This window comes from Prosopis cineraria, unplaced genomic scaffold (assembly GCF_029017545.1).
Source record: "Prosopis cineraria cultivar Desert tree isolate PC_DT_omini unplaced genomic scaffold, ASM2901754v1 PC1, whole genome shotgun sequence".
Classification (NCBI taxonomy): domain Eukaryota; kingdom Viridiplantae; phylum Streptophyta; class Magnoliopsida; order Fabales; family Fabaceae; genus Prosopis; species Prosopis cineraria.
In genome coordinates this window covers 38809539-38953717 of record NW_026555332.1, presented here as the reverse complement: position 1 = coordinate 38953717, position 144179 = coordinate 38809539, and the positions used below count along the sequence as shown (strand labels likewise).

The following is a 144179-nucleotide window of genomic DNA, read 5'->3' as shown; positions in this document are numbered from 1 at the left end:
GACAATGATTACATCACAAAAGACTAAAAATACCTTAGATTTTTTAATAGAGGGAGTACTAATTTACTTCTCTCTCTCCAACCCCCTTTATCTTCCCTTCCCAAGCCTCCCACAAATTTTTTTTACTGGCAACATTTTGGTTCGAAATACTTTTTAAGATTAATAAAAGGGAAAAAAATCAAAATTAAGATATGTAAGTGTATCTTTGTCCTCTTTTTCCAAATTATTTTCCTCTCTTTCTATTTTTAGCTAGTAACTACATCGATTTTGACTCTCTTTCACGTTCTCTTCCCCTCAAACTTCACGCAAACAAATAAATAGAAGTGAAATACGGCTATACGGCTATATATAAACAAAGATAGCATAAAAATGTGAAAGAAATGAAATCCCATCAAATCTTGCAATAAAAAAAAAAGTAAGATGTCACATTCTAATTTCTCCTTCCTGCCATTTGCATTTGGGGACTAATGTACATCAAACTTGGGGAAGAAGATAAATTAACAACCAACAGCATTGATCTTAATAAAGATAACTATTTAAACACGAGTTTTCAAATTCAAATTCGTGTGAATACTTAAAAAAAGATAAATTAACATGTATTGGCCACCATCGTGATTGTTAGGGAAATATGAAAATTGGCTGTATGACTTGCGGATCGTAATTATAAGCCCATGAATTTTTGTTAAAAGGAAACGGATAAGCCCACACGATTCTTTTCTCAAACAAAAAAAAATCATTCAAGTCATCAATAAATATTTCTTATATAAAAAAAAAAGAAAAAGATCATGGCGTCTATGAATTGTGGAAAGCCCTTTTTCCCGTGCCTTTATTGGGTTTTCACCTTTTTAGTGGAAACAAAAATATTTGGCAGTGGCACCACTCCCACCCTACAGTATGCACGGCGTGGGTTCGAGCTCAAAATGGCTTCGTGTGTGTGTGTGTGTGAGCTTCCTTTTCTAGGAAAAGAGTTGGCAAAAAAAAAAAAAGTGAAAACAAAAAAAGTTGTTTGGTAAGAACAAAAAAATTAATCTGTTTGTGTCAAGAAAAAAGTTAATCGGATTGACTAAATGCAAAATATTCCAAGAAAAAAAATAAGGCACTAATAACATTTTTTATCTGGTTAACTGTTCAAAATCATTACTTGTTAATCCACGAATCAAACAATGACCTATCATTTGACTATCAAATTTAACATAGTTTCTTAAAAAATAATATTAAAAAATTAAAATTATTTGTGTGATAGATTAACGTAGGCCATTAAATAGTTCAAATTGTAAAATAAGTTGAACACTTAAATATTCGAATGTTAATTTTTTGTTTAGTGCTGAAAAAGTAATGTAGTAAATAAACAAGACTGTGTGTATCGAGATTCCAAGCAACGCAATACATTGAAAATCTAAAACAATATTTTTGGCTCCCACTGTTCTGGGTTTTCTGAATAAAGGTGTTGGAGCACCTGCTTCTGGCTTCATGTTCATTCATGATCAAAGTTTTTTTATTCATTATTTAATTATTAATTATTTAATTGATACCGACTTTAAAAAGTTCAAATGGGCATTTGATGGTAATAATTATTTAATTGGACGTTTCGTTAGGTTTATAATGGATAGGACATGGTATGGAACTACATAATCATTAATCACTAAATAACAAATAGACATTAAAAATAATAAAATATTGAAGATATCACCTGAAGGTGGGATGAGTAAAAGCAAAGAAAGGTTAGGAAGCTGTTTGTGATAATAAGCTTCTTCAGATGTGACAAAAAGGAACGAAGTAACCGAGACATCTTTATTTTATAAAAGAAAAATACAACAGTTGATCATGTATTTTAATTATGTTTATTTTTAATCTCTATAATTTTATTTATTTATTTCCAATCCCTTTAATTCACCTCCAATATTAGTTCCTATAGCTTAAAAAAAATATAAAATGAGTAAGTTGGTACAAATGGAGTTAATTTTTAATGCATATTTCTTTCTGTTTTTATTATAAAATACTTTCAATTATTTTAAGGGATAATATAATTTTTAATCCCTCAAATTTATCTGAATTATTAATTTAGTATTTTAAATTTAATTTCTATCAATTTAGTCTCTTAAGTTTATTCGATTATTTATTGGGTCCTTATTGTTTTAAAAATAAATTGCACAGTTAAAATTTGCTATTTTAAATAACAAACTATTGATAGCGGTCATATAAATTAATAAAAAAAGTATAATTGTTAAAGTAAGAAAAAAAAATAGACTTTGAAATTTTAAAATACAAGAGAATAAAACACATTATAAGTAATTATATTGATAAAAAGTAAACTCATATGAGGGCTAATTTGTTCTTATTTAGCAATACATACATGCCAAATTGTCAATACTCTTTATACATTTGATTATTTTGAGAGTCAATTAGTGTTTCAAAACACAAAGGACTTATATGATAATTTAAGAAATTATAAGGAATTAAATTAAGAAAAATTAAACTTAAGGGACTAAGTTGATAATTGAGACAAACTTGAAATACAAAAAGTTTTGTTATCCCTTATTTTAAACATTTTAAGAAGAGTTAGCTTTTTTTATATCATAAAAAATGATATGTATTTGCATTTTTATCCTTGACTTTAATAATGATACAGCTATATTAAATACATTCACACTAATCAAGAAAGGGTAAAATTGAAAAAAAAATTAATTTAATTATTACAAAATATTTTATATTTTGGATCAAAAATTACTTATAAAATGCATCCTATCTAGGAGTACTTAACTTTATTAACCCATTTGTTGATGTGTACTTAATCTGATTTTTTTTCTTACACTCTGTTTAAACCAAATATAAAAAGAAAGCTATTTTCTTTTTATCTTGTATTTTTAATCCTATCTAGTCAATTAATTCAATGTTAATAAAGTGGTTAATAGAGTTACAATGAAAATTGTTGTGAGAGAGAGAGAGAGAGAGAGAGTCACAATGAAATTAAAACTATAGGGACTAATTAATGTTGCATATGAATCAAATTAAAAGAACTGAAAATAAATAAATAAAACTGTAGAAATAAAAAAAACAAAAAATCAAAGTATAGAGATTTACTGATGTATTTTCCCTTTTATAAAAATATATAATTGAAATTATGGACTAAAAATCATGTATATTTTGTGAATTTAAATTGTAAAAAAAGTATTAAAAGTAATTTTCCTCGTTTTATTTGTCATTTTCGACATTAACTTCAAATTTGAGAGAATTGATATCTTGAAACAATGTTTTGGAGAGGTCATTTATATCCCCATCAACCAAAACTGTCATGTGACTGACTCGCAGACAAGAACTATCTTGCTTCTTACTTTAAAATAATACCGATATCAATTTAACAAAATGAAGAGAGGATCTAACATCTAAGCCTCAATAACAACTTCAAGATGAATCCTGATCTGATTAATTAACCTTTTCTGCAAGTCTTATGTGTTTCAGATCTGACTGTTCTTTCTGTGGACATTAACACTTTATTGAAGTGTCATGTAGAAGAGACGAAATGGGCAAGAAAAAGTTTTTAAGAAGAAGAAGAAATATTAATTATATTAGATTAGAACAGTATCAAAGGGGGAAAATAGAGTTGAGCCCAGAGTTTTTGTTTTACTCTAGACCGTAAACAGATGTGAATGAATTTAGGTATTAGTGGGGCTTACGTTGAATTATTGACTGGCCTAGCTCTATCTATTTCTTAATTCAATAAAAATAATAAATGCAGAGATTGATGAGAAAAAGTAAATAATCTCTCTTTTAGAAAAAAAAATTGCATTTTTGGGCGGTGATATTAAAATAAAAGTATTGATATCAATATTTAACATTTAATATTATTTTATATGACAATCTAATTGAGTTATACTGAGCACTATCACGCTTAATTGTGAATAGCACTAACAGTGGTTCAATGATTCTTCTAGAAAGGAAACATATCTCCCTCCCAAGGATAGGCAATTTAAAAGATCCATTAATGTCTTGTGTAAGTGATACAAATTCAATATTATCCAAGGTTAATGATCTAAGGCAACCTAGGAGTATTTTTTTGTCTCTTTGTTATATTATCTGATCAAATATTACACAACATGCTTCTATAAATATTTTGATTTGTTATAAAACATTTTTATGATTACTTGCATAACTTAATCTCAGATTTTTTTTAAATACCATTCTTCATATAACAGCATTGTAAGCAAGTAAAATAATATAATTTAAATGTCAGTTAGCGATTATTATTGAAATTTTTTCAATGATATATATTTATTTATAAAACTTTTAAATTGATTACAATGAAAGTATATACTTCCTGTGCGCACGGGAGAGTGAATGATGTTTATGATAATAATAGACATGATCTTTTATATGATATGTCGGCGAATGCTTCCTGTGCAACGCACGGGACAGGTAAATTTTAGATGTAATGAGAAAGCAAGAAATGAAGCTTGAAGGGATGTACTGATGAATCCCAGGAAGCAAAATAAATACAGGCAAACACTTGACTAAGTTACCTATTTTTAGCGTCACGGTACAGGAGTAAAATCCTGCAACTTAGGAGATGAGAAAATCTTGATTAAAACATACTATCAAATAATAATGAGGGGGAGGGGGAAGATAGAATCCCAAAGCAACATATAATAATATGGATAAACACAATCCATATTGGATCTAAATACGTCCTAGATCGTGTGGTCTTGGGACCTTCACAACAAGGGCTTCCACAAGATCCTTGTAGAGCGGAAACTCTACGATTGTGAAGGAAACTGGAAGACAAACAAGGATATAAAGAGGAAGCACTGATTTCTTGAACTTGTCCTCGAGCACGAAGGAATGCGCGGCGCAGAAAGAGATGAACATGGAGAAAATGGACACGAAGAGTGAGCTTAAGGCCAGAAAAAGCTTCATTGGAATCTTTTTCAAAAAATCCCCGGTTTGTTTTTTAGAGGTTAGTATGGAAAGAAACATGATCAGTGCAATGACAGAGAAGCAGAGCGCCATAAGTGCAAGGATAGCGAAAACATCAAACCAAGGATGTCCTTCTAAGGTTGGTTTGCCGGTCTTCTCATCGTTACCGCCGGGTACAGTGCTCGACGTCGCGAAGGAAACACTGGCAACCAGGGCGGCCACCACCGAGCAAGATTCAGACGTACGATTGAGCCATTCTTCACTGTCTTTGACAAGCGCTCTATGGTCTCGAAGGAAGATCTGTTCCGGAGTTTCTTCTTTTCGGTTGGTAAGGAAAAGGAAGTGTTTTGCCGACAACCAGTTCACATACTGTGATTCAAATTCCATCGTCAAAAAGTAGGTAATTAAATTAAATTACATACGTACATGGATATAATAAACTGGCACGAGTTTATTAGTTACCTCATACCACTTTATTTGCCATTGCATCTGCATGGCAGCGCCATGAACCTGCGAGTGGTGAGAGATGGAATCATCATATTTGGCTGCTAAGTGCAATACAGTGTTGTCATCAGTATCCACTGATTCAATAAGGTCGTCCCAAAGATTAAGCTTTAATGTTTTGTTGTTGACTTGTTTACGAACTGCCTCAATAACCCAGGGTTGCCTGTTCTCCACTGCCACCTGCAATATATTCTTGTCCTTCGACGTGGTATCGTAGATGGACACTGGTAATTGGCTTAGAATTTTATTCACGACTTCAACTACACCTCCCCTGGCTGCCACCAACAAGGGCGTATAAATTTCTGTCTCCTTATCTGTTATAGGAAGTGAATAAATAATCAGCAAAAGTAAATAAGATAAAATAATTAAAAATTATAGAGAAATTAAAAAAATGATATAAAATGACACAGGAAATTTAATGTGGAAAAACTCCCAATTTGAGGGACAAAGAAACCCACGGACAATGAGCAAATAATTTCATTATAGAAAATAAAAATTTCAATAATGGTCTTTGCTATGAGAGATGGAAAGACGAGATATATATATATATAGAACTCCTCATCAGCATCTTAAATAATAATAAATATATCCTAAAATATCAAATAGAGATATGATAGATTTACATTAAAATAATATATAAAAATAATCACAAAAAATTGTAAAGATTTAAGTCAAAAACAGCCCTAATAGAAATAAATGGATCTGTTTAGAATATTATTCAAAGTGAGGAAATCAGTACAATATAAAGAGTCTGGAGACTCATGTGAGAATGACAATTGTACATGTGATGAACCACTCTCAACCACTTGACAAGCGGTTCAGTTTCCATGCTCATCCCACCTATGAGCACTATGTGCACATTTTGGGAATGAGATTTAAACCATTCATATTAAAATTTAAGTTGTTGAGATTTCAAGTATCATTTTATATTATATTGAGTAAAATAAAAATTATAAAATAATTTAATAAATTTTTTATTTTAAATTTGGTCAAGATTTAATTTAGAGGATCCAAATTTTATTTTATAAATAGAGGATCCAATTTAATATTAAAATTTTTATAACTGATGTATATTAATTATTCAAATGTACTCTGCTCATGTCAAAGATGAGCACCTACTGTGCCTAATATTCATCCATGTGTCAAATACTGCAGAAGATATTGTCTTTTGATTTGAAAGAACTGAAAATCGAATGGATTGTATTGTACCATTCTGATGAGCTTCACCAGCCGTTGGTGGATTTTGCTTTCTTGGATCAAATACTTTGCTCCTTCCGGGGCCTCTTCCATAAGTAACAGAAACGTATGTTTCTCCAGTTTCCATGAGCGCATTCAATATCCCAACACTCCACGCATGCTTTTCTTTCTCTTCCCTTATTTTGCTAACTATGTTATTCCCTGTCAAGTAAATTCACACGAATCAAGCATAAATTTGACTCAGAATAACATGAGCCACACTATTTACATCTTATAAAATGAGTAGAATATTGCAAATAATATGTGGCCTCTCATAAGTTTTAGATATTTATAACGAGAGAGCAAGAAATGAAAGTTGAAGGAGCATACCGGCCAATCCCATGAAGCGAATCAGAATTTGGTAGACAGACACCGAAACTTGGCAACAGGTAGTATAATTCTGTGGAATATCTTTATTAATATAGGAGTTATTTGGGGCCTCAGGATCCCCTCCATTCTTCTCTCCTGCGCACCAACAGATCATGAATGCATGTTTGGATGTGAAAGGAAAATTATTCCCTCTCTGATTTGAATTTGCTGATTTCTTATACTTTTGAGTGTCAAATATTTGAAATAGTATATTAAAAATAAAAATTATTTTGTGTTTGTTGAAATTATGTTGTTTTGACTTTTTATTATCAAAACATGTATACTTTAATGTAACTTTTAATTTTCATCAAAACGCCTTCCATAAAACATTTTATTTCAATATTTTGAATTAAGTTGGAGGACGATTCAGCTAACAAAATAAAAATGAAACCAATATATATAGCGCACAAACTTTCATTTAATTTTAAAAAATAAGTGTATTATTAAAAAGCGGGGCGATCCAGTTGTATGCTATTTAATTTTACAAACAAAAATCTCAGAGAAAATTTATCCAAATTTTGATGTTCGAAAATTTTACCACGTTGGTTGCCAGATGACTTGGCCGGTCGCCATGCATTCTCGTTAATTTTCCCACAACATTCCGGATCATATTTCGGCAGATCGACATTGACACCTTTCGTCGAAAACACGATAATTATCAATCAGCAATGCATACGGCCAAAGCTGGCAATTAATCTTATTTTATTTTTTTCCCCTTGAAAGATACTAGCTAGCGTAGTGGTATTTATACTTACAGTTGTATATGATCTCCTTCCACCACGATAGGCTCAGGCCACTTTTAAAGGCAGAACGTTTGCCAGCAAGCACATGAAGAGGAGTCTCTCCCTTCTCATTGGCCTTGCCCGCAAGATCTGGGTACATGTTGATTACGTGGAATGCCAGATCTGCGTATACATGTTTGATAATATTTGCAACACCAATAACCATTCATTAATTATATCGTCTGAAGAACCTGCAGTCAAACAAAATAACCACATATATATATATATATAAATGAGATGCTCACCCAAATGCTCTCTCCTGATGACACAGTGAAGTACATTTTCTCCAGAACCGTCCCTTCTTGTGAGAAGTGTTTCTGGGTACCGCTGGTATTTGCCAATGACAATGGCAGCCTTGTGGAGGAAGATGAAGGCGTCTTTACGGTCGTAAAGAGCCGCCATGAAAATGGGTGTCTCGCCCCATTTGTTAGGAATACCGAGCAAATCCGTCTGCATTCTCCCTCCTGCCTCCACGATGTGCTCACACATTGTCACCGACTTTCTTGTGGCTGCACGATGCAGAGGGGTTTCCCCTCTGCCATTCTGCAGTATCAGAGCTTTTTCGTTCTTGTGATTGACGATTGATTCTACCATACTCTTCACTTCTTCTTCTCTGTCATCACTGATGGCCACGTGCAGCGCCGTGTCTTGTGAGCTCGCTGGTGTGATCACTGTGCTCTGAACCCCTGTTGTTTTTTTATATAACTCTGTCACCTTTTTCCAGTCACCTTTGAATGTGGACTGGCATAATAATTTATTTTCCTCTTCAGAAGCTAGTGGATGACCCTCAGTCTCTAACTCTGAAGCTGGCCATGAAAAAGGATCCATTTGTTTGAGTTTGTTGATGAAATGATAACCACAATGTTCGCCGTTTCGATCACCATTCATCATCTGAGTGCTGTCATTTTATACCAAACTCTGTACTTCTTCAACACGCGTTAACATAAATAATTAATGAGTACTAGATTGCTTGATTAGCTTCAGAACTGAAAAAGACTTGGTATAGGACTGCAGGTGGGGACAGCGTTAAACTGAATAAAGAAAAGAAGGAAACAAAACAAAGCAAAGCAAAAGAAAAATAGTGTACGTCGTAAGCTAGAAAAAAGTCATAAATCCATCCAACCTATGTTTTTTTTTTTTTTTTTAACTTCTTGCAGAATACTTTTTTTAAAAAAGAAAATTGAAACTGAGAACTGTATTAAAATCTAAACCCAAAAAGGTACCAAAAAAAAGTTTCATTATAACTAGCACAATTCCTCTCATCATCTATCACCTCAAAACAAGTAAGTGGCGGTTATTGCTGGATACTTTTAGAGTAGATTTATACTATAACCTTTTATAACATATAAATGTATGTCTTGCGTGATCATAAGATCACAATGATTATGCAACAAGTTACAATTATATTAAATATATATTTATAAAATAAATTAATATAATATTTTCTTTATATAACTAATATGTTAATCCATATGTATATACACACATATATTTGTTTGAATACTAAAAAATACATATAATTAATCCAAGATCAATAATAATGTTAACTAAATCAATTCAACAATCTAAATACTTAAATATAAAAATATTCAATTAAATCAACTATTATAAAGTATAAATTTGAGAATTAAATTAAAGATTTAAAGGGATAAATTCATCTATTGAAATATCTAACTATACAAATATTCAATTAAATCAACCCATCAGAATATCAATAGGCAAAAAAAAAAGAAAAATGAATAAAAATAAAAACTTATGGTAGAAGAGCTAGCAAAATCTCTCTAATGGAAGAAAAGGATGGAAGATGAGCAACACTAAATTGAAATAGCAAGGAGGAAACCACGAGTGGAAGACCCACACACTAACTGCTACTAACATACCACCTACGACAACCCACACACCACAACCAACAGAGTGGAAAAGGAATGGAAAAGTACTTCGAATAGAAGAGAAATATAAAGATGGAGGAGAAATGTTTACTCTTCCAATTTTGTAAAAAATGGAAGAGAAATGAAATGTACATACCTATGGAACCTAAACAATGACGGTGACAATGAAGGGTGGCAAAGTGGCTATGGAATAGTGACCGACGGGACTTCAAATGGTGGAGGGAGGAAAAAGGTGTTAGTTTTGAATAAAAATGAAGAAAAAGAGATAAGAGAAGACTTACATTACAAATCTAAAAAAGCTAAGAAAAAATATATCTGAAGAGTCACGTCTGTGACTTTTTAAATTTTAAATTGAGATACCACATCGGTTTTGAAAAAAAAACCAACACGGTTTCTATATTCCACATCAGTTATTTTGAAACTAATGTAAAAAAAGAAGCAAAAATTTAAAAAAACAAAACAGTTTTTCACGTTAGTTTTTAAAAAAACCAATGTAAGAACTCTTTTAAAAAAATTATAAAATTGCCACTGATCTTTTTTTTTTACTTCAGTTTTTTTTATAAAACTGACATAAATTAATGACGTTAAAAATTATTTTTGTAATAGTAGATGCATGATACTTGAAGATGCAGTTGAATAACTGTACAACTACAAGTTTTAGAGAGAAAAATCAAAGGATCAAAAGCAGAAAATATTGAAGGTCACAAAAGCTAGTAAGTGTATATATCCTTTGCTTCTTGTATATTGACGGGAGAATCTTAAAACAAGAGTCATCAACACAAAAGCCAAAAGGTGAGAGAGGTAAAATGAGACAAAGAAAATATATAGACAGGCAAGGATGAAGCGAAGCACGGGGCTTTTGCCACTATATATATATATATATATATATAGGTCATGCACAGAATACCAATCTTAAGCTGGACAATGACCTTACTTTCCTCCAAGGTTTCTACAGTTTACACAGGACCCAGGGGCAAACTTTTCTATTCATTCAGAATCTCCTCGATGAAATCTGTTCATATGCATGACCGTTCAATTTATCATGTTTCTTTTTAAATTACCAGAAAAATACTGGCTTCCCTTGTTGGATCAAGCTAATTTCTTTATCCTAAAAGGCAAAAACTATAGGCAATATATTCTGTTGAATCGTGGGAGATATAGGGAAAATTCATGAACGTGAAATTAATTACTTTGTACATACTTGTAAAATTATGGATAAAAGTGTGTCTAGTAAATTTTCAACCTGGATATTATAATTAAGATATTTTATTTTTTTTTTAATTTTAATATTTTTGTATCTTAAATTAATATTTTAAAAAAATACTTATTAAAAATTATATTTAAATTAAAAACGTAAAGAGAATAATAAGACTTATAACATCCAAACCACAATATCAACAATTCAATTAAAATTTGAATTAGAGATGTAGACTTCCATTATAGGTTAACAAATATAATTTATAAATGAACACTTGCAATATATTTTTATATATTTCAAATAATAAATATTAATTTAAAGAAATAATATATTATTAATCCTTTGAATTTAGAAAAAGATGGAGGGACCAATGGCAGTTTGGTCTAGTAGAAGAAGTTGGACCCTCACAACAAAACCAAACAAAGATTTTAATACCCGACTATATCTTGAATATGATTGTCTCCACTAGAATAATAGATGTGAGCAATCAAAAAAAGAAGAAGATGGAGGAACATACTTTACATTTTTATCAAATCAAATCACAACATAATAATAAGAGGTAATAGAAATATTGTCAGTAAAAATCCATATATCTCAATTTTGTTGAAATAAAAATAATGAAGTATTTTAAGTATATAAGCTAGTTTGAGTACCTAATTGCTTTATTACATAAATTTAATTTGAGCGATTTTAAGAACAATTAATGTTGACTAGTTGATATTCATATCACACGTGTGCGAGCGTATCTGTTTCTGTGTGTATTGTCTAAAGTGTAAACTTGGAGGCGTTTCGCTTGACGCTTGTTATAGTCTGATAGTACAAATTATTGTATTTAATTACTGGCCAAAAAAATTATTATATTTAATTAGGTCTTGCAAAGTAACATGAAACAATACAAATAAAATATTTCTTTACATGTTGTTTAAAAAAAAACGACGAATCGCAAACATTATTTCTTTGAGCGAGGTTGATCTTATATATTTAACTGGATGGTTTTATTCATATGCAAAGCACAAAGAACGCAAGGCAACTATTTAAGATCAGAAAAATTAAGTTCAAATGCTTATCAATGGTAGATTTGGATTTAGATTTAAAACCAAATATTCTATCATTTAAATACATAAAAATCTTTGGATTTTAGATTTGACCAAACCCAAATACATGTTTTATTACAAACTATTTGTAATTATAATTTCAAATTCCATCTAGACTTGAGTTATTTAAAAATTTCACATACTCCGACCTTCTTCTTTTATTCAAGTTTTCACTATCAGTGCATGTATTAGTTGCACCACCCCTCCCTTTTTTTTTTTTCTCGTCTCTCACGAGTTAAAAAATACAAATAAACTCATTACTCTCAATTTTTTATTTTTGCTTCAAATTTTAGCTCATCTCTCTTTTATCTTTAATTTTTTTTACATTATCTAAACAAAAATTTTAAATATGATATTTTAAATATAAAATTTAAATTCAAATCCATCAATTCAAATATAACTCAAGTCAACTGGGAGGGGAACAAACAAACCAAAACAAAAACAGAAACAAAAACACGAGTTAAATGAAAATTAAAAAGGTTGAAGTTCCCCCACGAGATATATATATATATATATATAAACACATACCATAGATGGCCAAAATGACGTGATTGGAGAGCCTTGGTAACAATGGCTTTGAAAAGATCCAGGTAGAGCCGAAACTGTGCGATTGCATTGACGGAAACCGGAAGGCAAGTGGCGGCGTAAAGAAGGAACATTCCATTCTTAAATTTGTCTTCAAGCACGAAGAAATGTGCAGCGCAGAAAGAGATGTGCATTGAGACAATGGACACAAACAATGAGCTGAAGATCCCATATGAGTCAATCAATTCAACTAATCAAGTAATAATACATATGTGATAATAAAAGTTTTTATCCCTCAAATTTATCTCAGCTATTTATTCGGTTCCTTAAGTTTAACTTTTGTTAATCTGATTTTTTATGTTTTTTAAATTATCATATGAGTCTTTAAAGTTTTGAAACACTTGTTCTCAAAATAATATAATATATAAAGTATATTGAAAATTTGACATGTGTATATGATTCATTTTCCTTCAGTACATCGTGGAAAATCTTGATCATTCTCTGGAGCCGACCCTGAAAAACGATATTCCATGTTTGTTGATGAATAAAATATGGTGACCACAATATAATGCGCTACTTCGATCACCATTCAAGTTGATGTCATTTTATGCCAAACTCTTCGCTTCTACAACACTCAATAACATAAAGAATGAGTAGCAGATTGCTTGATTAGCTTCAGGACCGAAAAAGATAGACAGGTGGAAGACAGAGTTAATCAGAATAACGAAAAGAAAGAAAGAAAGAGAATAGTGTAGCTAGCAAAAAGCCAATAATAATCCATCCGACCTATCTTTTATGTATAATGGGGTTTTTAATGGTGCAACGTTATCCGGACTTTTTAAAAACGGTATAATGTCTCACGAATACCAATTGTACTTTTGCTGCACACTTTCAAGTAGATTTATACTTTAACCTTTTATAATAATATAAACAGATGCCTTGCGTGTTCATAGATGAGATCACAAGAATCACGAAAAGCAGAATGATTTTACCTCTTGCAAGTGGTGCAGGGAATACTCACACATCTACGTGAAAAGAAGAGATGGAATGCATAGAATAGACGAGAGGATGACGAAAACAGACCAGCTTCTAAATTCCTACGTGTTGGGAAAGATTCATTCTAAGGTGACGACACTCGTATGAGCCAATGACACTATTTTAAAGTTGTTTTTGCGCGAATATTCCTCTATCTCTTTCTCTCTTCTATTTCTAGGGAATAACAAGCATTACGAGTTAAAGAGGGATGCATACAACTACAAGTTTTAGAGAGAGGAAAATAAAAGGATCAAAAGCAGAAAAGATTGAAGGTCACAAAAGCCAGTAAGTATACATATCCTTTGTTTTTTGTGCAGACTTGCATGCCAGTTGCATCCAGACGGGCCTGAGAACCTTAAAACAAGAGTCATCAACAACAACAAACAAAAAGAAAAAGAAAAAGAAAAAGAAGAGAGAGAGGGGGGGAAGAGATAAAGAAAATATATAGATAGGCAAGAATGAAGCGAAGCCCCGGGCGCTTTTGCCACTTTGTGTGTGTGTGTGTGTGTGTGTGTGTGTGTGTGATGAATAGAATACCAATCGTACGCAAGCTTGACAATGAGGGTTTCTTTCCAAGGTTTTACACCTTACACGGGACCCAGGGACAAACTTTTCTGTTCATTCAGAATCTCCACGATTAATCTATTCATATTCATGACCGTTCAATCTATTATGTTTCTTTTTTAATTACCAGAAAAATACCAGCTTCCCTTGTTGGATCAAGCTATTTCGTTATCCTAGCCGCCGCCTCCCATTTGGAGCTCGCTCTCGTTTTTGCCGTTTAAGCTTCTTCACCCAGCCTTCTCGTTCTATTTTTTATATTCGCATAATCCATCATCTTCCCTTTCATCATCCATCATTCTTCCACCGACACACTCTTGATCAATCCTCCATTCTTCATTTCCCCTTTTCATCTCTCAGAGCCACATCACTCACCGCATTATCATTATCTTCATCTCCTACTCCATTTCTTTAAAGCGTGCTTATCTCTCCACGTGCCCACACACCACTTCTTCATCCGCACAATCTCCATCATTTATTTCTCATATATAGCCGAAGTGATTGAGGAGCCTGGACGAAGGAGGATCACCATGGGAGCTTGAGCTAGATTGGAGACAACTTGGGATAAATATGTAGGAAGCAAGAGCCTAGGATTTGCACTTGAAGATTATTGGGGAGTAATTTTTCATTCATCTTTTTAATTCAAAAGCTTAAAATTATTTAGTTTTAAGTATTTCTAAATTGTAATGTTTAAACACAATCTAATTTCGGGTTGTAAATATTTTAAATCTTAAATTGGATTGATATTTAGATTGAATTTGTATTAAATAAATTTCTAAAATTTAAATTTATATAACTTTTTTTGCCAATTAAATTAATGTGAGCTCTCATTATTAATAATTTAATTTAATTGTCATTATAGTATTTATTGTAAATTTGAGTTATTCCTTTCACCTCTTGATTATTCAATTAAGTTGATAACTTATCTAGTTATTGAATTAGATATTTTTTAAACATATTAGTTAGCATTGGTTTTAATGAATTTAATTTACCTAATTCATAGTTGTATCATTTAGATCACTATAAGTTCTCTATTGGATTAAGTGTTAGAGTTTGTGCTTATAAATTTCCTTTTCTTTACTTAATTAGATAATTAAATTTCTTAATTCCACATTCCTATCATTTCCTTTTGGTATAACTAATTGAATTGAGTTAGAAAAGTTAACTCCATGTAAAGTTCTAAATTGTCCCATTTACTACAATTGAATCAAACTTTTTTTTGGTTTACTAATTCATTTAGGATCACTTATTAATTTCTTTTGTTGGCATTTTAATTTTCTTGAAACAATAACCCCCAATCATAATTTAAGACTTGTGCATTGTGTAGTAGCATTTAGGTATTAAACATAAACATTAGCATCCATTTACATAGTTTTAATTGCATAATTTGCATTTTAGTGTAGAAGTCTAGCACTTAATTTTAGATTTTTTTTTAGCACTCATAATTAAATACCTAGAATCAATTTAAGATAAGCCTAATTTACTCCTTGGAACTAATGACTTAGGCTTAGCCTATACTACTCAATCTTAGTTTAATTAAGTGTCAATACAACTAAGACATCATCATCCACTAATCAAATAAATAACCTATCTCATGGCATATTTAAGTAGCAACGTGAACAACTCATACTACATGGGAATGCATCAAAATAATAAAGATGTTATTCAATTAGTAGCAATTTTTAGAACTACAAACAATGCAATTCACGACTAGAGAATCGTTTAAGGATGAAAGCATGGAACGGCTTAAGCTGCAGCACTAGACTAGAGGGCATCAAAATGATACCAACAAGAATTAGAAGATATGTGCTCAAAATACTTTGATAAACGTAGAGAGATTAGTATCATCCAGCAGGTGATATCTTTCCTGCCTATCATTTTCTTAATACAAACAAATGCGTCTTTGGTTGTGATGAACAAAAAACCTTGAAACATATGCTTCTAATTTCAATCTCAATATAAAACTGATCAAACTTTTGTTAGTTCCATCTTTTATAAATTACAGGATACGAGTTCTCTCTATTTCACTAAAGACAGTGAAATTTAAAAGACAGTTATTATTACTACAATCTTGGAAGAAAAGGAATGAGGTTTATCATTATGGAGGATCCTTTTTTGCTCCTTCCATAATTAGATCCATTTCTTATCTTATAAATGCTACTAATACTAATTTTCATCTCTCTCTCTCTCTCTATCCATCGCCCTTCATCTCATATTCCCAAGCCTACCAAAAAATCTGCCACACCCTAATCTATCATATACTTTAAAATATTTGATGGTGCCAATATATCTCCCTAATATGATATTATGGTATCAATATAGACCGAAATTCTGTTATAGTCTATTTTTGAACTGTAATAAATATTAGAGCTTTGCAATATTTGATTGATTATATTTATGTATATTCCATTTATTATAGAAGTTGATAAGGCATTCGTTAGAGGAATCCTTTAGCAAATTTGAGTAGTGATTTTGACAAGTCATCAGTTACATGGGAATACATCTAAATAAAAATGTTGTTGAATTAGCGGGAATTTCAAAGGTAAGAACTATAATGCAATTCACAACAAAAGAGTTGCTTAAGGATGAAAGCATGCAATGGGTTAAAAGCAATATCAAAGAACATCAAAATGCTACTGGCAATACTCAAAAAAGGCTAAATGGGTTGGTGGCAGGAACATCAATCACTTGCACTATATATATATATATATATATTCTAATAGTTGTATGTTTCAATAGTGATTAAATTTCTAAGAAATATTAATTTCATTTCTTAAATTATTAATGTTATTCAATTGTAAAACAAATAATTAATATATTATAATCAAATATTAAAATTAAGGGGCTTTAGCATATTTAGCCAATATTATGTTGCTAAATAAAACTAATAACCTACCATTTCCTAAATTAAGAGAATGGCCGATCTACTAATTTTTTTCAGGACCAAAAGATGAAGACCTGGAGGCAGTGCTATGCGTTTAGACTGTGGGCAAAGAAATTGACAGCAAGCAACGAAATAACTGCTGCCGGTAGACAAATGAAGTCAAAGATTTAGCAAGGACACCACACAAACGCTAGGTGAGGCAGACTAAAGCTCTGCATTCATATGGGAAAACACACGAACGCGAGGCAAGGTGAAGCAAGGCAAACTTGCGACTACAAATTTGGTGTCAAAAATCAAAAATGCTGCCAAGGTGAGGAACAACTACTGCTACAGCTTCAGGGTGAGGAAGTCCAGTGACACTGTGTTACTCAAGCTAGAGTTCAAGCGAGGATTTTGCAGATATTCTGTCAATGGTGCCAAAGAGGAAAAATCATCCTACTTCACTAGGTATTTTCGCAAAATCCTTGATGTAGGACTACATATCAAATGCTTAAACCTCTTAATTCCTCTATTATTCAAAGCTGAAAACACCCTACCTTGTATCGAAGTAACGATTGTTCAAATCTCATTTTCCATCATAAGAAATTATGACATTAAGCATCCCCATATCTATAAGATGACATAGTGTTGGTAAGTTATTACTGATATTACTTATCAATGAGATACTATAGTATATCAATGATATACTAACGTTAATGAGAAACACGAAAACGCCATCAATGAGATACTATAGTATATCAATGATATACTAATGTTAATTAAAAACACAAAAATGCAATACTCCTTCACCTAAATCTGATCAAACTAGGTTAAAAAAAATTACAGATGCCTTAGCTGATCAAAGAAAATCAAATACTTGAAATAAAAAATAAAAAATCATGAATAGTGGGAAAATAATATGTTTTGTGTTCAAAATTCAAGCAAAATGCATGATCAATGACAATAAAAAATAGATTAGGAACAGATGTTTTACTGATTCAATGGATATATTACCTGAATATATGAAGATGATGGAAATTCGATTATGGATGATTCTCTTCAACCTCCAGAAAAATGAATACAAGACAATTTCTATTTGATAATGTAGTTTCCTGTTCAATGTGATGACAATGTCTGAGAAAAACAGAGAAGATAAACAGAGAGAGGCAAGCACTGTACGATAAGATACATTCTGCGATCCCTGATGAAAATGGTGAAAATAACCATCTGGATGGAAACATAAAATCAAAAAAATTCATATAAAAATACCATCAGTTATATTCTATTTTAATAAAAATAACTGAACAGATTTGAGGACAAAGGAGTAAAAACACATCTAATTTATTTTTGAATGGGTCATATTCCAAAATATTCAAAAACTTCTTCCATAATTTATGAAAGTTGTATTTTTTGAGGCCATTGAGCAAATTTTCTCTAAAATTAAAATGTATGAGAAAAATTCTCATGCTAAAGCTATCTAAATTTATTTCTAATAATCTAATAATGAATTAAAAGTAAAACCTAAAAAACCCTATTTCCTCATGCATTTTTTAATAGAATCAAGTATTTATTTTTATTATTATTATTATTTTAGTTAAAGAGTATTTTTGCCCCCAACTATTTGCGTAGAAATATTTGGTATCCTTAACTTTTATGTGGTTTAATTTTTTCCTTAACATTTAAAAATGGTGCATTAAACACCCTGTCTTTTAAAAGAGATAACTTTAAATATTAATTAATTTAATCAATGTTAATAAAGAACACAAAAAATTACATAAAAAATTACATACATGTACCGTATAAAAATTAATATAAATTAAGTCCCACAAATTACATGAATAAACAATATACAAATTGTATTTCTTACCTACATAAAAGGTCAAAATATGATTTTGACTAACCATTATTTTGAAAACTTAATCAATATTAATTTTCTTATAGGATACTTATTTGCAATTTTATAGGTCTTTTTTTATAATTTTTTGATCAAGTAATAGTTAAAGTTAACTTTTCTAACTGCATAGTATTCAATACACTATTTTCAAAAGTTAAACTAAAAAATTATGTCACATGTAAGTTTAGGATACCAAACATTCCTAAACAAATAATTAAAGAGAAAAAATGTCTTTATTTTTTTAATGGAAACAACAAAATTTTAATCAGATCAACAGAATACCAAATATCATGAGGAAAATAGAATCCTCTAATAATATTTGGTATCCTATTGACTGATCAAAATTAGTCTCTATAATCAACCAATTCAATCAATTTGGATGAACCATTAACTATAGTTATGTGATTTGTATCTCATATCACCCCTTCTCTTTTATAACCCAGCTGATAGGGAATGTGGAAACAGAATCGTGCTAGTTTAAGGACAGAACTCTGACACAACAAAAACACAAGAACAAAAAGAAAGAGACAAAATTTATGATGAAAATAAAGAAAGATATAAAATAAACAATGGGATAATGATCAAGGAGAAGATCCTTTAGAGCACCTGCCTCTAGGAACCTCAACTTTTGAAGACACCACAAGAGTTGATCACGCTCTTGATCACGTCTGTTTCTCACACGGGATGCCTCCACAAAGCACTAAGGCTCACAAGAGTTATAAACTCTAAAATGAATAATTTCATTCAACTTCTGTCCTGTTTACAAGAGGGAACATGCCTAATTTATATAGGCTCATAGAGAAGAATATTTCCTACAATTAAAACCCTAATTTCCTAATATTAAAAAGGAGAAATAATAATGATAAAATATTCAGCCACATAATTTAGAAGATGTGATCCTAAAATTATGGGATTATAAAACTTAGAAATTAATAATATAATTAATTCTAATCTTTGACTAGACTCAAAATAGGAAACTAAGACTAATCTTGCTCCTTAAGAAAGGGAGTCAAATCAATGGACCATTAAAATAAGAAATAATTTAAGAGACAATCAAGGGATCAACTTATAGTCTTTCTTGCATTGGGCTAAGGTTTGCATCTCTTGGGCCTGACTCTTCATGAATTTAGATGTTAAACACATTATACATGTATAAATGCTCTCCTTTGGGCTTGAGAGGAGTGCCCCAATGCTCTCCAAGCTCTTGGACTTCTTGTACAAGACTGAACAAGGCTTGCTTCATGGCTTTAGTTTAGGCTCTTGTCATTGGACCTCCAATATGTTGTAATGGGTCTTTAGGTACGTTGGATTGGAAGTATTGAACTCCTTGCCTTAGGCTCCTTCCATGTCATCATGCTCATGATTACCATCCTCAAGCTTCGTTGCCATTAATGACATGTCATCCGTGCCATGAGGTCCATCATTCCCTCCCAGTTAGAAAGGATTCGTCCTCTAATCTGCAAAATCATATAAAGATAGATCAAAAATATTAAATGTGGCACTAACATTGCCATAAGAGCTAGGCAAATCAATCTTGTAAGCATTATCATTAATTCTTTCCAAAACTTGGAAAGGTCTATCTCCTCGAGCTTGAAGTTTAGGCTTCCTCTCATTAAAAAATCTCTCTTTCCTTAAATGTAACCAAACCCAATTTTCAGGCTCAAAGATCACACGTCTCCTTCCTTTATTAGCTTGCTTAGCATATTGCTCATTCTTTTGCTCTATGTTTGCTTTAACCTTAGCATATAAGTCCTGCACAAACTCAGCTTTTTTCTTGCTATCAGTGTTAGCATGCTCAGAAAAAGGCAAAGGTAAAATATCAATAGGAGATAATGGATTAAAACCATAAACAATTTCAAATGGAGAATAAGAAGTAGAAGAATGAATAGCCCTATTGTAAGCAAATTCAATATGAGGTAAACAATTCACCCAATTCTTCAAATTCTTCTAAATTATTGCTCTTAGCAATGTAGTCATAGTTCTATTAACTACCTTAGTTTGAGCATCAGTTTGTGGATGGGCAATAGTGGAAAAAGTAATTAGTCCCTAATTTATGCCATAGGGTATGCTAGAAGTGACTAAGAAACTTCACATCACTATTACTCACAATAGTCTTAGGTAAACCATGCAAATGAACAATCTCTTTAAAGAATAAGTTACCAATGTTAACAGCATCATTAGTCTTAGCACAAGCAATAAAGTGTGCCATCTTAGAGAACCTGTCAACAACAACAAATATGGAATTTTTGCCTGTAGAAAATTTAGGCAATCCAATTACAAAATTCATAGAGATATGTTCCCAAGGGTGAGAGGGGACGGGTAAAGGAGAGTAAAGTCCATGAGGTTGGACTTTAGATTTTTTCTGTCTACATTTAATGCATTTATCACAAATAGATATGACATCTTTCCGCATATGAGGCCAAAAGAAATGATCAAACAAAATAGCCAAAGTTTTCTCTCCACCAAAGTGTCCCATCAAACCACCACTATGTGCTTCCTTAGTAAGCAACTCACGCATAGAACAAATAGGAATGCATAATATATTTTTCTTAAAAAGAAATCCATCAAATCTAAAGAAATCATCAAATCCATGATTTTCACAAGATTTTTAAATATTTTCAAAATCAGAATCAATTTTGTAAAGATCTTTTAAAATCTCAAAGCCAAGTAATTGAGCATGCAAATAGGAAAGTAATGTATACCTTCAAGATAAGGCATCAGCAACGATATTTTCTTTACCTTGCTTATGCTTAATCACATAAGGAAAGATCTCAATAAATTTCATCCAGCGAGTATGTCTCTTGTTTAACTTACCTTGAGACTTGAGAAACTTTAAACTTTCATGATTAGAATGAATGATGAATTCCTTGGGCCACAAATAATGTTGCCATGTTTCTAAGGCCCTCTTTAGAGCGTAGAGCTCTTTATCATAGGTGAAATAATTCAAAGCTGCACTATAAAGCTTTTCACTAAAGTAAGCTATGAGCTTAGAATCCTGCATTAAAACAGCACCTATACTAATACTAAAAGCATCACATTAAATTTCAAATGCTTTAGAGAAATTAGGCAAAACAAGTAATGGGGCATTAGTCAATTTATCCTTTAGGGTTTGGAAAGCTCTTTCTTGTGTCTCACCTCATTTGAGGGTCACATTCTTCTTGACAAGTTCATTAAGAGGGGCAACAATACTACAAAAATTCCTAACAAATCTCCGATAGAAGCTTGCTAAGCCATGGAAGCTTCTCACTTCACTTGCATTCTTAGGGGTTGGCCATTCACGAATAGCCTTAACTTTCTCTTCATCCACACGAATTCCCTATGATCCAATAATAAATCCCAAAAAGATAACAGAGTCCATACAAAAGAAACACTTTTGAAAATTAGAATATAGCTTATATTCCCTCAAGATGTCAAACACAGTTTTAAGATGATTCATATGATTAGTCAAAGATTTATTATAAATCAGAATATCATCAAAGTAAACCACAACAAACTTGCCTATAAACTTTCTAAAAACATGATTCATTAATGCCATAAAATTACTAAAAGCATTAGTCAAACCAAAAGACATAACTAACCATTCATATAATCCAAATTTAGTTTTAAAGGCAGTTTTTCATTCATCACCCGTTTTCACACAAATTTGATGATAACCACTTCTAAGATCAATTTTAGAAAAGATAGAAGCACTATGTAATTCATCAAGCATATCATCAAGTCTAGGGATAGGGTAACGATACTTTACAGTGATTTTGTTAATTGCTCTATAATCAACACACATCCTCTAAAATTCATCTTTTTTTGGCACCAAGATAATAGGGACAGCACAAGGGCTAAGGCTCTCACGCACAAAGCCTTTCATCATCAATTCCTCTACTTGGCGCTAGATCTTCTTAGTTAGCCCAATAAGCAGGCTTGTTTGGAATAGCAGCTCCAGGCAAAAAATCTATCATATGCTCAATTCCTTTTAAGGGAGGAAGTCTATCAGGAATCTCATTAGGAAATAGATCACCATAATCCTGTAACAAAGAGACAACACTAGAAGGCAAAGTAGGGTCAAGAGTGTCAGTAGAAAAATAAATATTCTTAAGAATTACAATAAGAGCTTGCTCACTCATCATAGCCTCTTAAATCTCACTTTTCCCACATAATAATATTTTCTTTTCACTATTTTCTTCACTCCCACCATTCTATTTTTTTCTTTTCTTACCTTCTCACCACTCTTTTTCCTCTCTTTTGATTGATTTTTAAGTAAAGTAATACTCTCTTTCTTTTCTCTCTCACTCGTGCCACAATCAAGGAGATCTCTCCTTTTCTTGTAATCTTGAGCAATCTTTAGTTGATCTTCATAGGCTTGGATGGGCCTAAGAGGATTTAATACAATAGTTTTTCCTTTAAAAGGCACCTTGTAACAATTTCTAAAACCATCATGAGTAGCCTTACTATCAAGCTGCCAAGGCCTACCTAATAACAAGTGTCCAGCAAGCATAGGAGCTACATCACATAATACATCACAAGTATAAACCCCAACAAAGAAAGTAATCAACATTTGCTTAGAAACTCTAATTTCAGCACAATCATTTAGCCATTGCAATTTGTAAGGCTTAGGGTGTAGAATTAAAGGTAAAGATAATTTATCTACAAATAAAGTGCTAGCTACGTTAGTGCAACTACCACCATCAATTACCATGCTACACACTTTCTCTTTAATGAAGCATCTAGTGTGAAAAATATGCTCGCGTTGCTCATGTTCATCATCCTCTTGTGGTTGAATATTGAGAGCTCTTCTTGCCACCAAGATAAAGTCAACTACACCATTACATTCAAGCTTATCATTTGATTTATGGGAGGTAGAATCATCATCAACATTATTAATATCATCTTTATCACTTTCATGCATACTATCATAACCACCATCATCTCTCAAGATCATAACTCTTTTATTGCTACAATCTCTTGTTATGTGGCCCATACCATGACATTTGAAATACTTAATAGGAGAAGTGTTAGATGAATAAGAAGAAGGTTTAGGGTTAGAAGTTTTACCCTTATACTTGGTCTTTATTTTTTCCTTGGCCTGGGATGTATCTTTGGCTTTGGAATCCTTCCATTTGGAAGTTATCTTAAAGTCTTTTCAAGGGGATTTGGAACGTTTGTTCTTATTTCTCTGCTCCAACTTTATAGCCTTGTGTATGAGCTCTTCCTTGTCCACAAAAGTATACAAGTCAAGCTTATCTCTCAACTCTAGCATCAAGCCATCCATAATTCTTGACATTGCTTCATGTTTATTCTCTTAAATGTTTGCACGAAACTTCAAGATATTCAACTCGTGCACATACTCCTCCACTATCATAGATCCTTAAGAAAACATTTTCAATTTTCTATTCAGCTCTGTGTAGTAGTAGCTAGGGATATAAGCCTTTCTTAAGTACCTTTTAAGCTTCTCCTATGTTTTAATGGGCTTTTTCTTAAGTTGGCTTCTTTTATACTGTAAATCTTGCCACCAATAAACAGCATAGTCAGTGAAATTCAAAGAAGCAATTTTTAACTTCCTTAACTCAAACAAACTAAGAGTCATGAAGATTTAGTCTATCTTCATTTTCCAATCAAGGTATTTTTTTGGATTGTTGCTACCCTTGAATGAAGGATACTTTACTTTTTAGTCTGGTAAGTCAACATCACGCTTTGAGGATTTCTTTCCCTTAAGAGAAGGGGGCTCTTCATACTCCTCATCATCGCTGGGGGTCTCACGCTTCTTTCCTTTAAAAGAGGAAGTCTCCAGCTCATCTTTATCCTCCTTATGGAACCTATGATCAAGTTCCAAGCAAAACTGCTGCAATTGTGTTTGATAAGTTCTAAAACAGAGTTCATATCAATACTAGGGGATTCATCCTTGTTACTCATATTCACAAAAGCACTAGAAACCATATAAGATAAAATGCATCCTACTCACGTGTTTACTTTCAAGATGAATAAAGTCACTTGTGTTTCACACAAAAAAAATTAATGGCTTTTTTTTTAATGATGAAAAACACACTTGCCTTTTACCACTCACTAAGCTTGTGGATAGAATCTAATGGTGAAACCAAACACAAATCAAGAAACTAAGAAACAACCAAGTGAATATCTTTTAAATTAAGGAAACTAGAAAACAAGCACAAGATGAAAAGAGGATTTTTTTTTTGGCAATTTTGAAACAAATAGGAAAGCAAAATTTTCAAATAAAATTAAGCTTGTAAAAGGAAAAACCACACGTGACAACAAAAATAAGAAAGAAAGAAATAAAAGTCAGAGAGTCAAATACTCAAAGACAAAAATAGAAAACTAAATAAAATAAGATACCAGCACAAATAGCAAATAAGAGAATAGAGAATTTAAAAAGTGCTACCAAAAATTAAAAATAAAAAAGTGATCAATGTATAATACTTTCTTATCACCTAAGTTGACTTTTCTCTTTAGGCAACCTCTTGGTGACTTGGAGTTTAAGAATAAGCTTTTTCTACAGTCATAACTCACAACAATATTTTTTTTTTAATTTTTAGATTTTTTTTCTTTTTTTCTCAATACACTAACACTTTTTTTTTCCTTTTTTTGCATGATTTTCTAGGTATATTTTTTCTTTTTTTTTTAGAAGGCTAATAAAATGAAACTCACATAAGATAAAAAAAGTCACAAAGATGAGGAAGAGAAAATCTAAAAGATAGAAGTAGATGGGGTAGATAAGAGATGATCACAAAAAGAAATAACTCAAAATGAAAAAGAAGAAGAAAGGGCAAGAATTTGAACCAAAACTAGCAACCAAAGCTCTGATGCCAATCTGATAGGGGACGCGGAAGCAGAATCATGCTAGTTTAAGAACAGAACCCTGACACAATAAAAATACAAGAAAAAAAAGAAAGAGACAAAATTTATGATGAAAATAAAGAAAGATATGAAATAAACAATGGGATAATGATCAAGGAGAATATCCTCTAGAGCACCTGCCTCTAAGAACCTCAACTTTTGAAGACACCAGAAGAGTTGATCACGCTCCTGATTACATTTGTTTCTCACACGGGATACCACTACAAAGCACTAAAGCTCACAAGAATTATAAACTCTAAAATGAATAATTTCATTCAACTTCTGTTCTATTTACAAGAGGGAGTGTGCCTAATTTATATAGGCTCATAGAGAAGAATATTTTTTAAAATTAAAATCCTAATTTTCAAATACTAAAAAGGAGAAATAATAATGATAAAATATTCAGCCACATAATTTAGGAGATGTGATCCTAAAATTATGGGATTATAAAACTTAAAAATTAATAATATAATTAATTCTAATCTTTGACTAGACTCAAAATAGGAAACTAAGACTAATCTTGCTCCTTAAGAAATGGAGTCAAATCAATAGACCATTAAAATAAGAAATAATTTAGTAGACAATCAAGAGATTATAAAGAATTTAAAATCACGTCACCTTTGACTTCTTCACGCAAGAGGCTCAACATGTAGTCTTTCTTGTATTGGGCTAAGGTTTGCATCTCTTGAGCCTAACTCTTCATGAATTTGGATCTTAAGCACATTATACATGTATAAATGCTCTCCTTTGGGCTTGAGAGGAGTGCCTCAATGCTCTCCAAGCTTTTGGACTTCTTGCACAAGACTGAACAAGGCTTGCTTCATAGCTTTAATTCGGGCTCTTCAATATGTTGTAATGGGTCTTTAAGTATATTAGATTGGAAGTATTAGGCTCCTTGCCTTAGGCTCCTTCTATGTCACCATGCTCATGATTACCATCTTCAAGCTTCGTTGCCATTAATGCCATGTCATCCATGCCATGGGGTCCATCACTAGCTTTCCTCTTCTTATTCTTATTGAATTGATGTGGGCCAGGGCTTTTAGTTTTACTTATTTTGTGATTTACTTAAAGCACATATATTCTATATCACACTATGTTATATTAAGATATATATCTTCAATTCCTTTCTACCCACCCTTCACCTTTGCTGCTAATTTATTTTTTGCAAAACATGACAAATAGATGTATAGTATTTGCTAATTAAATTACATGCATGCAATATATAGCATAGTGTTTGTTGATCCACCAATCAAATAGATAACCTATCTCCCATGGCATATTTAAGCAATGTCTAGGACAAATCATGCTATATGGGAATGCATCAAAGTAAGCATATTGTTCAATTAGTAGCAATTTCAAGGATAAGAGCTCTTAACAATGCAATTCACAACTAGAGACTCACTTAAGAATGAAAGCATGGAGCAAATTGAGTGCAGTACAAGACTAGAGGACATTAAAATAACACATGCAATACTAAGGAGGATGTGAGATCAAAGTATTCCCCTGAAGGTAGAGAGATCAATGGCCTTCAACGATCGATATGATTCTAGCCCATTGTCCTCCTAATAAAAACAAAAGTGTCTTTGGTTGTGATGAACCAAAAAAAAAAAAAAACTTTGGAACACATACATGTTTCCAAATTCTAATCTCACCAAATGTGTATGATTTGGCCTATTCTCACTCCAAACATCTTTACTTGGTTGAAGGACATGATTTCTCTCTTTATTTTTAAATTGAGACTCTAAAAACAATTATCATCACTCCTTATTGTTTCGGGAAGAAAAGGAATGGAAATCAAAATAGAGAATCCTTTTCTACCCCTTCCCTAATTAGATCAACATCTTTCCTCATAAATACTACTAATTTACATCTCTCTCTCGATTCGCCTTCATCTCCCCTTCCCAAGCCTCCCACAAATTCTTTTTACTAGCAACATTTTGGTTCGAAATACTTTTTAAGATTAATAAAAGGGGAAAAAACTCAAAGTTAAGATATGTTAGTGTATCTTTGTCCTCTTTTTCTAAATTATTTTCCTCTCTTTGTATTTTTAGCTAACTACATCGATTTTGACTCTCTTTCACATTCTCTTCCTCACGCATACAAATAAATAGAAGTGAAGTACGGCTATATATAAACAAAGATAGCATAAAAATGTGAAAGAAATGAAATCCCATCAAATCTTGCAATAAAAAAAAAAAAGTTAAGATATCACATTCTAATTTCTCCTCCCTGCCAATTGCATTTGGGGAATAATGTCTGTCAAACTTGGGGAAGAAGATAAATTAACAACCAACAAGCATTGATCTTAATAAAATAGATAATAACTTTTTGAACACAAGTTTTTAAATTCAAATTCGTGTGAATACTTAAAAAAAGATAAATTAACAAGCATTGGCCATCATCTTGATTGCTGGCTGAATAAGAAATGGGCTCTATGATTAGCAGATCGTAATGATAAGCCCATGATTTTTATTAAAATAAGCCCATACTTTCACCAAAAAGGAAATGGAAAAGCCCACACGATTCTTTTCTCAAAAGAAATCATTCCAAAGTCATCAATATACATTTCTTATATCCCAAAAAAAAAAAATAACGACTATGAATTGTTGAAAGCCCTTTTTCCCGTGCATTTATTGGGTTTTCACTTTTTTAGTGGAAAAAAAATATTTGTTTGGTAAGAACCAAAAAAAAAAATCAATTGGATGGACCAAATAGTAAATATTGCAACAAAAAACAAAGGCACTAATAACATTTGTTTTCTGGTTAACTGTTCAAAATCAGTCTCCATGATTAATTAAATCAAGTAATCATGTAGCACAGTGCTTGTTAATCCACGAATCAAACAATGACCTAACTATTTGTGTGATAGATTAATGCAGGCCATTAAATAGTTGAAATTGTAAAATAAGTTGAACTATAGTATATTTGACTTAAATATTCGGATGTCAATTTTTTATTTAGTGCTGAAAAAGTAATGTCGTAAATAAACAAGACTGTATCGAGATTCCAAGTAACGCAATGCATTGAAAATCTAAAACAATATTTTTGGCTCCCACTGTTCTGGGTTTTCTAAATAAAGGTGTCGGAGCAGCTGATCCTGGCTTCATGTTAATTCATGATCAAAGTTTTTCTATTCATTATTTAATTATTAATTATTTAATTAATACCGACTTTAAAAAGTCCACATGGGCATTTGATGGTAACAATTATTTAATTGGACGTTCCGTTAGGTTTGCAATGGATAGGACATGGTATGGAACTGCATAATCATTAATCACTAAATAACAAACAGACATTAAAATAATAAAATATTGAAGATATCATCTGAAGGTGGGATGAGTAAAAGCAAAGAGAGGATAGAAAAGCTAAAGAAAGCTGTTTGTGATAATAAGCTTCTTTTTTTTTTGATAAGAAATAGATGAGCCTAAACTCTAGACTCATTTACAGTACAAGTGCTATCCATGCAACGTCTAAGACTCTCCGTGGGAAAGCTAAGAATGTGCAATCCAAGCCACGCATCAAGAGCTTGTTTCGCCAAATGATCTGCAGCAACATTTGCATCACGAGAAATTTGACAAATTCTAATCTCCCATGCTCGGTGGATCATGCTTTGAATTTCCATAATTATATGACAGTTAGGATGTATAGAATAGTTGGTAACCTCTGTCAATGATATGGCTTCTGCTGAATCAGACTCCACCACGATTTTCCTAATTCCAGCATCCCAAGCAATCTTTAAGCCTATTAAAATAGCCCACAGCTCTGTTGATAAGTGGTCACCTTCATCTAAATGTAAGCTAAACCCTGTGATAAATTGCCCAGCCGAGTTCCTCAGCAGACCGCCACACCCACGAGTCTGTTGCGTCATCGAGAAAGCACCATCAACACAGAGTGACACCCAACTTGTCTCTGGAGGTTTCCATCGTAGGTCACAGTTCTGAATCCCATTTCCGTGCCAATTAATGGAACTTGTCTTTGTTTGAACCCTCTCCAAACAACTCATCATGCCCTTCGCCTGGGCAATAATACATTCATTGAAGTGACTTTTCCCCTCAAATATCCGTTCATTCCTTCTTTTCCAGATATTCCAGCATAGAACCATGAATAATCCATTGTTCATTTGAAACTCTGGTTTTTTACCCTGTTTCAAGTTCCAGCTAATCCAATCATCTATTGTTCGCAGATTAAAGAAGTCCCATTGATATCTAGTGTTGATCACAGACCCCCATAGCTGTCCTGTATCTGTGCAATCTCGAAGGACGTGCAAACTACTTTCAACTGCGCCATTGCACCACAAGCAAATAATATTCGCACTCATACTTCTCCTGAATCTCTCCTCGTTTGTGAGTAATCTGTTTTGGGAAGCTAACCACATGAAGGTCTTGCATTTATGAGGTGCCGTGACCTTCCACAGCTTCTTCCATTTATCATTCTCGCTTCCCCTGGATCCAGAAAGAAGATTGTAGGCTGATTTTATAGTAAAGGAGCCACTTCGATCCCATTTCCAACTCACAGAGGTGTTATTGTTGAACCACTGTAGCCCATCTTTGACGTGAACCCATGTATCTTTAATGCCCTTCCAAAGGTTAGATCCAGGTTTCTTTGTCTTAATCTTGGGGATAATATCACTCCCACACTTGTACTTTTCACGGATAACTCGCACCCATAAGTCTTCACGCTTCTTAATCAAGCCCCAACCGATCTTCATAGCATAAGCTTGGTTCTGGATAGACGCTCGTCGAAGACCTAGCCCTCCTTCTTGTTTTGGTCTGCAAACATCTTTCCATGCCACTAAATGTGTTTTCCTTGAACTCTCTGTGTGGCCCCATAAAAAGTCACGGTTGGACTTGTCAAGCGTTTCAAGAGTACTAGCGGGAAGATTACATGTTTGCATAACATATCCAGGGATAGCGTTCGTGACTGAGGCTATCAGTGTCGCACGTCCAGCTAGGGAGAGAGTAGATGCTTTCCAGTTAGATAGACGCTTCTTCACTTTATCTACAGTGTCTTTGAATGTGTTTTTATCCACCCTTTTATGCAGAAGAGGCACACCCAGATAGCGACCTAGGTCACCAGTCCTACTAAAACCGAGTTTAGTGCTGATTTCTTCACGTCGAACATGATGCACATTTTCAGAGAAAAACATCTTAGTTTTCATAGCATTGATTTTCATTCCAGAGCTGGCACAAAACTTCCCCAAACACTCGTGTATAACATCAGCTTGTTGGATGGAAGCTTCTGCAAAAATAATGATATCATCAGCGAAACACAGATGCGACAAGGGAGGTCCAGTTTTGCCTAATCTGATAGGCTTCCATATTCCCTCCTCCATTTTTTCTAGAATCAGGTGGCCTAATTTCTCAAGGCAAATCACAAACAGGTATGGTGATAATGGGTCCCCTTGACGAACCCCCCTTGTAGGCTTAAAGATGTCCGCTTTGTTTCCATTCCAGATCAGCTGCATGGATGCCGATGTAACACAATTCATAACGACAGCCTTTATATGCTCTGGAAATTGCATTTCGTCCAGACATTGGTCTAAGAAACCCCAGTTTACTCAATCATATGCCTTTTCAAGATCAATTTTGATTGCCATAAACCTGCGCTTCCCTCGCATATTCCTCATAGAATGGATAACTTCTTGGACCACGATAATGTTGTCTGAACTATGTCGTCCTGGAACAAAACTACATTGATAAGGAGAAATGATGTTCGGGAGAAGAGGCTTCAGCCGCATTGTGATAATCTTCGTAATAACCTTAAACACCACATTGCATAGACTAATAGGCCTAAGATCTTTCAGGCTCTCTGGTGGATGTTTCTTAGGAATAAGAACAATCAAAGTAGAATTGATTGTGCTGATAGCTTGCGGGTTGAGGAACAACGATTTCACAAACTGCGTCACATAGGTACCCACATGCTTCCACTGACTCTGAAAGAAGATTGCTCCTAAACCATCTAGTCCTGGAGCCTTCAAAGCTCCCATACTATCAATAGCATCTTTGACTTCAATATCATTTACCTCCTTGCCAAGGTCAGCTAGGAAATCATTACCAATAGAGGGGAACTTTCTATAACATTCGAGCCTTGGTCTCCAATCGTCTTCTTCTGTGAAGAGTTTAGATAGGAATTCCGTAGCCATCACTTTGATTTGGTCTTCATCATAAACCCATTCTCCTTCATTGTCACGGATAGCATGCACTCGATTGGCTTTGCATCTCCCATTAGCAACACTATGAAAATAGTAGGTATTCTTGTCACCGTGAAGAATCCAGTTAACTTTGGCTTTTTGAGCCCAAATAATGTATTCTTGAAGCATCACCTCTTCTAACTCAGACCAAAGTTGACATTGGAGTTTGTCAAGATGCTCTGATTTTTTACCATTAGTAAGGGCTTGTGTGATACCATCCAAACGGCGAATTAGCTTTCGTTTGCGGGTCTCGGTATGGCCAAACACTTCTCTGTTCCACCTTATACAGTCAGCACTGAATGATTTGACTTGAGTTACCCAATCACAATTATTCTTCCATGCATTTGTAATGAAATCTTCAAAACCGTCATGGAGGACCCAAGCAGCAATGAACCGAAATGGTCTATGACGGCTAGTTTTGTCTTTACGATCTAATTGGATCAGGAGTGGCCTGTGATCAGACTTAAACCAAGGGAGGTGTGTAACCGTGGCATTTAAAAAAAGTTCTAGCCAGCTATCGTTAGCAAGAGCATGATCAATACGACTCTCAACATTATTTCGTTTCCAAGTGAACATGGGTCCAAAGAAGCCTACATCATTGAGTTCAGCTTGTTCAAACCATGTTCGAAAGTCTCGATCCACTCCAGTTCCATGCCTGGCCATTGTTTGTCTCTCATCATGAAATAAAGTGGCGTTAAAATCTCCAACCACACTCCATGCTCCTTTGATAGTCGCACCAATCTGACGTAACTCATGCCATAAGCAGCGTCTCATATTTATGTTTGGACTAGCGTATACTATCGTAAGCCACCACTTCTCTTTCTTATGATTCTCAACAGTCAAATGAATAAATTGAGTCCTTTTCTCAATGATAGAAACCTGAACTACATTTGCATCCCAGAGCACCCAGATTCCTCCACTGTACCCAGTCGCATCAATCCAGTCAAACTCATTAAAGCCTAGCTTCTTTGCAATATTTTTAGCCTTGTCGCCACTGCATCGAGTTTCAAGCAAAGCTAAGAGATTAATCTGATAATTTTGCTTCATTTCACGGATAAGATTAGGAAACGTTTTTGAGCCCGTCCCTCGCGAATTCCAGACGACGTAATTCATGAGAAAATTATTGATTGTTGGAGTCACGTGACTCCATATTAGCATCCATATCCTCATTCTGATAGCTAGTTCCTTCATCATTTCGAATTTCCAATGCCTCAACACAGTTGTCAGAAAAATGCTCAATTTGGTCAACCCCCATGTTCACTTCCTCAACTCCTTGTACGATACCAGTATCTTGGCCTTGGTCATTCTTTATTAGGCCAGGAGTATTTCGTTCACATGTTATTAACGGGCTGGGCCCACTCTCAAAAATAGCAAAGGAATTTCTTGTAGCAATCTTTAATGTGTCCAATCTAGCATCATTATCCAGATTGTTGTTTCTTCCTCTTTTCCCCATAAATGGAGGCACCTTCTCTTTCCCACGTGATTTGCTTTTAGCCTTTCCCTTCCTTTTATCTCCTACACGGGCCCACTCCTCATTATTATTATTTATACTTAAATTCCCATGATTCCTTTTTTGGCTTCCCGTGAACTCCTCAATTATAGCCTTTTTCTTTTTCTCTTCTATCCCACCATTAATATCCTTCAATAACCCAGATTTTCCTCCCATAATTATACCATCAGAGATGATATTGCGCCTAGAATCTCCACCATATCTGTATCCCCGAAATTGGCGCTTAACTAGCATCTCAGGCCCGTAACCGTTAGCCATCATCGGTAACTCTATCTTCTCAACCGGAATATTCTTCTCTGCCACAGGAACCTCCTTCTTCGCCGTCGAATTCTCCATAGCCACCTCCTGCTTGCCTGTATTAGGATCTGTGATATCTACGTAATCACCATTCCCAGTGTTTTTGTCATTCCTCAACATATCCGGATCGGGTTGTCTTTCCTTCTTGTGCAGCTCACACTTTTCAGATGTATGACCATACATTCCACAGCAAAAACACACCAGATGTAACCCTTCATAAACAATTCTGAGATCCTCTCCGAAAGCCGTGAAGAATGGAAGAAGCTGTTCCCCAAGGTTAAGTTCCACGCATATACGAGCAAAACCTCCCTTATCATAAATAGATGTAGACCTGTCAATCTTCAGGGTTCTGCCGATCATGTTCCCAATGCGTCGAAGTGATTCAACACTATAGAATTCCACTGGCAGGTCTGGAATGCGTATCCATGCCGCAATTTTGCGTGTTTTGTCAGCCTTCCAGGGGTTAAAGTTGGGTCTCCATCTTTGAACCAGTAAGTAGTGATCATCTATCATCCATGGCCCCTCCTGATAAGCAAAATCAAGATCTTCTCGACTTGTGAATGAGACTATGTAGTACCCGTTGCTAAGCCCCATTACTTTGATGGGCTCCTGTGTCCTCCACATCCTAGGTAACCATCCCCGCAGTCTGGCCGTCGAAATCTCATGGCCTAGAAGTTTCACAATGAGCGAGTTCATCCATGGTCTGCACCATGCTTCATATTCCTCGGGTGTGAACTGTAAGACAGGCCATTTTGATTCCTTCATCCCCCCACCTATCTCTTCATCCTCTGAGTTTTCTTTTCCACCATCAGCCGAACTAGCGTTCATAATCTCAAAGTAGTTCTTCCATCCGTGCATGATGTCTTCATTTGCATGATTCTGAGATAAAAAGCCTGAAGAGTTTACACTCATAAGAGATTCCTTATATGATAAACGTCCTCTTGTTGGTGGCTTACTCTGATCCACGTCGGACTTTTGCCTTCCTCCAGCTTGGAAAACAAAATTTTCTTTCCCCCGTCCCTCCTTGCCTATATTCTTCCCCTCACCCCCACCATCTGGGGGCCGTCCTTCGGCACCACCTCCACCGTCAAGCACTCCTTTCCCCTTTGGCTCCTTTACGCTCATTGTTTCTCAACCTATGCAAATGAGAATGTCTTGTGTGTTGTTTATCTACCTTCCTGTTTGTCTCATGCACAAAATGCAAGTTCATACAAAAAAAAAATAAAAAAAAATAAAAAAAATAAAAAATAATAATAAAAAAAATGTGATAATAAGCTTCTTCATATGTGACAAAAAGGAATGAAGTAATCGAGACATATTTATTTTATAAAAGAAAAATACAATACTTGATCACGTATTTTAATTATATTTTATTTTTAATTTCTATCATTTTATTTATTGAATTCAATTCCTTTAATTTAATTCATCTCCAATATTAGTTCTTATAGCTTAAAAAAATATTAAATGACTGAGTTGGTGCAAACGGAGTTAAGTTTTTAATGCATATTTTCTTCTGTCTTTAGTGTACAACACTTTCAATTGTTTGAAGGGATAATGAAATTTTTAGTCTCTTAAATTTATCTTAATTATTAATTTAATCTTTTAATTTTAATTTCTATCACTTTAGTCCCTTAAGTTTACTTCAATTATTTATTTAGTCCTTATTATTTAAAAAATAAATTGCATGGTTAAATTTTGCTAATTTAGATAACAAACTATTAATAGCAGCCATGTAAATTAATGAAAAAGGTATAATTGTTAAGGTAAAAAAAACAAACCCTAAAATTTTAAAAAACAAGAGAACACAACACATTATAAGTAATTATATTGATATAAATTAAGCTCATATGAAGGATAATTTATTCTTATTTACCAATACATACATGCCAAATCATCAATACTCTTAGCATATTAGATTATTTTGAGAGTCAATTAGTGTTTTAAAATACAAAGGACTTACATGATAATTTAAGAAATTATAAGGGATTAAATTAATAACAAAGACAAACTTGAAATAGTAAAAGTTTCATTATTTTTTCACTACCACAAAATAAGCTAAATATAATGTCACATATTTAATATTTATAAGCTAAAAACGACAAGTAAAAAAAGAGCTAAATACTTGACAGTTGTTTCATAAAAATCATCAAGTATTTAAACATATAATTAATGGTTTTATTATAATGACCATCAAATGTTATATATAAATATATTTGATGTTTCTTTGAATAAAACTGTCAAGCATATTAATTATATACTTGATGGTTATATATTAACAAGTGTCATATATATAATTTTTTTAAAAAAAATAAAAAATATTTACTTAATACTTGTTTGAATGAAACCGTCAAGTATTAATATCAAATATTTGAGGGTTATATGTTAACAAGAGTCAAATATATAACTTTAAAACAAAATTAAAAAATATTGATTTGCAGCTTTCTTTGAAAGAACCGTCAAGTATGTTTGGCTAATACTTGACGGTTGTTTTAAAGAAAACATCAAGTAACTGATTTTTGATGATTATTTCATATTAACCATCAATTATTACCTTTTAAGTTTACACTCTAAATAGGGGTGTGCATGTAACCCGATTGCCCGATATGCCTGCCCGAACCCGGTAAAATTTTGCCCAACCCGGCCTTAAAAAAAGCTGCCCGACATGACTTAGGCATGTTTGGGCAGGGCATTATTCAGGCCGGGCCGGGCCACGGGCAAGGTAGCATGCCCTGCCCATTTGGCCTTGCCCGAGTATATTAATATATTTTTTAAAATTTTTAAAGGGTCAATTATATTAATTATTAAGACTTAAGGAAAGATGGAAAGAGGAATTGGAAAGAAGCTTTTTGTAAATTGAAGTCTACTTTGTGAAATTTTTTTTTTCATGATGCTCCAAACTTTTGTAAAATTTATTTTTTTAATGGATTATTGTAGCTATTATTTTGGATTGCATTATGGATAATTTCACTATGTGTCAAGACTTATGGTAGTTTTATATTTCAAGTTGGATGTTGAATTATAGATAATTGAATATTATAGCTGTTATTTTTTATTTATGGTTTACATCTTTGTGGATGTTATTTTGAGTTGATAGGCTGGGTCATTGTTGTTAATTTATGGTAGTTTCATTTGAAGTTGATGGAAAGGGAGATTATTTGATGGGCAAGGTGACCCGAAGGTGCCCAGCTTGCCTTACCCAGCCCAAGCTAATAGGGCATTTTGCGGGCAGGGGTGGGCAGCGGGCTACATTTTCCAGCTCATGCATCCTTTGGGCAGGGCATCGGGCAAGGGCTTGCCCAGCCCAGCCCATGTATACCCCTAACTCTAAAACCTTTTATCTTCACATTTTTACAACTTGAATGTTTTTGGAAATATGCCCAGACTCCTGGAAATCCATTTTTCATCACAGAAATTACCTAAAAACATGAATTCACACTCAATTCATAGTGGACTTTGCTCGCAAGTTCCATTTTCTCAACTTCATGTATGGTTTTGTTCAGTTAAGACTACATTTTGTGGGTTTTAGGTTTGTTCTCCATTCCTTGCTCTTAAGCTTCTCTTTTGTCTTCTTAATTCTTTTTTGGGCTTAGTGTTTAGTTTAAATCCCATTTGAAATTCTCCTTCTTGCTCTTCAACAGTGAAAATCATGGTCTTCTCTCCTCCTCCTCCTCTACTTCTTCATCCTAGCTCATGCAGTGGTGTATTTCTCTCAAGTAAGTTAGCCCATCCTTATTCTATCCTTTAATTTCTTCCTTATGGCATTGTTGTCTATTGATTGCAATTAGGGAGTGATTAATTAGAATTAGTGATTGGAATATGAAAATTTTATTCATTATTGGAGCTATTCTTGTGACTGAATATATAGCTTTTGGTTTTAGGTTCTTTGTTAATAATGAAGTTAAATCTAGTATTATATATAAATATTATTTTACTATTAGGCATTATAATTTTGTTAAAAATTTGCTTCCCTTATTATGGCAGTGGTGATAATTTTATTATTGGATAGCTTGATTAGGTCTAGTAATTGAGTTATATGATAGAACTTTAGGATGAAAATTTTGTATCAATTGTTATTGAATAATTTAATTGAGTATAATTAAGTTATATGAGAACTTGCAGGATGAAATTTTTTAATAAAGAAAGAGCATAAAGCCCAAGAAACTATCTTTTTTCAGTCATTATGCTACCAAATTTTTTACTATTAGGTAAAATTTTTGTATCAATTATTGTTGAGTAACTTGTTTACATATAACTAAGTTATAAAAGAACTTACAGGATGAAATTTTTTAATAAATGGAGGGCATAAGGCCTAAGAAACTCTCCTTTTTAAGCCATCATGCTATCAAAATTATTTCAATGGCTAGCATTAAAATATAGCTATTTGTTTTAAACAAGATTAAATGGGGAATGTGCAAATATATGGTTAGTGACTTATTGACTAATTGATCCTTGTATTTAACTCTCCCACTATTTAGGAGTAGTTAAAGTTACTAATCATATTTTCCTTTTAATCTTCATAGGAATTATGGATAAAGAATTGATGTCTGCGAATCGTCTATCTAAGAAATATTAAAATGGAGTGACGGATTTCGTTAAGTTTGCAATTAAGCATGCAGAGGACCTTGCTAGGATTGTTTGCCTATGTTTAAAGTACGACCTTATAAAGTAGGTTAATCCAGATACTTGTAAATAACACTTAGTGATTAATGGGATGGATCAAAGTTACGAGTATTAGACAAGACATGATGAGATAAGGGATGATATTAGTTGTAGCTAGGAGCATAGTGAAAGTTATGCATCATCTCCTGATGATTTTAACATATGTACACTTGAGGAAGATTGTCTTAAAAAGATGGCCAAAGTGATTAAAGAGGACCTCGAGGATTGTTCGAAAATGTTTGAGAAGTTAAAAAATGACACAAAGACACCGTTGTACACTAGTTGTAGTACATCAAAATTGTCAACAGTGTTAAAATTGTACAATATGAAGGCAAAACATAAAAAGAGTGATGCGAGCTTCACTGAGTTGCTTGGGTATTTGAATCTTTTAACATGCATGTCTAACTTTTTCATTGCATAGCTGAGAGGGAAAAGCAACTTAAAGGCAAGGTGTCAGGCCATACCAAAGAGTTAGCCACGGTCTCGCAGCATCCAGCACTTATGCTTGTTGTAGAAAACAAATTCCATGACTCTCTTAAGACTTATGCTTCAATTATGAGGATGATATGTCTAGTGCTGATTGGGGATATCATTAATTTTGATTATGGCCTATTCAATAGAGCATCATTTGAAGTCATTCAGAATCAAATTTTAAATAAAATCCTCGACTATAATATGACGAGCACTAGTTTGATGACCTTCTATCTCAGGTAAGTCTTCAATATTACTCGGTTAATTACTTGAATTATATATGTGTGTGTACACACATGTATTAACTTGCTTATTTTTCCACCTAAGTCACCTTTATACCTCATTCGTAGTTCCTGATGGAGTAGTCAAGGATCAAGCTGGTTAATCCTTGTGATGTCTCTCCCTACAATGATATTACAAAGGAAGCTCTTGAAGATCAAGTAAAAATGCTTTCAGATCAATTTTGAGAAAAGGAAGCAAACAAGGATACTTTATTTCTTGCTCTTTATTGCCAAGGGTGAGCTGCTAATACTTGTTACGAGTAAATATTTTTTTATATTTACTTGTTTGGTAACATGTTTTGTTTCTTGTTAAGAGACACTGGATGCTTATTGTGGTTAATCTCGTTGCTCCAAAAATATAGTATTTGATCCCCTTAATGAAGAGCCAGGTAATAGGGAAGACATAGTGTAAAATCTCGTTCTATAAATACAATTAATCAATAAAATTCATAATAATCAAAGGATTAATCCTTTAAGAAGATTACTAAGTTTTAATTTAAAATCAAGGGATCCCAAGTTTTTTTAATCAAAATAAGTCTAATCAATCATAATCTTTTATATCAAAGTAAAAACAAGTTACTGAAGTATGGGATACTTCGAAGAAATGAAAAAATTGAGAACAATTGAACAAAAAAACTCACTTGTTGTGAGTCAAAGCAATGTGTCGTGGCTCTTGCACACTATGCTACAGCATGTTGCTATCTGTGCCATATGTCGTGGTGTGTTGCACAAAAATGACAGTAGATTTTGCTGTCATTTGATAACAAAATCGAGAAACTTTTGATGTGTCCCGATTCTCTGTCTGATACCCAATTGACATGATTTAAATGTCTACGAAAAGCTTTTTTCATAAACTAACTAATGGCATGAGTTCATTTCCAAAACAAATCACACTAAGAAGTTAGACACCCAAATGTATTTTTACCACTTTTTACAACTTTCACACAAAAAGAGTGTCCAAAACCTATAATAAGTGCCAAAAAGCCATTCCCAACACCTGGATCATATCTATTAGACCTAAGACTATCAGTATAATACGTCACATGCACTTCAATATCTGTATAATATAAAATCACTCCTCAACCCCTTTTCACCAAAAATAGAAAGGGGAGACAATTTCTAGTACATTGCATTAAAAACTATTGTAACATATTTAAAACATTATTCATACACTTGCACTAATATTTTGGCCCTATCAACATATATATCTCTCCATACACAAATACTTAGAGCCTAAAATACAATTCAGACAATTGCAATAACAAAATAGTGCAATTGCATGATATGCAACCTAGGATTGACAACCATATACTATTACACAAAATAAATAGATACAAGAGGCATACTAAAGGAATACACAGATTCCTAGGCTTCAATAGTTTTGTTCCTCTCAGCACCAAAGCTAGAGCCTAAAAAATGTTAAGGAAGAGGGGTGAGTCTAGCTACTCAGTAACTAAGTTAAAACCTACCATATGCAGTTATATATCAATTGTAAGTCACAACCCATACATATAAAATCAAGTATTTGAAACATGCTATATCACATATCATAACTATCCAATTAACACATTTTCATCTTACACATGCTAAGTAATCACAAGATACTCAAACATGTGATCATAACCCGCCACAACACGTGACTTGCCATAACTTAAAAACATGTGACACATCATATACTTACATAGGTAATGATTAACTAACCTTATACCCTCTTCATTTCCTCAAACTGAAACCGTAGGCTATAACATTGAATAGGGCTTCGTCCGTGTGACTATACTATCAAAGCTCACTAATTATGAGGTGTAACCCAACCAAAGATCACATGACTCACTCTTAGACCACGGCTTCCCCCACTCTCAAATCTGTAGGGTGTCTTATATCTTAAGCTATTCTCTTTGTTAAACTGGTGGAGAAAGTTAGGTTCTAGTCCCTTGATAAACTATAGGACAGTCCCACAACAAACTGTGAAATAAGGATATCCTCGTGCATCGAAGGGCAGCCTAAATACCATATATATTTTTCTCTACTCCCAGTCCTTAGGTGAACTCCTGTACACTGATCATGTTATAAACGATGCTCACTTATTTTCACTTTTCATTTATTTGTTATCAATGTCAACACGTTGGGCTCATGACTGAGCATTACCTACGTGAGCATCAATTCTTATTTTCACTTATATCATATAAAACCTATCATTTTCAATCTCCTATATTCATTATATCACTCTCATTGTTAATCACTCATCCTAAACCACATTATAAAATTGCCAATCATTTCACAAGCATTTTACACATGTTTCATACATGTAAAAGCAATCATATAGTTACCATTTTCATTGCATGTTATCACAATTTACATATTTAACACATAATTCACCTCATATTATAATTAATAAATAACTACATAAAATAAAGTTCTCTATATTACCTCAAACCTTTAAGAGGTCAAAAGTTTACCCTTCAATATAATATTTTCCAAGCTTAAATTTCCAAACCAAATTGATGTCCAAGAGCTTAATTTACAATTAATCAAGTTGGATTTCATCAACAATGTTAGTCACACACAACTCTCAACTCACTTTTCATTTTTAACTCACTCAATGGCCACATTACTCACATTTGGGCCTATTCATTAGGTTTATTAACTATCTTTAGTTTTCAATAACATTAATAAGCCATTAAACTTCCATTAATGGCATCACACTTCTCCAACAACCCACATTAATGAAATTTTTAGATATTTATGAAAACCAACCACCCAAGACATAAAAATTCATTATACCTAGATTTAGATACTTTAATATACTCTCATTAACTCCATTTGAGTTAATAGATTAGGACTCATAACTTATATGGATCGAAAATCATTTTTCACTATCAAACCCTAACCATAAACTTCATAATGTGGAAGAAAATAGGAGATTGAGAGGCATGATACTTATCTTAGGTGTTTGTAGCTTCCAAAACACTCACAATGTCATCCAAGAACAAACCCTAGTAGAGCTTGACACATCTCTTCATTTTCTCCTTTTTCTCCTTGCTATTTTTGTCTCAATTTGCGATTGATAAACTGTAAAAAATAACTATACACCATAGTGAATGTGCAATGTGCCATGGTGTATGGCACATGGAGGTTCCTATTCTCACATCTTGAGTGTTTGTGCACCGTGGCGGATGTACTTCACGTCGTGGTGTTTGGCATAGCAACACTAACCCTTCATTTTCTTCTCCTTTCGATACCCTAGCGGCTTGACTTGATGTCGAACCCACTATTTGAGCTAAAACACAAACAATATGGTCATTAGACCTCCCTAGCCACATACCACGTTAGTTCACTTAATATCCTAATTAGGTTTAGTCAATCAGGGGATAAAAATTTGAGATGTTACACATAGTCGTACTTTTTAACAAATAAGTTAGATTTTTTCACTTTTTATTTCTTATTATTTTTAATTTCTATATATATATATATATTTCTCACATTCATTCCATATTTCCTTTTTAGAATTGTGGTGTTGTATCACACTACGACTGACAAGAGTGTGTCCTTCAAGATGAGGGCATTTGACTCTTTAGAGAAATCGGTTATTGTTAATGTATTCATTTAATTGGCTAAATTTTTAATTAAGAAACCATGCCACATTTTAAAATTTAATTGATATGTGTTTTTTTTACAGTGTCCACTTCAACCAGATCAGAGTAATGACTGTGGTTATTGCTTAATGAAGTTCATGGAGGACATTATCACCCATACCCTTATCACATTATCTAACAAAGTATATATATATTAAATTTAATTACACTTCAATTATAAATTTTAAAAAATTTTAATTAGCTACCAATCAACTTAAAATTGTTGTGACTATTTGCTTACAATACTTCGAAGATGTCTACTGCATTCGTTATACAGCTGCACGTGTAGAAGAAATCCTTAAAGAGGTGGCCCAATGTGTGTTCAATATGTGGGTAGTGAAAGTGGTTAGGTCGGCACAATAGTTAGTTAGACACACACACACACACACACACATTTTACACATTATATTTTTATGGCCTAGGTCACTTAGTTTTAAAACTTTAATTTGCAAATTAGTTGAGTATAGATTTTTTTAGGTTTTAAAGCTAAAAGTATAAAAATTTTAATGTTACCTAGATGATAATTATTATTAGAAACATTTATTGTATTATTTCTAGTTGCTAGCTGACTGTTTTATTTTGTATCTGTGTATCTTTATGCAAGGCCGCTCCTATTTAAAAAAAATGCCACAAATACTTATAACTATCAAGTATTCCCTTAATATACTTGTTTAGATATCTAAAATTTTATTCATATACTTGACAGTTTTTAACCATTAAGTAAGGTTGCCTTAATATATATTGCATCCTTACGTGATGGTTAAAAATTGTCAAATATTGAAAAAAAAAAAATAAGTGTTAAATATGGGGCTTTTTTGTGATAGTGCTTGTTTTAAACATTTTAAGAAGAGTTGGTTTTTTTTTCTTAACATTATAAAAAATGATATGTACTTTTATTTTTATTCTTGGCTTTAAATGGTAATACAGTTGTAATAAATACCTTCACACTGATCAAAGAAGGGCAAAATTTAAAAAAAAATAGTTTAGTTATTATAAAATATTATATATTTTGAATCAAAAATATTTCTAAAATGCGTCCCACAAATCGGGTCGGCGGGAGTACTTAACTCTGCCAATCCATTTGTTGACATGTACTTAATCTCATTTTTGTTTCTCACACTCTGTTTAAACCAAATATAAAAGGAAAGCTATTTTCTTTTCATCTTTTATTTTTAATCCTATCTAGTCAATTTGTTTAATAAAGTGGTTAATAGAGTTACAATGAAAGGTGTTGAGAGAGAGAGAGAAAACAAAGAAATTAAAATTATAGGGACTAATTAATGTTGCATAGGGATCAAATTAAAAGAACTGAAAATAAATAAATAAAACTGTAGAAATGAAAAATAAAACACAAAATCAAAGTATAAGGATTTGCTGATGTATTTTCTCTTTTATAAAAATATATAATTGAAATTATGGGCAAAAATCATGTAATTTTGTGAATTTAAATTGTAAAAAACGTATTAAAAGTAATTTACCTCGTTTTATTTGTCATTTTCGACATTAACTTTAAATTTGAGACAATTGGTATCTTGAAACAATGTTTTGGAGAGGTCATTATCCCCATCAACCAAAACTATCATGTGCCTGACTTGCAGACAAGAACTATCTTGCTTCTTACTTTAAAATAATAACGATATCAATTTAACAAAATGAAGAGAGGATCTAACATCTGAGCCGCAATAACAACTTCAAGATGAATTCTGATATGATTAATTAACATTTTCTGCAAGTGTTATGTGTTTCAGATCTGACTTTTCTTTCTGTGGACATTAACATTTTATTGAAGTGTCATGTAGAAGAGATGAAATGGGCAAGAAAAAGTTTTTAAGAAGAAGGAATCTTAATTATATTAGATTAGAACAGTATCATAGGGGGAAAATAGAGTTGAGCCCACACAGTTTTTGTTTTACTCTAGACCATAAACAGATGTCAATGAATTTAGGTATTAGTGGGGCTTACGTTGAATTATTGACCGGCCTAGCTCTATCTATTTCTTAATTCAATAAAAATAATAAACGCAGAGATTGATGAGAAAAAGTAAATAATCTCTCTTTTAGAGAAAAAATTTCATTTTTGGGCGGTGATATTAAAATAAAAGTATTAATATCAATATTTAACATTTAATATTATTTTACATGACAATCTAATTGAGTTATACTGAGCACTATGACGCTTAATTGTGAATAGCTCTTACAAAAATGTTTTTTGTATTTATACTTACTCGAACCCAAAATTTTTAGGTAGACGATTGTAACTCCTTTTATTAAGAATAATGCCCACTAGATTAGCATTAAAGATTTAACCTAATTAGATCATCTATGCCAACTAACTTTAATAGTTAGTAGACCGAAATATTATAAAAAAATCTAAAAAATAATATAAAAGCACTCACAAAATTGTAAAAAAGTGCCCCATAAAAAAAATTAATATTGATTAAATTTTTAAAATATAGTTAGTCAAAATTGTATTTTAGCATTTTACATTAGTAAAAGATAACATTTATATTATTTTATTTATATGTAACTTAAAGGACTTAATTAAATTAACTTTTTATTGGATACTTATATATAATTTTATGAGTTTTTTTAGATCTTTTTTGTAATTTTTTATGAGGTTAATGCCCAATTTTGTCCCTAAACTTATTTTTATAAGTACGGGGTACCTTATACTCTTAAGTGGGATAATTTTGCCCCTGAATTATTTTTCTCAAGGAGCAAAAAACCCTTTCATTAATGAATTGTTAACTCTGCCGTTATATACTAATGTGGCATGTGCGTGGGGCTCACGCACAATGATATGTAAGACTTTAACTATATTTTTTTGTGCTAATTTACCTTTGAATTCTTTTTTAGGAGCACTAAACACCTTAAAGTTTTTTTTTAGAAACACTGGGCACCCTAAAGTCTTATTAAAATAAAATGTCAAAATAATGTGAAAATATTAAGTATTTTAATATTTAATAATTTAAATATTATTATTTAAAACATTACATGATCCAATTTAATATTTTAAATATTTTGTAATTTTGTATTAAAAATGAAGGGAATGAACTTTCAAATTAATGAAGAGATTTTTTTCTCTCATCTCTCCATTTTTTTCATGTTAAGTAATTTTTTTGTAGCACATTAATAAAATAACCGATATATTTCAAATGAACATTTCTTTGTCATTTTGTTGGTCCTTATTGTCATATTTTTTTTATTTTACTCCTAACACTACAACATACAGGGAGCATTAAATTTAGGTAGTGCGATACTTTGGAGGAAAATTGTTGCTTGACCAAAAAAAATTAAAAAATTTAACCAATATTAAAAATACTTTGGGTACTATCTCGAAAAAAAGATTGAAGGTTGATACATAAAAATAAAAAGTCATTTATGAATTTATAAAGTGTTAGTTTGAGTTGTTAATATTTAAAAATAATTTATAAACTTTGAATGAATATTTATAAATAATAATATTTAAATTATTAAATATGAAAATTTTAATATTTTAGCAATATTTATTAAATTTTATTTTAATAAGACTTTAAGATACACAGTACTCTTAGAAAAAAATTTTAAAGGGCTTAGCGCTCCTAAAAAAAGTTTAAGGACAAATTAAAATTAAATGATATAGTCAAAGTCTTACATATTATTGTGTGTGGGTCTTATGCACATGTCATGTTAGCATATAATAACAAAGTTAATGATTCATTAATAAAAAAAATTTTTGCTCCTCAAAAAATAATGCAAATATAAAATTATCCTACTTAAAAGTTAGAATGTCTAGTACTTTTAAAAAATAAATATAAAAATAAAATTGGAATTTAATTTTTTTTATGAGATACTTATGTGCAATTTTTTGATTTTTTTTACAATTTTTTATAGGTATTTTTTTATTGAAATATAATTGAGTACTATTAAATATGAGCACCGTTTAGATACTGATTTAATAGCCTTTTTCACTAAACCAACCTCATGTTGACCATACATGGTTTATTTATTGCCGGCTAGATGCCGGTGACATGAGAAACAATAGTACTACAAGTTTACAAGACGCACGTTTAACCATATTAAGTATGAGCGGCACAGCTTCCAATTGACCCTTGTCATCATCCATTAAGGTACAGCTCTGAGCTCTGTAATGTGCCCGTGAGAAAGCAGATGATGAGCTGACTCTACCCTGAATCGCCGGAATGTGATGCTACTTTAAATCAAACTATGATCTGTCTGCATTTAAATTTCATGTCACGCAACTTTTGGCTCAGTGCCGAAGCTTTAATCTCATTGGACCTTCTTAAACAATCATGAACCTGTTAATGTGCTTAATCAAGCATCATAGCTCCTGGCCTAAAAAAATTAAGCATCATATTCATATCCTAGCTTTTCCAAAGTTAGAGAAGCCCACTGTGTTCTCTAATTAATTAATTTAATTAAAAACAAAACTAGTTTCTTTCTGCATCGTCAAACAGAAAGAAATTAAAATTCGTCCTTTTCTATGATCAGTATGATTGCTACCTTTGAGCCACTAATTCAAACTAATTTGGTATATATCACGGAACCAATTAATTAATGATCTAAGGAAAAAAAAACTGTGATTGTCTAAGAACCTTTGAGATACCAGAAACAGAATGCACTCACCTAATGGCTTAATTATTGTCCTGATGACAAATCAAGCGTTGTCGAGGACAACTTAATCACAGCTTTCATAAATTATTGAAGCTATTAAGGATTAATAGTAGTATTAGTAGTAGTACAGTTCAGCATTAACTGGATTGATGAATCATCATGTGACTCTTACTATATGTTGAATTCCTCTGTTAAAAACCTGCGTGTCCACTAATATCTGATTATGTATGTCTAAATATCTAATCCTTTTCTTAACCGTGTGAGTTATACCAAAGCAAGAAGAGGAAAAAGGAGAATATACTTAGCGTTCAAATTCTGAATTTGCATTTTGCAGGCAATCACGCCATTGATGGTTTAACTTTTTAACCAGTGCTTTAATTGCTTCATGAAGCCAATCAACAACCACTTCGAGAATCAAGTTCAGTCTGAGGCAGAACATTTAATATAAACAAAATTTTAATGAATCAAGGAAGGGCTGTTTTATTTCGTCTATCTTTCTACCTCGCTTCCCAAATTGTTCTTTTGTCCCCAATAACGCTAACATGTGGTCCAATCTTCATTACGAATCAATGCGTCTCACTGTGACTCCAGTAATGTGAGAGAGAACAGGAACAAGCCGACGACAACACCAAGCTAAGGTCCATGAATTTACTGTGCTGTCTTGTTTTGTTCTTTTGCCTTCGTGCTTTACCCTTTTTTACAGCTTCAATTCCAAGGTTATTTTATGCATTTATCCCCATCACGTTTCGAAGATTCGTAAGCTTGAAACTTGAAACTTGAAACTTGAAACTTGAAACTCTTAAGAAGCCATGTATTTTGGTGAAAACCCAAAAACATTTTCGTTGGGAACCACGCCATCATATGGTTCAAGGGTCATTAACACAACAGGTAGTAAGCTCAGATCATGTCATTACTTTTATTTAAACCAAGAATGGAGATCTCTCAAAGGTCACTGGCTTTCATTTTTTAATTCTGCCGATTTTTCCAGTTGGTGTATCATGTATGTACCCATGACGGTCGAATTAAAACCCAACAGTCCAATACCCAGTAGAATGTGACACGAGAAAAATGATCCCTCGGGCCAAAAACACGATCTTGATCGATTTTTTAATGTTAATTGGGGGGATAAACAATGTTTTCTGGCTGAAGAATGCAAACGCAATGAACCTCAATGCTAGTGCTTTAAATATGATGATAAAAGCGAAAAAGGATGCTTGACGAGGAAGTCATTCCTTGTTGAGCGGAATTCAGGGAGGTGGTAAATTAAATGATGGCTATAATCCCAATACACTCATGTGGTTTATGACCTTGTGAATCGTGATTTCTCTGTGGGACCCTTTGAAATGGAGTCCTGAAATCTGACTTTTTTGTGTGGTGTTGTTTTTTTATTAATTTTGTTTTTATAATATTTCGTCCGTCCATGGCACTGTCATCCATTAAGGTGTTTTTCCTAATTTAACCTCGTGACACTGTGCGCCGAGGAGGGTGGGAGTGTGGAGGGAAAGCAAGTGACTTTCGACTTTTCTTGTGATGAGAAGCGTCGGATTGATAGCTTAAGAGGCACAAAAAGAAGCAAAAGATAGTCACAGATTCCAGAGCCTCTCAGGCTGCTATGCCTACAATTCCAGCAACAAGACAAATCATAGCCCACCTAACCTCTCAAACAAAGCCAACCCCACGATTAAAATTTTCAATTCTTTTCCTCTCTGCTTCTTACTTCTTCCATCTTCTCTCTGCAACAGACTTGAATCTCTCCATTCTCTCTGTTTCTCTTGTGAATCATCATGCCTGTTGTTTCAGACGCTTCGGCAACTGCAGAACAGATAAAATGGAGAAGACCAAGGAGTCATTTTGGTCACCTCATTCAAGAAGCAGATCCGAACCCTGCAATCCCTTCGATAATCCAGTCCACTCGCTGCAAATCAACCATTTCGTCTCTTCTTCTCTCTACTTTCTCTAACAACGCGTCGAATGAAAGTATACAGGGCAACGGCATCAACATCGGCGGCAGTGGTAGTGGCCGTGGCAAGAAGAAGAACAACTTCTCGGCCGCTGCAACCTTCAGGGGACTCGGATGCTCGGCCGGTGCGTCGCAGCAGGTTTCGGTTCCGGCGGTGATTCGGACGTCGGCGGACTGGCAAGGGAAGAAGGCTAGGAAGAAGAAGCACAAAAGAAATAGCGCCAAGACCTGTCCTGGGGTTCTTGATGGTTCTGGTTCTGCTAACTGCGTTGATTTTCAAGACGTCTGGTGTGGTCCCGGCCTTGGGTTCTCAGCAGATGCTGCCGCCTCTGTTGATTGCGTCGTCGCGAGGAGGAATGTTTCTGCGAGAGGGAAGATTGATGTGGAGAGGATGACTCACAGAGAGGTATTCTTGTTTCTTAGTTTCTACATGATGATTCATCATCCTTCCTCTGTTTCTTCTTCACTCTTCTTTAACCTAATCTTACAATGTTCTTTAACTCTGTTTTTTGTGATTGTGTAATGTTCACCTTCTAAGTTCCTAATGGGAAATGTATTATCTTGTCAGCATTAGGACTTGATAAGTTCTTCCTTCTGGTCTATCTGTTTCTTTCTTCATCATTCATCAAGATGACGAAGGATCGGTCTTCTTCTTCCTCTTCCAACTTCATCGTTTGATGCCTTTCTTTTTTTTTTCCCCAGTAACTAGCATAACCATCCCTCATTTACGCAATATAAAAATTTTTAACTTTTTGTTTAGATTTCAAATATGAACATGATAACGGAGACCCCATTCCTATCATGTCTTGGCCTTTGTTTTTCACTTTCTTCATTACACAACAGGATAAGGGGGATTGGTTTTCTTTCTGTGAATTTTAATGTGCTGTGCGACTTTTTTTTTTAATAAAAACAAAACAGAATCTGGCATCTCCATCTTTTATTTACCGAGCATAAAATTTTAGGTCAAATTATTTTTTATTTTTCAAATATAATGAAAGTCGTCAAGTTGATCCCAAAAAAAAAAAAGTCGACAAGTTTGAAAAACGATTCCTTGGACGGGCTTGTATTATAAGGCTTGGTCAACTACGGCCGCTGATGATAATATTCTCAGCCTAATGACGTATTAGTAGTACCAACCGGCGGATCCAGCCGCGTACACGCATTTACTTTCTTTTCTAGTTAAGGACGCCAGACGAAAACTTTTAAGTACTTTGGAACGGCCCGGGAAATAGGATTATTATAAGGTTTTTATTGTGTGAATGAAGAAGAGAAATATTGAGTTGTTGATAGATGTTTAAAGGATTAGCTGATATTTTGATTTCATGTGTGGTATTGTATATCCTGTTTTGGATTGGGAGATTTCTTCAGGGCCTGATGATGGTTCATAAATGTTGTCAGCGTGTATCCTATCTTGGAAGACGAACAGTGAACCCAGAAACCATCTCGTTTCTGGATAATGATCCTGATATCTTCCCAACGCGCCCTCCTGCTCCTGATTCCTATGGAACTTCAAGATATTATCGTCCTGTTCGACATCCTTCGTCTGAAGGTTTTGCTGAGGTTGGTTCAGGCTTTTTGCATTCTTCATCTTATATTGTTTATCAGATTCTCCTCCCCTTCTTTGAGGAAATAAAAGTTGAAAATTCTGAATTTGGATTTGATTACTGGAATATGTCTTTCATAATCTGACTTACTACTACCTGGAATGTGCCTGTTATGATTTTGGTCGGAAATATACTTCAACATGCCTTGTTATTTCTATTGTAGAGAAGGATGAATTCGTGTATGATTTGCATGTATGCATGTTGCCCAGCTAGAAAGGGTAACATGAATGTGTTAGGCTGCATTTTTTTTTTTTACCTGAAATGAAATGGACAGTACCACAAGGATGATGAAAGCTTAAAAGTGCCAATTATCCTACATTAGATGGTAAACGGCACCGAGGTCTGGTTTTCAGGTAGTAGACGTGACTTTATGGACTTTGGTTTTTAAAAGGCAATGATCTGTTGGAGAAGGCGTTCTCTGCATATGCACATAGGTTGATGGGATGATATTGGTGGAAGGGAGGTTAAGCAATAGCTCTTAGAGCTATGTGATTGAATGATTTGAAGGTTTTGGTTCATCTCATTGAGAGGTTGACAGCTTAGTTCATCAATCATTATGTTGGCATTCAGCTCTTACTAGAACTGATATACATTGAATTGGAGTTTGCTTTTCTGGTTGATGAGTCAGGACATGTTGATGTACATAAAGTAACTGTACAATCTACTTCATGCCATTGAGAAACACGGTCGGAATAAGCCTGGAATAAAGAATGAAGCTTGCCGATTGACTTAAAACTTGATGAGTTTGAAATCAGTTTAGTACTGTAGGCCAAGTATGATGTGTTTGTGTGCGAATTTGTGGCGATCTGGTTGCAGATTTTTCTGTGAATATTTGGCCTCTAAGATTAGTGGAGTCAAAAAGACCAGTTGATTTGACCCTTTATATTACGAAGGCTATGGTATTTTACTATTTTTAGACTTGGCTCCCATGTAATTTGCAAGACTAAAATCTCTTATGCATACAACCTCTATGGTTCTACCTCAGTATTCAATCCCAAATTAGAATGAACCAATTTTGCATTTTGATGTAGTAGGGCTGGACTTGGACAACCGAAATTTGTTGAAAGCAAAACAATTTGGAGTTTATTAACCGTGTTCTAAAAGATTAACAAGAAACAATACACAGGAGGGCACCTTTTGTTTTGTTAAATTATAGTTACCATTTTCACTATTTTTGGATAATTATGAATGGGTCAGTTTCCCGTGATATGCTTGATCACAACAACTCAAGTTAATGCATAATCTCTAACATGAGGAGCAGATTTTAGTCAGTTGAATGGAACCTAAATATTTAATCATGGACATAGCATGAAGAGCAATATCCGTTATATGCTTAATGCTTCCATGACAATGGGTGTCTTATGTTAGGTTTATTGCTAATTTGTTATGTATTTCTTAACCGTTTCTGATTTATAGCTAGATTTTGTTCCATCTCTGTTTTTTTAGTCTTTATCAACATGTCTGATCCTTTATATGTGTTTTTGTAATTATTGCTGGATCTGTTTAGATAATGATGCTTCAAGGAGGTCTGCTAATGGGGGGGATAATAGATTCACATGACCAATTTAGAGACTGGAGACTTGATGTTGATAACATGTCTTATGAGGTTGGCGCTCGCTGTCTCTCTCTCTCTCTCTCAATTTTTCAAGTGTAATAATATTTCTGCTAGCTGTTTGGGTGCCTGAATATCTTCGTCTTATGACTTATGTTCTGTCAAATGCTTTCTGGTTTCTGTGGCCTGCAGCAACTGCTTGAGCTTGAAGAGAAAATTGGTTATGTCAACACTGGTCTTAAAGAAGACGAGATAGGATGCCACATAAGGAAAGTTCAATATCCATTTTTGAGTGAATCATTGAAGCACCATATTAACAAAAAGTGCAGCATTTGTCAGGTGAGTTTGCAAAAAGCACTACAGCTTGAAGGGTTTGTCAGTGTCATACGTTGTGAACTGAAACGATATATATAATGAGATCTATATGGGTTGTGAACAGGAAGAATATGAAGGAGATGATGAGGTGGGGAAGCTAAACTGTGAACACAACTATCACTTTGAGTGCATAAGGCAATGGCTTGCACAGAAAAATTTCTGCCCAGTCTGTAAGCAAGAAGTTGTGGTTCGTCACTAGGAAACATGACCCTGATTCCCCCCCCCCCTTTTCCGCCTTTAAAGAAAAACAGCCATATATTCACCCTGAAGTTGGTGTATAGTTTTTCATATCTAATATAAGCAAGATTCCATTCTTTGCTTTCAATCTTCATTTCATCCCATCTTGAGTCTTTTGGTCTGCTTTGTGAGTTGGCATTATGTTATTTGTCAATGATGACTGGACTTACCAAAATTATGCGCCTTGCGTTGACTTGGTAATATTTGTTTATTGGATTGTGATTCTGGAAGTGGAGATGGTCATTGCAGGCTATACGTCATAATGAAATCACTAATCTCTCTCTCTCTCTCTCTCTCTCAGAATCTGCGACTGACGATTAAATAGATGGCTAGAACTCTCATCTGTTTTGTGAAAAAGAAAAAAGCATCTCTTCACCGTTCCCAGCGGTACAACTTTATTTCATGCTTTACCTTTGAAGATCAATAATGTCATGAAAGTCACGCACAAGAGCTCTAACACGAAAGTGACAGACGACTTGGTGGGGACCAAAACTTTTCTTGTATAACAGAATGAACTATTACCAATCTTTCACAAACATGATGAATTTTACCTTCGAAGAAAATCACAGCAAGACAAGGCAAATATATCTATGAAACATTCAAGCGTATTATTCATGCATATGACGTAACATACCGAAATGCTTAAACAACAATGATAAAAAGATAAAGCAAAAGACTTGAAAAGATAAATTTGTGTTTGGCATGAAAACATATAAAACAACGTTCAGACAAGCTTGCGAAGAAATATATATATATATATATACACACGTGTGCGCACGCGGACCAACATGTGTTTGTAAGTGCTTCATATTCAATGTCATTCACGTTCTCTTTACAACTTTATGGACAGTGTTGGGCTAATAATATATACAACGGAAAGTCTTTCTTTGCCTTGGATCATATATTATATAAAACACACACACACACAGGATCTCGAAGGGGTATCTTCTCTGCAAAGAACTGATCCTGTCATCTTTTTGAAGTATAGTTAAAAAAGAAAGAAAAGATGCGCATGTCATCTAAGAGGAGAAATGGGCTAATCCATGTCATGGTGAATGAGAAACTCTGTTAAACATGGATACACTTGATCTGCAACCTGCATTCAAACAGGGAAAAAGTGACACCAATAAGAAATTACTTCAAATGAAAAACTCAATTGGTCAGATTACATGCAATCCCTGTCTCATAAAAAAAGAAAAATCAAATATAATCTCACCTTACGACCCCCCACCAAGTCATAGTGGGCATAGTGTGGACCTCCGGGCTCACCAAAAACCTTATAGGTAATCAAGTCTTCAGGAACAAGCTTAGCCGTTTCTGTTTCATATATGTGATCACATCCGTCAAAAAACTAAAGTTAGGTACAGTTTTTATGTTTGACATATGTTCTTCGATAAAAACATAATATCTAAACAGCTTTTTTCAACTCCACATACCGTATACAGCTTCGGGAGGGCAGATTAGATCTTGGTCACCAGCGACTGCTAAGATAGGCACCTTGCTCTTTGGGAGATGTTCTTTGTAGAAGAAAGTACCACTCCTATCACATAAACCACCCTTCTCGAAAACTGATTTTAACTGTAAGAGAAGCTTAGAAGGTATTGTACCTTCCATTTCTATGATTCAGTCTTTTAAAAGTTGGGATATAGATTATGCAGGAGTATGTGTAGGCTGCAATGGCACTTACAGAAGTTGTTCAAAACAAGTTTTTGGAACAGCTTTTGATCCATTTCTTGAGCCGAAATCTGATAATTTAGCCATGATAAAGCATAAGGAGGATAGTTCGCGAGAGGATAAACGGCAGCAAGTATTGGCCCTACTGGAATAACAGGAATCTTTAATGCCTGAGCAGGCTCCGCCTGCAAATGAAGAACTGATTTACTTAATTTATTATAATGTTAAACTTAGAGAGACATCATTGGAGAAAACAAAAATGCATCATCACAGTTTCATTTATCACTTGCCAGTGGTAAAAGCAACTTGAGAGATGATCTTGACGGTGAATAGTCAAGTGACGATGCCAATGTAACAACTGATGCCAGCCCAGAATGCTTTCCAAGAAAACCTGAAATTGCAAACATCAAGAACTTCACTATTGTTTACATTCTTTGTAATAAGATTTTGAAACACAAAAATAACCAACATCCCTCAACACTTGAATCATTCTAATCACAGGCATTACACTGTTGAGTTTGAATATGAACACAGTTTCACCTGGGAAATAAATGGATTAGATGACAGTTATACAAGTGAATTGATTCACAAACTCAATGTTCTTAAGTACTTGTTAGGTCCAGAGTATTGTTTCTTCCAAGGCCAAATGGAAAACAGTTTTCCCAGTCTTTTTAAGCATCTTGGGCCCAAGATGACGCGTAAGGGCTTATGGCTGGGTTTGCAGCTACCGAAAGGTGCGAGATACAGCTGAGGTACAAGTCAGATCATGAACCATGCTGTGTAGACAAGCTTGCACGAAATGCAGAGAAAATTTAATTTTGATGGTTCTTTCACAGAAGCATGAAAGTAAATGAAAAGGCAATTCAGCAAAACTTACGACAACGTGAGAGAGTTGCATATAACAGGATACCCCCCATTGAGTGACCAATAGCGTGCACTTTTCCATCCTTCGGTTGGCATTTATTCCTTATATACTCCATCTAATGCGAACAGAAGTACAATATCAATGATAAACTTATGAAGCAATACTACTATAAATATATACTACAACTTGTTGGAATATATACATAATTATCATGAAGGAATGTCACCTCACCGCAGCAGGCACATCCTCTTCCAGGTAATGGTCGAAGTCCCAATCATTATTCGTAACCAGCTCAAGTTGTTCCTGAAATTCCTGCATGGAGGCTATAAGACGTTCTTGCAGCTCCAAAACCTGCGCTGGGAATAATGGCTGATCCCCTCCAGTAGTAGTCTGAAGCCGACGTTTCAAATCCCTGATTTGACTAGCAATAGTAGAATTTTGCCTCATTCCCCGCAAATCTGAGGGAACAAAGGATTTATTTTGTTAGTTTTATTTTAAACATAAAATCAGTAGATAGTAAGACGTAGAAGCTCTCCAGGGTATGACACCGACCCCCACTGATAACGTCTGAAAATTTATTGGATAATCTTGTAGAGACATCCATCATCTTCGGTGTTGGTTGTGGTTCCCCATATTTAGTTACCATCTCATATTCTGACTCTCTGATTTTCATGGAAGGAGTTTCTGAGACAAACGAAGCTCCAAGGTCGTTGTTATGTTCCCCTGAGTCACCTCCGCGCATGCTTAATCCAGAACCACGAACTTCAAGGGTCCATGTATCAAATCCTTGTGCAGACATGAACCGAGCAAATGAAGACTGAAAGCAAATATATTGGTTATACAAAAGATCTAATGATGAATTCATAATAAAGAAAAAGGTCGTCAAGTTTTGGCGTTTAAAAGGAAAGGGCTACCTCGGGGGAGAGATCATAGCCAATAGCATTGGTTGCAACGCCTGACAATAATAAAAGTGGGTGGTTCCTGGTAGGTGCCTGAAAATAAAGTTCTTTTTTTTTGCATTACTTTCAAACGAAAGCATCACGAATTTCGGTTTTCTCTGATGAATTATCGAAAGAGAGCTGAATGAAGCAACTTTCAAACAAATAATGGAATTCTAAGATCCCCAGGAACACACAAAGTTGAATAATCCAAGTGTCAGATTGAAATTACAAAACGGAGAAGGTGATACAGAGAACCTGGGGAGAAGGCAGGTAGCGCCAGAGAGAGAGCTTCCAATCGGAGTCGGAAACAGGGACATAGTGAAGCTCGTCGGCGGTGCATGACGACCGCCGCTTATCGTTTTTCCTCCCCTGAAGCCAATTCAGAAATGCCACAGGCCTCGCCCGGAACGGCACCGACACCCTCCGGAGGGCAAAACTCTCAGCCTCCAGATTGGGGTCAAGGTGGCAAAATCCATGGCTAATGCGGTTAAGAAGCATGATTTTTGGTGTTGGGGCAATGAAGCTTAAAATTCGTTGATTTTAGCCTTTGAAGAATAAGAAGTTAAAAACCCCCGCATGTTAGGATTAGTTTTGGATGGAGTCTAAAATTTCTGGATTTATACATGATTGCGATGCGATGCGAGGTTGGTCTGTGCGGGAAGTTATTTGAAGACGTTGAAACTTAAAAGAGTGGGGGAAGTGGGAAAATTCCTGTTATGAACACGTTTCTTTTTAACGAATTATCAATTTATCACTTTTATCACTACCTGTCTAGTCTAATTTAACTCTTTGTTTTTACGCGTTTCTTCACCATCGAAAGAGATTAGTCTTATTACACCAAAAAAAAAAAAAAAAGGAGAGAGAGATTAGTCTTCTATGAAGATTGAAGTGGGTCCTTTGATATTCATCGGATAAGAAGAAGATTAAAAATGGTTTTTTATTGTGAATACAAGAAATTGCGTGGCGTGGTGGAAAAGATGAATTGATATTTTTTTATATAACATTAATAATTTAATTATTTTTCATTAACCTAGTAATGTTACTAGTATAATGTGAAAATTCATGTCAACTTAGCAAGTTGAATCATTAAACAATTGTTCATTAATAAAATATTTTGTTCATGTTAATTTAACCACGATTCGAGTATAATTTTAATTATTAACCTTTAAGATAGTTAGTTGATTAGTTCAATCACCGTTTCAATTTTTATGTGTTAAATACTAATATTTTTTGTTTTAAAATTTAATTTGATTAATATATACTTTTAAATTATACAAAAAATGTCACGGAATGATATTTGCCCAATGCACGTCTCCATTGGAGAGATCCAACTTCGACTGTGATGGTGACGGGAAACAACCACTCAAGCCGTGCGTTTTCAAAGCCTTATCAAATACTGTTAAAAAATATAAGATATTTTTAATTAAATTTCACTCTTCAATAAAATAATTATTTATTTTTAAATTAATTTTATTTTTTTATATTTACTTTTATTAAACACTCTATAATAAATAAAAATATTTTAAAAAAATAATAATTATGTCCTAAAATACTAAAAATATCATATATTTTTTTAATAGAAAAAGTATATCTTTGCCTTCTAAACGTTTGCTCTGACCATAAATGGCCCCGTTATCCTATGCCAACGTCACTCTCCATTTGTTGAGAAAGGTCATGAATTCGAACGGAGCGTCAATACGTAGGGTGTGTCTCCCACTCTTGGCCTTCCCTTCTTCCATTTGGGGCCAGGCCAGAAGAATAAAGCTTTGATAAAATTTCAATTATTCTTTTTAAAATTTACATACAAATGTAACAAAATAACAAGCTATATTTTCTTTTGTATTACATACGTAGGAGGCATGCTCACCAATGAGAAACTCACAAATTACTTTTTGAAAAAAAAATTGCATACAAATATATGAAAAAAATCAGCTATATTTTCTTTCGTATTAAGTAGAAGACATGCTTCTTAGAGAGGTATTTGCAAGCTGCTGACTAAATTAATCTTGATCAAAAATATGAGATACCGTACTCGTGCAACAAAAATGGTTAGACCATCTCTTTGCAAAGATGCAGTATCTCTTGAATTGAAGCGTTTCAGAAATCTTTTGTCAAAAAATTTAAGCGCTTCAGCAAGAGTTGGGATTTTGGGCCAAGGGAGGCAGAGATGGTGGGTGTCTTTCTGTCAACGGCTCATATTTTCTTACAATTTGATAAATGGTTTTATACCCCCCAAAAAAAAAACAATAGAAAGATTTATTTCACAATCTAACCTTGAAATTTTCTCCTTCCAGACCAAAATATAAGATATTAATAATTAATTTATAATTTATTAAAAATATTAGTTGAAATTTTAATTTTTTAAAAAAATATACATCTTTTTTAATTTTACCCTTATTAAACCATTTATAAAAGTATTTTAATAATGATAATTAAAATTTCAATGCATTATTTTAAAAAAAAGTAATAGAAAAAGGAGAGATATAATTGAAAAAATAATTATAAAAGTTATCAAATATTTTATACTTTGAAATAAGTAAAACTTTTAAAAAATATTTTATATTATGGTCGAATAAGTTTATTGACTACTTTAATATCCTACGCGAGATGCTCATTTTAAATTATTCTTTGCTAGGAAATTCAGATTCTGCTGTAGACAGGACAAAACTGCAGAGAAAATCAAACTATTGAAGTTTTCTGAAATCTCGTGTTTTTGTTAGAGGAAGACAAATTGCCAAAGTGACTTTTCAACTCCACACAGGAACACACACAACACAAGTAACAATGCTGATGAGGAATTGTCACCGGAAAACAAATCTAACGGCAATAGCTTGCCTTATTGAAATGAATTTCTGTGATCCAGAAAAAAAAGACAAAGAAAAACTAGATTTGCAATGTATGATCTCACGCTGCATTCATTTTTCATATGGAGATAATAGTGGTCGAATGAGAAAAGAAAACTAAACACAAACTAATCCTTATGAAGATTCTGTAGGAACCTAAAGTATCTCCATTACTAAAGATTGAAAGCGATGTTCCAACCCCTAATGGCTATGTAGTTCTGTTTGGCTGCTGAATGCTCTCTGCAGGAAATTATTGCGTAGATGCATCTGAAAGTGCCGCCGCAGCCGCAGGGGTCATGGACTGGTATTGAGAAGGCAAAGGAATAGCTTGCTGCTGTTGCATGTAGTATGCTTGTTCTTGTGCAGGTCCACTATAATCATAACCATAATTAGTTGTTGAAACAGGAGGATGAGCAGCAGCAGAAGAGGAAGCAACTGCTATGGACTGTGGTTGATGATGGATCTGAGGCACACCCACAAACTGTTGTTGCTGATATTGCCCAGATGGCATTTGAACGAATGCCGGAGTGGGAGGCACAGGTGCTTTGTAAACAGTCTGAGCCACCTCAGGTATGGAAGCTGTGGCAGGCTTGGGGGGGTAAACAGGTGGAGTGCCAGCAACACTTTGGGGTATTAATGGCCTGCTTGAGGTTGTTATCACACTAGGGTCAGCCATATTGGGTTGCACTGCCATGTTGTATGGTTGAGCGTGTCCTACAGGCATTACATAAACTGGGTACTGCTGATTAATTGGATGAGGAATTTGCTGTTGTGAAGGTGTGGTATAAACTGGGTAGTATGGAGACATTGGAACCTGACCTGTAGCTGCAGGATGGGGGATATAATGGGTATTTGCATGAACAAATTGTTGCTGCTGCTGCTGCTGGATTTGCTGACTTTGATCCAACTGTGAGGGTAATGTGTAATTAGAATCCTGAACTCGTTCTCTTTGGTACCCAGGAATGTGATCTGATATTTCACTTTTATTGGGATGTGATAATGTTGGTGCTTTCTGATCTGCATATGCAGCTTGTACTTGGTCCTGATAGTAAACAGCCCTCGAGAAAGAGGTTGCAGACGCAACACTACTGTCACTGAGCACAAAAATCATTATTATTAAGAATAAATGTATACACTGAAGTTGATAAAAGGAAAGATGCAAAATAAAGCAGTACCTTGCCACTGAATCTGGAGAAGGCAAATTTAAACCACCACTGGTCCTTGGTTGCACAAGCTGCAAAGGCAAAGGAGGCTTCCGAAGCCCTGCTGGTACTGCTTGATCTGATCTTTCATCATCAGAGATGACCCGATTCATATTCTCACCAGTCACCAAAGCTGGTGATGCCATGGTCATAGGTGCAGGGATTGTAGGCATAGGAGCAGACAACATAGTCATAACATACCCTTCATCTTGCTTAATCCCATTAGCACCAAAGGTCATTTGTGCTAACTGCTCCTCAATCCCTGGTCTCTGTTCTTCCTGGAGCCTGCTGTTACCGGTTTCAACAACACGAACCCGAATTGGAGGCAGATTAGCCATTGAAGGGGATGAAGAAGAAGACCCACATGATGAACTGTTGTCCACCAGAGGCGAGTCAGGCAAGGAATGGACATCTGGCAAAATTTTGACCTGTTTGTTGTTATCAACCGGAAACTCTGCAGCCTGAGCCTCCAGATTGTTGCTAGAATCATTAGCTGGAACCTTATCAAGGTTCAGGACGCCGCCGCCAACAGTAGCAGAATCCGATGCCCCACGGATGAGAATCCCAGAGTTGTTGAGAGCGTCCACGAACCATGTCTCTGACTTGGCATCATCAATGAGTGAACCCATTGAAACTGTGGACTCTGGCTTAGAGAAAAACAGAAACAGCCTTAACCTTGTAGGCCTAGGAGGAGCAGCCGCCGTTAAACGCTCGTGTTCTTCGATCATGTTCTCTAAATCTTCGTCGGTGGAGACTGTTATGAGATTGTCAAGATCTTCATGGGGTAGTTGGTACTTGAGGGTGAAGGGTCGGCCATTCAGCAGGGTGCGAGAGAGCCTGCCACAGAGCTCCTTCAGGGAGGAATGCCGATCGACGACGACGATCCTGGTGTCGCCGCCGACATAGCAGAGAGTCTTGTCATGTGGACGTGGCATGATGTGGCCGCCATAACTGCACATCAAACGAAGCTTGGCTCCAGGAACAGGAGGGAGAGGCTCATCAACCCAGTTGTCAACAATGCGGGAGCGAGGAGAGTTCTCCACTGACTCAGGGAAGATCAACTGATTATTTACAGCGTTTGTTATGGTCGGAGCTGCAGAGGCCTGGAGGGGTGCCGTTGAAGGTGGTGCCGGCGGCTGCGGATCCATCAGAGACAGTGCCTCTGGTGTGGCCGGAATTCAATAAAAGAAAGAGAAACGGAGAGAACTGGTGGAAGCTGATACTCTCATAGTTGATGCTAATTCCATTCTGTGACTTTATAAGTGAAAAGTAATTCCAAATGGATACTCCCAATGGAACGCTGAGTAGGCCACAGCTTGTTATTCTCTTATGAATTTTTAAATTTTAAAAGATGGCTTTAATTTAATTTCCCTAAGTATTGAATGACAAGTTTCAAAGAGCAAAAAGCAGTTTTAAAACAGACCATAGATTACACACCATTGAAGTGGCGGAGAATCACTTCAAGGCTCAAGCTCAACCTTTGGCCTATATTTAGAGAAGCTCATTTCATTAATTTACGAAACAAAGTATGTAATTAGCAACGAATGCATTCGATATTTTAACTGATAAATCTTTCTGCAGATTTCTTGCAAAAGGATGGCCCTTGCCAGCACCTTATCAGTTAAGATATGAATGCTGAAGGAAGTCAACTCTATAACAGTAATGCTCGAAACGTGACATCTCACATGATATCACATTCATACTATTACGCAAATAATGGACAGATTACGTAACAGGGAGAAAAGAGTGACACTGGGTTACATTTTGACCAAAGTTTGCTTGCCATATTATCACTCCATCCGGACCAAGTTTAAGATTTATTTGAAAAATTTGTTTTAATCCTAAATATGAGATCTCAATATTCTTTGTGCCGCTTATTTAATATTTTTTTCAGATTGCACTAATTAATTACATAAATTTTCTAATATTTAAGATTGTAAAGGGTATAAGTTACTCTTTCTCTGTTTTTTCATGAAGAAGACATTACAACTATATCTTTAGCACGCGTTTGCTTCTAGCTTCATGAAAGTAAACATGATCATACCATATATTATTACAATATTTAATATAAGAACAAGTTAACAAATCTTGCACTTGTAAAAAATGTTAATTATATCTTTAAAATTGTAAAAAAAAAAGAATACTCCTTTTGATCCTTTTTATGAGTGTTTGTAACTACTTTACAAAAATTAAGATGAGATAGTTAGATTGTTGATATTGTATCAAAATAAAAGAAATTTCCTAACTTACTTTTAATAAATTCATAATCTTTGAAAGCATTTTCTCTCTCATGTTATTTTTTATTTTCTATTCATCAAAAAGTGTGTGAAAGGGTAAAATTAAAAGAAATTCATTAATGACTCACTTTTTAATACAAAGTTACTTATAAAAAAGACTACGAATTCTTTCTATAAGACAACTTATATATAGGTGACAGGAGAGAGCATATAACTTTTCAATTTTGAGTAATTAATGATCATAATAATTGTTGTTTATGAATTTAAATGACAATAAATAAAAAGGGGTTAAATTTAAAAAAACATCAATTACTCTGATTTTCCCTTATATTTAAGACCCATAAAAAAAAAATCAACTTGTGTTAAAAATTGAGCTAGTATCTTGCAGTGTGTAGTGTTGACATATTTGGGGTTTGGTTTAGCTTCAAAGTGGATTGGTAGAGATGGTCAAAGTTGTGATTTGTGAAGCGAATAGAGGAAAACAGAGGCACGTGGGCGATATATCGGCACTTGTGCAAGGCCTGTTAAGTTACAGCTTGAATTATTGAGTGGTTGTTTATTATGAAGTTTTGTTCCCTTCTCATTTATTTTAGAGTTTACACTAAATTTTTTTGGATCTTTTTGATCAATTTTATAAACATAAATAAAATATTCCAGGGACCTAGCTACTGTATTTCATTGTTGACGAGTTTTGTCCTGTGCGCGTAAAGGTGTAAAGCATAATGACTCAGACTACGCTCTTTCGAAATGATCAACAGAGAATAGGACGATTTGATCACTCATCGTAACTTAGAGCCACTTTATCTCTAGAAAAAAATAACAATTAAAGATTTTTATATAAAATTTATATTAATTAAAAATTAATTATTATCAAAATTCAAATAAATATTTATTAATTTAGATTAATTTTTTATTAACAAGCCTTCATTTAAGTTTTAATAATAATTAATTTTAAATTAATAACAGTTCATTCAATTTTATTTTTTATTTGAGTTTTGATAATAATTTATCTTTAACTGATCTAAATTTGATATAAGTCCTTAATTGCTATTTTCTTTTATATCTAACTCGGTTGGTATCTATATAGAGAGAGAGAGATTTATGGGCTATTTAAAACTATTTTTATTTTATTATTTTAAGAACTGGTGTTTTGTAAAATATGTTCTAAGAATAAAAAAATAATAAAAATAAATATTTTTTTCATTCTCTTTTATTTTTTAGAACGATAATCCTGAAATATTTAAAAGTTATTTTTATTTTTCTGTTCTCCAGAATAATATTTTATTTTTTTTATTGTCTAAAACACTTTTTAAAAATATATTACTAAATATATTTTTTTATTCTTTTATTTTGAAGAACAGAAAATTATTTTTAAAATAGGTTTCCAAATAGGCACTTATCTTATTTTTTTTGTTTTTTGCCAACCTTTATATAGAGACTTATTATATTATTATCCATAAGTAAGTAGTATTATTGATTGGGATTTAACCACTGTCAAGTTTGAATGAAAGTAATTTTTCTCATTCACAAGATCTGAATAATATATGACTTCCTTAAAGGACATCGAGTTATTTAATCCCAACCATGGTTGGTATTATTAAAAACAAATTAATAACTATAAAACCTGTACTATTATTATTTGTATAGAAATATATATTTAATACAATATTCTCCGTCGTAGGAGGGTGCATTAGTTGAGTGAAACACAATCCAAGAGAGCAACTACGGGGGGACTAACATGGCCAAAAATAAAAGAGTGGAGTAATATACTTATTATTAATTATTACTTCAGTTTGAGTACGTACTATTAATTAATAATTAAATTATTTTGTCAGTTTAATATGTTGTGTTGATGTGCCAGTTTCTGGTATTCTGATGGCCACATGCGTTCTTGAGATCAGCATTCTGCTATTTGTGGATGTGCTCCTAAGCTGTAACAATGGAGGCAGCTAGATGGAGAGTCTGGTTCAATGAACAAAGTTAAAAATACATTCTCTTTAATTTTAAGTTTTAATTAACTTTCTTTCTTGCTGGATACAGTTTGAAGACTCCTATGTTTCGAAGTTTACAATTCCCATTATTCATATCCCCAGATTGAATCATGTTATCGGCATCATTGGATGCATATTTTTATCTTTTCTTTCCTCAACATCAGAATAATACTCACTCCTACAATACCCGGCCTTGTCTGCTATAATTGAGCACATCAGGTCAGGCATCAAACATGTGTTAAATCCTGCCTGGCCAAGTCAAGCACGAATATTTAACATTTTTTATGAATAAAATTTATTTAACGGTATTATTTTTGGTTGGGAGTTATTATGAACTATATTGCTTCTATAATTTTTTTGGACATTTTTATTATTATATTTTTTAAATCTCTTTTAAAATTTAAAATTTGCTTTAAACTTAATATTATATTTAAAAATTTTTTGAATTGATTGGGTTGAACTTGGCCTAAACACTCAACGTTGGACTAGCTCGAATTGCACATTAGGCAAGGCAATGGTGATACCTTGTTGTTGCTGGCCTTGTCTATATACAACCATACTCCCTCCAAGGCAATGGTGATACCTTGTTGTTGCTGGCCTTGTCTATATACAACCATACTCCCTCCATTATATAGAAGAAAATAATCAATTTACACAATTCAAAAAGTTTGATTGAGTATTATAATAATTATGTTTGGAATTTAAAAATTTGAACTAAATTATTCCTATAATTAATATAATAAATTTGTCTTGTAAAAATAAATATTAATTTTACTTAGGAAAATTTTAAAAAAATGTGACAAAATAAAAGCTTCTTAAAATTTTAAATTTTTAATTTAATTATAACTCAACCCTTTAATTTTAACTTATTATAACTTAGTTTTTATAATTTTAACTCAGTTATTACTTAATTCGTGAACTTTGACTCACTACAACTCAATTTTAATAATTTAAAAATTTTAAATAATGATCCCTATATTTTAATTTAAAATACTAGTCATAAATTTGAAAATAATTTTAATATTTATAATTTTTTTAGAATATAGGACTAATATTTTAAATGTTTAAAACTATAAGAATTGAGTTGTATCGAATTAAAATTCAAAAAACTAAGTTATAATTATAAAGATAGAGTTATGATGAGTCAAAGTTTAAGAATTGAGATATAATAAAGTTAAATTATAGGGATTAAATAATTAATTTTTTTTTTTGCTGTTCAATACATATAGGGCAAAGATGATGCAACTGAAAGAAAGATTGGAATTGAATCCACAAATGAAGGGGCCTACCTAGCTAATACTCCTTGAGGTTAATTAACGATTTTAATCTTAAATGACCAAGAAAACCGGTCAAAAATAAGAAGATATTTTCTACCAATTTAACATTACTCCAAAATATAAGGCACTTTATAAAAAATAAATAGCATTAATTTATTTTTTTCTCTCACAAGTATCCTTATTAATTCTATTGTAAAGATGGATTATAAAAGAAAGAAAGTAAAGGTAATTAAGATAGATTAAATTTATTTTCGAGTAATTTTGAAAAATGGGGATAATTTTTTTTACATTTAATATAGGGTAAATGAGCAAATTATCTCTGAATTTTATGTCAAATAGTATCATAGACATTAAATTCATTTATTATGTAAATTGGTCCTTTAACTTTTTAAAAAAGTACAATATGGTTCTTATTATTAACAAAAGCAAACTTTAACTGTTTGTTAATTAGAAAATGATGGAATTTTTTTAAATTATAGAAAATAATTAAAAAATTACAATAGATGACCCAAAAATTGCAAATGAGAACCTAAAAAATAATAGGAAATGACTAAATTTTTTTAGATTTTTTCTGTAATTTTAAGATTATTTTCTAATCAACTAACAATCAAAGTTAGCTTTTGTTAGTAGCAGAGATCATATTATACCGTTTTCAAAAGTTAAAAGAATAATGTACATAATAAACAAATTTATAGCCTATGATACTACCAGACCTAAAGTTAGTTAACAAAATGAGCTGAGCTCGTTGGGCTAACACGTTTAAATCCTAAAATAACTATGGCTGGGCCATTCAATTAGAGGATATAAATGAATTTTGTGTTTAAAAAGGCCGCCCCTTGACCCTTTATGCTTGATTATTAAAAAAAATTCAAGTAAAAAGTATCAAGTATCATACTTTAAGTCTCTTATCAACAACAACAATCACCTTTGATGATGTATTTTATATATATTTTAAATCCTTTGTCAATTAAATTTGTTATTTTCTAATCTTATTTTATTTTATTAGTATTTAAGTGATATTTCTTTAATCCTTTACAAGTTATAATGTAGGATTACCAAGACAATTATATGAGTATGTGTATTTTTTTATGGACAAGTCTGAACTAAAGAATTATTTGGGCAAATCAATACCAAGTCTCATAATTTGAAAGAATTAGACATTGAATTGGTGAAAGAACAATAAACATTGATTCTAATTTTTTCAAGAATGACCACTAATAGTTTTAGTAATTCATTACTATTATGACTAATGAATCGGTTTTTAGTATTAGTTCATATGTTTTGAAAAAATATCAAAGTTTTCTTCTTTCAAATAATGTTAAACCTATTGTTTATACTTGTAATGAGTGCACAATTTTGATAATGTTGCTGTGATATTGAATTTTAATATTAAAACTTTATACATTTATTATAGATTTACTTAAATTTATTTTTTAGACTTAATTTTATATGTAATATCTTTTTTTTTGAAATTATAGGTATATTTATTATGCTTTTAAATTTAAAAAAGAAAAAAAATATTGTGATCGAGGCTAGCAAGGCCGGCCTTTGAAATCAGGAGCCCTAAAGTAATTTCAGGCTTGATCCTTCGAGAGCTGGTCCTAATTGCCATTTCTACCTAAAATTCAAGGAATAATTTGTTCATTTATGATCTTTTAATATGCAAACCATTTTTAATTCCTTTTGTTGATTTTATGTAGTTAAAAATGTTCTATTTTTTTTTGGTCTGAAAAAATGTTCTATGTTTTAGATCATGGAAAATAAAGCTTAGCTTTGGAATGATGAAATTAGCAGTATAAGGAAAATAGAAAAGACCGCCCGAGCTTTTGAAACAAATTAACGTGACAGAATATACAACTAAAAGTAGCAAAATGCTTAATACTGCATGTACTCATGTAAATTTTTTTTAGTTAAAATATATTTTTAATCCCTTAACTTTATAAGATATTTATTTTCATCTCTTAATTTTATAAAGTGTATTTTCAATTATTTAATCCTAACATCATTAGTTTTATCACAAAAAATTAGTAAATTAAACTTTTAGATATTGATAAATCATTATCAATTTTGATTTATTGAGTTTAATTTTTAAATAACAATAAGTGGTGCAAAAAATAATTATTTAAAACTAATAGTATTAAGATTAAATGAATAAAAATATACTTTATAAAATTAAAGGACTAAATTAAAATCTCATATAAAATTAGAGGAGCAAAACTATACTTTAACCTTATTTTTTAGAAGTTTTGCTTGATTCAAAATATAGAATATTATATGAATATTATTTTTTTTTCAATTACACCACTGCTTTATTAAGTAATCAAGGATAGTGCTTTAAATAAATTAAATATTATATTTATTATATTCAAGAACATAGTTAGTTGGAAAGATGCAAAATTTTTAAAACATCAATATTTTAATCAAATTCTTTTTAAAAATATAAATTAATTAATAATAATTTATATTGTGTTTATGATTACACTGTCTCAAGTCAAATTGTTACGAGAAATTTATAAGACTTTGGAACTTGATATTTGTTTCCATCTGCGTATCTGCGTGGCAACGCAGTCCTTGATTTTCATTTGATATTTACGGTTGTTATTAAATTTTGAGAAATGTATTGGATTCTTCCAAGTATTAAATAATTTATGTTGCTTCGGACGTCTTGTGATTTCTATTAATGTAAACAATTAGCTGATCAAATGGTGCGTTCTCTTTCACTTTCGCATGTGTACATGCAGCACCAGCTCGACGTCGCAGCAGCACATGTTCCCCTTCAATATCTTATTCTTTATCATAAATTTAATCATCAATTACTATTTGCAATCTTAATTTCACTTTTAAACTTGTCCTGACTTACCAAGTATCTCTCCCTTCAAAATTAAATATATTTTTAATAATTAATTAGATAATAACATTTAAAATTATATGTACCCTAAATGAATAAGAAATTATCCTCCATTATTTTTTTCTCCTATTTTTTGTCCTGTCATGTTTTATCGTTTATATCTTTATAACAAAGTTTATTTTGTTTGTTGGTTTTATAAATTATATGAATGGTTAAAAAATTATTTTATAGTATATATTTTGTGTAATAATCAACTTCAATTTTTATTATCTCACGTAATTAAAAGTAGATCTATGTGTCAGTTTTTTTGGGTCAAAGCTTTATGTGACAGTTGTTGATAATTGGTGTGGATTCATGTGGCAGACTGGCAGTTACGTTATAAATAATAAAGCGCATCCAGTAGAGGTGGTACCTGGTTGGCCCATGGCATGCTTTGAATTGACGCGGGGGGACCAAAATCAGCTTGTTTTTCAGGCGCGTTGGGAAAATGTCATGGGCCAACTTGCAACCCCCCCCATTTCGAAAAATTTAAATTAAATTACAATTTTTTTAAAAAAATATATGATTAAACTAATGTTAAAATTTACAAATACAAGCAGACAACTTATTTTATACAAATATTTTATCAATAAAAAATATAAGTCAATAAAAATGAGAAAAAATATGAAATAAGTATAAAATAATAACAACAAATATAACTTTAAATCTTTATATTTGACTTAAATTTTATTATAAATTTTTAAATTTTTTTTAATATTGTAGGTTTCTTTATTTTTATTTTTTGATATTGCGCCTCCTCAAATTGGTGCCTCTTGTGCTCGAAAAGGAGAGCAAATAGTTTGAAGGTATTATTAGACACTCTGATTTAAGAAAAGCACAGCAATTTGCTCTACTAACCTAGACACGTGCGAAGGCCCTCTTGTGCAAAGCAAGCTGATCTTCTTTGTCTCCGTTCTGATTGGTTAAATTCAATACCCTTGAATGAGGAAGATTCATGCAGTGGCTTTCTCATCTTGCTTGTTGGCCAAAATTTTTTCTCGAGCCCTTGTTTTCAAAGGAATCACCGTTGAAAGATATTCACATACTCCTAAATAACTTTTAGACAACTCATAAAATTCTTTTTATTAGTACCATTGGCAAATGCCAAGTGGACACTTGCTTACGCAGACTCTACTTTTCTATTTAATATTATATATTAGTCTTTTGAAGTTGTTTTTAATTTTCTTTTCACTCAATTATGTAACTGGGCTATTTGACCTTCAATCGCCAAAAAAAAACCTTTTTTAATTTTATCCCCAACAAATTATTAAAAATTAATTTAGTTTTTTTATACTATTCCTTCTTTTTCTCTAATAGGAAAAAATTGAAATAGTATTTTTTTATTTTAAGATATATTTAATGAATTAATATTATTTTTTTAATTCCTGAAAATGATTTATGGTAAGAATTGGGGGGATATGTACATCCCAATAGTCCAACGCTCCCATGTGTTGGCGGGAAAAAAACATGATACAATCTCATTTACACTCTTTTCATTTAAAAATATAAAATATTTTTAAAATTAAATTTAAAAATATAAGATATTTTTAATCTTTAAAGATGTAATCATTATCTTTTTATTTTAAAAATATCTTTATTGATGAATGACTTTATATTTATTGTAAGGTGTTTGATAAGGATAAATATAAAAAGATAGGTTTAGTTTAAAAGTAAGTAACTATTTTATTGGGGTGAGATTCAATTTAAAATATATTATATTTTTAAATAAAAGAGATATTTTTTAAAATATTATTTTATCTTTAAATATAAGGGGTGACAATAATATTTTTGAGTAATTAAATAATTTTATCCTTATCTTAAAAAATAAAATAGGTCATAAATGATCTGTTTTTCCTACCATTATTATAATATTAATTATGATATTATTATAAATAAAATTAAAAAATTATTACATTTTTATATGAATTCAATTAAATAATAATTTTTTATTAGCACGCGGCATACGGTTAAAAACACTTTGCACAGGGACACGGTGTATTTTCTTTTCCATATTTTGCCTAAATATTCGGTCCCTAGTCAGCTAGACTTGCATGCTACAGTTACATTCCTCTTGGGCGCGCGCCTCGCTATTGCGAATCCAGCAACGATCTTCCTGTTTCTTTCACTGTCATTGGAACTTCTTTGATCCTTGTGGTTATCTTGTCCAATTGATTATAAAAACGCGGAGAAAAGGTACCTTTTGATGTTCGCTTTCTCCGAATTTATTTTCGTTATTCATTCATCTCTCCTGGGTCATCAGTTTTCCTTGTTCCTCCATCTACATTTTTACTGTTTTTCCCCCCAATGTCACGCTCAATTGATCAAGTTTCTCTGCCTGGATCTCATATGTGCTATTCCTGCATGAGTAATTTTCTATTGCCAGTTTAAAGGTTCTTCTATAAAATTTTACGCGACAAATTCAGGGGTTTGGATAATTGGACTAATATTTTTCGATGGAGCATGGATGAACTGGATTTCTTCCCTTTACTCTGTGTTGTGGCCTGTGGTAACATTCTATTATGCTTCTTAATGAATATCAGTTTTGCATTTCATGTCTCTAGTCCATATTGGGAAGGATGGCTATACTGGCTGGGACAGATATCAAGCGCTTGATGTTTCCCTGTTCCTCATCTACGTTAGACTCGTATACTGTAAATAGGGTATTAGTTAGTTAAAAACTTAATTGCAAGATGAAATTTTATTATTTATTGCCTCACAGCTCATCAATGATCATCTCAGCAAGATTTTGTTGAGAGTTGTCTAATTAGTTGACGGCATGGGAAAGTTACTAAAAATTTTCATGGAGGATGTTAGAAAATCAGAAAACCTGGATCACTGGCAAGCTGCGTCAAATATCTGTTAGGAAACAAAAGTAATTGACTGAGTTGGAAATTTTATCTTGTTCTGTGCACGTGCTTGTTACTTGGAATGCTTGTCCCTTGCTAATATAACCTGAACCTCGGTTTCCTTCCCTTTTACATATAAATATTGGTCTGTATTGAGCTATAGCACAGATCTCATACATACAGAGAACTGGGAATCTGTTGAAAAGAAAAACTCACTCAGTAATTGTGATTTAGATTGTTCATCTGAGTCTGTTTTCCCAAAAGTCGTACATCAATTATCTACATATGTTACTCATGAATTTGCTACTTTTTGTCTAGGGATATCGGTTTGGTTGTTTTGCTTGTCATTTTCTTCTAAATTTCTAAGTTCTAATTGTGCTTTTTTTAACCATCTGTTATGAAAAAAGTGACAGAACCTTTCCTTTTGTAACTTACTTTGTAAAGTTCCAGATTTATGATGGGAAGCTACACTATAAAGTCACATGGAGGGAGGGTGGCAAGGACACATAAATTTGATTGGCTAGTACTTCTGATTCTAGTGGTTATTGACTTGTTCTTGGATTCATTAGAACCTTTTCACCGCTTTGTGGGAGAAGGCATGATGACAGATTTCAAATACCCATACAAAGATGAAACCATACCCTTTCGGATTGTTCAAGTATGTTTATTGTTGTACTGTGAATGCAGATTTCGCTGCTAATTCGCTATTATAGCCATGTTGATATTGTAAATGCACAACCTTAACCTTTTTCATGTTTTCTGAAACAGATTGTTGCCATATTGTTTCCTATTGCCTTCTTTTTTATGTTCTACATTCGCAACAGAAATGTTTATGACTTGCACCATTCAATATTGGGTATTTTCCGTTACATTGACTTGGTATCTGGTTTACTTTTTTCCCCTGCCCATGGATCATGGTATCTTACTTGCATGAACTCCTTGGAACTTGCAGGTATTCTTTTCTCTGGACTTATAACAGCAGTTATCACAGATTTAATTAAAGTTGCTGTTGGTCGACCAAGACCAAACTTCTTTTGGCGATGTTTCCCTGATGGTAAAGCGGTGTGTCCTCATATTCATTTTCAAGATCTTTTCTTCCTTGTCCAAGCTCAATATTCCCTCCTCTTCCTTCTAAAGGGTGCATGATATGAGGAGGAAAGGGGAAGTGGGATTGAGAAATCTTTTCTTTTCCCTTCTTGCTCTTGTTTACTATGGCAATTTTAGTTGTTTTAGTGGTACTACCTAAAGGAGTGTCTGGCATTGGTTGATGCAGGTATTTGATGCCATCACAAATGATGTAGTTTGTCATGGGGATGAGAAGATCATAAAGGAAGGATACAAAAGTTTTCCAAGTGGACACACTTCATGTAAGTAAATTATCTATTTCCTATTGTTGGGTATTCATGAAGTACCTCTTCTGCTAGTTAAGGATGGCTTCATGTAAAAGCATACATTTGGCATAGGTCTCATCCTCTTGTTGTGACTCACCTTTATCTTGTTGAATTGGTCAATCATCTGGGTCTTTTTTATATACGTTATTTCAAAGATGTCCTTGCTTAGTAACAAAATGTACCCAACCATATGTCGTCAAGGATTGAAGCCATTTGTACCATGACTGAACAGAGGACATGGTGGATTGGTTGTGATCCACTTAGCAATGCAACCAACCAAAAGGAACAGACACTTGTTAATTGTTTCCAGCAATTGTTTTTCAAGTTCACCGAAGAGAAAAGGAGAAAATTGTGCTGGAAATGAAATCTACTATTTCTTATACAATGCCAAGAGAAGAAGATATTGTTCTCTAGCTGCAGCAGTCTTCTTAAAATACTGATAATCTGAGCAAACTTCTTTTAGACACATGTATTTCCCAAACCATACAATTTGAGTCTAGTTATTACACATATCTCCCGTTCCAAAGTATCATTTTAAACTCAATTTCAGAATCTCTTGCTAGAAGAAACATTTCTCCATTTAATGAAATGGAGAGTTTAAACATTTTAAACATTTCTCCGTTCCAAAGTACCACCAATTTCAGTCTAGATTGTGCTTTGTGCAGATATAGGGAAAAAACCTAGCATCTGGTTTATCATAAGATTTACAGATGGAAATGGAGAGTTTTATTCTGATGAAGTAGTGTGCTTTTATGAAATTTGGTACTTCAAATTTAAATAAATATGGGAACATTTGTGCTTTAATTAATTATGGTCATCCAAATTGCAGGGGCCTTTGCCGGTTTCAGTTTTTTTGCCTGGTATTTATCAGGAAAAATCCAAGTGTTTGATCGCAGGGGTCATATTGGCAAATTGTGTCTTGTTTTGCTTCCTTTACTTCTTGCTGCTTTTGTGGCAGTTTCCCGGGTTGACGACTACAGGCATCATTGGCAGGATGTGTTTGCTGGAGGACTAATAGGTTGGTAGCTGCAATGGATCAAAATTCAGTGGCTATTAAAGAATTATTAATGTAAAATAAATACCTAAGCAATTTCAAGGGTAGGGGGATTTGACTTGGACCCCATCTTTTTTCTTTTTCCCCCTGCAGGGATTACTGTGTCTTCAACCTGCTACTTGCTACTCTTTCCTTTACCTCATCAATCAGGTATGCATTTTTTCTTTCTGACTACTTTGTATAGCTCACATGTGAATTAGTTTCATTATTGTAAAATTTGTTGCCTGCTAGGCTGTATTTACCGCAGAAGGTCCACTTCTGTGATTTTGGAAGTGATAATGTTTGACTTGGTTAGCTCTTTCTTAAAGGTCATCCTCAAGTGTCTGCCCCAATAGTTCTACCCGTCTTGTACCACTGGAATTTGCTGAAGTTCTATCTTGAAACTGGGAACAGTGATGGGTAGGTTTTTGCATGTTAAAAATGAAATAAAAAGTGTTGCATAGAGGCTCTGATAGGAACCTTCTATCAACACAACATATATGGAAAGGACGGTGAAACGGCTGAGTTATTATATTAATGTGGAAACATGTTCTGCAAAAGAGCTTATGACACACCCACTGTAAGTGAATATATCCCCTGGAATCTCTCATAACAAAAAGGACTCAGGTACCTTGCTAGACGTGCTAGACAGAAATGCAACAAGCACAGAAAAATACAAAACTAGAACCTTAAAGAATAGAAGAGGTTGGCTCTATACACCAAAACCTGACCGAAATTATTCTCCTCCTCACTCATTTCTGAGCTTTTCCTTTATATACCCCTGTCACTTATTGTCTTAACTGTTTCCCCTTACCTCCTTTCTTTTGCTTCTTTGGTTCTTAACCTTTGGACCTCCTTGTGGACCAGTAGTTCCCCATTTCTTGTGCTCTCTACCTCCTTTATGTCTCTTGTTGTAAGTTTTGGTGGCCCCAGTGGGTTGGGACCCGTCAGGATAATTTACAATTGAAATATGTGGCTCCAGTATCAAGGTGTTAATTCGTAGTGATAATTCATTTTTGTTTTGATCTCTCTTGAGGATCTCAAGTATTGTGCATGATAGTCTGTGTGCGTGTTGCATTCATGCCTGCTTTTTAAACTTTAGGGATGTTTTTCAGAAGATTTATAAACGATCAGCCTCTCAAAGTCAACAAATTAAGAAGCTGAGGAAAAAAAAAAAATCATCTTCCCATATCATATTGGGCTTATAGTTTTGTCAATAATTTACGTTTCGTCTTGGGGCTTAAACGGGTGAATCCTATAGTAAATATCATGGTTCTTGATCTCTCACTGCCACCGGGTTACTGCATATTTCCAAACATGCAGGTTGGGCACCTCATGCCTATTTTGAAATGTTGGGTAGAACAGAAGGTAGTTCCACGGAGGACTGTCTTCCCATGCTGCAACCACAACTTAAATCTGCGAATGCAAGTAGCTCAGAAGATTTAAATGTGCGCATTGAATTACTGGAAGCTGACAGAAGGTACTGACTGCTGACTTTTAGCTTCAACCAAATGAAATGTGGTTCTCCTCTATGCTTGTATATTAAATATTGGCAAAGGTATAACAGTGTAATTAGTTACTATACCTTATGTACATATATACAAAGGTAGCGGTTAATCTCTGAATTTGGAAAACATGTTTGGTTGACCTTGCCATGGCCCTATTGATCCTAGAAAAAATGTTTTATCAAAGGTCTATGCCAAGACCCTCAAACTTGAGAACACAAAGTATCTTTGACATCTCGATTTGAAACATATTGAGTATAGTAAATTTTGTATATCTCCCTCAAAAACTCATTTTGCTTCCTTGTCTTACTCTTACCTAAGTCGCATTTTAATTCTTCGACCTCATGAAGAAGAAAAGGTGTTGGTGCTCTGCTCATTTGAGCCTGCTACACGCCTACACCTAATATATATCACTTACAAATAATGCATTATTAGCAGTAGAGACACGCACATAGGTTCTTAATCATTGTCATTTTCCTGACAAATACTTTGATATTCTGAGTGTAGTCTCAGCATAATAGAAACTGAGTTCCAGGGTTTTAGATCGTTGTTATTCTTACACAGATGATAGAACATTATGTGAAAAATGTATAGGCTTTTTCACCCAAAAAAAAAAAAAAACGTATGGGCTAGCTGTTTTTGCAGTTTTTCAAAAACAACTGTCAATCCTCTCCATCTCTGTGTATTGATCATTATCTCTTGTCTTTTAAGAGTGGGGAATGGGTTTCTCTTTTCAATCCTCTCCGAGAGTTTTATTGGCCATCTACCCACATGCAATTTAATCAAAGTTGATTCAGGTTGGCCTCTTGCGATACTTTATTTTTTGGGTTTAGATTCATCATATACATATGATGAGCAATTGAAGGAGCAATATTCTTGGAATATTCTCTGAATTATTAAAGTAAAATTTCTATATCCTTTCTGTTTTTCCTGAAAAACTTCGACACTGAAGCTTACTAACTTTGACCACTTTGAAGTGGTAAATGATGAGTGTCATTCTCTCTGAATTTTTGAGGACAAGTTTAGTCTTAAAAGTTGTCACATTATGGGCCTGGTTTTGCAGATTTGAAAAAGGGAAAATGGGCTGACTTTGAAGCCCATTCCCTACTTCCACAACAGATCAGCCTCCTCAACCATACGCTAGTCCTTGTAGTGTAAGTCTTATTCTTACCCCAAAAAATGAAATCCATACCCTGGTTTCTCTCTGGACTGAGCTTATCCATTGAAAGAAGCTCATATTAGTAAAGGGGCCTGTCTTAACTCTTTGAACAGCTTCGGGTAATTCTTTGATTAATATATTTATTTTTAACAAATGTTTACGCACATAATTAAATATATATAATTTAATATTTAATTTGACTATCCACCACAAATGCAATTCTTATTATTCGAATTAATATATTAATGTTTGTTTGAGATCTTTCATTTTTCTTGATTATTTAATATTATTAAACATCAAATCAATGAAACATTTTAAAATCTCTTTTAAATAAATGGCATTTGATCGACTCCCTTTGATCTTATTTATAGGACAGAGAGAAGATAATTTTTAGTCTTATTTATAAATTACGTCATTAAATTTTAATCACAATTTTTTTTACCCTCCATTAAATATTGGAGAAAGAAAATTATTGTTGAAATATGTATATTTAATAGGGACAAAGTTAAAAATTTATTAAATTTTAAGAGAGTCAATGAGTTTCAAAATTTTTCTTGGCTCTGGTAAAATATGTTGAAAGTAACTTATAAATAGGATTGAAGGCGTATGAATTTAAAAATTAAGGCTATGCTTTAGAAAAGAAGAGTTTTTAAGAAATGGAGACAAGAATAAAATGGAAATAGGTATACGAAAAATATGTTTGGTATTGACCATTTGAGTTTAATGGTAAATTTAATCAATAAAAAAAGTGAACAAAGCTAGTGGATCAAAGTATTTCAATGGATCAGGCTGTTTATTTGTTTTTGATTCTGTTAACCATATATAGCGAAACGGAAATTCTACTGTGTTTGGATATATAATTATTTACATTTGAATCAAATTTCTTAAATACGTAAAAGTATATTTAAATTCATGTTTTATTAACTTATTTATAATTTTAAATTTTTTTTAGCTCTAGTTATTTAAAATTTTAGTCACTTCTATTCTCTTTTTTTTTTTTCACATTTTAATTGTCGATGTCTGCTTCCAATCTTATTTTGTCTCTGTTTTAACTCTAAATTTTTTTTACATTATTCAAATAAAATATTTTAAATACGTGAATCTTAAATGTGAGATTTTAAGTATCAGATATTGAATTTAAAATTTAAATTTAAATCAATCAATCAAAATATTATTTTAGACATTTCAAATTTCTCCATCTGATTCGTGGGAATAAAGGCAAATAATTGATAAAGGATGGGATCCATGATTTTAATAACTTCAAAAATACGTTAGTTTCTCGCCTAAGTAAAATCATAAATAATGCGGCTTCAAGTAAACTATATATTATTATATTGACAATTGTTTTAAATTTGGTGATGACTACATCACGGACGCGGTTTCATTGACAATTTAAAGGTGTACTTGCATAAATCAAAACCATGGTTGTGAATTTGTTGAAGTTTATGAGTAGTTAATTATTAAAGCCGTGTCGAATTTCCATGCTTTCTAATTTTTCAAGACTGAGTCAAAATCATAGGAACTAAATAATTATTTTTTTTTAAATTCTTTGAGGAGGTATGTGTGTGGACTGATTGAATAATCAAGTCCAAGTATATTTTTCTCAAAAAATAAATCTATAAATCCGCACCCCAATTATATAAAACAAAACACAGACAACTATAGCATTAGCATTAGAGAACAATGGGTGTCTCTACTACTGTCTACCATTTTCTGCGGTTCATTCTTAGTGTCGTCATCTCTCTTTTCATGTTGTCCTCCCATGCTAGTGCAGGTATCCATCTCTATCTATCTCTCTCACACTTACACACACTAAATAATGAGCATGGGCGAAAGATCTCTTTACACTTATAAATTTCACTTCATTTGCATAGTTTCTTGCTAATCAGGATCCTTTAAAAGGAGAGTTTATTTCAAAATACTAATTTTTTAGATGAGAGAGCCCTTCAAACTTTTAAACCTTAATCTATTTGTGAGGCTTCATGATGTGGGGCTCATGACATATACACCAAATTGGAAGAGAGAAAGAAAAATAAGGCAGTGCAAATTTAAATAATCAATAAGGGAGTTTTGAATCCCTCTGTCTGTAAATGTATGATGCAGATATGAGGAGCATGAGAAAACTGGGAGGTGCACCACGTCCACCAAAACCATCTGATCCGAGGAAGCCATTATATCCCCCTCCATTGCATCCCTGATTGATCTCCTCTACCACAGCTGTACAGATTTTCCAATCAAGACATCAAGAGAGACAGATGAGTTTTGTCCAGTCTTGATGGAGTACCGATAATGAAAATAAAATAAATAGTTCTTGTTTGTTAGAATATACAGAGATAATAAATTTTGTGGTCACTTAAGCCTGCTTCATTTATATCAATTTGGTGTTTGATTTTTATCAATCAAATCCTTAAAGTTTCAAGGACATGGAGTCCTTATATGGTATTATTTTACCGGATTATAAGATTAATTGTATATGATTATAAAACTTAGAAGACTTTATTAATAAAAATTAAACTTCAAAAATCAAATCAACAATTGAGATAACTTAAAGTACCAAAAGTTTTATTATTCTAAATATATGCACACATGTGTATGTTCTTATCCTTCCTTTTAATTAATTTATTCCTTGCTTCTCAAGCTCAGTAGTCTTGTAAGTTACAGATTGTGGGGATCCATATGCAGAACGATATGTCATTGTTTTGTTTTGTATTAATAAGTTGACTTTTTCTTCATCACAAAGAACTGGACTCTTAAAGCAATATATATTTTATTTAAAATCAATATAGTTGAAATAACCAGCAATATATATCGTAGTAAACAAAGGCACTTTTCTTTTCTTTTTGAATGGTTGATTTAACTAAAAATAAAGTCTTTTTTTTTAGTCTTGCATTGACTCTGAAAGGTGGGGAAATCTGCTCAACTCCAAGTGAACATATCAAAATTTTCCACTGTAATTCTTTTTCCCCCTCCAAAGGAAGGATTCTTGGAATCTTTATTTGCTTATTTGGTTCAGTCAAAAAAGATTGTAAATGTGTACTCCCTCACATCTTTCTACCCCTGACAACTTTGCATAATTAAGAAATTTAGTTAAAATTAGTTAATTCTTTTTAAAAAATTAAATTTGCTCTCGGTGAATTTCAACTGGACTGTTTAAGGAACTGGTTTGTGTTTATAGATCAATATGCTTATACAATCTTCATTCACCATTTTCTTCCAAACTTTTTCCATTAAACTGAGTGCAACAACGCACACAAGCTCACAAACATTTATACACAGACCGATGTAATTGGACTCTACTCTCTTTCTTCATACAAAGCAAATTTTAAAAGCTTTTTTAGTCTTAAGTTAGAGGAATTAATATTTTGTCTAATTTTATCTTTTGTTTATTTATTGTTGTTTGAATTCCTAAACAACAATTCACTATGATCATTCATTGCAAAAGGGAGTAAAATTAGAAAGTTACATATATTAAAGACCAGAGGGAGTAAAATTGAACAGGTAGAAAGTAATTAATTAAAGATGGAGAAGATTCTTTTCATACTATGAATATTATGTTCATTTCTTCAAACTTAATTAGAGTCATATGAATTTGTGGAAGTATAGCCTCTAGCATTCACATGATGTGAGTTACTCATGTGATTCTATTTTTATAGTGGAGAGAAAAGATTAATTTTAATCTTATAAAGTACTTTACACTTTTTTATATTCATCTTCACTTTTTTATCATTATTACATGCTAAAAAATTATTAAAAATAATTTCTTTTGTTCTTATTAACAGTAAGGGTATAGACTTATTAAATTTTAAGTCATAATTAATGATATTTAAGATTCTTCTTAATTTTAGTTAAATATATACTAGATGTGACTTATAAAAAAGATTAGAGGGAATAATTCGAAGATATATCCATACAGCCAAGATATAGACAAATACACATTCTTTTTGAGCTCAATCTAATTAATTAACCTAATTAATGCCGTTTTGCACTGACTTCAAAGCTAAGCACTGAAATTAAATATTATCTCATCTTTTCTTACATTTCCTGTCTTGTCTTATGTTATGTGATGTTATGTTAAGGTGTTGTTTGTCTTGAAATCAATGTCTAACTTTGTCACATTATTACATAAGTGAACCCTAATTAACCCGTAACTGGACTACTTTATATTTAAATATAAAATCCAAGCTCTGTTGGGCCAAAAAAAAAAAAATTCCATGCTTTAATTGAACAAAACTGGGTTGGCCATACAGATTCAATAGAACAGAACTGCAATTGATCAGATTCGTATTTCTTTTTCTTTTTCTTTTTTTTTTACAACTATGCCAAAGGATATTCTTTTTTCCCATCTATGAATATAAATTCTAAGGCCTAAAGTTTTTTTTTGGCACTTAATTTAAGGGGCAAAACCTGAATGGAATAGGGGCCAAAGGAATTACAAAGGATGGAACCCAAACAAATAAAGTTAACAACTTTAAAAAATATATTTGTCTTTTTCTTATTAAGTGCTAACTCAACTCACAGGCGACAATGTGGAAAAAAATCGCAAGTAATTATGAGGACGACTAATATCATAAGTAATGGGGTTGGTGTGAATTCTATATATTATCATATTGACCGTTGTTTTAAATTTAGCGATGACCTCACCTCTACGCGGTTTCATCATGAATTTGAAGGCGTGCCGGCATAAATTAATAAAATCATGCTTTTCAACCAGTGGGATTGAGTCTAATTAAAAAAATAATTTATTATAATATGATGAACTAATATTTAAATTTTTATTTAGAGAAATGTTCACTTTTAGTGTCCAATTATACATTAAATATGATTGCCTTTATTATAAGAAGACACCTGTGCGTAATAAAAAAAAATCATGGTTTTGAATTTGTTAAAGGTTTTTATTAGTTAATTATCAAATTTGTTTTTGGTCAATTTTCAGGCTATCTAAGGACAGGTTTTCATTGGCTCAGAGGTTGACATTATAATTTGATTTTGTGGGTTTACGTCAATTTCAACCACTTAATTTTTGCCATGGGGGGTTTCTGTAAAATTGTTTGTTTGAAGATGCATATGCTTGATTATATATTCAAATCCAAGATTACTTTTCTTTTGAACAAATCATTAATTATCTGAATGCCGTATATAAAGCCTATAGCCAACTAACTGGAATTAGCATATCAAACACAAATAAGAAGAATAGAGATCGATGCGTCTTTACCATTTTCTGCTTCTTCTTCTTCTTCTTCTTGCCATCTCTCTTTTCACGCTGTCCTCCCATGCCTGTGCAGGTATGCATCTCTAGTTCTCTCTCTCTCTCTCTCTCTCTCTCTCTCTCTCTCTCACACACACACACACACACACAGCGAATTGGAAGAGAAAAAGTTTTTTATAAAAAGGCAGTACATGTTATAATTTTAAGATAACCAGTAATGATCATGGAGAGTTGAAACTATATATACATATGATGCAGAGATGACGACCATGAGAAAACTGGCTGGTGCATTGCCACGTGCACCACCTTCACCAGAGGCATCTAATCGACCACCGAAGCATTAGAAATTTTCCAGAATAATCAAGAGAATGATATATATAATAGAGATCATATGTGAGTTTTGTCTTGTCTGGTCTGGGACCGGGAGTGGCTGGGATGAAAATATGTACTTCTTGTTTGTTTGTTTGTTTAGTCTAGGGGTTTTGTTTCCTCATATATGTGTATGTATCTATGCATGAATAAATTGATCCATGGTTTTTTACATTGTCTTCTTGCTTCTCATCAAGCTCAGTGCTCTTGTATGAGTCGCATATATGTACAAGGATATATATGCCATTCTGATGTTGTAATTTTTTTGTGACGTGAATTTTTCTTCATCCCAAATAATTACAGATCCATAAAGCCGTTTTATTTTTTGGTCAAACCATAAAGCCCTTAACATTAGATTTAATAATTACACAAATCAGGATATATATAGTAATATAGTTGAAAGAAACAATAGATGTACTCCCTCCAGTTTTTATTATAGGATATTTTCAAACATTTTATATATATTAAGAAAAAAGTTTTGTTTTCTTGATATCTTGAAAAAATAAAATATACTTTTATTTTTACCCTTTACTTGAAATAAAGATACAATTACATTAAATATTAAATACTCTCACACTAATCAAGGGAGGGTAAGATTGAAAAAAATAATTTAAATATTAAAAAGTGTCTTATATTTTAAATCAAAAATAACTTTGAGAAAGTGTGTTATAAATAGGATTAAAAGGAGTATGTAAGAAATTAAAAAAGACAGTTTTTTTTTCCTTTTCAGTTTCTTAAATGGTCACTTTAACTATATAAACTCATTAATATTAATTTTTCATTGACTTCATAAAAAAGGTGAGGATTGGGGAAATCATATATTCAAGCTCAACTCCAAGGGATGAAAATTTTGTATTAACGTTTGAATCCCAACACCTTGACGTTGGGGCACAGGGCAAGGAGGACGCATAGACAAGTGGGGGCATAAATTGTATAAAACGTAAAATGTGTAGAAAAAAAATCGAAAATGACTTAAGGGGGTTTAAAATTATATAAATAGTGGGGACAAATTAAATATTCAAAACTTATATGTTACTTATTTGTAAATTTTTCCAAAGTCAGTGGAGACATTTGTCTACTCATAGAAGCATGTAGGTCTACTCCTGCAGTAAGAAATCCATGTGTAATTCACTAGTCTATATGACTCAGAAATCTAATATCTGAAGTTAATTAACAATGGGCTACTGCATAATATAATATCCATTGATGTGGTCCATAAGATTATAATTTTGACTATTAGTCAAGTCATAACAAAACCAGAGGTGCTAATGGAAAAGAATATTTTTCATTTTATTGAAGAAAGGAATATTAAATAATAATGAAGGGACAAGAGACGAAATCAAAGTAAAAGAAAACATAAAAAAAAGGTAATTAAATCATTTGCTATTGGAATCTGATGATTTTTATACACACTAAATCACATACTATATCAATATACCATCATCAATTTATCAGTACATATAACCAAATATATAACAAATCATATTATTCATTACCTTTTTGCTCAGATGGTCGAATACAGTGGCCTTTTTGAAAACTCACACGAAGTTTACCCAACTGATGTAACTGCAATGGAGTTTCGTGCATAAGCCTGGATCCAGAACAGGATCAATCTCGTACATTCAGGGAAAAATTGGTGTGGATTCATCTGTTTGGATTTTGTGATCAAGAGGCACTGCAACTCTTCATCATTTAGTTTGATAAATAGCTGGACAACTTGAAAATCCTCTCTTTTTGAACTTGGTGATATATATTTCCCAATCCAGGGTCGATGTAGCTTGACCCAGTGTCAAGATCCGAATGATACTTATATGACTGCTGATCGATTTAGTTACAAGTGATTTCTGATTGCATCTTATTTGTTTCAGAGTTCCATTCACATGCAGATTCTAGAAAAATAAAATTGACCATGAAATTATCTAATCGCTTGTGTATTGGAGTCTGTCGGAAGCACTATGTAAAGCAATGTTACTTTTTAGCCAAATCATATGATGAAGAAAAATACCTTCCCGAACTTGGAGTTATTGGCCTGGGCAAAGTTTATCTGAAGTTTCCAAAATCCAATTAACTAGTCCTGAATTGGAAATGTCAGAAGAGTGAATAGATAAGGATAAGACGGATCTGGTAAAAGGGCAATCACAAAAAAATAAGTTAAATCATGCTTGTAGCGGAGCTAATGTTATAATAAATATATACAATATTTTGTTTTACTAATTTATAGTTAAGTATTAATATCGAATTTAAGTTACATTATATTCGAAAGCATCTATCATGAGTGTGCCCAAGGGAAAGAATGAGCCCAAGGCCTTATTGAATGGGCCTGAGTCCGTAGTAGAAATCAGGGAATGAGATTGACAAGTTGAAGAAGAGCAATGGAAAGAAGTCAGGAAATTTGTGAACGATCTTCCTTCTGACTTTGCCTCTGCTTCTCTCTAAATCTTTTGCTTTGTTTCTTTCTTCTCTTTATGAACTCTACTGTCAATGCTTTAGTTTGGCTGTAATTGGCTTTTATCGGATATATATGTTGTTTTAAGCTTGTTGCTTAGTGAATGTTTCCGTTTTTTTTTTTTTGAAAAAACAAGGTCACCTTAAAAACCATATAAAGAGACTATGATCAGGTTATATCTAAAGTCATAAGGCTTCTACAATCCATGAGTGGATTATGAAATAGCTAACATCAAAATTCTCTCTCAAGGCCTTGTGGGCAAGAAGATCGATGCATCTATTAGCTTCTCAATAAACATAATCAAAAGTAATTTTATGCATCTATTAGCTTCTCTATAAACATAATTAAAAGTAATTTTTACTCCCTTATGGTGAGATTTTTGATGTTCTTGATAATTGCTGAGAGAGTATGGCTATGAGAGGTGTTGCATTCAATGAAGGATAGAGCTTTCATAAAATCTAAGCAAACATTAATTCTGAAAATCTTAACATTCCAACAAAGGCTTATTATTTCCAATATCCCTCTAAGTTTAGCTCCTATGTTAGGTTGATAGCCAAAATTTTTGAAAAAATCCTTAATCTAGTTATCCTTTTCATCTTTGATGAGGCCTCCATAAATAGCTACAGTATTAAGATTGACTGGACTGTCAACATCTAATGTAACCCAATCAATATTTGGTGAATTCCATCCAGCTTCATATGTGTTGATTTTGTTTAAAAGTTGAAGTTTAGATTGAAGCTTCAGGTCATTTTGAACTCCATCATTCCTTCAGTCTTTTTTGTAATTTTTGCCTGTCATGGCCGGTGATCGTAAAAAAAGTGCTTTCATTTAGAGAATCAATTCTGCCTCAATGGCTAATAACATGATGAGATGGAGCTTGAGGAGCTACACCAAGCCATTAAACAAGTGGCTAAAGAGACCCAAAAGCTTTGTGGCTTCTTCACTTGGAAGCAACATGAGCATCGCTTCGACCGAATTGAGGCTATAGTTAATGCGATTAAACATCACTTAGGGCTTGAAGATGAGCTTTCAACGTCAACAAGTCTAGTGATACCATTTTTGTTTAGTGAAGCTCGTGATATAATAGAAACTACCGACAGTAATTATTTCACCAAGTTGGCCGATAAAGTCTCCAAGAGTTCTACTGCTGACTCGTGAGCAATTTCTACACGTTTTATGGAGTTGATTGATCCGCCGACCATTGAAGCTCAAGACAAGAAAACCCAAGTTAAGCACGCCAAACCCTTCAATCACTGCAACCATTTCTTCAATATGAAGGGCATTAGCGGTCGAAGGTGCGAACTGAAGGATGAATAAACGCATATTGAATAAACTAAAATATTTCCAGTTACGCATCTTGCTTAATGAATGGATCTCTTCGTAAAGCTTCAATATGCGTCACTGTAAACTATTTTTGTTTAAGCTCTCCAATATGACTGCATTTTTGTTTGATTTTGCTGTTTGCTTTACCTTCGATTCCATCATACATTTGTCTGATTTATTGTATACCCTTCGATTTTTGTCTGATTTTGACGTTGGGAGTCCGATATCTCTCTCTGGTGCCTGCCCCCTGCATTGGCGTGTCCTGTTTTGTTTGATTTAGAGTTTGATGTTCAGCTTTCTCCAATTATAATGCTTGTAATACTGTTGAGAATAATAAAACAGGGGGGGATGGAGAGAAGGATGAGCAAGAGGTGTTGCTATCTGTAAATTATAGTCTTTGTGCTCCTTAACTGGGATAACCTTTAATTATATAATCATTACTATTTTAGATTGTTGAAGGGAAGCCACGACACCGATTGCATGGTTCTAGGAAGTGCTGTTGCGTGTATATCTATAACTTCTTTTATTTTTGGTTGGACTGTAGTTGATTATCTTTACCTTTTCTCCATTAAGTTTCATGTGCCCAATGTTCTTCCCTTGTTATTTTCGCTCTGTTCTATTCTCATGTTAAGCAGATCCAATAGATCTGATAGTAATGAGATTTATGCAGCTGGAGAAGTTGTAGTTATTTGGCCTTGTGGGCTTTGTTGAGAATCAGACATGATGCTGAAGAAAATTGAATATGTTTTCTAATGGAATGTCATGTTCATCCTTCCCTAGCTAGTTCTCTTGCTTTCAAAGTCAATTCTTGTGCGTTTTTTGTTGTTCATATAAATGGGGCAGAACTCATGAGTCTAATACTTAGATTTATTAATCTGATTTTTTTTTTTTAAAGCATGATATGGTTGTTGTTTTGTTCTTCTTCTTTCCTAATTACTTAGTGGTTGCTGGCTATGATATTTCCAATAAGTTAATAATAATTTTGATAATAAATCTCAAGAATTTCTTGCTATTTTCCAACTTTACGTCTTATAGTGATCAATCATAAATTTGAGAATTAGTTAGGCAGTTGGTATTGAATGGTTTTATGATTTAGTTTATTGAAACAATAGATCAGGTATGATAACATCTCAAAAACAATTCGGTAAAGAAATTTATTTGTATTAAATTATTTATTTCTCTCTCAAATTTGTGATTTTGTAGGAAATTCTTTTCAGAATGGCTGGTCTACCGATGGTGGAGAACTGCCTCTCGGGATATAATAGTTGTATGTTTGCATATGGACAGGTATTCTCCTGAATAAACATGCTTTAGGCAATCTTGAGATTAGCTAAGCGAAAAGAAAAAAAAAAAAAAAAGCCATGTAAAATAGAGTATTGTACTATTGTTAAGCAGAAAGACATTGTCTTCGATACAAGATTCCAATATAGGGCTTAGCATCATAGTTCTTTCTTTCTTTCTTTAAATGTCATATCACCTAAGCAACGTTAGTGTAGAAAGCACCGTAAGTGCTGGTTACTTGTGCCCATATTCCCCTCTATCAGGTGGTGCTGTTGAGCTGCATCATTCAGCATTTTAATGTTTGGGAAAGTAGGTGCTTCAGTTTGTCATTGTTTCTTGATTTATGCATGTCATCCTTTCACAATTGTTTCTTGATTTATGTATGTCATCCTTTCACATAGGTCATGCTAATCTTCCCTTTATCATTCTAATTTTATTGTATGTCCCCAAAGGACTGGTCATTGTTTCATGCTTCCATGCCCGCCCTGCTAAATAGCGATTTTTTCCTGCAGCAGCTAAACACAATCATCACATAGTTTTATCCCTAATTTTTCCTTTGTTAATTATTTTTTTTTAGAACCTTTTAGTCTGTCCTGGTCTGAACTCTGGGATTGTGATTCAAAAAAAGTGTTCAGACAAGTTCATGACAAAGTCATCATGTATTAATTCCTTTATTTTTTATGATTATTATTAATTTTTAAAGAAGGAAAAGCATAATAGAAAAATGCATTGCCGATCATGTATTATGATTCTCCTTATTATGATTATTGAACAGGTGAGTTTATTCATAATTAATATGACATTTATGATTTAACTAAATTATTTTTCTTTGTTTTTTGCAGATAGAATATGATTGGGTACTCTTCAACTAAGTAAGAATGGTGTTAGATGAAGTTGTTTGTACCATGTAAGCATGGGAGTATTGAAAATGGGTTTAAATTCTTAGATTGCAATTTACATTATAATCATGTATATTGTAGGATTGAAATTAGTTGTTGATCTCTTGTATATATACTGAAATTTCTTACTGCTTGTATAATTGCATTAATTATTATTATTATTTTTTTGTATATTGGTCATGACATATAATGCATGCAAGGAATAATAAATGAATTAATTTGTTGTTTTTTTAAATAGACCTACAGGAGCATTTCGAGAAAGCAAAACTCCTATAGGGGTCCTATGAGAGCATTTCTTAATAAAAAAGCTCTGATAAGCATACCCTTTAAGAGTCTTTACATGAAAAAAAAAAAAAAACCCTCCTCCAGCCTAACATGCAGGAGTTTTTTTTTCATGTAAAAGCTCTCACAAGGTGGGCCTACGGGAGGTTTTCTAACCTAAAATGCTCCCATAGGCCTTGTCTGTAGGAGCGATTTTAAAACGCTCTCGTATATATGGGAGCTTTGGCTTTCGGAATGTTTTCAAAACGTTTCAAAAGGTAAAAATAAAAACTTTAAAAAGTTTTTTTTTTGGGTAATAGTGATTGTCACATGATTTGCATGTCAATAGAGTTTATCTAAATTCCCTGTTTTTCCATGCTGCTTGTCACATTTGGGGTCTAGGAATTTTTGCTACATGGTCCATTACTTTGTTGAAGGAAATGACTATAACAAAGCAATTGTGTATTGCAAGAACACGTGGGACCCAAATGCAAGGGTGGAGTATATAATATTGATGACAGTGTTGAGGAATTTTGCCATCGAATCCTCCACTGTACTTAAATTTGTGTAGATGCATATTCTTATTTCTTTCAAAGTTGAAATTACATGGAATGGCTGTGACATGGAAGTAAAACATCTAGGCATTGTTTGGATCATAGTATAAAGAGGAGATATTAAAATCATATAGAGTTAGGAATATGGGTCGGATTATATAGGTTGGCCTAAATAACTGGTCATAAGGGTGAGGTTAGGTTGAAAAAAAATTGACCCAAATAAAAATGAGTGTTTTCTGGCCTGGATCATATAACTTGTGAACTATATGGGTTAACTTTAATGGGTTAGGGTTGACCTGTTTAACTCATATTACTGTTCAAAAATAAAAAAAAAGAAAAAATTTTGTGAATATAAACTATATTAGGCATGATTTATTTAGTTGTATCAATTTATATATTTTGTACAAACATTATAAAATAATATTTTGATATATTTAGAATGAATCATGAAGAAATATTAAATTGAAACTTATTATTTAAATATATTTTTTTAAAAAATCATAAAAAATAAAAAAATAAAAAAAATGGGTTGACGGGTTGGTCCATTTAACCTGCTAACCTTTAAGGGTTGGGTTGGGTTGAAATTTTTTCAATTCATATAAAAATAGTTTAAACTCAATTCAATTCATCTTTCTTTTAACTCATGCGAGTTAACTTATATGGATTGGGTTGGCCCATATTCTCACATCTAAAATCATAAATGGACTTCGCATTGATTGCCACATCTATCCAATCTCTAGTATAGTCAGTGGGCTTTCAAAGCCTCCTTGCACTCTGTTAAAGCATGGATCCTTGGACCCTGAGGATTTTTCAAGAGATATTATTGGTTTAACTTTTACAATGGGAGCTACAGCATTTTTCTGACATTGTACGAAGAGCTAGTCACTCTTGGTTGCTAAATTGGTTTTTATGGGTCTATCGCATTTTGATATCTTGGAATGGTCTTGATCCACCTTTTCGTACATCCTTGAGTTCTTTTCAAGTTCTTTTTTTGTACATCCTTGGACCTTGAAAACAAGGGCTTATTGGGGGAGTTTGTGGCATGAATGGGCCCAAGGAAAAGAATGAGCCCAAATCCTTATTAAATGGGCTTAAATCCAGAGTAGAAATCTGGGAATGGGATTAACAAATAAAAGATGAAGAAGAGCAACGGAAAAGGGTCGAGAAACTTGTGAACAATCTTCTGACTAACTCTGCTTCTCTCCTCTCTAAATCTTTTGCTCCTTTTCTATCTTCTCTTTATGAACTCTACTGTTAATGCTTTAATTTGGCTGTTATTATATATATGTTGTTTTAAGCTAGTTGATTAGTGAATAGTTCCTTTAGAACTTCATTGTTCCTTTAGTCTTTTTTGTAATTTCCGTCTATTAGGATCAGTGATCGTGGTAGTATCAAGTCTGAAAAATCAAAGTCCAAATTTTGTCACCATAGAAGTGAACCCCAATTTTTATACAAACTCGATCTCTTTTACTTATATAGTCAAAGCTTCAATTGAACAAAACAGAATTCAAAATATTCCAACGGATATAGTTCTGTAAAAATAAACACGTTTCGTTCGTTCGTTCGTTCTTTTAATGGTAAGAGCTAATCAAAGTCGTTTTTGCACTCAAATGTTTGGATTGTACCAAATATTATCATCATATACGCGGTTTTTGATGAACGCAATTCAACTGTGTTTGACTAAATGCCACGGTTTTGAAATTGGTGAAGTATTATTTCTGTAAGATCTAGAGATCTTTCTCAATGATCCCTTATTATATGACTTTAATTTGTTCAAGTTGTTTAAAGCATTAATTATTTTTTCTTAGGATGTCGTTGGTTTTGACTCTCAATTTTCTAAAGCATTAACTTCACATATTTATTTACTTTCAGTGAGGATAATTTAGAAAAATTCGGAAATTTTACAACAAATTTATAATTAATTTTAACTTAATATCTGAATTTATATTAAACTGTTAAAATTGTCTCGGTCATTTTCTGGGCTTTCTTAATTTTTATCAGGGAGAGAAGTATTTGAATGGGTCAAAATTGAAGCGAAAGTCAAATATTGGCATTTTCTTTTTCTTGGTAGGCGTCAGTTGAATGTGACTCCCTAAGCGTGTTACTTTTCATTAATGGGTTTCTGCGAAATTACATGTTTGAAGATACACGTGTTAAACGCGATTTTTTTTTTTTTGGACCTTATTGATCTGCTGTAGTATTATTTTGACTCTTCAATGATTTCCAGTATTTTATTCCAGGGAAAAGAAAAGGTTTGAAAGTAAGTGCATTAGTTGGTTGATTGTTCAAAACCCGAGTGTAAGTTTAATCCGTGTGTTCTAGATACTAAGATCTATATATAAATTTGAACTTGACGAAGCTGAAAGCTATAGCATTGGCATATCAGAGAAAAGGAATAGAGATCCGTCATCCATGGCTGTGTCTTCTTTTTACCGTTTTCTGATGCTGCTGCTACTTTTTTCCTCTACTCTTTTCATGCAGCACACGCATGCACGCGTAGGTATGTAACTTTGGATCCATTATATATATATATACACACACACATGATTAAAGCACACATTTAGTCCTCTAATTTTCTATCCATTATTTATTATTTTTAAAAGATCAAACTTAATGTATCAACATTTGATAATATTTTATTAATATTTAAAAGTTTAATGTTGAAATTTTTTTTGTTAATGAAACTAATAGTAGTAGGGTTGAAGAACAGAAAAAATACTTTATAAAATTAAAAAATTAAAATAAAATTTTGTATAAAATTAAAAGACTAAAGTTATGATTTAGCTTATATATATAAATATATAATGTACTCTCTCCATTTAATATTATATGACATTTTTTAAATACCATGTGAAAAAATAGGGCATTTTTTTAATATTTTAAGGTATAATTAATGAGTTTTTTTTAAGAACCCTTATTTAGAGGCATAATTAATAACCAATGCCAGAGTCAGGATCTTAGGTTAGAGAGGCGGAGCTAAGACTATGATATAAGGAAAACCTTTCTGTCTCTTTCAAGTATACTATTTCTCTTTCTTTATCTTTGTTTCTTAATTTACTTTTCAATTGCGAACTTGCAAGTGTAGCTACTAGTGAAAGGCATTTAATGAATTTATTTTTGAGTTTTGAATCTTCATTCTCTGTTCTCTCTATTTTTTTTAACTAGTCCTTAACTAGTATTCTCAAGTTGAGGATGAGATGGGTCTAGTTTAGTCAAATTATTTTTTTCTTCTTTTTTTAAAGGATTAATAAATAACACTGATATTCAAGTATGGTGAAATCATGTGCTAATATTCACTAGGCTTTGAGTTAAAAAAATTAAATTTTAAATATAGGCTAAATATAAGATTAAAATGGATTTAAAGTTTAAAAGAGTAAAAAAAAGAGGTACAAAGCATAAAAGAGAGAGGGAGCAAATTGTAAAATCTAAAAATACATACCCCCATATGTTATTTTTCCCGAGTGAGTCCCCTTCAACAACACATGGCTTCGCTACTGTTAATAATATTTTTTAATTGAGACACTTTATTAAATAAAGATAGATATGAAAAGAAAATATGTAATTTTAAAGACAGTTAACCAACATTAGGTGATGGATGAATTTGAGGGTGTTTTCTTCCATGTGAAAAATTTTTTGATAAATTTTTTTACTTTTTACTTAGAAAAAAATGGAAAAAACTAATTTTGGACACCCATTTCCATGAATTTCCTATGTAGTGGATTCCACAAAATTTTAAAAAATAATCACACTATTTTATAGTTTATGAACAATGTAATTTGTTAGAAATTTAATATTTAAATCTATCGATTTGTCATTAATTTTGATTGACCAATAGTGGTAATTTTTTCGAACATGAGATTCTCAAAAAGAAGGAAATTAAAGGCAGTGCAAATTATAAATAATTAATATATGTTTGCAGGTATAAGCATAAGAACAGGGAGGGGTCCATTGCCACGCCCACCACAATCGCCGGCACAACCTCTTCCGATACATCCTTCATCAAATTCATAAGATCGATAAGTATTATTATGCACATGCATGTGTTTTTTTTTTTTTAACCGTACGTGTAAAATGTTCAAGTGAGTTAGATCAAAACACATATTATTATGCCTTAATTCCGTTGAGTGTTTTTGGATTTATGTCTCCTCATGCGACGTTGATCGTTTTGTATGTTTTTCCTTTGATCTTTTGTATATGTCTCCTCCTGCTCTTGTGTGTAAACGCAATTGCTTCGCCGTAATATATTTCACTACGTTATTTTCTTGTTTTTTTTTTCTCTCACAGCAAACAATTTTGATAAATCAAAGTCGATTGTCATTAATCAATTAGTTGAAAAAGTTAGGATCGTCATTAATCAATTAGTTGAAAAAGTTAAGTTTACTTTTATTAAATAAAGAAGATCATGATTTATGCTCGTCTATATATATATAACACACGTTGCGAGCTAAAATATCATCAATTAATTTCGTATCCATAACAAACGTATGCTTCCATAATACAAGCAGCATGGGAGAACCAAGAACACCTTTTTTCTATAAAAAAAATTTAAATGAGTTGGATTTCAAGAGTTCATTGAAATCGATCAGGGCATGCTCCTGGAACCAAGAACCTTTGATGACTCTAAATTTAATATCTGAAATGATTAATTGCCAACTATTAATTGATAATATTAATATATCTTTACAGATCTTAACATGAACTATAACCAACATTTTAAGTCTAGTCAATAGCTACTAGTGAAGGGTATAAAGTTGGTAAGGGTCGAGTTCAATTTTGAGTTAGACTTATTCAAGATTGACTAAAATAAGTTCAAACTTGTAAGAAAAATTATACAACTAAGAGTGTGTTTGAGAGTTTAAGATTAAATAGAAAAGAATGGTGGAATGGAATCGAGTAAATAGAATAGAACAAATTTTTTCATTATTTGGGAGTTTTATGATGGGAAGGAATGGTTTTTCACGATCATTACTTGAGAGTTATTATAAAATAGATGGAACAAAATATATTAAAATATTTTTTTTCTAATATTACTCATAACTAAATTTAAAGAAAAATAAGAGAAAAATATCAATCAAAGACCGCTGGAAAAAATTTATATCAATAAAAAATTACTTATTAAAACTCAAATGAATACTTATCGATTTGGGTTAGTATTTTATCAATCAGTATCCATTTAAATTTTAATAATAATTTATTCTAAATTAACAACAGTCAATTCAAGCTTTTTTTTTTTCATTCGAATTTTAATAATAACTAGTCATTGATTGATATAAACTTTCTCTAGCAGTCCTTCATTGTTATTTTCCCAGATAATAATGCCTATTAAATAATTATAATATTTAATTTGTCCAACAAAAAATAATAATAATAATTAAAATTAATGGTCAAATAAGATACCCAAGAATTAAGAATAAAAAGAAAAAGTAAATAACAGAGTTACATAAGTAAACAGACTTGTTGCACGAGAGAAAAATGCGGTAGAGTTGTAATGTTGAAAGGCAAGAGAGAGAGAGATGATAGGAGCGAGAGAGATATAGTGAAAGATAGAGATATGTATTATGCTCGAATACCCATTAGCCAGCCCTACTTCGAGCATATCAGAGAGGGCATCGGCAGGGGTCAAACCTTGTCCTACCTGAACATGTGCAAATTTTTTTTAATTTTTAATGAATAATATTTATTTACATAATTATTTTTTATTAAAAGTTACAATGAATTATATATTATTTTTATTATTTTTTAGACATTTTTTATCATTACAATTTTTTAAATCTCTTTCAAAATTTAAAGTTTATTTTTAACTTATTATAATATAAAAATAATTGGAAAATGTTGTTCATTTGAACTTTTAAAAAATTACTTTTGATTGTAATATTAGTTTTATGAAGAATATATTTTAAATAATAATAATAATAATAATTTTTAAGGAAAATTTTTTTATATATTTTTCAAAAAATACTTGTAAAAATATTTTTGGGTCAATCAAGCTAGCCTAATGTTTGACTACACATCGAGTTGGCCACTAAGCAAGGGTGATGTCTAATCCATCCTTGCCCATGTATAATCCTAGTAAGAGGCGAGAGAGATGATTGAAAAATGAAAATAACTGATGAGAATTTTTTATTAGGATAAGAGATTGGGGGTAATTTTATAAATAAAATAATTATATTATGTCATTCCATCCTTGACCCCCTAATTTGGGGGAAAAATTTGAGCTATAGATAGCAATGGAGGGCTTTAAAGGCTTTTCTTTGCCATTCCACCCCCCTTTTTTTAAAAAAACTTACAAACAATAGCTTAGGTTTTTTAGCCATCCCACTCTATTCTATTTCTCCCTAAAAGAATCTTATTTGGGAGTTTTATGATGGGAAGGAACGGTTTTACAGGATCATTATTTGAGAGTTATTATAAGGGAAAAATATGACTAAAATATTTTAGTCTAATATTACTCATATGACTAAATTTAAAGAAAATAATAAGGGAAAAATATCAATCAAGGATCACTGGAAAAAATTTATATCAATCAAGAATTACTTATTGTTAAAACTCAAATAGATATTTATCAATTTAGGTTAGTTTTTTTTATCAACAAGTATCAATTCAAATTTTAATAATGACTTATTTTAAATTAATAACAGTTCTTTTGAGATTTTTTCATTCAAATTTTAACAACAACTAATCATTGACTAATATAAACTTTTTCTAGCAATCCTTCATTACTATTATCCCAAATAATAATGCCTATTAAATAATTATAATATTTCTCCAACAATAATAATAATAATAATAATAATTAAAGTTAACAGTCAAACAAGATACATAAGAATTAAGCATAAAAAAAAGCAAGTAATAGAGTTACATAAGTAAACATACCTATTGCACAAGAAAAAAAACCTAGCAAAATTGTAGTGTTGAAACTTGAAAAGCAAGAGAGAGAGAGAGAGAGATGGTAGGACCGAGAGAGATATAGTGGGAGATAGGGTTATGCATTATGCTCAAATGCTCATCAACCATATAAGAGGGCATCGTTAGGGGTCAAACCCTGCTTGCCCTAACATGTGCAAGTTTTTTTTTAATTTTTAGTGAATAATATTTATCTTATATAATTATTTTTTATTAAAGCTATAATGAATTATATTATTCTTTATGATTTTTTAAATATTTTTTATCATTACAATTTTTTAAATCTCTTTCAAAATTTAAAGTTTATTTTTAACTTATTATAATATGAAAATAATTGGCAAATGTTGTTATTTGAACTTTTAAAAAATTACTTTTGATTCTAATATTAGTTTTATGAAGAATATATTTTAAATAATAATAATAATAATAATTTTTAAGGAAAACTTTTTTATATATTTTTCAAAAAATACTTGTAAAATATTTCAAATCAATTAGGCCAACCCAATGTTCGACTACACATCAAGTTAAGCACTAAGCAAGGGTGATGTCTAACCCACCCTTGCCCATGTGTAGCCCTAGTGAGAGGCAAGAGAGATGATTGAAAAATAAAAATAGTAGATGAGATTTTTTTTAATTAGGACAGGAGATTGGGAGTAATTTTATAAATGAAATAATTATATTATATCACTCCATCCTTAACCCTCCAATTTGAGGGGAAAAAATTGAGTTATGGATAGCAAAGGAGGGCTTTAGAGGCCTTTTTTTTTCCCCATTCTATCCCTTTTTTAAAAAAATTTACAAACAATAGCTTATGCCTTTTAGTCATCCCACTCCATTCTATTTCTCCCTAAAAAAATCTTCCAAACATAGTGTAAGTCTGGCCCTGATACCTCAAGCTTATTTAGGCTAGCCCTAAATGATGAGATTGTAAATTTTTTAAAAAATTTTCAATTTTAAATAAATTTTAGTTTTTACTTTAAAATTAATTCTTTTTTATTAGGAAAAATGATAATAAAATCTCTTTAAATATATAAATGATATTTTGGTCCCTCAAAATGCCATAATTCCCCTAAAATCCCTAGGAACTTTTCTATCATTAAAGAATTAATATAAATAATTAAATTGCCTTTAGTTTAGGATTTCAAATGCCAACTTATAAATTGCTATTGTATTTTTGTAATTTTAAGAAAAAAAGCTGTGAATCTTAGAACAAAATTTGTGAAAGATAATTGATATTTGCAATATTTGAGAAATATTAGGATTTCAAATGCAGTGAATTGCTGTTGAATTCTTGTAATTTTAGGAAGAAAAGTTGTGAATCTTAAAACAAAACTTGTGAATGTCAATTGATATTTACAACACTTGAGGAATATCAGAATTTTAAATGTGAACTTACGAATTGTTATTGAATTCTTGTGATTTTAAGAAAAAAAGTTATGAATTTTGAAACAAATCTTGTGAATAGCAATTGATATTTGAACTAAGGGCAATTTGGTTGACAGAAAGGTTCCTTAGAATTTCATTGGTATTATAGTATTTCGAGGGAACAAATTATCATTTATATAATTTGAAAAATTTTATTGTCATTTTCCTTTTTATTATTATAAAAAAATAAAATATATATTTTTTTGGACACTTAAAAAAATTAGGAGACCCAACAAATTTTTAAAAAAATTCTTAAAGGTTAAGAATCAAGATTTAAATAAATTGTAATATTATTTTAAGATATTTTATAGATTAAAAATAATGAAAAATATGAGAAAGTGAACATTTTAATTTTTAAAAAAATATATAATAATGAAACAAAATATAAGGTTTATTACTATAAAATAAACTATGACTTAAAGGATTAATAATATTTAATATATCATATATATTTTTAAGAAAGTAAAATATTTTCCGACTGGCTCAAATTAATTTATTAAAATTGACCCTAATAAATTTATTTGAGCTCAGCTATAATTATCAGCTCTAAAAAGGCGTACTTATAATTACACCTCATGAATAAGAAAACACACTTAAATGGGAGACGAAGATTTTTTCTGAAATTCCTCCTCTTGTTATTTTAATATCAAGCCTTGAACATTCTTAAACAAATTCCCAGGAACAACCATTTTTTGTGGAAAAAATTAGATAAATTGAGTTCTGAGGCTCGTCAGCGCCGCAGGAACAATCGAGTACAATTACTTGATGATGAAAGGATTGCGAATAGCAAAAAGAGGAGATATATATGAAAATATTGAAGTAAAATAAGAGGCTTAAGATTAAACCAGTCTTATAATGCTCTAACTTTTTTTGCCGCTTCTCAGCAGCGATGTGAATGTGTTTTTGAAGGAACCAAGATAATTTGCAAACTAAGGCACTATATTTTTCAAAGTGCTTAATTCAGACAAGGACGTCTAATTTTACATGAGCTTAAAAAAAAAAGGAAGGAAAATTATACACTCAGTATAAATTAAAGTCCAAGTGAAAACGTTTAGTGCTGTGAGCATTTGAATCACAACGTTGACATGTCATATAGATGATGCATGTCTTCAATTATGTGTTTTATTTTAGTGATATTTCCTTCCATCGTAACTCCATGCCAATCACGGCCAATCACGTTGAAGCGCGTACACACACACACACACACACACACACACACGCACACACACACACTCCGTGAACATGTCAGAGTTTTGCCACAATAATGATTTTTTTAATTCCGAACAAAATGGACTCTTGAAGTGTTTCTTTGCTTTTTTTAATATACGCGTGACTAGAGAAACGTAAGAAAATACAATTAATTAATCAATTAACAAACAAAAACAAATTGCACTGCATGTTTCAACCCCACAAACAAAAAAGAAAAAGAAAAATATTCATTTTATATGTATGTAAATTTGATTCAATTAAAAACTCAACCTCTAAATTTTGATTTAATGTAATTTAATCTTTAAAGTTTTGATTTTTGACTCTAATATTGAAATTTAGACTTTAAACTTTCTAACTTTGTATTACTCAGTCCATATAATTTTAATAATAATTTAAAATGTTAGTCTTAAAATTTTAAAAAATAAAATATAAGAATTAAAGTTATTTATCTTGAAGTAAGACTAATATTTTAAATGGCTAAAATTATAAGAACTAAGTTGTAATGAGTTAAAATTTAAATATAAAGTTTTAATTGTGTCTGAACTATAAAAATTGAATTATATGTATCAATTATTAAAATTAAGGTATTGAGTTACACTTAAAACTGAGTCAAAATTACAAAAAGGAAACTGTTAATCAATTTTCCAACACAAAATATTGTACTCCGGCATGTAACACCGGATCACTTTCTTTTGATGAACTCAAGTTCTTGATCCCTTCCTTAATTAATTGCCTTGCAGGAGCCAAATGCTATAACCAACCGAAACAGGTGATCAAAACTCAAAAGAATGTTTAATTGTCGTTTGATTGAAATATAAATATAGACAAAAGTGAAGAAATTAAAGTAAAATAAACATTATAAAAATTAAAGTAATTAAAATAAAAGGTTAAAGGAAAAATTTACCCTTAAACTATATGTTTACAAGCATTTGGGATCTTGAACTTGTTTTTGGTGCATTAATAGTTAATGAACTTAAATACAAAAAACCTGTATATCTATATCATCATGATCTATTTATCAATATGTTAGAATAAAGTTTATGACAAATCATACTCTTTTGGTTATATTTATAAGTCATTTCAAACATGTTTCATAGAAATCAAGAAAAAAAACTTTAAGATTCATTAATTTATTATCTATATTTAAAAATTTAATAAATTTTTAACTTTGACCCTATTAAATATGTATATCTTAATAATATATTTTCTCTTTCTAACATTTAATAAAGGGTAAAATGAAAAATTTTTTATAAAAATTTAATAATGTAATTTATAAATAAGACAAAAAAATGTATTCTCTTTATCCTATTAATAGGACCAGAGGAAATATTAGTTACAAGTTGGGAGCAATATATTTTATTCTCAAATTCCTTATAATACATGGAAAAATGTGTCTAGATTGTAAAAATGTACTCCCTCCAATTAAGCCTATTTGCATATTTGCATACTGTTCAAATTCTTTAAGTTATAACAATGATTTGTTTCTTAACTATATATGGCATATTTCTTATAAATAAGCCGAAGGCAGTATTTGCTGGTAAATTAAAGTTCATTTATGAGTTAATTTGAAGATTAAACCATTTTTATTGCTTTCAACAAATACCATTTTCCAGTCGCATTATGCTTGATGGAGTCAAGATAATAAACAAATTCACATTCTTTTCATATCTCAATCAATGTAATAATATAATTATAATGCCGTTTTGCACCGACTTCACGTTATGTTGAGGAGTTGATGGTCTTACAATCGAAGTCTAAACTCGGCCTCTTTTATTTCAGTTTTTAATTTGGTGATGACAACACCATGTACGCGGTTTCCTTATGAATATAGAGGTACTCTTTCATAAAATACAACCATGGTTTTGAATTTGTTGAAGAATTAAAGATATTGTTGGTCAATTTTAAGGCTTTCTAAAGACAAATTTTGATGCCAGAAGCTGCCATTGCAATTTGATTTGATACCCACATACATCAAATAATGATCTTTATAAGAAAGTAAATTCTTTTTCTTGTAATAAGTTAAAAATGGATTGTAACCCCCCACTCTATATATTATTTTCAATTTAGGCCCCCACTCACCAAATTCTAGATTCATCCATGGGCAGAAGCTCGATCTCAACTATTTGAATTCTGATACTGTAAAACACGATTAAATCCCAAAATCAAAAGTAATTAAACTTTTAATACAAAGGCAGAAGCTGGGTTGTCCCAAAAACCTGTGCAATAGAAGCTGGATTCAAAATATTCTAACGTATCACATCCTTTCTTTTTTGAAAAACAATTGCATTTCAACCAAAATATACCGTTTATTTGCCTAATTCTAACAGCCAAAGTGGCTTCTTTCTGAATTTTTTTGGGGGGGGGGGAACGTGAATGGAAGGGCCAAATAAATTACCAAAGATGGTGTGAGTGTGTGTGTGTGTACATTTTTTGCCCTAAAAAATATATTAATATTCCAACAGTAAAATTTTTGGTAGAAATTATGTATCGAGATGACTATTTTATTAATATTAAAACATAAAATATTAATAGTCATGAAGTATTAATTAGAATCCTAATCACAAGTAAGAATATAACAACATAATAATCGTTTTGCATTGAATTCAAACTAAAGAACCTTAGGGAAAGGTCAAGAAAAACAACCCTAAAGGATGAAACCCATAATTTTTTTTTCATGTATACATTATTTCAGATGGTAAGTTTAGTGATGGCATCATCCTATACATTATTTTAGTTCCACATCAATCATTGGAAACGTATATCTACTTATTAATTTCATTATAAAATAATATTGCAGTGAGCATTGATTGATTGTTGGAATATCCAATTTTATTTTTCTTTAAGAAATCTATAAATTGAAAATCCAGATCCTTTTAGCAACAATATTCATTGTATTCTTCAATATATATATATACATGGACTATGGTGATCTTTTTATAACATCTTAAAGAACAATGGATTAAAGAAATATTTTGTTTCTCCGCATGAAAAGAAACGCGAACGTTTATATTCTATAATTATATTTGATGAGCAAAGCATCCTCAAATTGCTGAAAATAACCAGTGACAATGAAAGAAATGAAACTTAAATTTTAAAACATCATTGAAACTTTTTCCATTTGCTATCGGGATGCATAAGATGAATTTGTTTTGTACGATATGAGTTAATTTGAAAATCGAACCAGTCTTATATGCTTTTTTTTTTTGGGTCAATAAACTTAATGCTATAAACAAAAAACCGATTCTGAGTAGTAGTAACATGTTGGAAGGAACCAAGCTAGTAGACAAATGCACCTCATTGTTTTGTTTTGTTTTTGTTTTTGTTTGAAATGGCTCATTGCTGGTTTCTTTTCTTTTCTTTTTTTTTTTAATTTGTCGATGTCTGCGTCACAGGTTGACGTCAATTAGGGTTTCTGCGAAGTTACATGGTTGAAGAAATGAGCAAATATATAATTATGTATCATTCAAATCCAAGAGAGACTATTTGGTTTGAAACATGGGTATATAAATTACGACGCAATGAAGGTCATAGTTATATCCATAGCTCTAGCACATAACAGGAATATAGCTAGATCAATGGGTCTGTCTTCTCTTTCACAGTTTCTGATGCTTCTTCTTCTCCTTCTTGCCTCCAACCTTTTCATTCACTCCCACAATGCTACTGCAGGTTTGCTTCTCTCTACTTGTTTCAACCTTGATCGTCATATATATTTCAATCTGGATAAAGGTAAAATTAGTATGCCCACTTCTTGATTTTTGTGCACGATATTTATTGGATTTTCTTTTTTAATCACAGAGGTCTCAAGTTCACAATCTTTTTGTTTTTGTCCTCTCTCTGTTTTTTTTGTCTCTCTCTGTCTATTTTTTACGCACAGATTACATTTATATATAATTTATAAGCAATGTGATTTGTTGTGAGTTGTGATGTTGTATATATATATATATATGATTAAATATAAGGGAAATTTGAGAAAAGAAAAGGCAGCGGAAATATTATTTGGCAGACATACGTGAAATTTTATTTTATATCTATGCAGGTTCGCAGCCGAATCCACAACCTCCACCGATTGCATCTCCAATAATCAAACCAGAACCACGTCCAAAAAGCAAACCGAGTCGACCACCTAAGTAAAAGTTTATTTTCAGAATGAAGAGAATAAACACTCATGTGCCAGCAGCAATTCATTCTCTCTACTTGCTGATTTAAAGATTGATAGTGATCTGAATTCTGATTGTAAGGATTCTTCTGAGAAGAAGAAAGAAGGAATTGGTTGAACTTGTTATTATTTAGTATTTTCAGTTTTTTTATTGTTTTTCTTTTGGTGAGTTTGTGTGTTATGTTGTATGTTTAGGTGTTTTTGAGTGTTTTTGTTGGCTTCGGCTATTGGTGTTTGTATTTTTGTAATATTAATAAAATGATTTTTTACAGCAAAAAAAATTATTTATAATATCAAGTACTGGCGGTGACGTTTTTCATCTCAAACAATACATAGATGATCAATAAAACGTTATTAATTGTCATTATTAGTTTGATAGAAATAGTTTGTGATATTTTATGGAAATTAAAGAAGCGAATAAGATAGCTTATATGATATCCTGCACGCAACCTATGTATATTTATATCATAATTTAAATTCATATCCATTAATATTAACGTCTTGTGAGAATTGAGACGGTTGTGAATGAGGAGCAACCACCCGACCATAAGGAAGAGAACAAATAGACAAAGAGTAATGAAATGAAACAACATCTTAATTCAAAAGTTTAAAACTCAAGTTTATGAGTTCTTTTCTCATTATATATATATATATATATATATATATTTATTATAATTAGTTATTAAGCTCAATTTCATTTGATGTGAAACTAGCTGTCATCAGCAAAAGTCTACTCACAGTTAGATAACTTAACAGAAACTAACTCCTATATATAAGAATAGAAAATAATTAAGTCTGGGAAGAGATCCAAGACACAAGAAATAAATAATGGTTTTCAAAAGCAGATAATTATACTCCAAATCATTGTTAGAGCTAATGTTAGTTCCAAAAGAAGCTCATAAAACGCTCATTCAAGCTCATATTTACTTCAAAAGATCGGGAAATATATATTCAAGGCTCAACTCCACGTGAAAATGCCATGTTAACATGTTGAATATCCCTATACGTAAACATTGACCAAATATGTCTCTTTCATGCATTCTTTTTTTTTTAAATATCCTTTAATTTAATATCTCTTAAGTAAACATGCAACCTCTTTGCAAACAAAACAACCCCTCTAATTAGTAAATTCCATTGAGAGTAATTTTAAATTTGAAAGCGTTCAATTTTAACTAAATTCTTTAGTTTTTGTAAAATTGTATATTGGGAAGTTGCGTCTAAAAAAATGAAAAATCAAAATCTAACTTTTATCATACTTCTACTTGGCTAAAGTATATCTTTAGTCCTTTAACTTTACATAAAATTTTATTTTAATCCTTTAATTTTATAAAGTATATTTTTAGTCTTTTAACTATAACATTTTCAATTTCATCACAAAAATTTTTCATATTAAACTTTTAAATATTAAAAAAATATTATCAAATATTGATATGTTAAGTTTAATTTTTTAAAAATAACAATGATTGTATAAAAAATAATCATTTGAAACTAATAGTAGTGGGGTTAAATGATTAAAAATATACTTTATAACATTAAGGGATAAAATTAAAATCTTATATAAAATTAGAGGACCCAAAAATATACTTTAGCCTTTTTATTTTATATTAGTGAAGCATAATTTTCATTCAAATTTGGATTTTATAAATTTAATGATACATTGCAAGCTTTAGTTGCCCAGATGCTTTGTGGGGTGTGTGTGTTCTTTCTCTTTTTCCCTGTAAAAAATATTCCAAGAATGAAATTTATGCTAGAAATGATATGCACAGATGATTACTCCCATAAGTAAATAAAATTCTTAATAAAAAAAGTAAAATACTAAGAGTCATCAAGTACTAATTAGAACCCTAATCACAAGTAAATATATATAATAACATAATAGTCATTTTACATTGAATTCAAACTAAATAATAGAAACAAACCAAATGTGATATTAACAAAAAGGTTGGTAATTACACACTTTAAGTTTAGTCGAAGTCCTTAATTAATTTTGTAATGATTTAATAAAAAGGAAAGAAAACTACAGAGTGAATGTAAATTAAAGTCCAAGTGAAAAAAGTGGCGGGCAGTTGAATCACAACGGTGACATAGACGATGTATGTCTTCAATTATGTTTTTTATGTGAGTGATGTCTCCATCGCAAGTCCGCGTCGATGCGGTGTGAGCATGCTCCGTCAACATATCGAAGTTTTGCCGCAATTATGTTTTTCAAGGATTACTGAAGTTTTTCCATATAAGCGTGACTAGAGAAACGTAAGAAAACAGAGTTAATTAATTAACAAACAAATGTTGCTCTCATATGTTCCAACCCAAACATCGTACTGCACCATGTAACAACGGTTGACAACTATATGCTCTGTCTGGAACACAATATGATACCGTTTCCTTATCAAAAAGAAATGAAATGGAATAGATTCAAAAAAAGATAAAAATAAGATGATCAAATGAGATAGGTGAACACATTCATAAAGAAGAGAGTAATTTAGTTTATGGAGTTTAATTTAGTGTGAGCATACTCCATCAACATATATATATATATATATATGTATATATATATATATGTATATATATATATATGTATATATATATATATCAAGTTTTGCTGCAAATCATTTTTCATCCAAAGAAATTAAGGATTATTGTTCTCCATGTTCAATGTGTACAGTTTGGAATCCATCTCCTAGCAAGAACGACCTTGGTTCTTACTTCATACACTAAGCTACAAACATTTTTGAAGTAACCTAGTTTTTGAGGTCCTTCGACAAGGCTCATCATCTGAAAACAAATTATTAAGTTATGGACCAATTCAACTTCCTGACTAGTGGATTAAATGAATCCATTTGAGTTGACTTCGTCCTATCTTAACAACTTCAAAAAAAAAAAAAAGTTAATTCTTTTTCAATCTGATCTTTCTTCGTCAGTACTAAGGACTAAAATCACAATTAACAATACAATTAAACATAGTCGTTTTGCATTGAATTCAAACAAAAAACCTTATAGAAAGTGCAATGAAGGGGGAAAAAAGCACAAAGGGTGGAATCCATAATTTTTTTTCGGGTATACATTATTTTAGATGTTAAATTTATTGATGGCATCATCCTATACATTATTTTGTAGTAATTAATTATGTCTGTGATGGTATAGTTTTACGTATATTTAGTTATTTACTTATTGAATTAATTATAAATATCATCGGGTTTCTGCGAAAGTAAATTAGTGTTTGAAGATGTGTGCACCAATAGTTGATTGATTGAAGTATCAAGTTTATTTTTGTTCAAAATATCTGTAAATTTGAATCCTACACACACACATATAGGCTACCCAATATCCAGCTAGCGTTCTCTGGTGAAGAAGATAGATCGATGGGAGTGTCATCTCTTTACCATTTTCTGATGTTTCTTCTTATTAGCTTTACTCTTTTCATACAGTGCCCCATGCAGGTGCAGGTATGTATCTTTATATATTTATTCCATATATATATATATATAATACAGAGCTATACATATAGAGAGAGAGAGAGAGAGAGAGAGAGTTCAAGAATACACATTTGAAAGAGGCAAGGTTGATTTTGTGTAAAGAATGAATTTCTTATTCATGCATGCATGCCTCTCATATACTTTTACAAACATTTTTTTTTAAAAAAAGGGCAGATAGAGGAAAATAAATTAACGTGATGATAAATTCTCGAATAATAAGCATCGTGAATGGCTGAATACATGATGCAGTATCTATTACCATGAAGAAATTGGCTGGTCGTTGGCCAACTTCACCTTGTCCACCCATGCGTCCATCTTTCAAGCCTACACCACCACTAGGAACTACTTAATATATGCTGTTCGATCCACCTCCACCTGCAACAGTAGCTAGCAAATCTCTGGCCCGTCGAATAATCACATGTATTTCGGTGTATTTTATGAATTTTGTCTCTTAATTAAGTAGTTGATGTGATGAAATAAGGTTGTTGCTAAAGACCTTTGGGTCTAGTGACACGAAACTCTCCCTCTTTGTAAGGGAAAATCACAAGTTTAAACCTATGCAATTGTATGTATGGGTATATATATGCGTGTTTCATAATATATATGTATGTGTTTAATTGTCTCCTCTAAATCAAAAACCGAATAAAGTCATTGGGGTTTCCTGAGCAATTGAGGTGATGTTCAAATTAAGGCCTCTAGCTTGGCTGCCAAATATATGAACGTGTGTCTATATACATGCATGTATAATGAATAATAGATGAAAAACCAAGCACAAGAAAGGAAAAATGCACAGAAAAGGTAGTGAGGTCAGGCCTCTCACATCTCTATTAATAGTACAGATGGTTACAACATAGCAAATATAATATTGACACGTATACAAAGAATATGCAGAGAATATTTGTGACAGACATGTACATTTTGTCCTTATCTACATTCTAACTAATTGTATGATTAGTAAATTAAGCTGACTTTCTAACATTCCCCCTCAAATGAGGAGGGGTAGCAACCAATCCAAGTTTGTTTCTACAGCGACTAAAATTAGAATCAGCTAGAGCCTTTGTAAAGCAATTTGCAACTTGGCTATGTGATGGTATGTATTAAACATCAAGAGTACCAGCCAATACTTGATCTCTAACAAAGTGTAAATCAAATTCAATATGTTTTGATCTTGCATGCTGAATAGGATTTGCAGCAAGAGCATTGGTACTAAGATTATCACACCAAATGAAAGGAGGTTTTCTAGGAGCATATCCAATTTCATATAACAGTAAGCATAACCAATTAATTTCTACTGTAGTATCTGTAAGAGACCTATATTCAAACTCTATACTGAACCTTAACACTACTCTTTGTTTCCTAGAAGTTTAAGCTACTAGTGTATCTCCTAAAAAGACACAGAAACCTCTCATTGACTTTCTATTATCCATATTAGTGGTCCAATCAGCATCAGTAAAGGTATTGAGATGAAAATTGACAAATGGTTTAATATGTAAACTAAATTTGTATGTGCCTTTTAGATATCTAAAAATCCTCTTTACCCTTTGAAAATGAACGTCAGTAGGTTGAGACATAAATTGACTTAGTTTATTCACAACATAAGCAATATCTAACCTAGTAGTAGTGAGATATTGAAGAGCTCCTATGGCTTGACGATATACAGTAGCATCTTTCAAAATATTACCATCAAAAATAGAAAAATGACGACCGGTCACCATTGGCGTAGAAACAAGAGCACAATTAAGCATGCCAAATCTTTTTAAGATATCTAAAACATATTTAGCTTGAGTCAGATATAGTCTAGAATTATCTCATGCAATCTCAATACCTAAAAATAGTGAACTGGTCCCAAATCTTTCAAAGAAAATAAGCTATTCAATTTCTAAATAAATGACTTCAAATACACAAGATTATTGCCCGTAACAATTATATCATCAACATAAATTAAGATGAAAACTATTAAGCCACTGGTACGAAGCATAAATTGAGAAGTATCACTTCTCAAATTTTGGAAACTTCATTGAATAAGAGGAAGATGTAAACACTCATACCAGGCATGAGGAGCTTGCTTCAAACCATATATAGCTTGCACGAGCTTGCAAACGTGACTCAATCTCTTGGGATCTCTAAAACCTTCGGGCTATCTCATATAAACTTTTTCTTGTAAGAATCTGTTAAGAAATGCATTGTTGATGTCCAGCTGGCAAATTTCCCAATTGAAAGCCATAACAATGGTTAAAACTACTCACATGGTTGTAGTTCTAACCACAGGGTTGAAGGTTTTTGAGTAATCAAACCCAGGAGTTTGTTGAAACCCTTTTGAAACCATTCATGCCTTCCGTTTTAATAATGTGTGATCAAGATTGAACTTAGACTTGAAGACCCAACGACAATCAATAACCTTATGAGAGGCCAAAGGAGGAACAAGAACCTAAGTTTGATTGCATTGAAGAGCTTTAAACTCATCCATCATAGCTTACCACTATTGAGGATCTGTGAGAGCTTCAGAAACTAGAGTTGGTTCTGCTACAGAGTGAAGAGAAGTCATATTTTCAGCCATTAGTAGCCCAATAAATGGATGTTTGGGCTTAAAATACCAACCTTGGCCTGAGTGACCATTGTATGAGCATTAGCAATTTCACATACCTCCACGTGACTTGAGTCTAGAGATGTTATGATGGGCTACTGCGGTGACACCTCAGAAAGAAGATTATGGTCAATAAAAGTAGATGGACTTAAGGCTCGTGGTGACTCTACATACGATAGAGGAGACGTGTTCATCGAAGACAATGAACTAGTATTAGATAATACAGAAGAATCAGCTATTGGAAGCATCAGGGGTATACTTGATTCAACAACTATCTTAAGTTGATGATGATTTCAAAAACCTGAGACAAATGGAAAAATTGAAGAATCAAAAACCACATGTCTTGAGACATAAATCTATCTAGTTGAGCTCAGGTATTTATATCCCTTTTGTTGACCAGCATGACCAACAAAAACATATTTTTAACTATGATATTAGAATTTATGAGTGTTATAGTGTCTAAGATAGGGATAGCATGCACAACCAAAAGGTTGAAAATTTTTGTATTCAGGCTTTGCTTTAAATAGCTGAAATAGGGGTGTATGATTTTTTAATACAGGAGTAGGCATGTGATTAATTAGAAAGATTGCCGTTTGAAAAGCTTCAACCTAATAAGTAAGAGGCATATGAGCCTATACAAGCAAGGTCAATCCCATCTCAACAATATGATGGTTTTTATGTTCTGCTCTCCCATTTTGTTGAGATGTATATGGACATGTGTATTGCATATTAATGCCATATGTCTGAGCTACTGCAGCAATTGGTTTATATTTAGTCCCCATATCACTTTGAATATTTTTTATCTTAACATTGAACTGATTTTCAACCAATGCTTTAAAATGGTTGAAAGCTTGAATTGCTTCTTCTTTATGTTTAAGTAGATACATCTAAGTAATATGACTAAAATCTTCCATAAAGTTAATATAAAATTGATGCCCACGAATTGATTGAACAAGAGCTGGACCTCATAAATTAGTGTGAATTAATTTAAAAGGCATAGAGGCATGTGATTCAAAAGAAGAAAAAGGTAGGCATTTAGATTTGCCTAACTAACAAGCTTCACATAAAACATGTTTACTATTGATAGGTTTTTCATTACAAGATTTTAGGATCTTATTTAATACTATATCACTCGAATGATCGAGTTTTCTATGCTAGTTAAGAAAATAAGCTGAGCAGGCTATTGGTTCATGAAAAAAACGCACCTTAGGTATTTGCAGATGCTCCTCCATTGGATACATGCCCTGCCGTGACTTCCCTTAGATTAGTACTTGACTCGTCCTTCGATCCTTCATAGCACAGCCATGATTAGTGAACAAAACATCAATTAAATTGTCATCAACAAGTTTATTAACACTAATGGGCTTCTTTATGGCTGTAGAAACAACAAGAACATTATTAAGAGCAAGATTAGTGGAGGCAGAACGCAGAGTCGAAGAACCAATAGTACTGATAGGAGTTTTCTCACCAGTGCAAGTAAGAAGATGTGACTTACCTACTAATTGAGCCTTATCCAATGATTTAGTAGATGGAGCAACATGATAATTTGCCCCACTATCCATGTACTAAGCATAGTCATTCACCATGTACGAAGTAACATAATATGCTTGTAGAGAACCATAGTCACCTGAGCCATGTTCATAATGCTGGTAACAGTGTGCAGCAATATGTCTAGGATGTTGACAAATAAAATAGAAGCGACCACCACATCCTTGAGATGTTCTGCCACATCTATAAGAACTAGGAAAGCCATGATTACCATGCCAAGCACTAGAGGTTCGATTACCATCACGTTGAGCAATATTTACCGAAGGCCGAACAGTCAAACTAGAAAAACTATTAAGCTGCTCAAGATTACTTTCAAATTCCATGAGGGAAGCCTGAGCATCAATCTAAGACAGATTAGGAATATCAATAAATTTAACAATAATAAAGTTATAATCACTATCTAAACCACTTAGCGCCTATGTAATAAGATCTTTAGCAGAAATTGGTGAACTAGCCATGACAAGTTGTTAGCGAGTGTTTTAAATTTACCCAAATATTCTTCCATCGTCATTCCATTCTTACGAGTCCTCTAGAGCTCCGACTTAAATACCATAACTCTAGCTTTAGAAGAAGCAGATGCTAGTACCTTTGCACGATCCCAAATTTGCTGAGCAGTATGACAGTGAAGTAGTTGAGACCTAATGTCAACATTCATTGCATTATGGAGCCATCCTACAAGAAAATGATCAACAGCATGCCAATCTTTAAGAGTAACAGTAAGTATGGCAGCAACATCTATTGTAGTAGGAGACAAAGGAACAAAACCAATGCCATTGATATGAGACTCTAGCTTATGTCCTTCAATCAGAGGAAGAACAATTGACTCCTAAAATAAATAATTCCCTCTCTCTAGCTTGATTGAGGTGAATTGATTGCTAAACAAAGCATTAGTCTCAGGCACAGTGGTAATAGTAATAGAAGAGCTAGTAACAGGGGAAGAACTGGACACAGAAGAAGACATGATGAAAAAGGCAAAAAGATGCTCTGTGCTTTGATACCAAGATGAAAAACCAAGCACAAGAAAGGAGAAATGCACAGAAAAGGTAGTGAGGTCAAGCCCGTAACATCTCTATTAATAGTACAGACTGTTACAACATAGCAAATACAATATTGACACATCTACAAAGAATATGCAGAGAATATTTGTGATAGACCTATACATTTTGTCCTTGTCTACATTCTAACTAATTGTATGATTAGTAAATTAATTTGACTCTTTAACAATAATTATTTATTATTTATTATAAAAATATTAAATCGTGTTTTGGTTGATGATTAATTTTGTCAGATCAAAAGGTGTAGGGGAGTTGTCTTGAAATAAGATTAATTAAGTAAGGCCTTGTTTGGTTCCAAAAATGAGATAAATAATAGAAGAGGCAATACAATGAAGAAAAAGTAATAGATGGCCAGAAATATAAAATAAAAAAGAACATAAGATTCAATGGCTTCACAAATGATTGTGGCATTATATAAATTTTGTTCATCTAATGTATTACTCTCTCCATTCCAAATTATAAGATACTTTAGACAAAATCTTACATACCAATAAAGCTCATTAAATGCACTTTACAACCTTACTTTTTTAAGACAAAAATAAAAACTTTTAAAAATACGCTTATTTAATACTCCACCAATAAGAGAATATTGAAGAGAGAAAATCTATGAAAAGGATACTATTGAAAAAGTATCATTAATAAAACTTTATTTTCATCAAAGTGTCTTAAATTTTGGAACGTTGAATCTTCTTTAAAAGTATTTTATAATTTGGAATTGAGGGAGTAGATATATGTCAATCCACCAAAAATGAAAGTTGTATAGAGCATTAAAGACAAGTTATTTTTGTTTTCGGACCACTTTGACTATGCAAATATTATTTTGGCTACCTACATGTGTTTTCTTGCTAGAGATAATCACATTTGAGGTATAATAGGACAATAAATGTGGACACATTTCTCAATAGGAATTTGAATATTAGTTTATCATGTTGTAAGAGATTGATACCTTTCAGAGAACACTAATTCAATAAATATTAGACATTAGCAACATTTATTTTGCATATATTGATCTTAATTATAATTCATATTAATATTTATTACATGTCTAAATTAGATTTTAGGGTTAACTTATGCATTCTCATCTCTGGATTTCTTTGTATGCGCGTTTCTTGCACGATTAGATGTTAGATGGATGCCATGCGGACGCAGAAGCATGCGCTCCCCCCCCTCCAAAACCAAATTATAGGAAAAATTATTATATGTTTTATTTATAAAGAAAATTATAAATTTTAAGAAATATTTATCATGTTTTTTTTAAAAATTTGTCCCCCGTAGCATTAAATTAGATAATAATAAATATTAATTATTAGTCCAAACATTTCAATTTCAGGACTAATTATTAGAATTAATCAACTTTCTTAAACTGTACTCCATTTGATCTCTATTATAAGGTAATTTCAACAACTTTATTGGAACTAATGAATAACAATTAACTCATTAAACATGTTTTAAAATGAAAAAAATTCTAACTTTACCCTTATTAAAAATTGGAGAAGAGAAAGATATATAATATACAATGATCTATAAAATTAAATTTATAATATGGGTAAAATTAGAAAATGGTAATAAATAACTCTTCATATTTTTCATACTCATTTCCTCCCAAATTATAAGATACTTTTAAATGAGATTTGCTATCCTAAAATATAAGACATTTTGAGAAAATTAAAGTTTTATTAATTAGGCTTATTCCAATATTACCCTTTCTCTTTCTATTTAATACCAATTAGGTGTAGATTTAAAGTTATTAAATGAAGAGTATTTTTAAAAGTTTACATTTTTATTTTGAAAAAATAAAGTTGTTAAGTGTATTTAATGAGGGTTATTAGTATGTAAGATTTTGTTTAAAAGTATCTTATAATTTGGGACGGAAGGAGTATTAAGAATCAAAGCAATCATTTTAAAAGATGCCCTATAATAAGTAGTGGATGAGTACATATGAGTTAGTTATAATTTTTTGATACATGAGTTAGTTAAAATTTGCTCCTTTTTAAAAATAGAGGGAGTATGAGGTTCACCAATCGGGTAAAATGAATTTTCGTGCCCATGAATTTTAACAAAAATTATCTTCTTAATTAGAGTTCGAATTACAAGGACTAATTTGAAGATTAAACCAGCCTTAATTAACGGTCTGATTAAAAAATTGAAATAAATAAATAAATACATAAATACCTTTTCTTAGTAGCAATATGCTTGAAGGAACTATACGATAATTAACCAATTCAGATAATCTCAATACTCTCTTTTAATATTTCTTTTCACCCTCAATTTCATTCATCCATTATATTTATTTATTTATTTGATTTAATGGTATATGATTTCTAGTTTTTGCATTAAACTAAATATATTATTCTTTTAATTACTACCTTAAATTATTATGATCTTGTTTTCAAAAGCATTTAAATGGTGATAGTAAATATATAATCATTAAATAAAATCAAATAAATAATTAAATAGACAAGTAAAATTGAGTATATATGGAGAAATGTATTGAGAATTTATTTTTTTACCAACAGCTGTATTGAGAAAGTTAACGAAGGGAATTCAAATCAGATTATTAACAAATTAATGCACCTTTTTCTTTAAATGAAAAATCTAAAAATCCTTAATTTTTCATTGACTCAGAAGAGAGAGAAATGATACACACAATCTGGTATCCAAGTGAAAATGTCGTGTGAACATTTAATTTGAGTATTCCAACGTTGATGAGGACAATGACCTCGCTCTTTAATTATGTGTTTTATTTAGTGATGTTGCCATCACAAGTCCACGTCAATTAGGATTCACGTGTGAGCATACTCTGTCAACATATCAAGTTTTGCCATAAATAATTTTTTATTTCAAAGGAAGCGTTATTGTAATGCATGCTTCAACATATATGTGGCCAGAGAAGCGTAAGAAAAACGATTAAAATTTACCCAACTATCGTACTGCTTTTTTCATTATTTGTTTTTACTAAACACCTCTAATTAGAGAGAGAGAGAGAGAGAAGTTTTGAAAAATGATTGAAAATGTAGACTATTTAATGAGAATAATTAATTTTAACTAGTTTAATTTTCTTAATTTATGTAAAAATTGTTCAAAGTTTCGTATAATTTTAAATAATAAGGAAAAAATTAAAGTTAAAAGTAATTTTAAAGATAAAAATAATTCTTATACTTAAAAATAATTACAAATAAAAATTATGTAAAAATAGTTATATATTCGTGATAGGCGTTACGTACAAAGGAAATGTACCGACTTGATATTACAAAGTAAGATTCTGAAGCTTTCGGCATCTCAAATTTAGTTTAATTAACGGTTTGGTCCTTGACATTTAATCTTTATCAATTAAATTCTTAAGATTTCATAATCACACATTATTAGATATTATATGGTGCTATTTCTCCTTCAACCATATATAGGGATTAGTTGTGTATATGAATCTTTAGGAAATTGATTGATAATGATTAATTAATTTTTTAAAGACTAAGTCAATAACTGAGAAACAAATTTAAAAAATTAAAGAGTTTTATTATTATCTCTTAAAAATTTGTCACCTTCGTCATATATTTTTGAAATCTAAGCTATATTAATATATTGTTCCAAATAGTGTTATATTTTATCCGTCTTTAGTTGTGGAAATGGTTGATATTAGCCATGTTGTTAAAAACTAGCTTCTTCTATTAGATATATATTGGCACTATCAGAAAATATTTAACTAGAAGAAATGTCACTCACCCGACATTCTGCTACGCAACATCGATGGCTCCTTTATCTTTCTCTAATAAAGTACTTATTTTCTCTCCAATTTAGGGTTTATATATATGTGTGTGTGTGTGTGTTTCTGAAATTGCTTTCGTTGTTCTAATATTTCCTATGGTGATTTTCCTCAGCATAGAGGATATGTATAGGGTTCACAAACTGGGGTAAGATGAATTTATTCGCCCAAATTCTGACGAAATTTATTTCATTTCGGAGTTTGAATAATTGAATTCTTAGTTAATATAATTAATTCGTTGATTGAACCAGTCCATAAAGATCTTTGCCCATTAATAATCATCCCCTGTTAGGTTCTCGTCTTATTGACTTATGTTGTTGCATTGATAGTCACAACAAAGTTCCTACTCTTACAATCAGGTCTAGCCTAATTTTCGATCTTCAAACAATGCAGCACACAAATTCTCATAGCTTTAACCAGCTCAGTCTCATAGCTTTAACCAGCTCAGTCTCATTTTCAAGTTTTAGAGACGTGCGTGCAATAAGAACAATTTATAATTATACGAGCGAGGTTTCAAAATAGCTACTCTTTTATTTTCCCTTGGTTTACTTACTACGTGCACAAAATAAATATCACCTCAAATATTCCTCTTTTCCCTGGTCTTCGCTGCTTCCCCAATAAAATAATACTTCTTCTTCCCCTTTCATTTTTCTTTTTCTTGTTTTTTTGGGGCTTTTTCTCAGCACAATAGCCATTTGCCCGCGGAAGTAGATCATTTAGCTGGACATTATACAATTGAATATATAAGTGAAGTAAAAAGGGAAGCAACGCGATGTATATCTTATATCTATATATGGAACCTTCTAAAAAGCATATATCAATGTCATATTTGTGACAATAGGATCCATAAACATGTGATCCTTCTAGTTAACTCAAATATACATAATACAAAATCACCAATACATGTTCGAGTAAATGGAAAAGTACATTTAAGAGAGCCTGATCCACTTCTTTCGATCTCTCTGATCATTTCCAAACCTATCTTCTCCATCTTACTTTCTACGTTATAAGCTGCACTTTTCGTAGGCTGTGTTAAAGATATTAATTAGCATAATTGCTTTATAATTTAATAATTTTAAAATAATTATAAAAGCAATTCCCTGACCGGTATACATTTGGCCCATTAAGAATTTGGGCCAAACAATTCGCTGACCTGTATACGTTAGGTTACTTAAATCTTTCATTTTTGCCCAAATTCCATTCTCCATCTACCCGGTTAGACCTAGATTACTTTTTATATTCTCCGAATGGCGATTGGAGTGAATTTGACTTACTATTTGAAAGAAACAAAAAATAAAGTCTACCATTGCCTCATTTTTGTTTTTTAATTTTTAAGAGAACATCGAGCTAGTCAAAAGTTAAAAATATCAATTATATTTAGCAAAAAACTTCAAAGCAAATTTGCCGTTTAACTCAAAAAAAAAAAATATTGAAACAAATACTTGTTTGGCTCATATATATTTGTTGTTAAAATGAACAGAGTAATTGAGTAACATTCTCTCAATTTATTGTGGTCCAGCCAGAGGGAGTAAGATCCATGATCATTCTCAATGATATCCCTTATTATGGGAATTTTTTCAAGTTGTTTAAAGCATTAATTATTTTTTTTCTTAAATGCCCTTGGTTTTGACACTACTCCCTAAATTACCTAAAAGATTAACTTTACACATTTAATTGATTTCATTGAGGATAATTTAGAAAAATTTTGCAAGTTTATAACGAATTAATGATTAATTTTATCTGAATTTCAAAATTTATATTACAATGTTAAAATTAAGTCTCGGTCAATTTCGAGGCTTTCTTAGGGAGAGAAGCATTTGATTGGGTCAAATATTGGCATTTTCTTTTTCTTGGCATACGTTAGTTATGCGATAGATGCGAGACTAATCGTGTTACTTATTTATTGTTAGCGGGTTTCTGCGAAATTATATGCTTGAAAATAAGCATTAAAAAAAAAGTTTGAAAATAAGTGCATTGACTGATTATTCAAATCTTATAAGTTTTATCCTCTCTAGTATATACTAAGTTCTATAAATTTGAACCCGACGAAGCTAATAGCTATAGTGAGCATTGGCATATATATCCAAAAAGAAGAATAGAGATCCAAGGCTGTCTTCTCTTCACCGTTTTCTGATGCTTCTTCTTCTAATTTCCTCTACTCTTTTCATGCAGCGCACCCATGCACGTCTAGGTTTGTGTGTGTATATGTGTAATTCATTATTTGTTATAAGTTCGTTCTTTCCCATCGGAATTGACATGGCTAATAATAATTATCTGTGCATTATACAAAATTTTAAAAATAGTCATACTATTTCTAGCTTGCGAGCAATATTGTAACTTGTTATCATGGTATTGAAACCCGGACCGGACCGGCCGGGTCAACCCGGAAATCGGTGACCCGGTCTCTTGTCCGATCTGGGTTTACTCCTAAACCGGTGACGAAATAAACCGGTGTAACCCGGTCAACCCGGGTTCAACCCGGTTAACCCGGTGGGTTGACTGGGTTAACCGGGTTATTTTTTTAAATTTTTTTATTTTTTATTTTTCAGAGTGCTGAATTTAGAAATAAGATAACAAAAAAAAAGTAAAACTAAAGTTAAAAAATAAAAAATTAGAGATAGAGCACGCTAAGTCCAATTCAGATTTTCAGGCAGCATTTATTTCGGCCTTTCATCTGTGTCTCTCCTCTCTCACCCTAACCTAATCAGTGTCTCTTCTCTAGCTTAGTCTCCGTCTCTTCTTCAGACTCTAGCTCTATCTCCATCTCTTCTCCAGCTCTATCTCTGTCTTTGCTATCTTCATCTCTTCTCCAGCTTAGTCTCTGACTCTTCTCCAACTTTATTTCTATCTCTTCTCTAGACTTTTGAGATTGAAGAGTTGTAAGTGTAATGAATCATAATAGATATTTAAAATATTGTATTTTATTACTGTTAGACTTTTGAGTGGTTGAATTTAGTTGAATATTTTTATAATTAATGTCTTCTTATTTAAATTGTATTATTTTAATCATAACCGGTTTGCCACCAGTTCAACCCTAATTGAACCACTAACCCGTGACCCAGTGCCATAACCGGTTCAATGACCGGTCCGGTTTTACGTACCTTGCTTGTTATAAATTTAATATTTATATTGATGGACAATTAATCAATATTGGTTGACCTATAATGGTAATTACTTCGAAAGAGGAAAGGCAGTGTAAATTATAATTATAATCACAAATAATTTATCTATTTTGCAGGTCTAACCATATGAACATATTTTGTTGGTGCACAGCCACGTCACCACGCCCACCGATACGACCTCCTCAGGTGCATCCATGACATCATAAAAGATGTATTATTATGCGTGTCCCTTTTTTAAATCCAATAAAAGTTCAAGTGAGTTAGATGTTAAAAGTTAACTACAGTCAAAGTACATCTCAAGATTCAATGATCGTTCACATGTGTACTTGTATGTAAACGAAATTGCTACCCCTTAATATTTCCCTACGTGATTTTCTTCTTGTATTTTTTTTTTCACAGCACATAATTTGGCAAATTGAAGTTTATTAATCAGTTAGTTGAAATTAAAGTTTATTCTTATATTTATAAATTATACAATTTTAAATGAAGAAGATCATGATTTATTCGTCTGTTCAAAGTCTATTCAATGAAATATTAATCTTTTTAAAGTATTTTATATTTTAAAATACTGAATTCTTTTCAAAAGCCTCTTATGATTTGGACAAACAGAGTGTAATTGCCAACTGTTAATGGATATATAATATTTATATTTGCATACAGATCATAACATGAATTATAACAGGCCTTTTAAGCTTGTCAAAATTTGAGTTTGGTTTCAATGCTCAACTGTGCTCATCATTAGATGAGCATCTAGACCAAATCTGAACGGTTCAAATTTTATAAAATTTATTTTTTTAATTTTATTTAATATTTATTATAAAAAATTATAAAATTTTAATAAATATATTTTATTATCAATCTAGTCAATATAAATTTAATCTAGGTGATCTAATTTAATATCAATTTTTTTAAAAAATTTTATAAATTGACTATTAGATTAAATTTATATTGTTTAGATTGATGATAAAGTAAATTTATTAAAATTTTACATTTTATAATTTAATAAATATATATTAAAATATAAAAAATAATAAGTTTGGACCGTCCAAATTTTTTCAGATTGCTCATCAGGTGATGAACACAACTGATGAGCACCAAAATTGAACGCATCAATATCCACCATAGTTTTGGAACATATCCACAATAGTTTTGGAACATATCCACCATAATGAAAGGTACTTACACTTTACTAATTAGAAAAGATAACTAAGTGGGAGATGTTTTTTTTTTTTTGAGAGACTCCTCCTCTTGTTATTCTATAATCAAGCCTTGAAAATTCTCAAATAAATTTCTAGGAACAATCACTTTTTTTGTTAAAAAAAAAAATAGGTGAATTGTGTTTCAAGAGATTCACCAAGCCCAGGAACAACCCATGCAATATTTGATAATGAAAAGAATTAGGAGAAATGACAAGATTCAAGTAAAAATAAATAAATAAATAAATAAAACAGGCATCAGATTGAACCGGTCTTAACATATGCCTTTTTTTTTTTGGCCGTCTCCCAGCAGGGATATATGTTCCTTGAAAGAACCAAGATAATTAACTGATTAATATAATGCATTAATTTTTTTTTTCAAAGCGCTTCATTTAGACAAGGACGTCCTTAATTTTGCATCAACTTAAAGAGAAAGGAAGGAAAACCATACACTCAATGTAAATTAAAGTCCAAGTGAAACCGTGGTGCGAGCATTTGAATCACCACGTTGACGTAGACGATGTACCCCTTGACTTCAATTTTGTGTTTTATTTTAGTGATGTTATAGCAAAGTCCTGTCAATCGTGCGTGAGCATACTCCTTCAACATATCAAAGTTTAATTTTGACACGATAATAATTTTGGATTGGATCTTCTAAAATTGAGAATATGTGAATTTCATGAAGTTTTTCTTTTCAAGAAAGAGATAGAAAATTTTGTGAAAAAAATGCAAAAAAAAAATCATATAAATTCATGACACTTTAGAGGTTTTAAATCCAATAATTTTTTTATACCAAAGAAAAAGGATTATTGAAGTGAAGTTCATGAAGTTTTTCTTTTCAAGAAAGAGATAGAAAATTTTGTGAAAAAAATGCAAAAAAAATCATATAAATTCATGACACTTTAGAGGTTTTAAATCCAATAATTTTTTTATACCAAAGAAAAAGGATTATTGAAGTCTTTCTATGTTTACTTGGCTTAATAATAATATACATGCGCTCGACGCTAAAGAAACGTAAAGGAACACAATCAATCAATCAATTAACAAAAAATTAATAATTTGATTCTTCTAATTTTGATTCAATTAAAACTTGATCCTTGAATTTTGACTCAATGCAACTAACTAACTCCTATAATTTTAACTTTTGACTCGATTAAAATCAATCCTTAAATTTTAACTCTGTAAAACTTAGTCGTTTAATCATTTAAAATGTCGGTCCCTAAATTAAACAAATAAAATTATAAGAACTAAAATTTTTTCTTGAAGCATAAGGATTGATGTTTTAAATGGTTAAACTTATAAGAACTAAATTATAATGAATTGAAGTTCAATATGATTATGTTCTAACTGAGTCAAAATTATAGAAACTGAGTTAGATTAAGTTAAAACTAAAAGAATGAGTTGCAATTAAATCAAAATTGCAGAAACGAATTGATTAATTTAAAAAAAATTGAAGTTCAATCTTTTGATGAATTCAAGCTCTTGATCAACCTCCTAAATTAATTGCCCTTCAGGAGCCACAAGCTATAAACGACTGAAACGGGTAATCAATACTCAAAAGAACGTTTGTCATTTGATTGAAATAAATTTGTTAAGTCCAAGCGCAATTCAAAGTAATTAAGAGACCTTAAAGGAATTATATATATATATATATATTTGATATTAATTTTAAAGTTTCTGGAAAGGTAGAAAATAATCGGAAAAAAAAAGACAGCTAACTACATATAAAGGATATATAATTATGTAGCTAAAACAATGGAAGTGTACGAGCTAGAGGTTAAAATGGCAAAGTTCCCCAAAATTTTGGAGCAATAAGTGGTAAGCTGTTAAGCTATATATGTTCATAAAAGAACAAAATCAAGAGGCCACCAACAAGGAGCCACCCAGCATCGCTTGTAGCAAATAAGGTTTTATAAAGATTAGAGAGATCGAGATAGAGAGACAACTGATATGTCTTGAACTTCTAGGATAACAAAGGTTTCATATCCGATTATTGTTGGATTCAATGATTTTAAAATCCATAAGTAATTTTAGTGTATGTGTATGTAACGTCATGTACCGGGATAAATTAATCATCGCGCCTCAACTTTTTTTTACCTTTTTACAATTTTCAATGAGTAGAAAGTAAATAATTACATGAGAGAGTAAATTTTTTTTTTGAAAGGAAGCAAACTTTATTAAAAACTAAGGAAAAAGATTACAAACATGAAAGCCCAAGAATAATAATGTTACTATTCTCTCAAGCTCACAAAACTAAAAACAACACAGAAAATTGAAACAAAAGACAAACGAGAGAGTAGCCCAAACTGGAAAAACGAACAACAGTGAAACAAAAAGCAACAACAACGAAGAAGAATCCATCCGGCAAGCTGATATGGAAAGAACCAATTGCCTTGAAAGAGAACCCGGAATGGGTAGTGTGTTGCAAATGCTTCTAAACGTCATATCATTCAAACTCCTAAAGGAGTTGATAGAGGTTGATTCCCGTAGGAATTGATAAGCCATTGGTTTTGAAACAACAATGGAAACTTGAAAGCAGCCACTCCTTCTTGAAGCAACCGGCTAGAATGGATTCTTGAAACAACAAAAGCACAAAAAACAAAGCCAAAAACCAGGAACACTGCAATACAAGGAACAATTTTAAAATGTTGTGATAAAAAGCAACAGTTTTTTATGTTGCCTATATAAAAATTTTATTTTAACACTTGAAGACTGTTGCCCATTCTACTTTAGAGGACAGTTTGTAAATGTTACCAAATATTTAATTTCTTACTTAAAGTAGGGATCACTAGTGACATACAAAAAACCATTACTTATATTCACATTAGACAACACTTTTAGAATTGTTGCAGTTAAAATTATGGCCTAAAATAAAATATGTCCTAGTGACTGAATTTAATAATTCGTATTAAATCGTTAACATGTGCTCATAGCAATTAAAATTGTCTTTGTCAGTTTCGAGGCTTTCTTAGGGCGAGAAGTATTTGATTGGGTGAAAAGTGAAGCAGGTCAAAAATTGGTACGTCCGTTATATTTATGTTTGTGACTGTAATTGCGTGTTGCCTATTGTGAATGAGTTTCCGGGAAATTATATGTTTGAAAAAACGTATTATAAAAAAAGTTTGAAAATAAATGCATTAGTTGATTGATTATTCAAATCCGAGTACAAGTTGAATCCTGCGTAACACATATACTAAGATCTATAAATTTGAACCAGGGAAGCTCATAGCTATCTATAGTTAGCATTAGAATATCCAAGAAGAAGAATAGAGATCCATGGCTGTATCTTCTTCTCTTTTCCGTTTTCTGATACTTCTACTTATTTGTACTACTCTTTTCACGCAGCGCACCCATGCACGTGTAGGTGTGTAACCATCTATAACTATCTATATTATCTATCTGTATGATCACTATGTGTAAGTTGTATCTCAAAATTTGGATTTTTAACAATACTTTCAAGTGAAAATGGTGAAATAGACACATAAATAGGACGTACGTTTTTTTTTAGGTCAACTCTCTTTTCACTTTGCTTGAAGTCATTCTAGTTTAAGCATTTGTGCTTATGCATGAATTATAATCACGAATGTAGCTGAATTTAGAATGGGTGAATTTGGTTACTGCCTTTCATTTTGTATATTTTGATTAAAGTTATCATGTCTTCAAGATAACCAGTTAATTATCCGTGCATTACACAATTTTAAAAATAGTCATACTACTTATATTTTGTCATAAATTCAACATTTATATTGATATTGATTGATAATTAATTAATATTATACTGATTGATCAATCAAGGTAATTTGTTTGAATCAAGATTTTGAAAGAGGAAAGGCAGTACGCGTTGTAACAATAATCACTAATAATTTATATATTTATGCAGCTATAACCAAAAGGACAGCGAGTGGTGAAATGCCACGTCCTCCAAGTCCACCAGTGGAGCCGCCTCCATCGCGTCCATCACATCCATAACATGAGACATGTATTATACTAAAAGTTTAGGTGCGTTAAAGCATGTCTGTAAATTCTAAAAACACTTCCAAATGTACTTATAAAAATTATCTCGCGTCCTAGGATTTATGTCTCCTCGATCGTGTTTAGTTGATCCTCTTTTTTGATCCCCTTGCTCCTGCAGCTCAGTTCTTGCAGGGTTGGATATATATGTAAACTTAATTTCTTCGCCATAAGATTTCATTATTTGTCATTTTTCTGTTTTTTTCAGTGCAAAGAATTTGATAAATTAAAGTCGTTGTTAATCAATAAATAGTTGAACAAAGTTAATTAAGTTTATCCTTTTATCCTTTTATTCTTGCATTTAAGAATTATAAAATTTTAATCAAAGAAGATCATGATTTCTGCACCTTTGATGACTCAGAATCTAATATCTAAAATGATTAATTATCAAATATTAATGGAAAATTGTTATCTTCATGGATCATAAAGTGAATTATAGCCGGCCCTTATAAGTGGAGTCAAATGTCAATATCCAACAGCGAAAGGTTGGTAATTAATTTTGCAATAACTTTATAAAAAGGATTGCAAACTATAGGGTGAATGTAAATTAAAGTCAAAGTGAAAACGCGGCGTGAGCATTTGAATCTTCAATCTTGTGTTTTATGTGAGTGATGTTTCCATCGCAAGTCCACGTGGATGCGGTGTGAGCTTAATCCATCAACATATCAAAGTTTTGCTGCAATCATGATTTTCAAGGATTAATTACTGAAGTCTTTCTTTGCATACTCGGTTTCATATTTAGGGCGATCTTTGAAACTTTGAACCCTGTGTTTGACGTGTGGTGACCAAATTGTGCTGACTGACGACTTTAACACAACGACTAAACTATAAAAAGGCTTGAATGAATTGGTGCGACGATGAGGATTGAAGAGAGAAGGAGATGGAGATGAACAAGGGCATGTCTTTTGTTTTGCGTTGTGTGATATTATTATTCATTGTCTTCACTTCTGCATCCATTCCAGTCACCACCCAAGCTGCTTCAGATTTGCTTTTTGTTTCTCTCTCACATCACAACAGATTACTATACATGTACGCTGTATAATATTTGGGATTTTCAAAGGAATAAATTAAAGAAACTGGAATTTTCAATTAAATGAATGTGTGTGGTGATGTTTTTAATTTGCAGATATGAAGATGAGGAAACTGGGTAATTTGCCGAGCTCTCCTCCTGCACCCCGCGGTTCCCCTCCTGACGCTCCGGGTCATGGCGACTAATCGATTTTATATTTTATTTCTTTATATGAACTGAAATAAATCTGCCGTTACGTTATTATACAAGTCATTCCTTCATGTTTATTTTACTCTTTTTTTCTTTCTTTGTTTTTTTTTTGAGTAATGCTTGCGTAAGTACTAGTTGTAATCGCCTCTGGTTTTCTGAAGTAATTTCATCGAACACATACAAATTGAATTAGATGAACGAGAAGGCGTGCGGAATGAAGTTTATGAGACGTGCAAAAACATTTCTAACGATTGTATATGAAATTTAAAACGCATTTAAAAGGACCCAACCAGGGGAGGACCCAGCAATTCCATTATCTGCACATGAATATGATGCGACGGGCCTGCCCAACCAAGTTTAGCATCTTTATGAAGGATGGTTTTGTAATTTTAATGAAGAACAAATATTCCTATAAGACCATCCAAGCATGATGATCACGTCAGTCCAAAAAGAGTTATTTTTCTAATTAAATGATGGATGCAAGGTTTTTGTGCCTTTCCATTTTTTTTTATAAGTATAAAGAATAAGCTTCCTTGATATGAGGGATTCTTTCTATCAAGAATAATTTTTTTGTATATCGTCCAAGTTGCTTAAACATAAAATTTTAAATTTTAAATTTTATTTAAGATTCAAAAAAAATTTAATATTATAATTTAAAATGTTTTATATTATCTAAACAAAGAATTTAGATTTTATAAATTTTGAATATGAAATTTTAAATACGAGATTTTAAATTCAAATTTTCAACTTAAATTTATCCATCTAAACACAATCTTAAAGAATTGTAAGGTTTTACAACAGAAGTTCTTGAGGATAAATATCGTGTCTTTCTCATTTTATCTTTTAATCCTTTATTATAAAAAGGGAGAAGAATTATTTAGTCACATTCAAGGACGGAACTGTGCTCCGCAAGGGGGGCGACCCAGGAGACTTTCTTTGAATACCCCCCTCATTCCATTCTCACATAAGGCTCACGCACACACACTCTCCACAATAACGCCCAATTAAAATAATGTCTTACTATATACAATATATATATATATATATATATATTCTATTTAGACTATAACATACTGCAGTAGTAACTATTTCATTGTTTTAAAAAAAGTTAGATAAAATCTTAATCTCTTAAAATATCGTATATCTTTTTAATTATATTCTCATTATATATTTTATATAAGTGTCTTAATAATGATAATTAAAATCTCCATGCATATTTTTTTTCAAACAGAGTAATAAATGATGTAGAAGTATAGCTGAAAAAACAATTCAAAAAAATTACCTTATACCATATATTTTGAATTAGGCAAGGTTTCTAAAATAAATTTTGTATTGTGGTTCAAAGATATACTTTTCAAAAAATTTTCATGTAGATTAAGAAAAATTATTATATTTTTTATTTTTAAAACTATTTTACAAAAAAATGAGCATCATTTACTATCCTAATAGGACATCTTATAATTTAGACCTGCTTTTATTTTTGGAAGGTACTTTATAATAAAGGAACTTGAGAGAGCATAAGCATATTATATGATTTTATTTTAAATGTTTCAAAAATTTTCTAAAAAGTACATCTGATATTATATAATTTGTCATCTAAAATTTTTAAATTATAAAATAAAAATTTTAAATTAACAATATATTTTCTGCTTTCCAAAAATTGGCCCCCTAACTATTAAGGCTGGTTCCGCCTCTGGCCACATTATATTTCTCACATCCACATTAATTAATACAAAGATAAATTTCAAAAAAAATAATTTTGAAAAGTATTAGATATTCTACATTTTGAACTAAGTTTAAATGGAAAAAATGTCTTACAATCTGGATTAAAAAAAAATATTACATCTGACAAGATTGAGATTGACGAGATAGTGGGACTTGCAATCCTCTAGGTAAGAGAGGAAGCTCTGCAAAATCTGTTGCAAAAATTGGAAGTCAATGATCTCTCTAATAACACAAAAATTTGTTCCCACGTATTGGCTGTTGCCTTTGCAGTTTGCGATATATGTACGAAAATGTTCCACGGATCTGAATCATTTTTTTCCCCATTTATACCAAAATCAGCATTTCCTTTCTTTTTTTGCCTTTTTTTTAGATAGCAAAATAAAGCATTTTTTTTTTTTACATTTGGATCCAACATTGACATTGATAATGTCTCTAATTATGTGTTTTATTTTATGCTATGCTTGTTATGAGAGAAAAGTAGGGCAGAAAAAACTACATTTCCCCTCACTTGCCTAAGGAAAGAAAAATGGGAGAGAGAGAAAATTAAGATGAAAATAACATGTGAGACTCGCGTGTTTTTGTCTTCAATTTTTCTCTCCAAATATGGAGAGGTTTTGGCAAAAAAATCTATTTTCAGATTTATTCATCAATATTTTTTATTTCCTGCTGCCTACCTCCCTCTATTTTCATTCTTATACGCGGTTGTAGTTTAAAATTTTAAGATTATTATATAATTAAAAATTTTATAAATAAAAATAAAAATAAAATAAATAATTTACAATAACTATATTTTTACTTCATTAGTTTTTGTACAATTTTTTTTATTCATTGGTAACATAAGTTTTGTTATATCTAAATATTTACCAATAATAAGGTTATTATTTTTCATATAAAATTAAAAAATTTTCTCTCATCCATATTCTTTGTCGCATCTCATTTTTCTGTTCTCTCATTTTCTTTCCTCCCTATTTTCTCTTATTAGCCAAGCAATAATGTTGCCACCACAAGCCCGTTTTAATTTGGTGTGAGCATCCTCCATCAACATATACATCAACTTTTGCTGCAAATCACTTTTCATTCAAAGCAATTAAGGATTATTGTTCTGCATGTTTCAATATGTACAATTTGGAATCCATCTCCTAGCAAGAATGACCTAGGTTCATACTTGATGCTTTAAGCTACAAATATTTTTCGAGTAACCTAGGGGCTGTTTAAAACTATTTTTATTTTATTATTTTGAGAATTGGTGTTTTGTAAAATATATTTTGAAAATAAAATAAATAAAAATATGTGTTTTTTTCATTTTTCTTTTGTTCCCTACAACAATAATCCCAAAACATAAAAAAGTTATTTCCATTTTTGTATTCTCTAGAATAATATTTTATTTTTTTCTCTCCAAAACACTTTTTAAAAATATGTTACCAAATATATTTTTTGGTCTTTTGTTCTGAAAAATAAAAATTATTCCTAAAACAGGTTTTCAAATAAGCCCCTAGTTTTTGTTGCCTTTCGACAAGGCTTATCATCTGTACAACAAATTATTAAGTTATGGACCAATTCAACTCCCTGAATAGTGGACTAAATGAATCCGTTTGAGTTGACTTCGTCCTATCTTAACAAATTCAAAAAATATATGTTAGTTCTTTTTCAATCTGATCTTTTTTCGTCAGTCCTAACTAAGAACAAAAATCACAATTAACAATATAATGAAACATAGTCGTTTTGCATTGAATTATAGAAAGGGCAATGAAGGGGGAAAAATCACGAAGGGTGGAATCCAAAAAGCAAACCGAATCGACCATCCAAGTAAAAGTTTATTTTCAGATTGAAGAGAATAAACAATCATGTTCCAGAAGCAATGCATAATTTCCTTAATTATTTAGAATATCAAGTACTGGCAGTGACATTTTTCATCTCAAACAATAGATATATAGGTGATCAATAAAACGTTATTAATTGTCATTATTAGTTTACTAGAAATAGTTTGTAATATTTTATGGAAATTAGAGATGTGAATAAGATAACTTAAATGATATCCTGCTCGCAGTTGCCTCTATATATATATATATATATATCATAATTTAAATTCATATCCATTAACGTCTTGACTCTTGAGAGTTGATATTGTTGAGAATGAAGAGCAACCGCTGGACAATAGATGAGAGAACACATGGAAATGTCATGTTAACATGTTGAATATCCCAGTACGTAAACACTGACCCAATATGTCTCATTGGTTGCCAACGAAGTGTGGTGTAGTTGGTCAAGGATTCGGCCTTTACCCCACAAGGGTGAAGATTTGAATCCTGCTGACTAATGTGAGACACTTGTTGGTGGATGATTAAAAATAACAATGATTACATAGAAAATAATTATTTAAATTAACAGTGTTAGGGTTAAATGACTGAAAATATACTTTACAAAATTAAAAAATTAAATTGAAATCTTATATAAAATTAGAGGATCAAAACTATATTTTAACTCTTTTATTTTATGTAAGTGAAGCATAGTTTCCATTCAAATTTGGCTTGTATAAATTTAATGATAGAGGCCAAGCTTTAGTTGTCCAAATGCTTTGTGTGGTGTGTGTTCTTTCTCTTTTTCCCTGTAAACAATGTTCCAAGAGTGAAATTTGTGCTAAAAATGATATATGTATATGTACACACACACAGATGATCACTCCCACAATTAAATAAAATTCTTAATAAACAATTATTAGAGTCATCAAGTACTAATTAGAACCCTAATCACGAGTAACAATAAATAAATATATACATATATCTAATAACACAGTAGTCATTTTGCATTGAATTCAAACTAAATAATAGAAACAAACCATATGTGATATTAACGAAAAGAGTATTTTTCATTTGATTGAAGACAGGGATACTAAATAATGAAGGGAGGAGAAGTGACGAAATATTCAAAAGAAAAATAAAATATTTTAAAAAGTAATTTAATCGTTTGCTGCTGAAATCAGATGATTTTATATACACAAATTAAATCAATATACTATTTCAATACATCATTATCAATTTATCAATATATATATATATATATATATATAAAATAAAATATGTGTATCAAATCATATCATTCACAAGCTATAATCATTATTAATAGAACTACTTTTTCGGATTCCGTGCGATGCACATATAACATGTCTATACCCTGTGGAAGCGTATTGCCTTCAGGGTTCGTATGAATTTGATGTGAGTTTCATCCAGTTAAATCATGCTTGTAGGAGGCAAAATAATAATAATAATAATAATAATAAACAAATGCATATAAGCTCAATATAATTGATCGATATAATTTTTTTTTCACTGATTTTATAGTTAAGCATTCAAATCCAGTTTATGTTATATTACATAATACATGGGGAGTATCTATCTCATCTGAAATATCTAAGTCCAACTTTTGTCACTTTTATATAAGAGAACACTAAACTTCATTATACAAACTGAATTCAAAATATTCCAACCGATCAGATTCTTTTTCCCCAAAAAGTTCTATAAAAACTTGGGCATTTCAATGTTCAGATTGTATCAAATGTTATATCATCATATGCGCGGCTTCTTAATGAGAATTCAATTCAACTGTACTTTGACCAAAGGCTATGGTTTTGAAATTGGTTAAGAATAGTATAAACAAATCTTTTGAATTTGAGATCCATGAATTTTCGTCAAGTTTTTCTTTTTTAATATTTTTCACATTTTATTATTTTTTATAAAACATAAAATCTTCCCTTTTTCTTAAAAAAATCATAAAATTCACATGCGCATATTAACTTTAAAGAATTCACTCCCAAGTATGGTATATAAACTACCCAATACCTCTTGTCCCTGTTACTATAAGATCTCAGGATCTTTCTTAATGATCCTTCCCTTATTATAGGACTTTTTGCAAGTTGTTCAAAGCATCAATTATATTTTTCTTAAATGTCCTTAGTTTTGACACACCTTAAATTAAATTTCCTAAAACATTAAATTTACACATTTAATTAATTTCATTGAGGATAATTTGGAATTTTGTTGGATAGATTATAACAAATTTAAAGATGTTAATTAAGTTTAACAGAATTTCATAATTTCAATTAAACTGTTAAAATATGCTCATAGCACTACAAAAAAAATGACTTTCAACAGCAACACTAGAAAGTTGCCACTGATTCTCAACCTTCAGCGGCGACAGTAAAAGTCACCGCTGAAAGTGTGACTTTCTGCGGTGACATTTGAAGTCGCCGTTGAAATAGTGACTTTTTGCAGTGACAAGATATAATCACCGCTGATTATCAGACTTTCAGTGGCGACATTGAGAATCAGCGGTGACTTTTTGGTGTCACCGTTGATTGTCAACATATTTTAAAATATTTTATAATTTTTTTAAAAAAATTATGTTGTAAGTTTCAGCAGTGACATAAAAGTCGCCACTAAAAGTTGAGAATCAACGGCGACTTTTAGTATCACCGCTGATTGTCAACATATTTTAAAATATGTTATAATTTTTTTTAAAAGTCATGCTGTAAGTTTCAGCGGTGACTTTTTAGTGTCACTGCTAATTGTCAATATATTTTAAAATATATTATAATTTTTTAAAAAAACTTATGTTGTAAGTTTCAGCGACGACTTTTTAGTGTCGTCGCTGATTTTCAACATATTTTAAAATATGTTATAATTTTTTTTAAAGTTATATTTTAAGTTTTAGCGGTGACTTTTTAGTGTCGTTATTAATTGTCAACATATTTTAAAATATATTATAATTTTTTTAAAAGTTATCTTGTAAGTTTTAGCGGTCACTTTTTAGTGTTGCCCCTGAAAATGAGACTTTTAGCGGCAACTTTAAATGTCACCGTTGAAAGTTTGATTTTGTATTATCATCATAATTTTTTTATTTATCTAATATTTAACATTTTAAGATATTAATTTTTTTGTATTATTGTAATTTTATAATGAATATATAAAATAACATAATGAGTTTTTATTTAATATATTCTATGGTTAAATTATAACTTTAAGATAAGGTTAAGGTATTATTTAATGCTAATGAGCTAAAGTAAAGAATTAAGCCAATCCATATTATTTTACGTGTGTGTTTGTATTAAAAAATCTACAAATAAGGTTAAGATTCAACCGAGGTTAGCAAACTAAGGTTAGAAGAAAAGTCAATAAATGTAATATAATTTATGTTTGAATATGTTTTTTTTTAAAAGTCTATTAGATAAACTAAAATTTGTTTGGATAATTTTATTTAAAATCCATTTGAGATGTTTAATGGTTAAAATAAGCATGAAATTTTTAATATATATTTTTTGACTAATTAATAACTAAAACAAATTAAATTTAAAATTATAACTAAGAAGTAAAAAATCTTAAATATTCAAGATAGAAGACAAGAGAGAGAAAGCATAAGTCATCGGATCAATATAAAAGTCAATAACATTACTTGTTTATAATAATTAAACATGTGATACTTAAATTTATTCATTCATAGAATGATATTTCATTTAATCTAATTTTTTAATTTAAATTCTACATTTAACACCAATAACTTTAAAGCTTGATGCTAGTTTAGAAACATAAATAATTATAAACTAATATATAATCATCAGTATTTTTACTATTTATTCTTAGATTTTTTTATATTATAATTATAAATATGAATATTAAAATAAATAATACAACAACCTCAAGAAATAAAAAAAATTAAAATAAATAATACAAATGATATTGTATCAATTATATTTATAGTTTACTTTAAACAAAATAAATAATATAATTTGTAATTTTATAAATTAAAAGAATTAAATTGAAGTATTTAAGGATAGTATTGATATTTTATAATATTTAATATATATGTGTGTTTGTATAATTTAATAATATATGTGTGTATATATATTTAATTATGCAATAATCGACTACAAATTCATTCTAACTCAGTGGCAAAATTGTTGGACACAAAAGGAGGAGATCATAGGTTCAAACTTTGGAGGAGACAACTTTCAAAATGAATGGTGACATGATGACAGGTGGCATGTGGTGAGAAAACACGTGGAGGGTGACATGGCGCCACGTGGTGCGAGGTGGGCTCTATGTGGAGGGTGACATGGCGCCACGTGGTGTGAGGTGGGGCACCACGTAGTATGTGGTGAGCGTGACACATGGAGAGTGACATAATGCCACGTGGCGTGAGGTGGGGGCAACACGTGGAGGATGACATGGCACCACGTGGTGCGAGGTGGGGCCCTATGTGGAGGGTGACATGGCGCCACATGGACGGTGATGTGGTGCCATGTGTGTAAGTGAACCAACATTACTTTTCATCGACGACAAAAAAGTCGCTGCTAATTGGTAGCTTCCGCAACAACAAATGTCGCCACTGATACTTAACATTCAGCAATGTGTGATTTTTGCGGTGACAAAATGTCACTGTCAATTTTCAACTTTCAGTAGCAACAATTTTTTTTTTCTGCGGCGACATTTGTCGTCGCCGATTATTAACTTTTAGCGGCGACTTTTATTGTTGCTGCAAATTAAATCAGCGACAAAAGCTTTAGCGGTGACATTTTAGCGACTTTTTGTCGCCGCTGAAAATTTTCAGCGGCGACTTTTTGACTTTGTTACTGCTGAAAATCAATTTTTTTTTTGTAGTGTATAGCAAGGAGAGGAATTAAGAGTAATTAGTCATTAAAATTGTCTTGGTCAATTTCGAGGCTTTCTTAGGGTAAGAAGTATTTGATTGGGTCAAAAGTGAAGAAGGTCAAATATTGGTATTTTATTTTTCTTGGTATATATACGTCAGTTATATTTATATGTGTTGTCTCTTAGCGTGTTACTTATTGTGAATGAGTTTCCGCGACATTATATGTTTGAAATTAAAAATGTATTATAAAATAAAGGTTTGAAAATAAGTGCATTAGTTGATTGATTATTCAAATCCAATCGTACAAGTTGAATCCTGTGTAGTATATGCTAACATCTATAAATTTGAACCTGGCCAAGCTAATAGCTACATATAGTTAGCATTGGCATATCCAAGAAGAAGAATAGAGATCCATGGCTGTGTCTTCTTCTCTTTACCGTTTTCTGATACTTCTACTTATGTGTAGTACTCTTTTCACACAGCGCACCCATGCACGTGTAGGTGTGTATCCATCTATATCTATCTATTTATCTATCTGTATTATCACTATATGTAAGTATGTGTCACAAAATTTGGATTTCTAGTAATACTTTCAAGTGAAAATGGTGAAAATAGACACATAAATAGGACGTACTTGTTTTTTTGGGTCAATCTCTTTTCACTTTGCTTGAAGTCATTTTAGTTTAAGCATTTGTGCCTATGCATGCATTAATTTAATTTAGAATGGCTAAATTTGGTTAATATCCCTTTGATTTTGTATATTTTGATTAAAGGTATCATGTTTTCGAGATAACTTGTTAATTATCTATGCATTACACAATTTTAAAAGTAGTCATACTATTTATAATTTGTCATGAATTTAACATTTATATTGATATTGATTGGTAATTTGTTTGAATCAAGATTTTGAAAGAGTACATGTTGTATAATTATAATCACCAATAATTTATAATTTATATATTATTTACGCAGCTACAACCATAAGGACAGCGAGTGGTGAAATGCCACGTCCTCCACATCCTCCGGTGGAACCGCCTCCATCGCGTCCATCAGGACCATCACATCCATAAGATATGTATTATCATGCATATGCATGTGCATGTCTTTCATTGTATTTTCTTCTTTGTAATCATAAAAGTTTAGGTGAGTTATGTTAAAGCATGTCTTAAAATTCTGAAAACATTCCAAATGTACTTATAAATTATCTCGTGTCTATTATTCCTTAATTTTAGTAAACTTAATTTATGTCTCCTCGATAGTGTTTGGTTGATCCTCTGTTTTCCCCCCTTCCTGCTCCAGCTCAGTTCTTGGGATATATGTGAACTTAATTTTTTGCCGTAATATTTCATTATATGTGAATTTTCGTTTTCTTTTTTTCAGTGCAAAGAATTAGATAAATTATATTCCCTCCGTCTCAAATTATAAAACATTTTTAAATAAAATCTTACATACCAATAAACCTTATTAAATACACTTAATAACCTTATCTTTCAAAACAAAAATATAAACTTCCTAAAATACTCATCATTTAATATATTGAAACAAAAAATAATGAAAATTAATTATAGAGAGAAAAAAGATAATATTAAAATTGATACATTTAATGAAACATTTATCTACTTAAAGTGTCTTATATTTTTAGACAAAAAAGCTCCTTTAAAAGTGTTTTATAATTTGAGATGAAGGGAGTAGTGGTTATTAATCAATTAACAGTTGAAAAAGTTGAGGTTATCCTTCTTTTATTCTTTCAGTGCAAAGAATTTTAATTAAATAAAGAAGATCATGATTTCTGCACCTTTGATGACTCAGAATCTAATATCTGAAATGATTAATTACCAACTATTAATGGAAAATATTAATCTTTACGGATCATAAAGTGTGGAAGGTTGATAATTACACATAAGTTCAGTCAAAGTCATTAATTAATTTTGTAATAACTTAACAAAAAGTAAGGAAAACTGTAGAGTGAATGTAAATTAAAGTCCAAGTGAAGACGTGGCGAGAGCAGTAGAATCACAACGTTGACATAGACGATGTTTGTCTTCAATTATGTGTTTTTATGTGAGTGATGTCTCCATCGCAAGTCCGCATCGATGTGGTGTGAGCATACTCCGTCAACATATCGAAGTTTTACCGCAATTATGATTTTCAAGGATTACTGAAGTTTTTCGATATACGCGTGACTAGAGAAACGTAAGAAAACACAATTAATTAATTAACAATCAAATATTGCTCTCATACGTTCCAACCCAAATATTGTAATGTACCATGTAACAACGGTTGACAACTATATACTTCGTCCGAATTACAATATATGCTATAGGTAATTAATTTACATTTTATAAAAAATATTAGTTAAAATTTTATTTTATTAAAAAAAATGTCTCTATCTTGACATGTATGTCCTTGAGTTTTCCTAGTAACATGCGCATAATCTTTAAATATGAAGCATTTAAAGATAAGAAATATAAAAATACAAAGGTGTAAATGGTAAAAAAAAAAAACATAAGATTTACTCAATGCTTTATATTTTAAACCAAGAGATATTTTTAGAAAGCAACTTATATTGTGGTCCAGAAGGAGCGTGTTTAGATATATAAAGATTTCAATTTGAATTAGATCTTTTTATCTAGATATATTCATAAAAGTATTTGGTCCATGTTTTATTATAACTTTTTTGTAACTTTAAATTCCTTTAAATTCTAGTTATATGTGTTGGAATATTTACAAATATTTATGAATTTGAATTAATTAATAAACTTAGATAGATTAATCTTTATGATTTTATATGAACTATGATAGATAGACCACACAAGGGACTAAGTGAACTAAATGGGTAAAGGCCCAAGCTACAACCCCTATAGTCATAACTTATTCTCTATCTTTTAATTGACTGAGTCAAGGATAATCAGAGATTTATTTATTTATTTATTTATTTATTAAGGTGGTTACTAATATGGTCCATATAAATAGATCAATCGATAACCAATACAACACGAGAGTTTTCACTCCATTATCTCCGTTCTCTCTTTTCACTCTCTTCATTATCTCTGTGCTTTCTAAAAACTATAAGGATCTAGTAGGTTGTAAGTCTGCCTAAACTCGAGGTAATTGAGGTTTTATTATTGCCTAAATACTTCCGTAGACTTTTTTATCATCGTACCTTGACTTTTTTTTTTTACCCTTTTACAATTTTCAATGAGTAGAAAGTAAAGAATTACATGAGAGAGATTTTTTTTTCAAGGGAAGCAAACTTTATTGAAAACTAAGGAAAAAGATTACAAACATAAAAGCCCAAGAAAGAATAGTGTTACTATTCTCTCAAGCTCAGGAAACTAAAAACAACACAGAAATTTGAAACAAAAGACAAACGAGAGAGTAGCCCAAACTGGAAAAACAACAACAACAAAGAATAAGCCATCCGGCAAGCTGATCCTGGAAGAACCAATTGCCTTGAAAGAGAACCCGCTATGAGTTAGTGTGTTGTACATGCTTCTAAACCTCATGTCATTCAAACTCCTAAAGGAGTTGATAGAGGTTGATTCCCGTAGGAATTGATAAACCATTGGTTTTGAAACAACAATGGAAACTTGAAAGTAGCCACTCCTTCTTGAACCACCCAGCTAGAATGGATTCCTGAAACGACAAAAGCACACAAAACAAGGCCAGAAACCAGCAACACTGCAATGTAAAGAACAATTTTAAAATGTTGCGAAAAAAGTTCTTTAATAAGTAACAGTTTTTATGTTGTTTATTTAAAAATTTTATTTCAACACTTGAAAACTGTTACCTATTCTACTTTAGAGAACAATTTTCAAACATTACTAAATATTTGGTTTGTTTCTTAAAGTAGGGATCAATAGTAACACACAAAAAACTGTTACTTACATTCACATTAAACAATACTTTTAAAACTGTTGCAATCAAAACTGTTGTCTAAAATAAAAAATATTCTAGTGACTGAATTTAATAATTTGTATTAAATCATTAAAATGTGCTCATAGCAAGGAGAGCAATTAAGAGTAATTAGTTATTAAAATTGTCTTTGTCAGTTTGGAGGCTTTTCTTAGGGCGAGAAGTTTTTGATTGGGTCAAAAGTGAAGCAGGCCAAATATTGGTACGTCAGTATATATATATATATATATATATATATATATGTTGTGACTCTAATTGCGTGTTGCTTACTCTGAATGAGTTTCCGCGAAATTATATGTTTGAAAAAACGTATTATAAAAAAAGTTTGAAAATAAGTTCATTAGTTGATTGATTATTAAAATCCGAGTACTAGTTGAATCCTGTGTAGTATGTACTAACATCTATAAATTGAACCTGGCGAAGCTAATAGCTACATATAGTTAGCATTGGCATTTCCAAGAAGAAGAATAGAGACCCATGGCTGTGTCTTCTTCTCTTTACCGCTTTTTGATACTTCTACTTATTTGAACTACCCTTTTCACGCTGCACACCCATGCACGTGTTGGTGTGTAACCACCTATAACTAATCTATTTATCTATCTGTATTATCGCATGTGTAAGTATGTATCACAAAATTTGGATTTCCAACAATACTTTTCAAGTGAAAATGGTGAAATAGACACATAAATAGGACGTACGTGTTTTTTTGGTCAACTCTTTCCACTTTGCTTGAAGTCATTTTAGCGTAAGCATTTGTGCTTATGCATGCCTTATAATCACGAGTGTAGCTGAACTTAGAATGGGTGAATTTGGTTACACCCTTTCATTTTGTATATTTTGATTAAAGTTATCATGTTTTCGAGATAACTAGTTAATTATCCGTGCATTACGCAACTTTAAAAAAATAGTCATACTATTTATATTTTGTCATAAATTTAACATTTATATTGATATTGATTGGTAATTGGTTTGAATCAAGATTTTGAGACATTACACGTTGTAACAATAATCACTAATAATTTATATATTATTTACGCAGCTGTAACCAAAAGGACAGCGAGTGGTGAAAAGCCACGTTTTCCACGTCCACCGGTGGATCCGTCTCCATCGCGTCCATCGCGTCCATAAGACATGTATTATATATCATGCATATGCATGTCTTAATTTCAATGTCTTTTCTTCTTTTTAATCACATACTAAAAGTTTAGATGAGTTAAAGCATGTCTTGAAATTCTGAAAACACTTCCAAATGCGCTAATAAATTATCTCGCGTCCTAGGATTTATGTCTCCTCGATCGTGTTTGGTTGATCCTCTGTTTTAGTCCCCTTGCTCGTGCAGCTCAGTTCTTGCAGGGTTGGATATATAAGTAAACTTAATTTCTTCCCCACAAGATTTCATTATATGTGATTTTTCTTTTTTTTTCAGTGCAAAGAATTTGATAAATTAAAGTCGTTGTTAATCAATAAATAGTTGAACAAAGTTAATTAAGTTTATCCTTTTATTCTTACATTTAAGAATTATAAAATGTTAAGTAAAGACGATCATGATTTCTGAGGACTCAGAATCTAATATCTGAAATGATTAATTACCAAATATTAATGGAAAATAGTTTTCTTTACGGATCATAAAGTGAATTATATAGCTGGCCCTTAGCTTTAAGTCGAGTCAAATGTCAATATCCAACAGCGAAAGGTTGGTAATTAATTTTGCAATAACTTTATGAAAAGGAAGTTGGGACTAAATTTGTACATGAATTTAAAACGTATGTGAAATTACCAGGCCCCTAGCTTTAAGTCGAGTCAAATGTCAATATCCAAAAGCTACTAAATTTAAAACGTATTTAAAGGACCCAGCAATTCTATTATCTGTACATGAACATGATGCGACGGGTCTGCCCAACCAAGTTTAGCATCTTTATTAAGGATGGTTTTGTAATTTTAATGAAGAACAAATATTTGTATAAGACCATCCAAGTATGATGGTCACGACTGTCCAAAAAAAGTTATTTTTTCTAATTAAATGATGTAGGCAAGGTTTTTGTGCCTCTCAATTTTTTTCCAAAAGTATAAAGAATAAGCTTCCTTGATATGAGAGATTCTCTCTGTCAAGAATAATTTTTTTTATATCTCATTCAAGTTGCCTTTAAATTTAAATTTAAATTTAAATTTTATTTAAGATCTAAACAAATAATTTTAATATTACAATTTAAAATTTTTTATATCATCCAAACAAAATATTTAGAATGTATGAATTTTAAATATGAAATTTTAAATTTAAATTCTCAACCCAAATCCACTCATCCAAATATAACCTTAAGAAACTTTAGGGCCATAGAAATTCGTGAGGATAAATATCATGTGTTTCTCATTTTGTCCTTAAATCCTTTATTATTATAATTAAAAAGTGAGAAGTATTTAGTCATATTATATATATTTCTCACATCCACATTAATTAATATATGGAAATTTTAAAAAAATAATTTTGAAAAGTATCAAATATTCTACATTTTGAACTAAGTTTAGATGGGAAAAAATGTCTTACAATTTAGATTAAAAAAAATTACATCCGACAAGATTCAGATTGAGGTAATTGTGGGACTTGAAATCCTCTAGGTAAAAAATCCCATCTTCTATCTTGGGACAATGTCACTATGGAGAAAAAAGCTTGGGGACCTAGTTTCAAGAAGATTAAAAGTCAAAATATAGCTTTTATTATGAAGCTCTGCTGAGGTCTCATCATTAAACCAAACTGTCTTTGGCTTTGTATCCTACAGGATAAATACAAGTGTACCTAACCTATCATTCCTATGGTTCAAAACCACACTACTTCATCCTACACTTGGCGTAGAATTTGCAAAATTTGGGATAATTTGATGACTCACATGGGATGAAAAGTCAATAAAGGCAACCAAATTTCTTTTTGGTACGACAAGTGGTCCCCTCTCCTGGAACCCTTATAAATTATGCTTATCCTAAAGCTAATTATGTCCTCCATGCAAGAGCTTTTGATTTCTACATGAGCACGGGAGGGTGGAACTTCAAACAATTAAAACGATACTTGCACCATGAAGTGATCAATATCATATCTCTCGTTTAGCCTCCTAATCCTCTTAGTGATGAAGATGTTAGTTATTAGAGGCCATATAATGATGGCAACTTTTCTATAAAATTTACATATAGAGTAAATAAAAATCAAGACCATTACACAAACTCTGATATTTGGTTGAGAATTTAGAAATGGCCCACCTACGAGAAGATTAAATACTTTCTATGGAAAGTTGTTTAGGACGGACTCCAATCCAAATTCATTAAAAACAATGGGAGTAGACCTCATCAACATATTTTCCCTTTTAGTTGTAACGTTTTTGACTCTTCTATTGACATCTTGCGTGATTGCAAAAAAGCTAGAGAAGTATGGTTGAAAATAATTAATCCTTCTAAGATTAACACTTTCTTCTCTCTACTTGTACAGGATTGGATAATTTGGAATGTAAAAAATAATGCCAGGAACTCAAAAACAAGAAGAACACCTTGGCAAAGACTCTTCACTCAAGTCTCTTGGAACACATGGAAAAGCAAATGTAGCTTAATATTCTCCGAAGATGATCATAAAGAAATTGATATTGCTTTTTGCTCTACCCAATAAATCCTAAATGACCTTAAACTTTAGCCTACAACTAAATGGTTTAAAACTAATTGGACCCCCTAATGTAGGTTGGGTCTAACTTAACATCAATGGTTCAGATGATATCAATGGGGCTGCTGCTTATAGAGGCCTCATACATGACAATCAAGGGAATTGGATCAAGGGCTTCTCCAAATATCTTGGATATCATCCAAGAACAACTTCTAAAATCTTGGATATTTTGGAGGGAATGAAGCTTTGTTGGAATGCTAAACTCACTAGAATTCACATCTTCTCTAATTCTTTAGAAGCTTTGTTGCTCATCCAATACAATTTCTTCAAGAATCACCCCTTCTTTGAGATCATTAACAAAATTAGAGATTTTGCCATAAGAGACTGGATTATCACGTATGACCATGTATTTAGAAAAGTGAATAGGTGTGTTGATCTTTTTGCTTATTAGGCACCTAGAGACAACTTTGATATTATTATTTACAATGACCCCCCCAAGATGCAGAGACCTAATAGTTTCTTATATGACCTGACTTTTTGTTCCTCGCACAATTTTTCCATGGCCCTGTGTTAAAAAAAATCCTTTGGGTAAGAGACAAAGATCTGTTACAAAAATTAGAAGTCAATTATCTCTCTAATAATACACAAATTGGTTCCTACATATTGACTGTTGCATTTGCAATTTGCGATATATGTACGAAAACGATGGCGAAATTAGTGAGGATATTTCACATAGGATTCAAGTTAGGTGGTTTAATTGGAGAAAAGCTAAAAGAGTTATTTGCGACCGTAAGGTGCCTAATAAACTTAAAGAAAAGTTTTATTGTACTGCTATCAAACCAGCTATGTTATATAGTAGTGAATACTGGGTTCTAACGAGACAGCAAGAGCATAAAGTTGGAGTAGTAGAGATGAGAATGTTACGGTGGATGTGCGAACATACACGTAAAGATAAAATTTGAAAATGAGCATGTGCGTAAAAAGTGAGGGTAGCACCTATTGAGAACAAAATGATAAAAAATCATTTGAGGTGGTTTGGACATGTACAAAGAAGACCGCGAGAGGCACCAGTGAAAAGAGTAGAACATATAACTTTGAGTCCTGTTAAGAGGGGTAGAGGAAGGCCTAAAAGAACACTCTTGGAAGCTGTTAAACACGATCTCTTAATTAATAATATTCCTAAAAACTTGATAAATGATAGAGCACAATGGCGTCTTGCAATCTATGTAGCTGATCCCACCTAATGGGATAAAGGCTTGTTGTTGTTGTTGTTGATATATGTACGAATATGTTCCATAGATCATAATCTTTTTTTTTTGTATATACCAAAGTCAACATTTTCTTTGTCTTTTTTTTTCTTTGCCTTTTTCTTATATGTAACAATCATGTTTGAGGTGCAATCATAAATTAAATATGAACACATCTCCCAATAAAAATTTGAACATTAATTAGTCTATCATGTCGCGAGGAATTGGTGCCTTTCACTAAACCCAGCCTTTATTGGTTATTAAGCAATACAAATTAAATAAGTATTAGACATTAGCAACATTTATTTTGTGTATTTTGATATTAATTATAATTCATATTAATATTTATTACATGTCCAAATTAGATTTTGGGATTAATTTATGTCTTCTCATCTTTGGATTTTACTGTATGCACGCTTCTTACACGCGCGGTTAGATGTTGGCCGGGACGTCGTACGTACAAACACACAGGCATACGCTCCCTCCCTTTTTCTTTCCTTCTTTCTATTATCAGAGAAATTATTATATATTTTATTTTTATAAATAAAATTATAAATTTTAAGAAGTATTTATTATTTTTTTCAAAAATTGTCCCTAGCTCGTAGCATTGAATTAGATAAAAATAATTATTAATTACAAAGTATTTTAGTACAAACATTTCAATTTCAAATCTAATTATTAGGATTAATCAACTTTCTTGAAATATACAATCCCTTTGATCCTTATTATTAGGTGGTTTCAACTACTTTATTGGATATTTGGAACAAATAAATGATAATTAAATAATATATCCTAAAATGAAAAATTTCTAACTTTAACCCTATTAAAAATTGGACAAGAGATAGATGCATGGTATACAATGAACTATAAAATTGAATTTATAATTGGGTAAAATTAAAAAATGGTAATAAATAAATTTCCATATGTCTTATATTAAGAATAAAAGGGATCATTCTTGAAGATGCCCAATAATAAGAACCAGATGGTGTGTATATGAATTAGTTAAAATATTTTGATACATGAGTTAGTTAAAATTTGCTCTTATATTTAAAAATAGAGGGAGTATGAGGTTCACTGATCAGTAGAATGAATTTGGGGCTTTTGCAAATATAGTCTATGTTATAGATCAAACTAAACAAATAACCCAACATTTATTATATTTTATATTATAACTAATTTATTATATTTGTCAATGATATACTGTTGTATATCAATGCTAAATCTCTTATAAATTTTTAATGATAAACTCCTTATATATTAATGTAAACCTATTGTACTCCCAAATTTTCAAAAATTTGGTCAATACTTTTTAGACATAAGATTTTTTTTTTGACTAATTTATCCAATAAATTTTTGTGCGCACAAATTTTAGAGAAAATTATCTTCTTAGAGTTCGAATTACAAGGACTAATTTGAAGATTGAACCAGTCTTAATTAACGCTATAATTAAAAAAAATGAAATAAATACCTTTTCTTAATGGCAATATGCTTGAAGGAACAATAGGATAATTAACCAATTCAGATAATCTCAATAGTACTCTCTTTTCATATTTCTTTTCACCCTCAATTTCAATCATCCATTATATTTACTTATTTATTTGGTTTAATTGTATATGATTACTAGTTTTGTATTGAACTAAATATAATATTCTTTTGATCATCACCTTAAATTATCGTGATCTTGTTTTTAAAAGCAGTTAAATGGGGATAATAAATATATAATCATTAAATAAAATCAAATAAATAATTAAATAGACAAATAAAATTGAGTATATATGGAGAGATGTATTGAGAAAGTTAACGAAGAGAATTCAAATCTGATTATTAACAAATTAATGCACCTTTTTGTTTAAATGCAAAATTTAAATACCCTTAATTTTTCATTGACTCGGAGGAGAGAGAGAAATGATACTGTCAATCTGGAGTCCAATTCAAGCGGAAATGTGGCGTGAGCATTTGAGCAATCCAACATTGAGAAGGACAATGGCCTCTTTAATTATATGTTTTATTTAGTGATGTTGCCATCACAAATCCATGTCAATTAGGATTTAGGTGTGAGCATACTTGGTCAACATAT

General features: G+C 31.7%; 5 protein-coding genes, 3 long non-coding RNA genes and 1 pseudogene across 13 annotated transcripts; 5 read left to right on the top strand and 4 right to left on the bottom strand.

The window, feature by feature from the left end:
- Window positions 1–4363: 4363 nt before the first annotated feature.
- On the bottom strand, window positions 4364–8664 carry LOC129295069 (uncharacterized). Of its 2 annotated transcripts, none has more exons than XM_054933553.1 (7): window positions 8048–8664; window positions 7776–7925; window positions 7559–7654; window positions 6982–7116; window positions 6625–6813; window positions 5374–5729; window positions 4364–5280 (listed from the first exon to the last, which is right to left on the bottom strand). In XM_054933553.1, exons 1-7 carry the CDS (start codon window positions 8628–8630, stop codon window positions 4675–4677), a joined length of 2115 nt encoding a protein of 704 aa, XP_054789528.1. In that variant the 5' UTR covers window positions 8631–8664; the 3' UTR covers window positions 4364–4674. The 2 variants fall into 2 exon arrangements, with proteins under 2 accessions (XP_054789528.1, XP_054789531.1); XM_054933556.1 differs by having other exon boundaries at window positions 5186–5280; window positions 5381–5729.
- Window positions 8665–48911: 40247 nt separating this feature from the next.
- LOC129314435 (E3 ubiquitin-protein ligase MBR2-like) lies at window positions 48912–53368 on the top strand. The gene is made up of 5 exons (XM_054957879.1): window positions 48912–49723; window positions 50716–50877; window positions 52429–52527; window positions 52666–52812; window positions 52913–53368. Exons 1-5 carry the CDS (start codon window positions 49142–49144, stop codon window positions 53045–53047), a joined length of 1125 nt encoding a protein of 374 aa, XP_054813854.1. The 5' UTR covers window positions 48912–49141; the 3' UTR covers window positions 53048–53368.
- A 508-nt stretch (window positions 53369–53876) lies between these two features.
- On the bottom strand, window positions 53877–57208 carry LOC129314426 (uncharacterized). Its single transcript, XM_054957873.1, has 10 exons — window positions 56821–57208; window positions 56539–56616; window positions 56177–56441; window positions 55856–56082; window positions 55637–55739; window positions 55050–55150; window positions 54773–54944; window positions 54522–54692; window positions 54302–54402; window positions 53877–54181 (listed from the first exon to the last, which is right to left on the bottom strand). Exons 1-10 carry the CDS (start codon window positions 57061–57063, stop codon window positions 54122–54124), a joined length of 1521 nt encoding a protein of 506 aa, XP_054813848.1. The 5' UTR covers window positions 57064–57208; the 3' UTR covers window positions 53877–54121.
- Window positions 57209–59252: 2044 nt separating this feature from the next.
- On the bottom strand, window positions 59253–62106 carry LOC129310918 (uncharacterized). Its single transcript, XM_054952813.1, has 2 exons — window positions 60584–62106; window positions 59253–60502 (listed from the first exon to the last, which is right to left on the bottom strand). The coding sequence occupies exons 1-2, from the start codon at window positions 61756–61758 to the stop codon at window positions 59659–59661; spliced, it is 2019 nt and encodes a 672-aa protein (XP_054808788.1). The 5' UTR covers window positions 61759–62106; the 3' UTR covers window positions 59253–59658.
- Window positions 62107–71044: 8938 nt separating this feature from the next.
- LOC129286565 (lipid phosphate phosphatase 2-like) lies at window positions 71045–77049 on the top strand. Of its 3 annotated transcripts, none has more exons than XM_054922524.1 (9): window positions 71045–71195; window positions 72299–72506; window positions 72617–72704; window positions 72801–72910; window positions 73122–73215; window positions 74069–74257; window positions 74387–74443; window positions 75596–75752; window positions 76841–77049. In XM_054922524.1, the coding sequence occupies exons 2-9, from the start codon at window positions 72303–72305 to the stop codon at window positions 76863–76865; spliced, it is 924 nt and encodes a 307-aa protein (XP_054778499.1). In that variant the 5' UTR covers window positions 71045–71195; window positions 72299–72302; the 3' UTR covers window positions 76866–77049. The 3 variants fall into 3 exon arrangements, with proteins under 3 accessions (XP_054778499.1, XP_054778489.1, XP_054778485.1); XM_054922514.1 differs by having other exon boundaries at window positions 72293–72506; XM_054922510.1 differs by lacking the exon at window positions 71045–71195 and adding an exon at window positions 71666–71874.
- Window positions 77050–82066: 5017 nt separating this feature from the next.
- On the top strand, window positions 82067–82690 carry LOC129310587 (uncharacterized). Its single transcript, XR_008593143.1, has 2 exons — window positions 82067–82218; window positions 82401–82690. It is a non-coding gene; the product is annotated as an uncharacterized LOC129310587 (long non-coding RNA).
- A 3056-nt stretch (window positions 82691–85746) lies between these two features.
- LOC129310594 (uncharacterized) lies at window positions 85747–88627 on the top strand. Of its 3 annotated transcripts, none has more exons than XR_008593147.1 (3): window positions 85747–86304; window positions 87484–87567; window positions 88404–88627. It is a non-coding gene; the product is annotated as an uncharacterized LOC129310594 (long non-coding RNA). The 3 variants fall into 3 exon arrangements; XR_008593145.1 differs by having other exon boundaries at window positions 85748–86360; XR_008593144.1 differs by having other exon boundaries at window positions 85751–86252.
- On the bottom strand, window positions 87922–88016 carry LOC129296600 (U6 spliceosomal RNA; annotated as a pseudogene).
- Window positions 88628–124606: 35979 nt separating the features above from the next.
- Window positions 124607–125013, top strand: LOC129309364 (uncharacterized). The gene is made up of 2 exons (XR_008592906.1): window positions 124607–124746; window positions 124844–125013. It is a non-coding gene; the product is annotated as an uncharacterized LOC129309364 (long non-coding RNA).
- The last annotated feature ends 19166 nt before the right edge of the window (window positions 125014–144179 follow it).

Excerpts from the sequence above, each read along its gene's own strand:
- LOC129314426 (XM_054957873.1), bottom strand. The coding sequence starts at position 57,063 with ATGCTTCTTAACCGCATTAGCCATGGATTTTGCCACCTTGACCCCAAT. Across the intron at positions 56,617-56,820 it reads GCTACCTGCCTTCTCCCCAG|GCACCTACCAGGAACCACCC; the intron begins GTTCTCTGTATC and ends CTTTATTTTCAG. Across the intron at positions 54,403-54,521 it reads CCCTCCCGAAGCTGTATACG|AAACGGCTAAGCTTGTTCCT; the intron begins GTATGTGGAGTT and ends TATATGAAACAG.
- LOC129310918 (XM_054952813.1), bottom strand. The coding sequence starts at position 61,758 with ATGGATCCGCAGCCGCCGGCACCACCTTCAACGGCACCCCTCCAGGCC. Across the intron at positions 60,503-60,583 it reads TCTCCAGATTCAGTGGCAAG|TGACAGTAGTGTTGCGTCTG; the intron begins GTACTGCTTTAT and ends TTTTGTGCTCAG.
- LOC129286565 (XM_054922510.1), top strand. The coding sequence starts at position 71,810 with ATGTTAGAAAATCAGAAAACCTGGATCACTGGCAAGCTGCGTCAAATA. Across the intron at positions 72,507-72,616 it reads TACCCTTTCGGATTGTTCAA|ATTGTTGCCATATTGTTTCC; the intron begins GTATGTTTATTG and ends TTTCTGAAACAG. Across the intron at positions 72,911-73,121 it reads GTTTCCCTGATGGTAAAGCG|GTATTTGATGCCATCACAAA; the intron begins GTGTGTCCTCAT and ends TGGTTGATGCAG.
- LOC129314435 (XM_054957879.1), top strand. The coding sequence starts at position 49,142 with ATGCCTGTTGTTTCAGACGCTTCGGCAACTGCAGAACAGATAAAATGG. Across the intron at positions 50,878-52,428 it reads CGTCTGAAGGTTTTGCTGAG|ATAATGATGCTTCAAGGAGG; the intron begins GTTGGTTCAGGC and ends GGATCTGTTTAG. Across the intron at positions 52,528-52,665 it reads TTGATAACATGTCTTATGAG|CAACTGCTTGAGCTTGAAGA; the intron begins GTTGGCGCTCGC and ends TGTGGCCTGCAG.
- LOC129295069 (XM_054933553.1), bottom strand. The coding sequence starts at position 8,630 with ATGGATCCTTTTTCATGGCCAGCTTCAGAGTTAGAGACTGAGGGTCAT. Across the intron at positions 7,926-8,047 it reads CATCAGGAGAGAGCATTTGG|ATCTGGCATTCCACGTAATC; the intron begins GTGAGCATCTCA and ends ATGTATACGCAG. Across the intron at positions 5,281-5,373 it reads GGCAAATAAAGTGGTATGAG|TATGTGAACTGGTTGTCGGC; the intron begins GTAACTAATAAA and ends TTTGAATCACAG.